Genomic DNA, 144,179 nt, shown 5'->3' with positions numbered 1-144,179 from the left:
GCCATATGGAAAGAACGCGGTCTGCTTAACACCAAGGGTAACACAATCACCAACTCAGCTTTAATCTCCACATTAATTGAGGCATCCCATTTACCTTGTGAATTAGGAGTCATTCATTGCAGAGCCCACCAGAGGGACGATTCCCCAATCACTCGCAGGAATTGTAAGGCTGACCTCGCCGCACGCACTGCGGCAATGCACCCACAGACACAAAACTAACTTCCCATTCTTCCATACGGCTCCCAAGGTTCACAGACACCCTCTCAGCCTCAACCGCCTAATGATGATAAGTCCTCTCTCTTTTGCTTGCTCCATGACCTGTTTCACTCTAGCCCCCAAGCTTTATCCCAGTTTTTACAAGCCTTCTTCTCAATCACCCCATCTGACAAAGCCCTCTTGCAAAAAATTTCCTCCTCATGCACAATCTGCCAGCGTACCAATCCTAACACCCCTCTCAAACCTGGGCCATACCCCTCCCACCAGGCCAGAGGTCTCACACCCGCAGCCGACTGGCAAGTCGATTTTACGCACATGCCTTCTGTCTGGCGCCTCAAATACCTCTTGGTGTTTGTTGATACCTTTTCAGGATGGGTAGAGGCATTCCCAACATCCAATAAAAAGGCCTCCACCGTAGCCCAGACTCTCCTTTCCCAAATCATCCCACGATTTGGGATGCCCACTTCCATTCAATCTGACAATGGACCTGAATTTACCACCCAGATAATACAAAAACTCTCCCAGTCACTCTCTCTCCCCTGGCACCTACATTGCCCTTACCGACCTCAGGCATCTGGAAAGGTAGAGAGAACCAACAGAACCTTAAAGGACATACTAACCAAATTGTCTCTGGAATTACATCTTGATTGGGTCTGTCTTCTACCTCTCGCTCTACTCAAGACCAGAGCTCTCCCAAAAAGGCCCTCCAATCTTTCCCCTTTTGAAGTCATGTATGGTAGGCCCCTCCTACCCCCGGGGATCACAGCAACTGAAGGGCCCATACCACCCACCATGGCCTTACCCTTGCTCTCCCACCTTCGCACCGAATTATGGAAGTACCAGGACTGGCTACTTCCAGATCCGTCACTTTCCAAAAATAACCTTTCACTCAGCCCAGGCCAATTAGTATTCTACACTTCCCCGGAACCCAAAACCCCCCTAACCCCTAAGTGGGAAGGCCCATGTCCTGTCATCCTTTGCACTCCAACTGCTGCTAAACTTGCCCTGCCAGGTAACCATGTTACTCCATGGATTCATATTTCCAGGCTGAAGCCTTACACTCAGGATCTGCCCTCGGCCACCGAGAACTCCAATAACAAGCTGCAAAAGAACTTAACACACCATTCTTTTAAGTGTATCCCTCATCCTACCAACCCTTTCAAACTCCGCCTATCCCGGACCTCAGCCTTACCCCCAATTCCGGAGACATGAACCTTCTCCTTGGCCTTCTCCTGTTCTTTTCATTTCACCCAGGGAGCTTTCAGGCCCCTCTGCTAGCTCCCCAGGGTCACCCATTTACACCTGGCAACAGATCATTTCTGAAACACTCATCTTTCTCTCTCTCTCCTGGAAATTGTTTTCTCTCATGCGACTGCTCCTGGCGGCCATCCCCTTAAACGCTTCCCTTCCTCAACCATTTATAACCACACCTTCTCCCCAACAGGCTCTTTCTTCTGGTGCAATGGAACCCTCTCTACCTCCATCCAGTCTAATCTTACTGCCCCATGCCTTCCTGTCACCACCATCCCTCAACTCACTCTGTACACCAGTTCAGAACTGTTCAATCTTCTTCATCCACCCTCAAAACAAAAAGGGGCCGCCTTCCTCCCAATCATGGTTGGTATTTCCCTAACAACATCAGCTGTCAGAGCCGGCCTGTCGGGAGGAGCCTTAGGACACAGTTTATGGGCGGTCAAAGACATCAATACTAAACTTGAAGGGGCTCTAACTTCCACTGCCGAAACTCTTTCCTCTCTACAGAGACAAATCACCTCTTTAGCTCAGGTCACCCTCCAAAACCGTAGAGCACTAGACCTCCTCACCGCAGAAAAAGGAGGTACTTGCATCTTCCTTAGGGAAGAATGCTGTTATTATATCAATGAATCCGGTCTAGTAGAAACAAACATCATCAAACTCACCGACTTAGCTTCCAGCTACGAACCACATCCAGTTCTGACCCCTTTTCTTCTTTTATCTTAAACCCTATCCTAACTTGGATTTGGCCCATTTTGGGACCTCTAATCATTATCCTCATAACCTGCCTTTTCTTGCCCTGCATCATTAGGTTTCTTCAAACCCAAGTGGGAAAAATTTCTTTTTTTTTTTTTTTTTTTTAAAAAGATGACCGGTAAGGGGATCTTAACCCTTGACTTGGTGTTGTCAGCACCACGCTCAGCCAGTGAGCGAGCCGGCCATCCATATATGAGATCCGAACCCGGGGCCTTGGTGTTATCAGCACCGCACTCTCCCGAGTGAGCCACGGGCCGGCCCCGGGAAAAATTTCTAATCAGGCCTTTAACCAGCTTTTACTTAGAAACTACCCGCTCCTAGATACTGATGAACCCCTCGCCTCATCTCGTGAGCACCTCAGCCGATGCTGAAGAGGTCCCACCTTACAGAGGAAATGCATTCCTACACGCCCTCGCCACCGACGCCTGGTTGCCCCCTCCAGTCTCCGACTACAAACAATGGAACCAGTGCATGTGCGACTTGTGGCTTCAAGGAACGTTTATGGACTTCTCCCCTTTTTCTCCACCCTCCTTTGGGGTTTCATAATGGGTTTTTTTTTTTTTTTTGTCGTTTTTTCGTGACCAGCACTCAGCCAGTGAGTGCACCGGTCAGTCCTATATAGGATCCGAACCCGCGGCGGGAGCGTCGCCGCGCTGCCAGCGCAGCACTCTACCAAGTGCGCCACGGGCTCGGCCCCATAATGGGTATTTATGTACCTTCCTGCCTTTGCCCCCCACCACAATGCCCCAGTTCAGCAGGAAGTAGCTCGATGACTTCAACGTCCCCTTTCCTAAAACAAGAAAAAGGGAGGAATGTAAGAACTCAAATGCCCCAAGCGATCACACCCTGATCACATAAGCCCTTCTCGGCCGCACCCCATCATGGCACTGGTTGCCCTTCTCTTCTGCATTCTCCTTCCCGCAGGTGTGAATCGCACGCCAATCAGCTCCCCCCCAAGCCCCATGCGGTATGCTAAATAGGGACTGTATTTTAAACCAATCAGCTTTCCCTTAAAGCCCTATATATATGTGTGTGTGCTGCCTAATAAACGAGCTCTCTCCGGTGGATCGTCAACTGGTGTCGACTCGTCCTTTCAGTACTATAATTATGTGAAATATAATCATTGGGGGAAACTGGGTGAAGGGCAACTTCCTGTGAATCTATAATTATTTCAAATTAAGAAGTTTGAAAAAAAACCTCAAGCACAAACCTGCATCTATTTTAAGTGCCCTACAAAATCCTTCATCTATCCAATGTTTCTTTTGAGAGAAGCCCACCCCACCCCACCCCATACACTGTAACTCCTTGACTCTTGAGAACTAGAACTACAGACTTAGGATCAAACTTTTTCTTCTCCTTCTTAATTTCTCCATGGGGAGGTTGCGGGGGGTATGTCAGAGAATTCATGTACTCTTCTTTTATTTTAATCTATGGATCTGATGTTTCAGATGGAACAATTCCATTGGTAAAGGCTTGAGCAGACTGGGAAACTTCTATATGTGACTAAGGCAGCTCTTCTCCCTGCCATGAAAAAAAGCATAAGCATGTTAAATTCCTTTCACCTGTTTGATGTGACTAGAAGCAGAAGGGTAGGAAGGAGGGAGAGGGCAGGCCAGGAGAGTGTGGGAATCTTGTGGTTCTGAAATGAGAGGCACCAGCCACCACACAAAGCACAGAGGCTCCTCTCAGTTCAGAGCGAGTTGTGCTTTTGGGGTTGAGACGCACAGAGAAACTGCCCCAAGAGGCCAGGCACTTGGCTGAATAACAGTTCAGCTAGCCTCTGAGAGGGAGCAGATTGAGTTCCATGTAGAAATCTGAACCAGCTTCCCTGCCCCACCTCCCGAAGTACACCTGAAGAGGAGATGGACAACGCCTGAGCTCTTCTATGGGAATAGGTGGTTGTAATGGGCAGGTTATAAAGGGATTTGGAACTGGAGCACCTGCTGCAGGCTGTCTGATTCCTGACACAATCTGTCTCTCATAGTCCCCATCTTGGCCTTCATGCTTGCCATGCATTTCTCGGAAACTTCTTCAGTACATCTCATCTGACCCACGCAGACTAGCACCTGACTATAAATTGTCTCATAGTATTCTCTTACTTTGAGTCAGAGGGGCCTGCGTTCAAATCCTAGTTCTGCCACTTACTAGCAACATGATCTTGGGCAAGTTGTCTAAATCTCTCTGCCCCTTAGTTTGCTGGTTTGTTAAATGGGGGCAATACCTGCTTTACAGCATTTGTAAAGTACCTGGCACCTAACAAATGCTCAGCAAATGTTAGCCTTCTCCTTGCTCTACTCATTATTTCCCACGTGGATGCCACATTGCTCACTAGACTGGAAGCTCCTTGAGAGAGCTTCCTTCTCTTCTTTCTCCCCCAGTACCTGGCCTAGTTGGGCACACAGTAGCTTGTTAATTAGTCCTTGTTGGGTGGGCCAAATGGATCTTTCCCGGCTGCCTCAGTGATACTGATGGAGACCCGAAATGGGCATAAGGGAACATCAATACTCCATTTCAAAGATATGAAGGTAACATGCTGAATTCTTTACTTCCTTGATACATTGTTATAACAAAACTCTTCATGTGATAAGGCCTTCCTTCAGTGCAAACATAATTTTAGACAAATGTTATGCACTTCAAGTAAAATTAGAAGCTAATGGCTTAAATATCTTGATAACATGGCTTCTTGATCAGTTTATCAGGTGTGGAGCAGGAATAAGAATCAATTACAGATTGACATGCTTATTGCCACAGAATTTAGAAGGTTATCAAATATAGCAAGAGAATCTGAAATTGACCCAGTTACATCTATATCCCAATCACTGTCTTGGGACCACACCTCAGTCTGCAGTTATTCATGAGGTACAATGGAAAGAGTAATAGATCAGGAAATGAAGATCAGAGCTGTGGTCCCAGATTTTGTCATTCATTCCCTCATTCAGCCAACAAATATTTACTGCGTGCCTACCATAGGGCTAGGCTATATGCATCACAGACATGATCCTGCCTTGCATGGAATTTTTAAGTCAGTAGCTGCGTGACCTGTGGGAAGCCACTTTGCCTCTCTGGGACTCATGCTCCCCATCTATCAAATGGTGACAAATATATTTATATCATAAAGTGATTATTAGAATTGTATGAGGGAATGAAAAGGCGAGAGCTCTGCAGACGGTGATTGTTCTCTATTATTGTTCTCTATGTAATGGTTACGTGAATAGCTTTGTGATCATTTGAAAATTATGGCCTAAGTCTATTTGAAGGGGGCTGAGTATGTTCTGCCTGTCTCATTTTTCTTCCTTACATGTTGGCAAGCCAACTAAAACCAGAGTGAGCAGGAGAGACAGAGAATTCTGCTCATTGGGCTAAGCATTACAGAGAACAGCACTCCACTGTCTGTTCTCAAAATGGTTGGATTTCAGGTAAGGTTCCTATTATGGATTGAATCATGTCCCTCCAAAAGATATGTTGAGGTCCTAACCCTCAGTACCTGTGAATGTGACCTTATATAGAAATAAAATTTTTTCACATGTATTCAAGTTAAGATGAGGTAATTAGGGTGGGCCCTAACCTAATATGACTGGTATCCATATAAGAAGAAGTAAATTTGGACACGGACACACACAGAGAGAAGAGAACACCATGTGAATACACAGACAGGCACAGAGGTAAGGCAGCTATATGAAGAGGGAAGTAGAGATTGGAGTCGTTGTAGTCACAAGTCAAGGACTGCCTAGGGCTAATAGAGCTGGAAGAGGTGAGGAAGGGTCCTCTCCTACAAGCTTCTGAGGGAGTACAGCCCTGCCAACACCTTGATTTCAAACTCCTAGCTTCTGGAACTGTGAGAGAATACATTTCTGTTGTTTTAAGCCACGCAGTTTGTGGTCCTGTATCTCGGTGGCCCCAGGAAACTAACAGTTCCCAAACAGAAATAGCTTTGCCACACACTTCCCTCTGCACTCAGTGTAGACACGGTGCCCCTTCCTTTTCTGTACATGTATCCAAATGAAAATGACGCCTTAATCCAAGCACCTCAAAACGTGGGTCTCTGGAATGGCAGGAGAGCTTGTGTGGAATACAGAATTCCATTCCATATTTTTCAAATAAGTCCAAATGGAAAGTACAAGTGCCCCCCTTTGCCCTGTCTGCTTTCAAGTTTGATGGAAAATAGCAAGAGCAGGCAGGCATGGGGCCTACTGAGCAAACAGCTGCTGCTAGCCCTCAGCATGGAGACTATCTTGGGAAAGCCATGGAGTCCATTTTGGGCCCTGATAAAGGCCAGAGGGCTTGCAGGAGAACCAACTCATCTAAGGTTTCCAAGTGCTATAAAAGATCATATGCTTTAGAGCCAGGCTCTAAACTCCTCCACTTCCAGCCAGCCAGAGGCTGCTGGCCTACCACAGGAGGCATCTCTTCTGTAGGACAAATATGTGGTCCCTTTAACCAGTGCATATGTATTATTTTGAAAATTATAATTTGGCAGCCACCTAAGTAATAACTGATTCAGGCAAGAGTCATCAATGGATCCTAAAACTAGTGACTGAAATGTTTATGAAAAACATGATATTTACATAGTCCTGAAGTATCTCCCCCGCATGTTAGTTACTAAGTAAAAAAAAAAATAGTGTCTTTATAGTGGAAAAACCTGGCAGACATCATCTTGAGCAAGGAATCAAAGTGAACATCAGCAACAATTATCACGTGCCTTTTTATATTTCACACCTGCCCAAAATGCATAACCTGAACTCTCATCATGAGGTCCCATGAGGCAAACCCAAATAGAGGGACATTCTACAAAATAATTGATTGGCTTATACTCTTCTAAAATGTCAATGTCATGAAAGACAACAAAAGGTTGAGGACTGTTCCAGATTTAAGGATAATTAAGAGACATCATAACCAAATACAACATGTGATCCTAGACTGGATCATAGATGATAAAGAAAAAAATAGCTATGTAGGACATTATCGGGACAATTACAATTTAAATATGAACTGTAGACTATATAATAGTATACTGTATCAATGTTATATTTCCTGAATTTGATAACTCCACTATGATTATATAACAAAATGTACTTGTTCTTGGGAAACACACATTAAAGTATTAAGGAGCAAAGGGACATGATGTCTGCAACTTACTCTCAAGTGCTGCAGAAAAAAGTGTGTGTTGTGGGGAAGAAAGAGAGGGAGAGAGAATGATAAAGCAAATGTAATGAGAAGTTTACAACCGATGAATCTTGATAAAGGTATGTGAAAGTTTTTTAGTTCTTTTTACTATTTTTGCATACTATTTTCTGTAAGTTGAAAGTATTTCAAATCAAGATTTTAAGAATATATTATTTTGTACATTTGACCATGTGCCCAATGCAGCGATAGTTGTGAGATATTCAAGGGAGAACAGGATGTGGTCTCTTTCCTTAGCTGACAGTCTGAGGCTGGAGGGGCCCAATAAAGAGGCAAGCCAACTCTGTGTGACAAAGGATGCTGTCAGCGTACAGAGGTGTTTCTGAGCCCAGACTTCCTGGGGAAGGGGGACCAAGGAGCTCATTACAGAGGAGGCAGAGGGGAGGCTTAAAGTTGGGCAAGATTAAGTTTGGAGTGCCAGTGAGACATGCAAGTAGAGGAGACTGACAGACTGGGATATAGGAAAGTTGCCTGGGCTTGTAAGCAGCAAGAGAAAGCCACCTGCCTACTGAGGACAGACAACAAGGCACAGATTAGCAGGTGTCGAGGCCAGGCTGAGGTCGCCATAGCCTCTGAGGTAACATAAGAAGCACAGACATAAGCAAAACAACTTGAGGCTGAAGAGTTGAGCACAAGTGTGCTTACCGATGCCCTTTGCGGTGATGTATACTGAATGTGTGAGAGATATCAGCCCCCAGATTGATAAACATAAGTAACCTGGGTAAGGGCATTGTCCCAAACTAGTTAGGGTTGCTAATAATAGATTGTGAGGCAGGAAGAGAATGTCAAGTGATCATAAGAAACTAAAGGAGTAATTTTCGAGAACAGGATGAGCCTTACCAGCAATAAGCATAAGGTAATAGTCAATTAACACACAACAGGATGGGGGAAGACATTGTTGTTAATAGGAAAAATCCTGAGAACAGTACCGGGTCCCATAATAAAGGGAAATCAGCAAGGCAGTATTGCTGTTGCAGAAGTCGATGGGGGAATGGGAATTTCCACTCAATTATGAGATGCAAGAGCCAGGATGAGAATGTACACCAGTGTTCTTATCAAGGGCCTTGTGGGAGTTCTTTTTTTTTTTTTTATTATATAAACTTTTGTATTATGAAAAATTTACAAAAATAGTGAGAATAGTGTTAGCTTAAACCACACGAAATTGCTGATCTTCGACCATTTCTGATCTACAAAAATGGCAATTTCATGTTTCAAATGAAAACAAACCCGAATATACCCATCACCCAGCGTCAGCAATAATCAACATATAGTCAGTTTCGTTTCATCTAAATTCCCACCTATTACCCCAGCAAACTGACTGGTCTGAAGCAAATCTCTGGTGGAAGTTTTTGTTGTGCTTTTGTTTTAATGATTTAATATCTATAAAAGAGATTCAAATTATATATATACATAATATTCAAATTAAAAGATTCGAATTATGTATGCATATATTGTTTTTAGTTACTTTATTTTCACGGTAATATATTCACATAGCTCAAGATTCAAAAGGTACAAAAGAAATAGGCAAGTGAAAAGTCCCCCTTCCAGTCCCTGTCCCTTAGCCAATAGCTTCCAACTCCCATCCACTTGCCAACAGCTCTCCCTCCTCAGAGGCAACCAAAATTAACGGTTTTTTTATGTATCCTTCCAGAGATGTTTTATGCATATTTTAGTAAATAGATTGCAAACTACTCACACTCTTCTACACCTTGCTTCTGCCACTTAATATATTCTGGAGATCATTCCATATCAGCAATAAAGAGCTTCCTCCTTTTTCTTTTTCTTTTTTTTTTTTTACAGCTATCTAGCATTCCATTTTATAAACCATAATTTATTTAACTAATCAAATCACTACTGATGGACTTTTAGGCTGTTTCCGATCTATTGCCGTTACAGACAATGCTTCAATTGCTCACCTTACACATTCAACGTGCACAAAAGCAAGTATGTATATCTATTGCCAAATTGCCCTCCATCAGGTAAGAGTGGTTTGAATGCTGCCTGCGCCCTTTCATCGTGCACGGTTTCCCTGTTGCTCCTTCCTGCTTATTCTCAGGGTCCCTTAGAGGACCACTTCAACATCACAAACTCAGAAACACTCCTCTCTGACCTCAGCATCTCATTGGTCTCCCTCTACCACTCTTTGGCTTCCACAGCCACCAGCCTGTACTTCCTCTCCTCTCCTTTCCCAGAGGCCATCAGTAACCTCCTGGCTTCCTTTCCTCCTTCCAAGTTGTCCCCACGAACAGCCATTTTAGCTCTGCTAGTGTTGATCCCCTGGACTCCCTGTCCCTCTGACCTTCGGCAGCACCTGCTCTGCCAATCCCCAGCCCTGTGAAAACCCCTCCATGCATTCTCTCCCTTGCCCACTCCAGGCTGCTAGCTATTGCTGGAGAAGGTCATGATGTTGGCTCCGCGACAACGCCAGGCCAGCCAACCTCAGCTGGGCCCCAAGGGCTGCAAGGCAGTCCTTTTATACATCTGTATCAAATTTCCCTCAGCCATTGTTCCAAAGCCTCTCTCTCACCTCACAGCCCCGACCCCACCCTCACCCCAGACCCCTCAGTTGAGGGCCTAGCTTTAGATTTTAAGGACAGGGCATAGGTCACCAAATGCAAACTCCCTCAATTTCCCCCTCCTCACTTCGCCTTCCCCATTTCGCTGTATATTCGCCCAAGCCTGTTCACCGCAACCCGCGTGTCCCCCAGCCTCATGGGAAAGATGTACCTCCTCCTCAAGGTTACCCCTTCTACTTGTGCCCTTGGCACTAGTTCTCTTTCCTGCTCCTGCATTTGGCCCCAAAAGTCATCCCCTTTCCCTTTGGGCAAGCTCTCCCTCCCCACTATTTCCCTCTCAGCCTAAAAACACTTCCCTCATATTTGTGTCATTGTCCCACAATACCACCCGCCTTTTTAAATTTAGTAATCTTAAAAATTATACAAGTAATTTATGTGCCCCCTGGATTCACTTCCTCCTTCCATGTTGACCTCAAAATTTAATAGAAAAATCAGAAAATACTCAAGTAAAAAGGAGAAAATAAAAATCACCCACAATGCCACTAGCCAACTGTTAACATTTTGGTGTATTTCTTTCCCATCTTTTAATATGCACATATACATTGTGGTTCTTTTAATGAAATTGGATGACAGTAAACATACTGTTTTGTCATGATATAGTTCGGACATCTCAGCTTTGCTACTTATTAGTTGTCTGACCCTGGTTAAGTAAATTAACTTCTCTGAGTGAGTCCATTTCCTCCTGTGTAAAATGAGGACTATTATAGTAACTACCTCATGGCGTTGTTATGAGGATTAAATGAGATAAAAATATATAAAAACACTTAGCACAGTGCCTGACACATAGCAAGTTGAATTAATGTTAGCTATTATGATCCTCCCATGCCAACAAATATAGCTCTACATAATAATTTAATGAGTTCTGTCACTCCCGTGTCTAATGGGAGTGACTAAAGCAGTGCAGTGACTCACCAACACATACTCATTTGTCACACGAGCAAGTATATCTGTGGGATAAACTCCTAAAAGCAGAATTTCTGGGTAAAAGGCTATGTGCATTTGTAATTTTGATAGATATTGCCAAATTGCCCTCCACGAAATGCAAGGTACCATGATTTCTTTAACTTATAAATTATTGATGGATATTGAAGCTGTTTCAGTTTTCACTAATACAAACCCAAACCATGAAGAACATTCTTATAACTAAATCTTTGCCTAGATCCATGATTGTTTATCCAGAGTAGAGGAAAAATTGTGAATAAATGCACAGAGATGTGCGCTCAAATGATGTGCAGGGGAAACTGCTGGTATCGGTAGCACATGGCAGGGGGGAATGGCAAGAGATGAGGCTGAAAAACAGAGTGGGACCAGATTATAAAGTACTGTGAATGCCACGGTCATTCATTCAGTCAGTCACCAGATATTTACTGACCATCTAATACTCATCAGACACTGTTATAGGGACTTTGTTCACTTACTGAACAAAAACAGAAAAAGAGTCCTGCCCTGGGGAGCTTACATTATAGCAAAGAGAGGCAAACGATAAAAAAATAAGGAAATTATATAGCATGTTAGAAGGTGATGAGTCCTACTGAAAAAAGAAAACGTAGAGCAGGCCAAAGGGGATCAGGAGTGCTGGGAGTGGGCAGGCAGGGTGCAACATTAAATAGTGTGGCCACCCCATTTTGGACTTTGAACTTATTCTGTCATGAGGAATCACCGAAGTAGGTGTTCACTTGCATATCACCGTCTTTGCCATATCCATGTACCACCTAATACTTGACACCTAATGATTTTTTTAAATCAACTTATCTTCCCTACTTAAATTTATTTTAAAGGACATTTCATAACACTAGCATAAACGGAAGCCCAGTATCACATGCCATAAATGTCTAAAAAGGAAGACTGGATACCCTAGCACTGGCTTCTTCCCTTCCTTTCAGAGACCAGTTTGTAAATAAGAACAACAAGCTCTTTCTAAATTGTGTACCTATTATTTTCCAGGCAGTTTAGTGGTTTATGTGCAGCAGATAATTTCATCTTCTCAGTAACCCCATGAGGTAGGTACCACTATTGCTGCATTTGTTAAAGAGGAAACTTAGGTAAAGTGATTAACCTTCCCAAGCCTCAGTTTCCTCCTAAATAAATGGGGACAATAATGGGAATATAGGAGAGACGGACCCATTCACTTCTGCTTACTCCATGTCATGCTTGGGGGAAACCTAGGGAGGGGGCAGAAAGAGGACAGAGGCTCCCAGCTACATCATTACCTGATCCTTCCTCAAACACCAACAATTGAAATTAGAACTAAATTACTGCTTTCAAATATAAACACCCTCCCCCCAGAGTTAGATTTATTGCTCACTTTAATTTTCCTATGAAGAACCTTAATCAGAATGTCCCAATTTATTTCGGATTTGCTAGGATGGGGATTTTGATTATAAGAGATGTTCCTCAGGAGCACCAGCCCCTTTTGGAAGAGGGCAGACCAGGGTAGATACCAGTTGGGTGGGTGTGGGGGTAAGGCTGGAGAGAAAGCTGCAGCAGAAAGCAAGGTGGGAAGAAACTAAAGACAAACTCTATCAACTTCGGTTGTCCCTAATTCAAGTCCTTTAGGGAAAGAAGCAGAATTTAACTAATAATAAAGAATACTTCAGTAAAGAGACAGTGCCTAGGTCCTGTTAACCTGCTTAGTCTCTCCAGGCATACTACTGCTATTCAACTTCCTCAAGAAGTAGGCTTTATATCTTTAAAAAAAGCCATTTTCATTCATAGGAAATAATATTGGACTTTGACATACTCAAAGAATTTGAAGCAAAGATAAGCCTTTTCCTGGTTTCAATTATCATTGAATAATGAGAATTCCACAAGTCACACAGATGAACCCAGGTTCCCTGAAAGGCTTATAGCAAGAAAAGTTCAATATAATCTAGTAACCCTGGAATGTGAGCATCGGTGCAGTCCTTCAATATTCAGTTTATAAAGAAATGAATGCTTGTATAGAGTAAATATTTTTAAATGGCTTAGAGGAAATTGGAGACTAAAAACAAGCTTTTGATGGAAACAAAAATGCAAAGAGCAGAAGGGATTAGGACTCTGGTGCAAAGTAGATACTGCCTTGTGACCCCAAATAGCCCACAGATATGATGTGTTATGTGGGTCCTATGTTACTGAGGAAAGCAATGTTGGATCTGTTTGGTGTGGACCATCCTAATGGGATAGAAATCCCCAAAGGCAAGCATACTATCCCTGATTTCACAATGTAGGAAAGGAGACATTAAATTCCTTTAGTTGATAGCCTAGCAAACGTGGGACTACATTATCTAGTACACAAATGGCTTCCTTCTCCTGCCCAACATTTGGAGAGTCTCAGACAACCCTGGCACATATGCTGGAGTTCCTATTTGGTAAAGTGGGATTAGCAAAAAGCTTGTAACCTGTGCTCCTATAAACCATTAGAACTTTGGTATAGTGAAACAGACCAAGTACATGTACTGTTTTATTTTGCTTTTTTAAATTCCTTTCTTGTCACCAAGATCCAAAGGATGATACCATGCTTTGTAGCTTTCCAGATACCCACAGCCCCTAACCAACAGGACACTGGCAAGTATCTATGAAGTCAGATTATTTTCCTGCCAGTAAGTGAGGGAATTCAGGAGGACACATACACATCTGGTATGTCACTGGGACTTTAGGAAGTCATAGCCTCTCTTTAACTGAACATGACTTATCTGAATTTCTTTTTTTTTTTTTTTAATTTTATTTTGTCGATATACATTGTGGCTGATTATTGCTCCCCATCACCAAAACCTCCCTCCCTTCTCCCTCCCCCCCTCCCCCCCAACAATGTCCTTTCTGTTTGCTTGTCGTATCAACTTCAAATAATTGTGGTTGTTATATCTTCTTCCCCCGCCCCCCGGTTTTTGTGTGTGTGTGTGTGTGAATTTATCTATTAATTTTTAGCTCCCACCAATAAGTGAGAACATGTGGTATTTCTCTTTCTGTGCCTGACTTGTTTCACTTAATATAATTCTTTCAAGGTCCATCCATGTTGTTGCAAATGGCAGTAATTCGTTCGTTTTTATAGCTGAGTAGTATTCCATTGTGTAGATGTACCACATTTTACGTATCCACTCATCTGATGATGGACATTTGGGCTGGTTCCAACTCTTGGCTATTGTAAAGAGTGCTGCGATAAACATTGGGGAACAGGTATACCTTCGACTTGATGATTTCCATTCCTCTGGGTATATTCCCAACAGTGGGATAGCTGGGTCGTATGGTAGATCTATCTGCAATTGTTTGAGGAACCTCCATACCATTTTCCATAGAGGCTGCAGCATTTTGCAGTCCCACCAACAATGTATGAGAGTTCCTTTTTCTCCGCAGCCTCGCCAGCATTTATCGTTCAGAGTCTTTTGGATTTTAGCCATCCTAACTGGGGTTAGATGGTATCTCAATGTGGTTTTGATTTGCATTTCCCGGATGCTGAGTGATGTTGAGCATTTTTTCATATGTCTGTTGGCCATTTGTATATCTTCCTTAGAGAAATGCCTACTTAGCTCTTTTGCCCATTTTTTAATTGGGTTGCTTGTTTTCTTCTTGTAAAGTTGTTTGAGTTCCTTATATATTCTGGATATTAATCCTTTGTCAGATGTATATTTTGCAAATATTTTCTCCCACTCTGTTGGTTGTCTTTTAACTCTTTTAATTGTTTCTTTTGCTGTGCAGAAGCTTTTTAGTTTGATATAATCCCATTTGTTTATTTTTCCTTTGGTTGCCCGTGCTTTTGGGGTCGTATTCATGAAGTCTGTGCCCAGTCCTATTTCCTGAAGTGTTTCTCCTATGTTTTCTTTAAGAAGTTTTATTGTTTCAGGGTGTATATTTAAATCCTTAATCCATTTTGAGTTGATTTTAGTATACGGCGAGAGGTATGGATCTAGTTTCATTCTCCTGCATATGGATATCCAGTTATCCCAGCACCATTTGCTGAAGAGGCAGTCCCTTCGCCAGTGAATAGGCTTGGTGCCTTTGTCAAAGATCAGCTGGCAGTAAGTGTGTGGGTTGATTTCTGGATTCTCTATTCTATTCCATTGGTCAGTGTGTCTGTTTTTATGCCAGTACCATACTGTTTTGGTTATTATAGCTTTGTAGTATAGTTTAAAGTCAGGTAGTGTTATGCCTCCAGCTTTATTTTTTTTGCTCAGCATTGCTTTGGCTATGCGTGGTCTTTTATTGTTCCATATAAATGTCTGGATAGTTTTTTCCATTTCTGAGAAAAATGTCTTTGGAATTTTGATGGGGATTGCATTGAATTTGTATATCACTTTGGGTAGTATGGACATTTTCACTATGTTGATTCTTCCAATCCAAGAGCATGGGATATCTTTCCATCTTCTTGTATCCTCTCTAATTTCTCTCAGCAGTGGTTTGTAGTTCTCATTATAGAGATTTTTCACCTCCTTGGTTAACTCAATTCCTAAGTATTTTATTTTTTTGGTGGCTATTGTAAATGGGCAGGCTTTCTTGATTTCTCGTTCTGCATGTTCACTATTGGAGAAAAGAAATGCTACTGATTTTTGTGTGTTGATTTTGTATCCTGCTACTGTGCTGAAATCATTTATCAATTCCAACGGTTTTTTTGTAGAGGTTTTAGGCTGTTCGATATATAGGATCATGTCATCTGCAAACAGGGACAGTTTGACTTCATCTTTTCCAATCTGGATGCCCTTTATTTCCTTCTCTTCTCTGATTGCTCTGGCTAGTACTTCCAACACTATGTTGAATAGGAGTGGTGAGAGTGGGCATCCTTGTCTAGTTCCTGTTCTTAAAGGAAAAGCTTTCAGCTTTTCCCCAGACTTATCTGAATTTCTAAGTTAACTAAAGAAGTGCAAAGTCATGTGAAGCTACTCCTAAGAATTTTAGGAGTTTCTAGAGAAAATTAGGTCAGTTTATTTTCTAAATCAAATTGGATCTTCTGTTGAAGGAAGCATACCCTTTAGCTGATCATTTTAAACAGTGATGAATAATTGCTTTTGGCCAAATACCAAAACCCAAGATATACAAGTTAAATTCTTTGAAAACATACATAATCTGACCAACATTTTTGATAAAATAAACATATTTAAACATATTCCTCACCCTCCTTGATGGCTTTCTTATCTCAAGCAACGAATAACACAACAAATGCTTTTGAAAAGTAAGATCTCAAAATCATTGTTTAAATGAGATGCATACATGAACTACATAAATGAACTGTTGGTGGGAACATAAAATGGTAAAATCACTTTGGAAAACAGACTGCCAATTTCTTATAAAGTTAAGACTTAAAAATAAAAATTCTTAGCAACTTTATTAGTAATAGCTCTCAATTGGAAACAACCCAAATGTCCATCAACAGATGAATGGATAAACAAATTGTACTATATACATACAATGAAATATGATTCCGCAAAACAAAGTAATGAACTACTGATACAGGAAGCAATACAGCTGGATCTTAAAGACATTATTCCAAGCAGAAATAACCAGATCCAAGAGTACATGTTGTATGATCACAGACATATGAAATTCTATAAAAGAGAAATTTAATGTATAGTGATGGAAAGGACATAAGTGGTAGCCTGGAGCCAGCAAGGGGATTAAAGGGGGATTAACTGCAAAGGGGCAGTGGACATTTTCTGAGGCAATGGAAATGGTCTATATTTTGATTGTAAGCTTAAAAGGTCTGGAAACCATGTCAAAGAAAAAAAGACTGAAATGGAAACCGAGAGGAGAAAAGATTTGTAAAGACATGGCAGTCACTGCCATATATCTGAAAGTCTAATTCTGTGAGAGGAGATGGGTTTTGCTCATTTGGTTGCATTACCTAGGACAAATTAGGACCAAAGGATGGAAAGTAGATTTTAGTTTAATATCAGGAAGAATTTTTGAGTGAATAGAACTTTCCAACAGTTTAAAGGCTTTTTGACTCTTCTTCAATGAAAGTTCAAATAGAGGTAAGGGAGCCCTGATCCTCTCACACCCTCCCTCACATAATTAATAACTGCATATGAGCGTCTAAACTATATTTATTTTACCTTTTATTGTTTCTTAATTACACAAGTAATAGATAATCCACGTGGAAAAGTCTGAAAATACAGACAGGCAAAGAGAAAAAGCAAATAAAAACAAAAATCATCCATCTTCCCACTTTCCAGAAACATAGACATTTTGGCTTATAACCTTATAGACATCTTTCTATTATATATCCCCATAAAATATATACATATACTTTTTACAAACAATAATGAGATCCCATTAATCATAGTGCTTTATAACTTTATAATATAGTGTAAACATCTTTCTTCATCAAGTGATATATTACCATGTCATCATTCTTAACGGGTGCAGAGATTTCCATGGAATGAATGTACGTACTGTAATTTGTTTAACCCAATGTTTCCTAAAGGGTATTCTACATAACATCAATCCCACAAGATGTCTCTCAAAAAGAGAATGTAGGTTAAAAAGTTTTAAAATGTTTCATATCATAGCCCTTTTCTTGGGCTTTCACAATGTTAAAGAAACAAGTTTAACTGAGTTTCCCAAACTTACTTGACCACAGACTCCCCCTGGACTCCCTCTTCTTTAATTCTTCAGGATGCTTATTCACATTTTATAAAACACCCTGAGAAATGCTTGCTTAACTGATCCTAATGTTACTAGACATTAGTTTTTGTTGCTGCTGTTGTTTGCATAAACTTACTATTTTAACCATTTTTAAGTATACAATCCAGTGGCATTAATTACATTCACAATATTACGCAACCATCACTACTGTCTATTTTCAAAACTTTTTTTTATCACCACAAACAGAAACTCTGTACCCATTAAGAATAACTCTTCATTCCTTCCTCCCTTCAGTCATTGTTAACCTCTAATCCGCTTTCTGTCTTTGTAAATTTGTCTATTCTAAATGTTTCATGTAAGTAAAATCACACAATATTTGTCTTTTTTGTGTCTGGCTCATTTCATTTAGCGTAACATTTCAAGATTCATCCATGTTGTAGCATGGGTCAACATTCCTTTTTATGGCTCAACTTCATTATTTTTCATGTGGATATTCAGTTGCCCCAGCACCATTTGTTAAAGACAGTAGGTTTTTCACAATAAAGTTTTTCACATTTGCAAGTCATAGTATAGTACGATATGTTTATAATATTACAAGGCTGTTTATCCTTTTCAATCCATCCTGTACCCTAAGAAAAATTTCTAAAAGAATTGCTGTATCAAAAGATGTGTACCTTTTGAAGGCTTTTGATACAAACTACCAAACTTCCTCCAGAAAGAACATTAGGAATCCACCATAGTGAATTCAAATACCACTTTCCCTATACTCTCAACAACCTTGCATATTATTAAAATTTTAAAAATCTCTGCTAATCAGTGTGGCATGGGAATGTATTCCAAATCAAGTTGAAGGAAGTTTTAGCTGAACTTCTCTTGACAGCCCTAACACGCTGGCCTTAGTACCTTCCTTTCCAGAGAAACTACTCTGAAGAAAAGATCATCCATGAACAGGATTTGATGTAAACCCCTGTAGAGTTTAATATAAGTCTAGTTAAGGAAGCAAACTAAACCCTTCTTCTCAGAAGAACAAGGCTAGAAATGGAAAGTATAATTAGGTTCCTCTGCTGGATAATGGAGTTTTAAAGTATTTCCTTTCTCAGCACAAAGTCACAAGCCAGCTGTTTGCAACTTTCAAGTGTGTCTTTTTTCGTTTGTGTTCTATGGAGAGTTACCAAGCACAAGAGCCATGCCAAGAAATAAACTAAATTGACGTTAGAGGGCTTTTTCTTATAGCCACATGGTAATTATTGAGGAAAACGAAAAAGCTCTTTTGCTGGTAGTCTGCTTTTTAGTACTAGTCAAGCACTTTTGAACACATATTGGGGCAGTGTTTTTACAGATGATGTAGCTTTTGGCCATATCTCCTTGGCTTCTCTGAAACAAACATACCAAGTATATCTTTATTTTGTTCTGTCTTAAGCTGTAGTTACAGTACAAAGAAAATTTTATAGTTAGTGCTTTGTCAGTGGGAACTTGTTATTAATATGGAAACCCTGAGAGGATCATTTATTCACACAAAAGAAGAAACCAGGGGGAAATTAGCTTTCCACATTTCATCATAAATCGTGCATAGTTTAGAGAAGGGAGGAAACTATTGATGAGGCTGAACAAAATGAGTTTCTTGTTGCCAGAAAGAATAAAAATATTGGGTATAAAGCTCTCTTGTTTCCTAAATATTTTCCTAAAGCATTCTGAAGTTTAATGACACCATGACTTTTACTGTTATGCTAGCAAAGATGAAGGCAGATGTTTTCACAGAATCAATAAAATTTTAAGAGGTAGAAGAGACCTTGTAAATATCTAATCCAGGGCCGGCCCGTGGCTCACTCGGGAGAGTGCGGCACTGGTAGCGCTGAGGCCGAGGGTTTGGATCCTATATAGGGATGGCCGGTGCGCAGACCACACTGTGCTGAAGGTTGCAATCCCCTTACCAGTCAAAAAAAAAAAAAAGTCTAATCCAATTCTATTTTACAGATTGGGTACCTGAAGCCCAGAGAGGTAAAGTGAACTGCTCAACGTCACACAGAGCTGATGGCAGAGCTGGTGCTACAAATCTAATCTCCTGACTCCTATACTCACTAAGAATATAGTCTGGTCACTTCCCCAAAAGAGTGACATGAGCAATTATGTTACCAATTTACTCTGCTGTCAGTAAAGCCACAGAGATCTCCAATTGCATACATGTAGCTACTGGTCAATTTACAGGATTCAGTTAGTAACTACATTCACTTAATGCATTTCTTCTGACAGACCATAGTCACCAAGTCTCCCACTTTTAAGAGGATTGAGCAAGTTTCCAAGATTCCTATATGATGTATGACTCTCTCTACTTATACATTATAGACACTTGTGAAAATCAATCTTGTTTACTCTTGGATTAAGAACCACATGGTAAGAAATCTGTGAGACATCATGGAATTTCAGGGAAACAAAGCTACCTTTTTGCCGGAGTACTTATGGTTCCCTGGCCTTTTCTAAATGCACAATTTCAACTAAATGACAGTGAAGTCTACCTATATGATAGATTTTTCAAGTTCAACTTTTAAGATGTAAAATATTTAAAAACACTTCAGGCAAATTGTAGTTTTCCCCACAGGTATCCAAAGTACCATACATATATTTTCATCATGGATATTTATATATAGTTGCTTCTAGATAAATTTTAAAAATTCATTTAGGAGATGAGATAAAATATATCCTGTAGTGAGAGTACTAATAATTCAAAGAGGAGGAACAAAGATTAATGCAGAATTAGAATCTTAACTCATGTGCCTTTAAAGCTCATTTGATTTGCCTCAATTCTAAAGAGCCAGTGAAACAGGCCACATAAATACAAACTCTAAACTCATCCCCCATTTTTAATGTAAGAGATTTCTAATCATGAAGTTATCCAGCAATAGAATGAACTCCCTTGTTCATTCCTTGAAAGAGCTGATTCATTGCTACAAGATTTCAAACTAAGACTAAAAGATAATGTCTGGAATTCTAAAAAGAATTCCTGTAGATCAAAAGACTTCTAAAATCCTTCAATTCTAAGATTCTATGATTCCAATATTATCTTTCCATGCTAGTTTTACAGTATAAGGGTCCTTTCAAATGTATATCTATAGTCATGCCATCATAGACTGTCTTGTATTACTATCACTTTTGTACTTGTGTTATCCTGCTTGAAGGTAGAGATGGCATCTCATTCATCCTCATTTATCCTACATTTAGTTTCCTGTACACAGAAAGTATTCTTTAGGTATTTATTGAACATACTTGAAATTACACGTTTGGTTGATTTAGTCATTACAAATTTTAAGAACCATATTTTTTTTCCTGATCTGAGAATCCAACTCATTAACACAGTGAGTTTTCATGTTGAATCTCAGCAAATCATTAGAGTGAATTTGGAGCACTGCTGTTTTTTAAGTTTATATATAAAATAGGAATGCTTGATTGAACACTTTTTTATTGAAACATAATTGATTATACATATCTGTGGGATACAGAGCTGAATATCAATACCTGTGTGCAATATGCGATGCTCAAATCAGAATAACTAGTATATTCAACATTAAACAATGTAATCATTTTTTGTGGCTCTCTACCGATTTCTCGCTAACCCCCTCCCCCTTTTCCACGCTTAGTAACCATAGATCTGTTCTTTCCTTAATTGAACATATATTTAAGGCTTAAAAAATGGTGCCTTAAAAAATTTGAAAAACATATTTCCTCTATTTTTTATCCTTTTATTGACAATATGAAAACTAGCATGCATATGTATTTATATATTTATATATATATATATGAGGGTACTTTTAAAAGTTCATGAAAAGATTCACATTATCTTTAAATTCTGTTTTTCCACTAACTTCCTGAAGTACCCTCGTATATAGAGAGTCATGTGTTGCTTAACGACAGGGATACATTGTGAGAAATGTGTCATTAGGTGATTTCATCGTTGTGCAAACACAATAGAATGTACTTACACAAACCTCGATGGTACAGCCTACTATACACCTAGGCTATATGGTATAGCCATTATAATCTTATGGAACTACTGTCGTATATGTGGTCCGTCAATGACTGAAACATTGTTACGGTGCATGACTGTATATATGAGGGTACTTCAGAAAATTCATGGAAAAACAGAATTAAAAGATAATACAAATCTTTCCACAAACTTGTTGTATATAGACGTGTTGTATATAACAGAAGCAGACATACCAATACCTATACACAGTGTAGTAACCTCTTGTTCTCACGTTTTAAGATGTTATAGGATAGACAATTTTAAAAATTAATTTAATAAAAATGAAACAAACAAAATCAAAATTCCAAAATTATACTGTTGTGGGTTGAATTGTGTCCCCAAAAAGACATTGAAGTCCTAACCCCTAGTACATGAGAATTTGACCTTATCTGGAAATAGGGTCTTTGCAGATGTAATTAAGGTGAAGTCATACTGGATTAGAGTGGGCCCTACATCCAATGACTGGTATCTTTATAAGAAGGCCATGACAAGACACAGGTTCACAGAGATAACCCCATGTGATGACAAGGCAGAAATTGGAGTGATGTATCTGCAAGCCAAGGATTGCCAGCAACCACAGAAGCTAGGAGAGAGGCATGGAACAGATTCTCCCTCAGAGCCTCCAGAAGGAACCAAACCTGCCAATACCTTGATTTTGGATTTCTAGCCTCCAGTGTGGAATATACTAAAAAGCATATGTACTTCACAGGGCCTGGTTTTCCAAAGCCTTGCAGTTTCAAATATTGATCTTGCAGAGGACTGGAAATTTCCCTCAGGCTATAAGTCTCTGTTGCAAGATAAGGATTGTGGCACAGCAGGTTGCTGGCTCAAAGACAGACTAGTTACTGATTGTTATGTAAAGATACTGAGAAATTGCTGTTAAGAAGGAATGTTTGCTAAGATCAAACTGTTGTTGATAGGACCACTTAATTGTCTACTGGAATGTCATCTGACTTGTTTCACTGAAAGTTACCAGCCTATATTGTTAAACTATAACCCCACCTTTGTTCTCTTCCTGTAACTTCCTGGTCTGGAAAATAAATGCAAGAAGAGAACCCCAATTCTGCGTTAATTTCTCAAGGAAGGGCTTCCTCTCACTGGAGGGTGCCTGGGAAGTTAACCTCTTCGGGGCCTCTCACTGCTCAGCAGAGATGGGCTTTGAGTAATCCTTTGCATCTCCATCACCCTGGGAAAGAGGAGTGACAAATCCATGGGGGGCGAAGCAACACAAAGCAACAAAACCGTAAGAGAATAAATTTCCACTGTTTTAAGCCACCCAGTTTGTGGTACTTTGTTATGGCAGCCCTAGGAAAACCAATACATGTCCTTCACTATGGAAAACAGATACAATTCCTTGGCATGCTTAGGATGACAAAATACAGCCTTACCATAATTTTTAAAAATCAACCACAAAACATCATGTAAAAGTCACAATCGGGTCCTCTTAACACACAAGCTTGAAAGGCAACAGAATGGAGAACAAACTACGGCATCTTTGATTCTGAGGATAGTACAGTGAGTTGTGGCATCCTAGTGCATAAGTAAAACAATAAAAACTAACTGAATAGAGCGAAAGAAATTGTCTGAGTTGAGAAAAGTGTATCGAGTTAGTCAAGATTACCAAGATTTACTGATAAAAGTTCCTTATACAACTGAGTCTTTGTACTTGAATATTCTGCAAAACTCTCTCTGGCTAAAGTGTCAATAGTGCACGTGGACCTTTTTGTCTGTCAATGTTCTACAGTTTCAGAAAAAAACACCATTGCAACCACACCATATTCCATGAAGGCCCCCTCATATGTGCACAATTAGTCCTCTAATGGTCTGGCAAGTAAAGAAGCTGAGTAACAAAGGCAATATTTATAGTTCACTTGTCCTTAGCCAATTTATAGAATCCCGTCCCAGTTTCAGGAGACTATCGTGATCCCAGTCATCTTATAAATATTCATTTTCACCTATTCAAAGATGAATAGAATCTCCCCCCACTTATATATCCGTTCTGATCAATTCCATCAGAACCACTGTCAAAAAATTCTTAGCGACACAGTCTTTTTCCATGTGGGGGCACACCAACATCAGATTTCCATCCTTTTGATTATTTTCAGTGACAAAGAAAAGCCTTTTGTAAATATTTTAGATAATTGTTTCTGTTTCATTAGTGAAGCAATTTAAACCAATTTTCAGCTTCATTTCATAAGGATACATTTCTATTTTTCAAAATGTGAATACTATCCCCAAGCACTTAAAGCACTTACTTTATATTTGTTTTTAACACATAATTTTTCCTATTAAAAAAAAAACCCTCCAGGTTTTTGAATAGAAAATTGGGGTTTAAACAAACATTTATGGCTCTTAGGGAACAAGTGGAAGCACATGATTCTTGCAGAAAAGCCCTAGCTTATTAAGCCTGTATTTAATCAAATCAGTATCATGATGATGAATAAAAGGTAATTCATAAAAATGTAAAAGACCACAATTTATTGACATTGTCTTTTTTCCACACTTAATTAGGATACAGAATTGATCAGAGCTAATCAGATTGAGTACAAATTGAGTGAAGTCCCAATTACATACTATTTTCTTTCTATTCAATTAGCTTTTATTTATCTTGCTCTTCCCCTACCTACTCCTTCCCAACAAATTAAACATCCAAAGATTCATGTGCAAAATACGCCATCCTTGGGTCAGTATTGTATAACTAGCTTAATTTTAAAAATTGCTTTTGATAGGTGACTTTTCCTTACCAGTGGAAATTAGCAATTACTGAAAATATCATTAAGGACTGGCTTGGACATTAAGTAGATAATTTTCTAAAATCATTTTATCTCGTTGGTTAATTGAACAATTACATTTCATCAGAACTTATAGTTTTATTTATTAATTTTATTTATTTATTCATATAAATAAATAGAGCTCTCAATTATTTTTTAAAAAGTTAAGGTACAGCATTTTCTAGACATTAGCAGCTTAAAGATGTATTACTGTACTGCCAACATAGTTCTCATTTGAAAAACATCTTTGAAAATATTATTACATTGAATTTAAGGGCCTCCACAAGAATTAGAGATGTAATTTCCGTAAATACATAAAATTTTAGAAAATTAAGAAAAAAATAAACAGGAGATAGTCTAAGTTATACCATACAATTCTGTTACTGGTCTAACTTCATTTGCTCTGTGTGTGTCTGTGTGCTTCTCCATTGGTGAGAAAGTCTTGGGATGGGTGAATCACTTAGTTGAAAGTTCATCTACTAGAATAAATGAAGAACCAGTAATCAGAGGCGTACAGGAGTGTTTGTGACAGTGCTGATTTTAGCTGGTGAATTACAAGAAGAACCAGCATTGCCACTGTTTCCATCTGAGATAGACTAAGAGAAGAAAATGCCACTCACTGATAACAGAATTCAAGAGATCTCTCTGTGCACTATGCTTTGTCTACACAAGAATGCAAAATACATGATGCAAACAACTGGCACTAGTCACAAAAGCAGTTTCAAAAGATCAGTACAACAAAACCAACAGTAACAATAAATAAAAATCCATTCCTGTATTTCCCACTTTTATGATTAAAACATGCTTTTTTAGACATACTTTCCAATAATATACTAAACCCAATGAAGCAGACAAAACCCAAGGTAGGAAAAATGGGAAGACGACTTTTTTCAAAGTGTGCATTTTTGTGTATTTTTCTAATACTTCTTAATCTAATGCTGAAACCTCACTCCCCAAAATGTGTCCATCATATATTAAGTCTCACACACATGATAGAGGAAAGAACTAAAGTTGATAGTAACCATTTGGGATATTAGTTTTATAACTTCTAAAAATATTTAATAGTGTACCATACTTCTGAATACATACAATAGCCAAAGTAGACTTAAAAACCAAGTGAAAAATGGCCAAAACCTCATGTTAATACTCACTGTACATCCTTTTCTAACTGTTGGGAAGTATCAGAAAGCATGTTGGTCATGCTTTGGAAAAACCGTCTTGGCTGATCTTCAAGTGCCATTTCCCCTATGACAAAATAGCACATCAAGGTATAAATGTTTTATTTAACATGTTTGTTATACAAAAGTAATACTTGTTCATTGCAATTAATTTATAAAATACAGAAAAACACAACGAAAAAAATTTAATTCACCATTACCAGAGATAATCATTCTTCAGTAATTTTTGAATATATGAGCATACATGACTGTTTTTTAAAATAAAATCAGGTTTGTATTGTACATACCAATTATATTTAACCTACTTTTTGTTTTATGCAGTTCTTCCATGCAGAATTCTGAGAACATACTTTTTGTTTTTAATGATTATCGTTTTCTTATGTTACTAACTAAATTCTACAACATGATTTTATATAGCTATGTAGTAAGACTGATTAATGAGTTTAATCACATTCCTTATTTTAAACCTTTAGGTTGTTGCTATCTTTATTTTGCTAAACATACATAATAAACTAAATAGATAAATTATTTTGTAGCATACAATGAACAAAACAAATCTACTTTTAAGATTAAAGAGAAACTGCCTTTTGCTCAACACTACAGTGGAGGTCAAGATGGCGGAAGAGGAGAGCTGCCTGCCGCTTTTCCGCCATGAGTAGAAGCAACCTGAGGCCCGCGCCAGACGCAGCTGTAGCAGAATCGACGCAAAGGAACGGCTTGGAAAGGGTGTCTTTACCCTGCCAAGAACCAGGAATCTTCCCCCAACCCGCGCGCGCGACCCGCCGGTGGCCGCAGCCGCGTCGCAGCTGCAGACGTGGAAACATGGAGGCCTGAGCCAGCATGTGTCACCCCGGGCTGCAGCGGTGCCTGGCTTCTGACCCCCCTGCCCCCACCCGCCCGTCCCTGGAGCTGGAAGTGAATCAACCCGCAGCCGAGACAGGAAGACGTCCAGCAGGAGAGGCAGAAGCTCCGCGGAGACCACACGCCCTGCGGGCCACCACTGCGCGATCCAACAGGTAGGCTTCACCGCTGCCACCCGGCTTCATTCCCAGCCCGGCCCAGTGCACACAGAGCGGGGAGACTTCCGGCAGGGGAGGTGGGAGCTCCACAGGGTCCATGGTGCTGCCACGCAATCCAGCAGCCCGGCCCAATGTGTACAGAGCACAGAGTCATCCACCAAGGGAGAGAGAAGCTCTGTAGAGTCCACACACCCTGTGGGGGGGCCACCGCCACGCAATCCAGCAGCAGGTAGGCTTCACTGCTGCCACCCGGCTCCATCCCAAGCCTGGCCTAACACGCACAGAGCAGGGAGACATCCTGCAGGGGAAGGGGAAGCTCTGCAGAGACCACACGCTCTGCAGTGCCTCCGCGCATCCCAGCAGCCCAGGCCAGAGTGCACGGAACAGGGAATCACTGAGGTAGCCATACCAAATTGGCAACCACAGCAACATCTTAGTCAGCCAATAGTGTCAAACCTGTGGACTGTGAAACCTCCTGCCACAATGAATAAACATCAAAGAAAAGATACCAGAAATATGAAAAATCAAGAAAGTACACCACTAAAGGATAATAAATCTCAAGCTCTAGATCCTATAGAACAAGAAGCCCTTGAAATGTCTGACAAGGAATTTCGAGTGATAATTCTAAGGAAACTGAATGAGATACAAGAAAACTCAGCTAGACATAATGATGAAGCCAGGAAAAGTATACAGGACCTGAAAGAGGAAATGTACAAGGAAATCAATGTCCTGAAAAAAAATGTAGCAGAACTTGTTGAACTGAAGAAGTTATTCAGCGAAATAAACACAACGGAGAGTTTAACCAACAGGCTTGTGGAAGTTGAAGACAGAACCTCTGAACTTGAAGATAGACTGTTTGAAATAACACAAGCAGACAAAAAAAAAAAAAAAAGAAAAAAGAATCAAAGGCATTGAAGAAAATCTGAGAGAGATATCAGACAACCTTAAACACTCAAATATCCGAGTCATGGGTATTCCAGAAGGGGAGGAAAAAGGAGATTGCATTGAAAACATATTCAACAAAACAGTGGCAGAAAACTTCCCAGGTATAGGAAAAATCACAGATCTTCAGATCCAGGAAGCTCAACGATCTCCAAATGTATTCAACCCAAAAAGGTCTTCTCCAAGACATGTTATAGTCAAATTGGCAAAACTCAGAGACAAAGAGAGAATCTTAAAAGCTGCAAGAGAGAAGCGTCTAATCACCTATAAGGGAGCCCCAATCAGGCTAACATCAGACTTTTCATCACAAACCCTAAAAGCCAGAAAGGAATGGGATGATATATTCAAAATACTCAAAGACAGAGATTTTCAGCCAAGAATACTCTACCCTGCAAGGCTATCCTTCTGAAATGAAGGGCAAATAGTATATTTCTCAGACAAACAAAAACTGCGGGAGCTCACTACCACACGACCACCCTTACAAGAAATTCTCAAGGGAGTACTGGGTTTGGTTCCTGAAAAATAACTACCACTGCCATAAAAACCCAAGAAAAATCTAAACCCACTAGTATAATAAAAATGGCATTCATGAAGAGAAAATGAACAAACAAAAAGGCTATCTACAACCTAAGGAACCAACAAACACAGAAAACAAACAGTAAATCAGAAAGCAAGGAACAAAAGACACCTAAGACAACCAAACAACAATCAATAAAATGCTAGGAATAAATCAACACCTTTCAATGACAACTCTTAATGTTAAAGGCTTAAATTCCCCAATTAAAAGACACAGACTGGCTGACTGGATCAAAAAGCAGGACCCAACTATATGCTGCCTTCAAGAGACCCACCTCACCCATAAAGACTCACATAGACTAAGAGTGAAAGGATGGAAAAAGATTTACCATGCAAACAGAAAAGAAAAACGAGCTGGAGTAGCTATTCTTATATCTGACAAAGCAGACTTTAAACTAAAAACCATAAAAAGAGACAATGAGGGACACTACATAATGATAAAAGGACTGATCCATCAAGAAGACGTAACAATCATAAATATGTACGTACCAAATGTTGGAGCAGCCAGATTTATAAAACAAACTCTATTAGACCTAAAGAAGGAAATAGACACTAATACCATAATAGCAGGGGACTTGAACACCCCACTGTCAATATTGGACAGATCATCTAGGCAAAGAATCAGCAGAGAAACACAAGATCTAAACAATATTCTAGACCAATTGGACTTGGCAGATATCTACAGAACATTCCATCCAACAACCTCAGAATATTCATTCTTCTCATCAGCACATGGATCATTCTCCAGGGTAGATCACATATTAGGTCACAAATGAAGTCTCAAGAAATTGAACAAAATTGGAATTATCCCATGTATTTTCTCAGACCATAATGGATTAAAACTAGAAATCAATAACAAACGAAATTCTGGAAACTATACAAACACATGGAAATTAAACAGCATTCTACTTAATGACATATGGGTCCAAGAAGAAATCAAGCAGGAAATCAAAAAATTTATTGAAACTAATGAAAATAATGATACATCATACCAAAACCTGTGGGATACTGCAAAAGCAGTATTAAGGGGGAAATTTATTGCATTAAATGCTCACCTCAGAAGAATGGAAAGATGGCACGTGAACAACCTAACACTTCACCTTAAAGATCTAGAAAAACAAGAACAATACAAACCTAAAGTTAGCAGACGGAAAGAAATCATTAAAATCCGAGTAGAACTTAATGAAATTGAAACCCAAAAAACAATACAAAAGATCAATGAATCAAAAAGTTGGTTTTTTGAAAAGATAAATAAAATTGACAAACCATTAGCATGGCTAACAAAAAAAAGAAGAGAGAAGATTCAAATAACAAAAATTAGAAATGAAAAAGGTGATATTACAACTGATTCATCTGAAATACAAGGAATCATTCGAGACTACTATAAACAACTATACGCCAACAAGTTTGAAAATCTGGAGGAAATGGATAAATTTCTGGATACACACAAGCTCCCAAAACTGAGCCATGAAGATGTAGAAAATCTGAACAGATCAATAACAATAAAGGAGATTGAAGCTGTTATCAGAAAGCTCCCAACAAAGAAAAGCCCAGGACCAGATGGATTCACAGCAGAATTTTACCAAACATTCAAAGAGGAAGTGACACCGATTCTTTACAAACTATTCCAAAAGACTGAAACAGATGCAAATCTCCCGAACTCTTTCTATGAAGCAAACATCATCCTGATACCAAAACCAGGTAAAGATATAACCAAAAAAGAAAACTACAGGCCATTATCCTTGATGAATATAGATGCAAAAATCCTCACTAAAATACTAGCAAACAGAATACAGCAACACATACGTAAAATTATTCACCACAATCAAGTGGGATTCATCCCAGGGATGCAAGGTTGGTTCAACATACGCAAATCAATAAATGTGATACACAATATTAGTAAAATCAAACACAAGGACCATATGATCATCTCTATAGATGCTGAAAAAGCATTTGATAAAATTCAGCACTCATTCATGACAAAGACCCTCTATAAGTTACGTATAGAGGGAAAGTATCTCAACATAATTAAAGCCATATATGACAAACCCACTGCCAATATCATCCTGAATGGGGAAAAGCTGAAAGCTTTTCCTTTAAGAACAGGCACTAGACAAGGATGCCCACTCTCACCACTCCTATTCAACATAGTGTTGGAAGTACTAGCCAGAGCAATCAGAGAAGAGAAGGAAATAAAGGGCATCCAGATTGGAAAAGATGAAGTCAAATTGTCCCTGTTTGCAGATGACATGATCCTATATATCGAACAGCCTAAAGCCTCTACAAAAAAACTCTTGGAGTTGATAAATGATTTCAGCACAGTAGCAGGATACAAAATCAACACACAAAAATCAGTAGCATTTCTATTCTCCAATAGTGAACATGCATAAAGAGAAATCAAGAAAGCCTGCCCATTTACAATAGCCACCAAAAAAATAAAATACTTAGGAATTGAGTTAACCAAGGAGGTGAAAAATCTCTATAATGAGAACTACAAACCACTGCTGAGAGAAATTAGAGAGGATACAAGAAGATGGAAAGATATCCCATGCTCTTGGATTGGAAGAATCAACATAGTGAAAATGTCCATACTACCCAAAGTGATATACAAATTCAATGCAATCCCCATCAAAATTCCAATGACATTTTTCTCAGAAATGGAAAGAACTATTCAGACATTTATATGGAATAACAAAAGACCACGCATAGCCAAAGCAACGCTAAGCAAAAAAAATAAAGCTGGAGGCATAACACTACCTGACTTTAAACTATACTACAAAGCTATAATAACCAAAACAGTATGGTTCTGGCATAAAAACAGACACACTGATCAATGGAATAGAATAGGGAATCCAACCCACACACCTACAGCCATCTGATCTTTGACAAAGGCACCAAGCCTATACACTGGGGAAGAGACTGCCTCTTTAGCAAATGGTGCTGGGAGAACTGGATATCCATATGCAGGAGAATGAAACTAGACCCACACCTTTCACCATACACTAAAGTCAACTCAAAATGGATTAAAGAATTAAATATACACCCTGAAACAATAAAACTTCTTAAAGAAAACATAGGAGAGACACTTCAGGAAATATGACTGGCACAGACTTCATGAATACGACCCCAAAAGCACGGGCAACCAAAGGAAAAATTAACAAATGGGATTATATCAAACTAAAGAGCTTCTGCACAGCAAAAGAAACAATTAAAAGAGTTAAAAGACAACCAACAGAATGGGAGAAAATATTTGCAAAATATACATCTGACAAAGGATCAATATCCAGAATATACAAGGAACTCAAACAACTTTACAAGAAGAAAACAAGCAACCCAATTAAAAAATGGGCAAAAGAGCTAAGTAGGCATTTCTCTAAGGAAGATATACAAATGGCCAACAGACATGTAAAAAAATGCTCAACATCACTCAGCATCCGGGAAATGCAAATCAAAACTACACTGAGATACCACCTCACCCCAGTTAGGATGGCTAAAATCCAAAAGACTCTGAACGATAAATGCTGGCGAGGTTGCGGAGAAAAAGGAACTCTCATACATTGTTGGTGGGACTGCAAAATGCTGCAGCCTCTATGGAAAATGGTATGGAGGTTCCTCAAACAATTGCAGGTAGATCTACCATATGACCCAGATATCCCACTGCTGGGAATATACCCAGAGGAATGGAAATCATCAAGTCGAAGGTATACCTGTTCCCCAATGTTCACTGCAGCACTCTTTACAATAGCCAAGAGTTGGAACCAGCCCAAATGTCCATCACTGGATGAGTGGATATGGAAAATGTGGTATATCTACACAATGGAATACTACTCAGCTATAAAAACGAATGAAATACTGCCATTTGCGACAACATGGATGGACCTTGAGAGAATTATATTAAGTGAAACAAGTCAGGCACAGAAAGAGAAATACCATATGTTCTCACTTATTGGTGGGAGCTAAAAGTAAATAAATAAATTCACACACACACACACACACACACACAAACCGGGGAGTGGGGGAAGAAGACATAACAACTACAATTCCTTGAAATTGATACGACAAGCAAACAGAAAGGACATTGTTGGGTGGGAGGGGGGAGAGGGAGGAGGGAGGGAGGTTTCGGTAATGGGCCACAATAATCAACCACATTGTATATCGACAAAATAAAATTAAGGGGAAAAAAAATGGGGGAAAAGTAATACCTTAGAGGGCTGCTGTGAAAAAAAAATTTAAAAAAGTTCTAGTCTCTAGTGATTTCTCTTTGGGATAATTATGGGAATCTGAAATGGTAGAAGACAATGTGGAATCAATCTAGAGGCATTTTACAGATGACTATATATATTATTTTAAATCTAAGCAATGCTTTGTTTTTCATAAATGTGGTAAACATTTTTATGCCTGTTTTCCATTGGAATAAAACAGATTAAAATAAAAAAAAAAAGATTAAAGAGAAATATCTAATCTCAAAAAACTGCATTGCTATAATCTTTGCCTTGAACTAAATTTTAAAATCTGTACAATGTTTCACAGTCATACAATAACTATGTATGGACAAGAAAAACTGATGTTCAAGCCCATAACTTCTAGAGTCGAATATATTTGAATGATAAAACACTAAGGTCATCATAACAAATATCCCTAAAGATAGAGAATCCACAGACTTCCTTAGGAGTATAATTATGGTTCGTTAAGTTCAAAAGAAGTTTGGTATCCTGTCCCTTGCCAGATTACACTTACATCAGTATGGAAAACCTACTCATCTCTCCTTTTTCATTTAAGTTAAAAACACAACATATTAATACAAATTCCCCACAAAAGAAAATTTAATTTTTCTTTGCTAAAATCAGCACTACTTGTAAAATGATATTTACAGCTGCCCAATTTCTGCAGATTTCTTAGAATCCCCACTTGCAGCCTTATTTGCTCTTGCTTATTCCTAATAAATGCTAGTAATTGCTAGTAACTGCTAGTGACTCCTAGTAACGGCTGCCTATCACCATTGAGATATGCCTTCATACACTTGGAAACTTTTCTCTATTTCACACTCTCCTCCACTTTACAGAGTCCTCATTCTTTTTATCCTCCCCCCCAGGACCTCTTTTTTATTTCAATACCGTCTTTCCCCACATTTCATTTGTATTAATGGTCTTCAAATTAGACACAGTTTGTTGTTTATGAAATGAATATTCATATTCCAAAGTATATAAATAAACTTAGATTTCTGTTTATCTGTTATTGCATTTGGCCAAAGATGACCAGATGAACTTTTACCAAATTTGTATAGGGTATGCTTGTATAGGGTCTGATGTAAAATATAGTCTATGTGGTGTACACAGAATTTACTTTGGAGTTCTGTTAGGGATACCTCAAAAAAATAAGGTAGTCATCCTCTAGAGCAGCTGAAAACCAGGTGCAGGCTTGTGTGAGACATGTCACATCTACTAAGATACTGGCTAGAACCCAAGTCTAAAATGCCACAATTGAACTATAAAAACAAATTTTTAGATAATAAAGTCTAACAAAATTCCAGGCACTTTCAATGTAATTAAATAATTTATGTATAAATGTCTGCAAAGGAGAACTATTTTAATTTAGTAAAACACTATCTTCAATTTAAGCATACTTTATTTTAAATACTCAGATGACCCCAACTTCCTAACAGCTCTTAAACTACTGATAAACTTGAATATTTTTTCAACACTAGCCCAAACTTCACAGCATAGGCAAAAGAACACCTAAGCTAAGTCACTGATGCATCTTCATAAAACAACGTGCTTAGTTTGGAAAAGAGTGTTTTCCAGAATTTATTTAGTCTTAGTTTTAGAATATAAAAAGTGCTTGCTGAGTTACATAAGTTGTTAGGAAGATTCCATTAATTAATCCAAAATACATGGAACATTGAAGTATATTTTAATTTCTTTCCTTTATAGTTTTGTTCTTCTTCTTTCTCTTTTCTATCTTAATGGATTTTTCACAAATACACATTTTAAGTTTAATCTCCTTTTCTATTTACTTATTTCCCCTCCCCATTGTAGTTAAACTTTGGACTAAATATAGAATTCAATAGCAGTATTTAAAAAGGAAAAAAAGCATAGCTTAGTGAGGTAGAATGGAAAAGTGGGATCCAGGATCGTGGGAGTTTTAAAAAAAAAAAACTTCCGTTCTTTCCACTACCCTTTTAATATTGAGTAGGTGGGTCACTTTCCATATATTTAACCAAAAATAACCCCCATAAAGAGCTAAACATCAAAGAACACACAACTACATGTATATTTTTAGTGTTGTAAGTAGATCTAATTTGTTCCCACTTATTCATATGATATCAATGTGTGTGTGTGGTGGTGAGACAGGGGTTGAGATTCAGCAAAAAATACTTGATGATTGACTCACTTTATTTATTTGTTCATTCATTAATTCATTCCCTACCTTGTTTCTGAAAGTATCTAAGGCAGCTAGTTTGGTGAATTACATGTATATAATGAAAATCATAATAGCAGACTGAACTAGAATTAAATTACTCAATTCACATTTATATAGCATTTATTTATAGTTTTCAAAGTGTCTTTCTACATATTTCCATTTGGGTAAAATAAAAGGCCTCTAGTAACTTATCAAACATATTTTAAATAAAATCCTTTTAAAATGAATTTTTTATAACACTTGATTTTAAATATTTTATAAAAATAATTTAAAATTATATTTTTTTCTGCTGGTAGATAAAAGTACCTTTTCTTTTTAATTCTCCAAGGATACTTGGTCTAACAATGTTGCTACGGTTTTGGCTTCTTCTAAAATAAAATCATCATGATCATTACAATAAAATTTTTGAACTAAATTAGCAATGACTATTTCATTATAACAGATCTAAGGATGTACACTAAAAGAGGACTCTGTATGTACACTATATGACATCACATCGTTTTATTGCTTTTCTCTAAATGAGGGTAAAACAGGAATGTCTCAAGAGCAAACCGTCTTCTAATTGACAAGGGTTCAGGATTTTGAGTCTTACAGTCTAAAAGGACCTGCAGTCCTGGCTAGGACTTACCTTGAATCAAGGTGAGAATCATGAATGGAGTTGTTTAAAGTTTTAGAGATAGCTCTGATCCTTATCAACAAGCTTGGTCAGAGGAAGATTATGTTCAAGCAGGGTTAATGAATTACTTAATTCTTCACATGATCTCATATGTTCTTAGTTACTTGATTTTTTTCAGTATACAAAAGGATAAACTCAAACAATGACATTTTAATTTCACTGAAAAGAAATCACTTCTTTGTCACAAAACCTGGAGTTATAACTTCTTTCATGTGTCTAAAATTCTTATTTTATAAGCAATTTGGTATTTTCATGTAACATGAACTTACATCGAAAATTGTAGCAAAGGACTGGGAATAGTACTTCGAGGCAAACTGGTGCAATTCACACAAGTTTGTAATGATGGAGAAAAACATTGCTAGAACCAAATTGGAATAGAGGATTTAAAACTGCCATTTTTCTCAGAAAGCAGGTCAGTGGTTTCTCAGGGTGGGCAGGGGTGAGGCAGGAGAGTGTGGGAACTCTTCTATATCCTGATTATGGTTGTGGTTACAGGATTATAACAAAATTACTAAAATTAATCTAACCATACACTTAAAAGTGGGTGGATTTTATTATATGTAAATAATACTTTAAGAAATGAAAAAGACAGGAAAACTGTTACTTAGAATCAGATATACTATGGTAAAATATATCCCCCAAAAGATTTAAGTGGGTAACCACAAATGTTTCATAAATACTTCAAGGTACATAGGCTTATAGGCACTCCTTTCTTACCTTCCCAATCCCCCTGCCAGAAGAAGCCACTGAGGATACTGGAGTTAAATCAATGCACCTTAGAGAGGATGGTTTCTCTACATCGTTGTCATTCTGTGCAAGCAGAAAGTAGTGTACAATTGTAGCCCTGACCACTTACTAATCAAATACTTAGGGAATAACTGTTGCATGGGGAACTCTCACCATCCTAAAGTAAGCGGGGAACCCAAGACTCACTTCAAGAAGCAAAGGCACCCTTTGCCTTTTGGAGAAAAGAGCTATATGGTGTTTGAGGGGCTTCCTAGCACCCCAGAAAGACTTAGATTGTGAGTACTCAATATCTGTACAGAGCAATACGTACTATATACACAAACCCTAAATTTAAACTTTTCTCTTTGAGTTTGACCTGTGCTTTGTTATTAAATCTACAATATTATGTCTATGAAAGAACCAAAAAGAATTTGGCTAGAACTAAGATACAAATGGGACGGCAGGAATAACTACATCTATGAAAAATGTTTATACATTTTATGTGGGCAAAATCTGCTCTTTTCTTTTCCAAAACACAAGCCAAGTTAAACTTGTATGTTACATGTTGCCTTCCTCCTAACATAATCACAGATTCTCTTACTCGCTCACTCATGCCAACACCTAAAGTAATTAGAATTGGGCCAGTGAAGGAACTCCAGTGGCATCTATAAATTGTATTTGCACCAAAGCATGAAAAGTGACAGTCTCCAGAGGTTATCTACTCATTCCTCAGGGATAGACACCCATTTAAGGCACTCAGGGCTGAAAGGAAAATAAGATGTCATTGCTTCTGCTGATGATCCATTTCCTTATCTAATAACTCCCAAATCTGGAAAGTGACATTAACCAGAATATCTCCTACTCAAATTTCAGCTGAATTCTTATTTTGTCGTTATCTGAGATGTCCATGGAAAAGAACAGCAAACATCATTCAATTACCACAACTAAATAACCATAATGTGTACAGAGACATTAAACAAATGTTAATGAGGGATGTAACTAAATCTAAATATGCTTAAATTAAAGGTTGTATGTTAAAATGTTAGTGGGAGTATGTGTGTTACAGGCATAAAGAAGCAATATTTTTCATCTGTGCTTTGAAACTCTCATATATAGTTAATAAATTATGTAGAAGGGAGTGAAATCACTTATTGTTCTGTAATCTAAGCATTTTAACCAGCACAACTGAGCTTTTTTTAGGCCTACTAGGACAGAAAGGAAGCTAATCCAAAACAGCCATGGTTTTGTATCACACAACTATTTACATTGAACCCCACTTTCAAACAATGATAATTATTTTTATGGGTAAATCATAAACTTTCTTAGGAGCAATCAAAAATTACTTATGCAGCAGATACAATTTTAGTTTCAAATGAGAGCTTAAGTTTCTAGAAATTACAGCAAAACTAGGTAATGCCAACACTGCAAAAATATAAAAATTTGAAATTTTCTACAAAATTGAAGTGTTAATACCATACCAGGTTCAAACTTTCTTCCCAAGATTGACTTATGTGTATTGCAGTTTGTACTACCCTATGAAAGAAAAGAAATCAGTACTGCAGTTACCCTATCTGAAAGAAAAGATACGATTGAATATACAAATTATCAGAATAGTAATTCAAAGTGCAGTACTCACCATTCATGTGTTGCTTCTTTATTAAATCCACGCTTTCTTCCTGAAAGGTGGGAAAATGAGAATAAATTGAATACCCAGTTCCTATGGTTTTACAAAGTTTGATTTCATTTGGATGTTCCTGTGTTATTATTAACTAAGCTATAAAGGAGCTAGAATAGAAATGAATTTCTAAATAAATATATGGTTCTCTACGCTTCATTGCTGCACAAAAATATTTCAGCAAAGATCTAATACACATGCATTACAGTACATCAGATACAAAGGAAGTGATTAGATGAAAAACTTGGTACCTTTCTGTATTCAAGAGAAAACATCAAACACTCAAAATTGTATAATTTCCTCTACTATTAATACTATGATATTGAAAAAATACTCACAGTTCAAAACAAACTAAATGTCTACTAAAGGCATTTTTGAAAGGCTCATGGAAAGGCTCGTGGAAAATGCATATTATGAAAAAAGATTTGCATGGATTTCAAAAATTTTTGCACCAAAATAAACTCATACTAACTTGTTATAACGTTTCTGAACAGGATCTAGTTTGAGGCACTAAGATGGATAACACATCAGCGTGAAAAGAGATCCTATCAGAGGAATATGAGTTCCGCTAAAATTGAAGTAAGAACAAATATCAAATTTATGGGGAAGCTTGGGTGGAAGAATGATGAAATCACTGATGGATACAGAATTTGTTTTAAGGAGAGACAAGACAATTTTGAAGAGGAAGCCCACAGCAGCAGACCATCCTCACCAATTTGTAAGGAAAAAATTAATCTTGCTCATGCCGTAATTGAAAAGTACAGGTGATTAAAAGCAGAAACAGTAGCCAACATCATAGACATCTTAATTGGTTCAGCTTACACTATTCTGACCAAAAAATTGAAGTTGAGCAAGCTTTCCGCTCAATGGGGGCCGATTGCTGTGCCCAGATCAGCTGCAGACAAGAGCAGAGCTTTCAATGGAAATGTCAAACAAGTGGGATCAAGACTCTGAAGCATTTCTTTGAAGAATGATAACAGGAGATAAAACATGGCTTTACCAGCATAATCCTGAAGACAAAGCACAATCGAAGCCATGGCTACCAAGAGGTGGAAGTGGTCCAGTCAAAGCAAAAGGGGATGATCAAGAGCAAAGGTCATGGCCGCCGTTTTTTGGAACACTCAAGGCATTTTGCTTGTTGACTTTCTGGAGGGCCAAAGAATGCTAATATCCACTTATTACGAGAGTATTTTCAGAAAATTAGCCAAAGCTTTAGCAAAAAAATGCCTGGGAAAGCTTCACCAGAGAGTCCTTCTTAACTACAATAATGCTCCTGCATCAAACAAGGACAATTTTGTGAGAGTTTCAATAGAAAATCACTTGGCATCCACCTTACAGTCCTGATTTGGCTCCTTCTGACTTCTTTTTGTTTCCTACTCTTAAAAAATCTTTAAATGGCACCCATTTTTCCTCAGTTAATAATGTAAAAAAGACTGCATTGACATGGTTAAATTCCCATGACCCTCAGTTCTTTAGCGATGGACTAAATGGTTGTTCTCATCACTTACAAAAGTGTCTTGAACATGATGAGGCTTATTTTGAGAAAGTTTATACACGTATTTTTTTTTATCTTTTAAATCCATTTTTTCATAAACTTTTTGAAGTCTTATATCAGTATGAGTTTGCTTAAGTAAATGATGGTAAAAACATGATTTAAATCTAGCTATTGTCATAAAAAAATAGGTATGACATATTAAGTGGGAAAAAATGGATTTGACAAATATTTATGAAAAAATTGTAAGAGGTGTTCAGAAGGACGTTCCCCCAAAAATTAACAGTGGTTATCAATGAGTAGTGAAATTTGAAGTATACTGCTCTTTCTTTCATTGTACTTTAGTATATTTTGACTTTTCTATTATATGCAAGTATCCCTTTCACATAAATAGTTACTTTTAAGAATGAACCATACATGGAAAGATATCCATGTTCATGGATTGGAACACTTAATTATTATTAAGATGACAATTCTACCTAAGGTGATCTACAAATGCAATGCAACCCCTGCCAAAATCCTAATGGCATTTTTTGCAGAAATAGAAAACCCATCCTAAAATTCATGTAAAATATCAAAGGGCCCCAAGTATCCAAAACAATCTTAAAAGAAGGACAAAGTTGGAGGACTCACACTTCCTGATTTTGAAACTTCCTACAAAGCTATAGTAATCAAAACAGTATGGTATTGGCATAAGAACAGACATATAGAGCAATGGAATAGAATAGAGAGCCCAGAAATAAACCCTCACATATATGGTCAAATGATTTTTGAAAAGGATGCCAAGACCATTCAATGGGGAGAGGACAGTCTTTTCAACAAGTAATGTTGGTACAACTGGATTTCCACATGTAAAAGAATAAAGTTGAACCCTTTCCTTATACCATATGTAAAGATTAACTAAAAATGAATCAAAGACCTAACCTTAAGAGCTAAAACTATAAAACTCTTAGAAGAAAACATAGGTTAAGTCTTCATGATGTTGGATTTGGCAATGATTTCTTGGACATGATACCAAAAGCACAGGCAGCAAGAGAAAAAATAGATAAATTGGTCTTCATCAAAATTTTTAAAAATGTTTGTACATCAAAAGACACTATCAAGAAAGTGAAAAGACAACCAGAGAATTGGAGAAGATATTTTTCAAATCATGTATCTGATAAGGGGTTAATATCCAGAATATATAAAGAACTCCTACAACTCAATGACAACAACAACAATGACAACAAAACCCAATTAAAGTATGGGCAAAGGACTTGAATAAATGTTTCTCCAAAGAAGGTACATAAATGGCCAAAAAGCACATGAAAAGATTATTAACATCATTAGTCATTAAGGAAATGCAAACCAAAACCACAATGAGACACCCCTTCACACCCATCAAGATAGCTATTATTTTTAAATAATGGAAAACAACAAGTGTTGGCAAGAATATGGAGAAACTGGAACCCCTGGATATTGTTGGAGGGAACAAAAAATGGTGCAGACTCTGGGGAAAACTATTTGGTAGTTCCTCAAAAATTTTAACATAGAATTACCAAATAGTCCATCAATTTCACTTCCAGGTATACACCCAAAAGAACTGAAAGCAGGTATTCAAATGGATACTTGTACACCAATGTTCATAGCAGCATTATTCACAATAGCTAAAAGGTGGAAACAACGCAAGTGTTCATCAACAGATGGATAAAAAATGTGGTATAGCCATACAATGGAATATTATTCAGCCATAAAAAGAAATGAAGTTCTGACACATAACACAACATGGATGAATCTTGAAAACATTATGCTAAGTGCAATAAGCCAGATACGAAAGGTCAAATATTTTATGATTCCATATATATGATGTACCTAGAATAGTCAAATTCATAAGGACAGAAAGTAGGATACAGGTAGTGAGAATGGGGAGTTATAGTTTAATGGGTACAGTTTCTGTTTGGAATGATGAAAAAGTTCTGGAAATGGAGAGTGGTGATGGCTGCCCGATATTGTGAATGTACTTAATGCCACTAATTGTACTCTTCAAAATAGGTAAAATAATTAAAAAAACAAAACAAAACAAAAAACCACAGTCGAAACATATCCTGGTATTCTTAAAAACATATTCCATACATAATAAAGTATCTAGTATAGTGTGGGGCAAATATGGTATTAAATATTGTTGGGAACATGAAATAAGCAGATGAGCCTTCCCTAAAGAAGCTTCAAGTAGTACTTGAGAGCCAACATTTATATACGTGAAGTTGGTGCTCTCCAAAGTGAGAATGAACATAGCCTAGGGGGTGCACGAGGTGATCCACTGAGAAACAGAAAGAAAAAATAGAAATTATATATAGATATATAGATATAGATATAGATATAAAAAATACACACACATACACATGCAAGGGGTCTCCAAAAAATTCATAGAAAGATTCGTACTATTTTTGAATTTCATTTTTCCACAAACTTTTTGAAGTGTGTGTGTGTGTGTGTGGGGGGGGTGTGTATACTAAGACAGTAATAAATGAAGGCTTACTGATATTACATGTACAGATTGACACAGGTGCCCTCACTCAGCCCATAGGTTCCAGAGATCTTATGAGAGAAAAGCATTTTGGGCATTTACCTGATTACAAGTAATTGCAGTTTATCTGTGTGAAGTTAGGTAGATACATGAATATATTATCTAGTTTTAACTAAACCAATCTCCTCAGAATGTATAAGTGTCTTAGTAAGATTCCTACAAAGAAACCTTAGACAGAAGATACTACTAGTAGTGCAAATTGAAGCAAATATTAGGAAAATGGCAAAGGTGAAACTTGTGCCATTCCTAGCACAGCTTATCATCTGCCACATTACTGCGAAAATACAATGCTGAGCTACTCTGAGCTATCAAGGAGCTGGATAAAATAATAGACTAGCACAGTGGCACACGTCCAAAGTATAAAAGTAAATACTGTATACATATACTGAAGGCATATGCTCAAACCTTTTTTACTGATGCAGTGTGATCAAAAGACTTTAAAGGTTGTCGTCTATAGTATAAACAATAAATGTTTTGGGTAGTCCATAATAGAATAGAGTTGTGTGAAAGAATTAAAATTTGACCTAGGGCTTCAAAGATCTGGATGAGATTATTTAAGACAAATTATTTAAGATAGGGTCTTAAATGGTTGAAGAGTTTGAACTTAACAGTTTGGGCAGAGTAGCATAGTTGTTAGGACTACAGGCTTTGGAGCCAAATAGAACTGAGTCGAATCCCAGCTCTGTAACTTACTACCTGTGCAACCTTAGGCAAGTGAGGAATCATGAGCTTCAGTTTCTTCATCCATATGAAGATGATGATAATAATGAGGATAATGGAGTGGTTATACAGTTCTCATCATAGTGGCTAGCATATAGTAAATGCTCAATACATATTAGCTATTCTTATGATTATTCAGTAGGTAATGGGAAACGATTATAACTTTTTGTGTAGGAGAGAAAAGGTGAAAATAACATTTTAGAAAAGTTGTCTCGGTGTTGATTGCGGAAGTCAGATTAAACTGGGAGAGATAGGAAATCTATTAGAATATTATTTCAGTAATCTAGACCCAAGGGACAGAAGAAGGAAGTAGAAGTGAGGACAGAGAGGATGTTGTCAAGGAAAAATTAACAGGATTAGAGGCCTAATTGGATAAAGTAGAAAAATAAGGAAGAACTGAAGATGAAGCTAGAGCTTTGAGTCTTAAAACTGTGTGACTGTCACTATTTTGATACCATTATGGAAAATGAGGGAAACTGGGAAAGGTAGTTTGTAAAGATAATCAGTCTTTTAAAATAATGGAATAATGGTAAATATCTTTTCAGCAAAATGTAATTGTTAGTATAGTTCTTCCATTTAATATTTATGAAGATGTTTTCCTCTAATGAGAAGTTCAAAGTATTTTGTAATTCATTCAGTCAACAAGTAAGGAGCAAGTTTTCCTGGAACTGGGACAGAATTTTGCTTAATATTCCTCCCATTGAAAGTCAGAGCATTGGCCAACATCAGCTATTAAGGGTTGCTAGTAAAAGGGGGTTGACTTTTTTCATTTATGTCTTGCCTATTTCCAAAGTAGATTTGAGATGGCTTCTGATAAAACAAGATTGTTAAAATGAGGATAAAAGCTCAAGAGCCATGTTAACTGTCAGGGGCCAAGTGTACTGTATACTAGAAATCTAGGTTAAGGAGAGTTGCTGCACTTGAGCATTCAAAGTTAGCTTTCAATATTTTGGTATGCAAGGTAAAAATGGGAATAGTATGTTACCAACCTTTGCTCTCTGAAGGGGACTATGTCTGAAATATTTTAGCTGTTGAGTGCCTGCACAGTGCTCAATAAATGCTTGTTGAAAGAATGAAACAACTTGTAAACTAAGACCCGATTAAATTTCTTTTAAAATAAGCTAGGCTGTTCCCTTCAAGAACTTCTCTTCATGAAAAAGACTGGACACTTATTAGATTACAAGGAAAACTCAAAAACATATCACAAACATCTAATTTCAATGCTTTACTAGACTAGAAAATGGTAACACATTCCAGAGTACACTAACTGTAAAACCTGGCCAGAAGTTCACAGACACAGATGATATCTAAATTGTGCCTATCATAATGACAACCTGTACTCCAGCTGGTATATAATCTGTTTTAAATGGCTTTATCTCATAAAGTTCCCTTATATTTGTGTCTAACACTGATTTGATTTATACAGTACAGGTAAGATAGAAAGAAAATTGTAATATGTGTTACTAAAGTTTACGTTAGTGAAGCTATGAATACAAAGGATGCTAGAAATGCAGAGGTAGTGTGTAAGAAGATAATTTTTTAACTGATTTTACTTAAGACAATGTAGAGAAAGTCAAGCTCTTACTGGGTGCTAATGATCTTATGTCCTATTAAGAAGTCAGAAAATAAAGTTTTATAAAAAAATACTGTAAGCAAATTGTTATGGGTTCAACAGTGTCTCCCCAAATTCATATGCTGAAGTCCTAACCCCCAGTGCTTCAGAGTGTAACCTTATCTGAAGATAGGGTCTTTGCAGAAGTTAGGATGAGGTCATTAGGGTAGGCCCTGATCCAATATGACTGATGTCCTTATAGAAAGTGGAGATTGACACGTATGCAGAGAGAACTCCATGTGAACATGAAGGTGGCCATCTACAAGCCAAAGAGAGAGGCCTAGAACAGCTCTTTCCCTAACTGCCCTCAGAAGGAACCAACACTGTCCACACTTTCCTTTCAGACTTCTAACCCCCAGAACTGTGAGACAATACATTTTTGTTGTTTAAGCCATCCAGTGTGTGGCACTTTGTTACAGCAGCCTGAGCAAACTAATACACAAATTATTTCTGCAAGGCACTTATTTATGTTTAGGGCTTTGGGAGATAGGGAACTACAGACTGAATGCTTTCAAATCTCTTGAAATACAAGCTCAGCTATTATTAGAAAAGGAAAATTACACAAAAAGAATACTTCCTGAATATTTAAGAATAATTATTATGTATTTAGAAAATTCACTTCCAGCTTGATGTTTTCAAGCTCTCTAATACTTAGAAAACAGCCAACAGCCACAGCCAAGAAGAAATTGTCCATTGACTGCCTAATAGGAAAGGTACAACTTAAACCATACACTTACTTAAATGTTGACCCAGAACCTAACACTTACTTGGGGCTGTGTGATTATTTAAAAATAAAAGCAAACATCATCAAATCAGTTTACAAGAAGTACAGGAAATGAAAGAACATATTAACACAATATCGAAGCAAACTCAGAATGTGGGACATTCTACAGGACAAATGGCCTGGTTTCTTCAGTAAATAAGTGGCATGGAACAAAAACAGGAGGAGAAGACTGTTTAAATAAAAGAGATTTAAGAAATATATCGATCAAATGTCAAGTTTGGATCGTGTTTGAATTAGTAAAAAAGGCATTTTTGAGAATCAAAAAAACTTAACATGGACTTAGATGAGATTAAGAAATAATTTGTTACAGGTTATTTGCTACAGGTTAATGATATCTTTGTGATTATGTATATATATTTTTAAAAAGCCCTTCTAATACCCATAAACTTGGATAAAAAGATATGTCAGGGATTTACTTTAAAGCACCCTCTCCCTCCCCCGCAAAATAGAAGGGGATACATGAAAAATGATGTACAAAATGTGAGCAATTGTTAAAGCTGGGTGTTGAGTACATGTAGGTTCTATTTTATACATGTTTTAAATTTTTCATTTAAAAAGTTTTTAACACAATGTGCCAGGCACTATGCATATATTAATTCCTTTTCTCCTCACAACAATCCTATGAGATAGCTACTACTACTTCCTCCATTTTACTGGAAAATAAAATAAAATGAAATAAATTCCCTTATTAATGTTGTTGAAGTGAAAGTTCAGAATGTAATAGGGAGACAACCAGACATTTCTGTTTTGTACTTAAAAGGTATGCTTAAAGACTACACATAAAGAAATATGCAACTTAAGATACCTATCAGACCGTTAAACTGCTGAAAATAAGTCTTAATTTTCTATTCAACCAGTACTCCAATTGAAAGTTAATGTTATTTATATTTTCCCATCTCACTCATTTTCTGCTTGTTTCATTTTAAATACTTATAATATATATTCTGTCATTATGGAAATAAGCTGCTTCACAACTTATATTACTAACCAGTTAAATTAGCCTTTTTTTCAAGTTTCATGATAAAATAACAACATGTAACCAACTTTCAAATATTTGATTTAATTTAGGGGAAGCAAAGAGAGAAATTGCACAGATAAACCAGAGGTCACTGTAACTACAAGTTTGAAGTTCTTTCATTCTTTAAGAATTTCTAAAATAGCTACATACAAAGACAAATAGTAAAATAAAGCTTTATCTACTAAAAAGTAAAATAATGTTTACTTTCTTGCTAGGGGATGATAAGCTGACCTTAGAGAAGCCATGGTGTGGGGGTGAGAGGGAAAAAGAGAAAGGCCCCAAGACTTGGAGGACTAACAACCAAGGTTACAAGATAACTACTGTGGGTTTTGCGCCAGTGAGGCAGGAACCGGGAGCTGGAAAAGAATCCAGTAATTTGGGGCTAAATCTTGGCTCTGACATTCACCACCTCTGGACACTGGGTAAATGACTAAATTTCTCCTCTTTAGTTTCTGACCTTATATGGTTGTTGTGAGATAAAATGAGAACACAGGTGTAAAATAACTATTATAGGGCAAGTGAATAAGTACTTCATAACTGTTAAGCCCCCTTGCAGCTGGGTCAAAAACTTCCTACCACCTGTGGTGAACTGGTGATTTGATCTTTTGAGTTCTGTAGCTAATCCTTGGATAATTAAAATGTTTGATCCTGTATAAGGCTTGTGCTACCGAGTACATGTATGTACACACATACACACATATATATACACAAAAAAAACATAAACCAGTGAGGTACATACAGTGTGTCCCTGAACTCAGGTCTCTAAGAAGTAAACACAAAATGATAGCATAAGGGCCATTTTATCTGTCAAAATAACAATTTTTCATCTAAGCATTTAAAAAAAAACATGAAAACTTGGTTATTGTGAATTTGAAAATTAATTTTTATACACAGCATTCTTCTTTGAGATCCCTGGAAGAAGCTAAATTCAAGGTGTAGGGAAAGTGAAGGTAAATGGTCAGGGTCCCTCAGATGTTCAGAATCTTGCCAAGCATTTGATGTAAATGATAACTGTGCACGTGCACCTAGGTTTCCCTGGGTTGTCTGACTCACACCCAGTGTCCTGGGTTATTGGACTTAAGTATAAAGGACCAATGGCTCTGATCCACAGTCTCCCCCACCCCCACCCCCGGCCCCAGGATGCTGCAGGGGGGCTACAGGGAAGCCACTACTGCTGCTGGAGGCTGTTGCTGCAAGCTGTTGCTGCCAGGGCCCCTGAGATGCTCCAGGAGGCCACCACCGCTGCTGCTGGAGGCTGCTGCTGCTGAGAAAGCTGAGGACTGAGCTCACGTTGCAATGAACATGTCAACTCTGTAAACGGTTCCTGGGATCCTTCCCAATTACCTAGCTCACAACCTGTATGTGAGGGATCTATGACCCAGCCTGGCATGTGAGGAGTCTGGTGACCCAGCCAGCACGTGAGGGGTCTTGGTGACCCAGCCTGCCATTTGAGGGGTCTGTGACCCAATCTGTACAATAGGTTTGAAGGGTCTGAGCTATAGCCTGAAAATTGGCATAGCCTTCAGGATTCTGAGCAGGTAAAAGAGCCCAACACAAGGTATAAGAGTATGCCATATTTCTGGAAACTATCAATTTATTAAAATAGTTAATAAGCCAAATAAATTGAGGGCTCCTGAGTTTTGTTTTGTTTAAAGAAACATTCCTGAAATTAAAAACTTAGTTACACATGACCTCACTTAGAATTATTGAAACATAGGTATTTTTTTAAAGAAAAATAAAATTTACATTTTGTAATGAACAGTTGTCAGTTTTGAAAGTCTTACCTGTTTGATTTGATGAAGGCTGCTGATGGAAGTACGAATGGGAGGTGGCAGCAACTGAAATTTAAAATATTGAAGTCAGGTTTGTTTTCATGTTTCTGATAATTATTTCTAAACACTAAGTCAATGTTGAATTACCTAAGATACTTATTTATAAATGTTTGAGATGTGGATATGCTAATTACCTTGATTTGATCATCACACATTGTATACATGTATCGAAACATCACTCTGCACCCCATAAATATGTACAGTTATTATGTGTTCATAAAAAATATTTTTTGAGTGCCTAATGCATGCCAGCAACAGGATCAGTTAAGTTCAAAGTTAAAAAAAAATCCAATTAGGTCTTGACTGAAAATTATACTAATTAAAAATCCATACATTTCAAAATAAGATAACTGCTAACATATGAAATATGGGGCAGAACATCAACAGAAGATTTTATCTAAAAAAAAAAAAAAAAAAAAAAAAAAAGATTTTATCTCTACCTTACTTTCCTAAGGCTCTAGATCTTAAAATCACCTCATTTTTCTTACCAGTTTTAGCTTAGCGAGAGGCATTACCCAGAAAAAAAGCTGAAACAGTCATTAAATCAGTAGCTAATTTGCAAAGCACACAAAAGAAACCTAAACAGAATAACTCCATCAAATATCTTGGAACCTGGCTGAGGAAACCAAACTTTCATGATATGGAATGACTTAAGGCAATCACTTTCAAGTAGTTTAATTAGTACATTTTATTCTTTGTTGCTAAGATACTTGTCCGTCCTTTCTCTTTTATGGAGCTACTTTCTCTTTTTCAGTCTTTTCTCAAAGTTTATGGGGACCCACACAAGAGAAGGAATGAAAGAATGGTGGGATTTAAAGTTAAGTGTGAAAATGAAGCTTAAAAACTATCTTCAGAATTCAGTTATCATTCTATTGTACCCTGGTTATTTTTTGAAATGCCAGATAATAAATTTACCATATCTTCCCTTCACATTATATCTTAAGAGCACTTGAGTTGCATGTTCAAAAATATTTAATGAGCACCTACTATGTGCTAAAGCACTGTGCTAGGCCCTGAGGATCCAAAGATAAGACATTTTCCTGTCCTTGAGCAAGTCAAAGTCTAGTTAGGGAAAACTAGGCCACAGGCAAGTGCCAGAACAGAGTTACGATTTATAGGAGTTCAAAGGACAAAGAACTCTGCCTGGGGTCTTGGAGAAGGCTTCACAGAAGAGGTAGGAATTCATTAGATAAAGAAGAGGAGGAAGGGCATTTCAAGGAGTGAGAAGAGATACACAGGCAGAGGCATGTTTGGCGAACAGAGAAATTCAGTGTGGCTGGAACTTGGTACTTAAGAAGGAAGGGCAGGAAACAAATCTGAGGAAATTTGGCTGAAACCAGATTGTGGGTTTTGGACTTTAGCCTTTGGGCCCAATGGGAAACCCTGAAGCATAGGTTCCTCTGAGTTCATAAACCTCACAGGTTTGTTTTTGTTTTGTGGCTGGCCAGTACAGGGATTGAACCCTGGACCTTGGTGTTATCAGCACCATGCTCTAACCAACTGAGCTAACTGGCCAGCCTCAAAGGTCTTTTAAACAAGAAGGTCATATCTGCTTTAGAAAGGTAACCCTAGCAGCATTATGCAGGACATATTAACGGTGGAGGAAAGAGGGACTAGAAGAGGGTCACAGGCCAGGTCAAAGATGAGTGTCTGAATGAAAAAGGCAAGGATGAAGAGAAGGAGGCAGATTGGAGAAAGGATCAGAAAGAGGGAAGAGTTAGATCTGCCTGAGATTCCTGGTTGAAACCAATAGGTGGATGGTGGCCCAGAGAGGCAGTAAGAGGAGTGTATTAGTCCATTTCTGTTGCTATAACATAATACCCGAAACTGGGTAATTTACAATGAAATAAAATTTATTCCTTACAGTTTCAGAGGCTGAGAAGTCCAATAAGTCCAAGGGCCTTATTGGGGGTGACTCCACACAAGGTGTCACATGACAAGAATGGCAGAAGAAAGAGAAAGCTAAGTTTCTCAGTTGCTCTCCTTTTAAAGCCATAAGAACCATGCCCATGACCACCATTAAACCATCAATGGATTAATCCATTTCCTAGGGCATTGTCCTCACAATCTAATCACCTCTTAAAGGCCCCACATTTCAATTACCATAATGGGATTTCCCACCCTCTTAACACTGTCACAGTGGGGATATTAAGTTTTTAATACATGAATGTATTAATTAATTAATTAATGGGGGACACAATTCAATCCATAGCAAGGAGTGAGTTGGTGAGTGGGGAGATGAGTGCTCAAAAAGTGTGTGTTGGATAAATAAATGTTTTTATGAAGCAGATAATCTGAATTTTTATTGGGTTTTCAAATATATCATATGACTTTTTAAGGAGCATATTACCTTACTAATTATATTTTGCTTAAAGTTTAAATCAGTTTGTTTTTCCCAATAATTTGCTAGAAGGTAGATGAAACAGCCAAGGTTGCAAAAATAACAACAGAAAATTCATATATAAGTAATTGAAAATTCACTACATATATATTATAGTTGACACTTAGCCACAACTACTTCACCATAATAATTCACTATCATAAAGATATGGCTAACTTTTAAGTATTTCAATATTTTTTGAGTCATTATTATGTTTAAGGAGCTGTTTTTCTGCTCAGAGGGGAAGGAGAGAGCTTAAAACAAAACAAAACTAAGAAGCCATAGTTATTACCCTCAGAGACCTTACAATCCACTGAGGAAACCAGTCATGGAAACAGATATTATATAAGAGACATGGTAATGAGTGTTAAATGGAGACAAAGTGGGGTGGGAATAAAAAACAAAGATTAAGTAGATGTGTGGTAGGGGGTGGGTGGTAGAAGACACAGAAGAAAGCATAAGAGGCATAAGGCATTTGAGTTGGGCCTTGTAGGACGAGGAGTTTGACAGCATAAGCAACAGAAAAGTGAAAGTGTTTGTCGAGTTTTAGGAAAGGTGATTAGTCCTGTGTGAGAGGAACACCAGGAGTCCTTGGAGGGAGAGAAGCCTCTGAGGCTGAAAGGGTGAAGATGATAGAAAGCTTTAAATGCCATGCTCAAAAAGTTTAAACTGGGGAGAACCGATCTACTCTGGCACATATAGGAGATAAGCAGGTTACACCTAACGGCACCATCTATTTAACTTTGGAATAGACATACTCAGATATTCATCAGCCCTGAGCCTGGTTCAGTTCCCATCCAGAGGACGGGTATAAAGAAGGAAGTGTCTGACAGTTGTGGACTATCGATTGGCCAGTAACTCAGACTGGCCTGTACTAATCATGTTCTAGGGTTACTATTTCAAGAAAATTTCTCATTCAAATCAATAATGCTATAGCCTACCCTTTTCACAAAAGTCAAGAAACTTTTCTGGGTAAAACTTACATAAAAGGGATACACTGAGTATATGATTTGTTGCTATAGGGAATAGTGTTATTAACAATGTACCAGAGCTTCTCTTTCAAGCATCTATTTATATTCAATGTGATAATGGTGATAATGCATGTAATATGCTTAGCACAGTGCCTGGCACATAGTTGGTGCTCAATAAATGGTAACTGACTATTATTACTACTACCATTATCACCACCATCATCAAACATTTCTAGAATTCAATGTTTAATTACCTATAAATAACTTGGATTATATGTGGTAGATTTATAAAACTAGGCTGTTTCCTACTACCAGTATTCTTCAGTCTTCTTCTTATTTGATCTTTAATTTTATCTATTTAATTTATTTTTTAATAGACTAATTTTTACAGCAGTTATAGATTTATAGGAAAACTGTGGAAGGCACAGAGATTTCCCATACACACCTTGCCCCCACGTATGCAAAGCCTGACCCACTATCAACATCCCCACCAGAGTGGTACATTTTTTAGAATGGATGAACCTACATTGACACATCATTATCACTCAAAGTCCACAGTTTACATTAAGGTTCACTCTTGGTGCTGTACATTCTGTGGGTTTGAACAAATATAAAAATGACATGTATCCATCATTACAGTATTGTACAGAATAGTTTCACTGCCTTAAAATCCCTCTGCGCTCTGCCTATTCTCCCAATTTTTTTAAAAAAATAGAAATTGTTTTTTTTTTTTTTTTTAATTTTATTTTGTCGATATACATTGTAGCTGATTAATGCTCCCCATCACCAAAACCTCCCTCCCTTCTCCCTCCCCCCCTCCCCCCCAACAATGTCCTTTCTGTTTGTTTGTTGTATCAACTTCAAATAATTGTGGTTGTTATATCTTCTTCCCCCCCCGTTTGTGTGTGTGTGTGTGTGTGTGTGTGTGTGTGTGTGTATGTGTGTGTGTGAATTTATATATTAATTTTTAGCTCCCACCAATAAGTGAGAACATGTGGTATTTCTCTTTCTGTGCCTGACTTGTTTCACTTAATATAATTCTCTCAAGGTCCATCCATGTTGTTGCAAATGGCAGTATTTCATTCGTTTTTATAGCTGAGTAGTATTCCATTGTGTAGATGTACCACATTTTCCGTATCCACTCATCTGATGATGGGCATTTGGGCTGGTTCCAACTCTTGGCTATTGTAAAGAGTGCTGCGATGAACACTGGGGAACAGGTATACCTTCGACTTGATGATTTCCATTCCTCTGGGTATATTCCCAACAGTGGGATGGCTGGGTCGTATGGTAGATCTATTTGCAATTGTTTAAGGAACCTCCATACCATTTTCCATAGAGGCTGCACCATTTTGCAGTCCCACCAACAATGTATGAGAGTTCCTTTTTCTCCGCAGCCTCGCCAGCATTTATCGTTCATAGTCTTTTGGATTTTAGCCATCCTAACTGGGGTTAGATGGTATCTCAATGTGGACTCACTTTTTTCTCATTATAAAGCAATACATGTTCAGTATAAAACATAATTAATGAGAAAAAACAGCATCACCCACCATCCAGAGATGACTGTAGCAAATATTTCAGTGTTTGTTTTTCCAGACCTAGATCCTACTGTACATACTATGTTAAAGTTTGGGGGGGTTATGTACATATATTATACATTCTGAGCATCTTTCCATGTTAACATTCATCTGCAACACCATTTTTAAAGGCTGAATATTACACTGTATGGATATACCACAATAATAAGCAACACTTATTATGTGCCAGACATGTTTTATCCTGCTCAATTCCCACAGCCCCATGATGTAGGCACTATTATTGTCCCCACTTTAAAGATTAGAAAACTGAGGGCTAGGGAGAATAAGCAACTTGCTCAAGGTCATACAGTCATTGCTAGAACTAGAATTCAAACACAGGTAATGAAGTCTCTTTCATTTAACCTATTCCCTATTGTTAGACATTCCAACTGTTGCCACATTTTTTGCCAGCTCTTATAATTAATGCTGTGATAACATCCTTTGAGCTAATTCTTGCACACATCCTTAATTAATTCTTTAGGATAAATTCATAGAGTTGGAATTTCTGGGTAGCAAGGCTGTTGATACATACACATTGCTGAACTGCCCCCCAGAAAGCTTATACAAATTTACTTCCAGTAGGGTATGAGAATATCAATTTCCTTGCACATTTCCAACACTAGATATTGCTAATTTAAAAACATATTTGTATATCCATTCTTAAGGCATCCTATAAAAATAATCGACCTTCTAAAGCAAGTAGACAATATTGTTATTTATACACAATTTTGGATATTCTTCCCCAGTGCTCCCCTTTAGTAGCCTGATCATTGAGAAGTTGTTGCGCATTGGCATAAACCAAGTCTGAAAAATTTAAATTTTTCCTAAAAAGACCCTCAAAAAAATGTATACATATATATATATGTGCACATCTTTGAACAAGAGAATTTTAATAAGTTTAATTCATACTGATATTCATATTTTGATCATTTAAATGTGCAGAAAGTTCACAGTATATAACGTAAAACACTAAGGTTTATACGACTTATAACCTAATTAAAAAGACATGCTAACCTAAACTTAAATATATACATACATGAGGACACTTCAAAAAGTTCACGGAAAAACAGAATTAAAAGATAATACAAATCTTTCCAGGAACTGTTTGAAGTACCCTTGTACTCTCTACATAGAAATTATGGTACTTTAGCTGTATGATAATGACATGTTTTTTAAGAAAAAGAGAACTGCATGGTGTGGCAAACTGTTATAAACTAAATATAAAAGATTTTCTGAAAGTGATTATTGTTAATTGATACCTAAGGGATGGGAAGAAACCAGTTTAGTTTCAGAGAAAGGCTTAGAAACCAGTTTAGTTTCAGGCAAAGGCTTAGAATTCCCTATTGGAAAACTTTATCCAGGAAATTATGAGAAGATTGCTTAACTGAAATTGAATCACATTGGTGGGGATACAGTATGAAATGCTTGGGGTGGGAAAGATTTGAACTTGAGCTACACAATCATAAGCCACCAGGAGATGTTTAAATTGGGCAAAATGTGGACCAAATATTGGATTGGTTGACGCTTTTAGTCATAATGTGGGAAATTAATTGGAGAAAAGCCTTTTGGAAGAGAATTCTCCCCAAAGTTAAGTACTACGGGTGGTGTTTGCAAGGGAATGACCTTAGATAATTTTTCTACATGAAACAAAGTATTAAAATAGAAATAAAGAATTTCCTGAGATGCCAGTAAACCTCACTAGTACCTTTTGTGTAAATTTCCCACTGTGTCTTTCACTCAAATTCTAGGGGAGGGGAAAGTCCTTGGAAGGAAGCAAGAGGAATGATGTCATGGTGAGTGGGGGGGGTACGGGCAGGGGTGTAAGTGGGGGGCGGGGGCGGGCGCTGGATGAAGCTGATTCTCAAGAATTATCTCCAATGAAGGAATTAAGAGAGGAGGAAAGACCAAGCTTAATTCCATTTAAAAGAGAGACCACAGAAAACTAATACTGTACAGATATTAAATTTAAAAAAATAGTTTCCTAAGTTTGCTATTTTTAACTCATTTCCTACTGTAGCTACTAGAGATAAAACGATAAGAAAATTTTGAACAAAGGGTTGTATGTTATGTGTATAAATGTCTCTGCCTAGCTCCAGAAATGATTTGAGGTGGCTTATAACTCTATGTAACTTCAATTGAATGTACGTGGGACAGACAGGGCATAAAGCAGGGACAAGAACTTACTGCACACTTGCTACTGGGTGGGCCATGCACTGGGTTTAGGGTTTCTAGCTGCCAATATGAAAAGCAAAACCTAATCAGATAAATATCAGTAGGTATAAATTTTAAATGGATGAATTGTCCAAGAAAAGCATACTTTTCTGCTAGGAATATGAGACATTTCTTCTGCTTCCTTCGGAATACGAGAGGGCAGGGATATGGAAATCACACAGCTGCACCCAGATTCAGCAAAGGTGCCAGGAGGAGAATTCCTGGTGGAAGAGTGGGGAACAGGCATGCCAACCTCAGAGTTCTTAGGAGATAAAGCAAAGGGGTGATTTGGGGGAAAGGCATGCATAGTCCCAAAGTCGGGACAGGTCTTCAGGTTTCTGCTCATCAGATGTGGGGTGGAATGATTTCCTGAGAAAATATTTGTGCTTAACTAAACAAAATAATTGTTAGGCAACAGGTTTTTACAATAGTTGGAAAATATACACTAAATTAAATGTATTAAATGAAACCTATGGTTCTTTAATGCTCTCTGTCACAATGATTTTTTTCCTATGACATTATTTTACCTATGTCAAAATACATGAAAAACAGCACCAATTTTTTAAATTTTTAATTGTGGTAAAATATACATAACATGAAATTTACCATCTTAGCCATTTTTAAGTGTACGGCTCGGTAGTGTTAAGTACATTCACATTGTTGTGCAACCAATCTCCAGAGCTCTTTTTGTCTTGCAAAACTGAAACTCTATACCCATTTAATAACACTTTCCTATTCCTCCCTCCTTCCAGCCCCTGGCAACCACCATTCTACTTTCTGTCTCTTTGAGTTTGACTATTCTGGGTACCTGCAGCACCAACTTTAAAGACAGTCCAGTATTGGATAGCATCCTTAAACTTATATTTTATGATATCACTCTACAATACTTATATTTTTCCAAGAATGATGTTTCTATTTTGTAATGTGATATTTCAGCTAGAAATGAAAACACCTGTGTTGTGCATGGTTTGTGAAAAACATTCAAACAGTATGTAAATGCACAAAATAGACAAAAAGTTCTTCCTATAATTCCATGCTCCAGAGGTAACTACTAATAATAGATTGATGCATATCCTTCACAACATCTGTAGATATATATAAGCTTGTGCTATACATAGATTCAGAACCCTGGGTCTAATTACTAGGTACATAGGTTAATGAGGCTGCTGAGGATGGTTGAGAAGGAGATATGGAAGGAACTTGGGTCTTGATGACATCACTGAGCCGCTGAATTAACTAACCCTGGAACCTCCTTTCTTCAGGACTTATTATGAGATAATAAATGTTCCTTTTGTTTAAATCTCTTCTAATCAGAATTTGTTGCTTATGTCAAAAAGTATTCTAAATCATCAAGTCATTCTCCTAGATGATTCAGAATTTCTATACTAAAGGCAAGTATATACTTATATATGTCTTATGAAAATGAAATAATACACAATAAAGCATATACATAGTGCTATTATAGCAAGCTAAGCCAGTAAGCCTTGAAATTCCTATTATCAAATAATTTAAAATGACTTCAGTTCTGCCAAACACTGTTATATAAAACAGTTTATTTCAAATATGCATTATATTAAACTGAACCTTAAGCAAATTAAGAGCCTAGAATTCCTAAGGAATACTACATATTTTTAAAAAATGCCAGGTACATGGTTGCTACCCATATGTACTATTACTAATAAAAACATGTCACTTTTATTGAGCATTTAGTATGTGGCAGTGCTGTGTTGAATGCTTTACACTGATTAATGTAATCACCACAACAAACCTATAAGGCAGATACTGTTATATCCTCATTTTATAGATGAGGAAATTAAGGTATAGAAAGGGTAATTTTCCCCCAAATAAATGAGCTTGTATGTACAGTGCTGTTTGTAGATCCTCAGCTCTCAGCCATTCTTCAACCCAATCCAATCTGGCTTCATCTCACTCCATTCCTCTCTCCACTGAAATTGCTTTCAAATATAAGAAATTCATGAATAACGTCTGTTTTGGTAACTCAAAAGAACACTTTTCAGTCTATCTGACCAATTGACAGCATAGGGTTTCTTCTTAGTTTTTCATGGTACTATTCTCTTCCAATTCTCCTCCCACTTCTCTGACCATTCCATCTTAGTCTTTGGACTCTTCTTCTGACTGATATTTAAGTGTTGGTGATCTTTAAAGTTTTGTCCTGCAACCTCTTCTTTTCTTCTCCACTCTCTCCACAGTTCATATCATTCATTTCCATAGCTTTAAATAATGATCTACTGATGATCCTAAATGTGTATCTCTAGCCCAGATCTCTATCCTGAGCTTCAAACTAGTACTAGAGTACTTCAAAAAGTTCATGGAAAGATTCATATTATCTTTCAATTCCATTTTTCCACAAACTTTTTGAAGTACCTTCACATATCCAACTTCTCCACTAAGAGGTCTCAGAGAATTTCAAATGTAACATGTCCAAAGCTAACCTCATCTTCCTTTCTAAATCTACTCTTCTTCCAGTATTCCCTTCTTATTCAGCATTATCCCATCAACTGCCCAAGCCAGAGACCTAGGAGTCTTTGCCTCCACTGTTTCCCACCCACCATCAAATCTATCACAATTGATTCTACCTTTCAAATATCTCATGAATCCGCCATTTTTCTCCATTTCCACAACCATCACAGTAGTCCAAATTACCATCAACTCTTTGCCAGGGTTATTGCAGTAGCTTTCTATCTGATTTTGCATCTATTTTTGTCTTCTTCCAATACACTTTCCACTCTGCAACCAGGGTAGTCTTTTAAAAATGCAAATTTGATCATGTCATTCATTGACTTAGAACTCTTCAGTGGCTTACCATTGACCTTAGGATAAAGTGCAAAATCTTCAGCATGACTTAGAAGGCCCTACATGATCTTGTTCTAGTCTACTTCTCCAACCACATCTCTCATTTCATCTTTACCTCCACTCTAGCAATATGCACTTCTTTCAGATTCTGTACAAACTCTGTTCTCTACACACCACACTCCCTTTCACTTCCAGGCCTTCAAACATGCTATATTCTATTAGGAATGATGTCTTCCCCTGACACCAATATCCCAAAGTAGCTAACGCCTACACATCAGTAAGATCTCAACTAAGGTGTCATTTCTTCCCTAAACTCCCCAAACCAGGTTAGATCTCCCTGGCAACTAGATCAGGGCCTAATACATAGTAAGTCCTAAAAATATTTGTTGACTTGGCCAAGTGAAAAAGAAGACTAGATAGGAATGAAGGGCTCTGATAGATAGGAAGGTGCTCAACAAATACTGTTGAGTTAATGAGTAAATAAGTGAGTGGAAAGAAGAAGGAAGATTTGTTTAATGAACAATTCTAATGTTTTCCCACTGTAACATTAACACATTTGTGGGAATAATATGAGTGTACTTCAAAAAATTCATGGATAAATTCATATTATCCTTCAAATCTATTTTTCCATGAACTTTTTGAAGTACCTAGTATTGGATATCTCTCTATGAAGAGGAAAATGTCCAGTTTTAAGATTAGGAGGCAGTAGTTTTAAATTGGTTCCAACCTACAATGTTTCACTAAAATGTGTTCTCTATATAGATTCTATCATATTAAAAATTAATATTATAAAAATAAATACTCATAAATCTGTGAACAATTGTGTGCCAATTAGTCTAGCTGAAATGGGCAAATTCCTAGAAACACACAAATTATCAAATTGATTCAAGAAGAAACAGAAAATTTCAGCAGACCTATAACAAGAGATAGAATCTGTAATCAAAAACTTCCCAACAAAGAGATGTCCAGGATTAGACAGCTTCATTGGTGAACTCTGCCAAACATTTAAAGAAGAATCAACACCAATCCTACTCAAACTCTTCCAAAAATAGAAGAGGAGAGAGCATTTCCTAATACATTCTATGAGGCCCACATTACCCTGATACCAAAGCCAGCAAAGATACCACAAGAAAAGATAACTACAAACCAACATCCCTTATGAATGTAGATGCAAAAAGATTTATCCCAGGAATGCAAGGGTGGTTCAACAAAAGAAAATCAATGTAATACGTCATATTAATAGAACAAAGAGAAAAAAAGCTACATAATAATCTCAAGAGAAAAAAACACTTGAAACAATTCAATGCCCTTTCTTGATAAAAACACTCAGCAAAATATTGAACACGATAAAGCGCATTTACAAAAAACCCACAGCTAACATCATACTCAATGGTGAAAGACTAAAAGCACTAAAAACAGAGGGTTCCCATGTACCCTTTACCCCTAAGATCAGAAACAAGACAAGGATGTGCACTTTTTGAAACTAGAGAGAGGTGATGTTTGAACAACATTATGAATGCACTAAATGCCGCTGAATTGTATACTTTAAAATAGTTAATTGAATGTTACATGAACTTCACCTCAATAATAAACAATATAATGTATCGTTTATTCACTTTGGCTATGTTAACAGGACAATTAGCAGAAAAGAGATTGTATTATAACACCATAAAAAGCAAATTTTATTTACAATTTAATATAAGTGTAAGATAAAAGTCAAATGAAAAGCCTGAAAACTACTTTAGAAGAGCCTGTAAATTTTCCTCTCAGAGTTAGAATGTTCTTTAAAAAAATTGGAAACCAGATGGGATTTAAAAATCAATTCTGCTGCAGCAAAGCAAAGCAATCATAACTGTAGTCAATGTGTTTATATTTCCTTCAGTAATGTTTAGAGCAGGGTTTCTCAAAGTGGGAACTTGTTAGAATGTGAATTCTCAGGCTCCACCCCAAATCTACTGAATCAGAATCTCTGAGGGTGAGGCCTGGCTGTTTGTGTTTTGATAAACCCTCCATCTGCATCCTCAAGTTTGAGAGCCACTAGTTAGGAGCAATAAGCACAACTCTTGGATAAGGAGGCTGCTACAAGCATTTTCTTACCAGAGAGTTTCGACGTATAAGTGTTGTACTGTTTCTTCTAATTCTTAATGTGTCACCTTGGAACACCTGTGCATTATCACTAAGAAGAAAAAGAAAACACTTGTCACATAAAATCTGTTACACAATTTTTTAAAGAAATAATATTTCAAACACTTAAAAAGCAATGCCATTAATGTAAATGGCTTCTTGGTGGAGACAGCTGTGCATATGTAGGAATTAGGACACACACACACACACACACACACACACACACACACACACACACACACACACACAGCCTTAGCTGGCTGAGCCTAAACAAGTTTCCATGTAAGGTAAGGAATTCTCAAGCATGCCATTTTACCTTTAATCATGCTACCAAGGATAAATATAATTTATCATGACCTTGGAAATACATCATTTTCAGTGTAAACCTGTAACTGACTTAAATCTGTGATCAGAGTTACAATGTGCAAGCTCTAGTTCTCTCTCAACTAAACTTGCTCATGAACAAGAGTGATAACCAATAGCAGGGGTCGATAGAACTGAGATTTTTCACAGATACGTTTTGTTTGGCCTACATGGAGTTAAAAATGTTTTTCAGGTGGACTAATGGGTACAAAACTATGCTACCTACCCTAAGTGAATCATTGTGTGGTACATGCATATATTGAAATGACATATTGTACCCCAAAAATATGTACAAGTGCTAAAATAAAATATAAAAAATGTTTTCGAATTTGTCACGCATACTGAGAGATTTCATGTAACAATCTAGATTCCAGAATTCTGGCCTCTGTTAAAAATTTGCAAGATTTTGCAACACTGGGCCACATTCCCACACAGCAACAATGGACTGAAGCCGAGCAACCACTGCCCACTGAAGATGGCATCTAGGTCCTCAGCTTTGATGGTTGCCCACACTGGTGGCCTCTGTCCTATCTGAGCTTATAACCCTGTAGAAGTAATCTTTTCAAGTTTTCTTTTTATTATAACTTTTTATTCTGAAACAGTTTGACACATGGAAGTTGCAAAGAGAACAGAGGGTTCCCATGAACCCTTTATCCAGGTTTCTTCAATGACAATAAGGAATCAGCTTTAAGACTTTATTTTTTGCTGCCTATATCCAATCGGGTGCCAGCCAGTCTTTTAGTTTTTACCTCTATACTCTCTCTTACATCCATCTTATTCTTTTCAGGCTGCTTGCCAAAGACCAATCCAAAGCTTTCTTTACTTTTTCATAGATTCTGCAGTAGTCTGATTGGTCTCCTCATCTCTGTTCTTTCCCTTCTTCAAGCTATCTAACAGACTACCAGAATCACCTCCCTAAAGAACAGCCTGCTCTCCTGCTCACAGCTTTCAGTGACTCCGCATTGCCTGCCAAATTCAGTTATGTTCTTTACTATGACATTCAAAGCCCTCCACAATTTGGCTCCAGACTTTTGGATTTCATGGACTAGTAAAATTTCAAAACAAAATCTAGGCACAAACATGCACTTACTACCTTTTTCTTTATAAAAGTAGGGGACTAACAATCTCAGAGTACAGTATAGTCCTGCTCAGGAAAGGACAATTAGCAAATATATATCAATATATTTAAGTATGCTGTACTTAACTCGTTTGAAAGCAAGGGTTGGTGAAAACCTCACCTGGGATTAGCACTGGTCAGCAGATGAACATTTGGAAGCCAGTGGTCCAGGCAAAGTTGACCATTCAGCTTTCTGGAAGACACCTGTGCTTTTCTGCCTCCAAGCCTGTTCTGTATACTTGAAATGCTATCCCAGTCCCATCTGCCAATGTGCATCCTATTAATCCGTTAAGGCCCATCTCAAGTGCCACTTTCTCCATGAACCTTTTCCTATCCTTCACCAATCCCACTGTAATTTCTCACTCCTTTCTTTGAATTCCTCTAGCACTTTCTTTACTTTCCTAAACACTTATCTTACTCTACCACACACTTAAGTCCTTTTGAGTATTTATCTTCCCTATTAAATTAAAACCTTATTGAGCCTTGAGATACATCTTTGCAGCATGGTAATTTGCATATAACAGACAGTAATTCAATATTTTATGAATGAGAGGACATATGGCTGGATCTAATTTTTACTTCCTTTCCCAGTCATTTTCCCTATGAGAACAGAAATATGTTCTGGCAGTCCCTTATAAGGAAATTGGAAGGAAACTAATGGGTTACATATTTCCACTATCTCTTGTGTATCTGTGTAGGGGGCCTATTCTTAGGGCTGGCAATTATATTCTTCCCTAAATTTTTGCATGCCAATTTTATTTAATAAGACTACAACTGAAAGAAATAATTGAGGCAGCATATACTTCAATTTATATGAGTCATCTAACATAAATTTGTGAAACCCTACGTGATATCTAGAACTGAGTTGTTAAGTACTACTTTTAACTTGGAAAAAGTGAAGGTAATATAACGAGATGGAAATTCAATGCTCCACATCAAATGATCAGTAAGCAGCTCTGTCTAAACTACAATATATTTATGTCCATCATATTCCCAAAACAATCATTTTTCATGGCCACTATTACACTTATACTTTTGTAAGAATTCAATAAACCAGATGGTAGGCAAATTTTTCTGCAAAGGGCCAGATGGTAAATATTTTTGGCTTTTTGGCCCATACAATTTCCGTTGCAACTACTCAACTGCCATTGTAGTAGAAAGTAGCCATGGGCAATAAGTAAACAAATGGGCACAGTTACATTCCAATAAAACTTAATTCACAAAACCAAGCAGCAGGCTGGATTTGGCCCTTGGGCAGTAGTTTGCTTTTCAAATGGAATTGAGATGGTAACAGTTTACATGCAGGGTCAGCTAGAGGTTTTTATTTATTTATTTTTTATTTGGCCACTGGCTGGTATCAGGACCTTTAGAGGTTTTTGAAAGTGGGGAGGCACTGGCAGGAATCCAAAAACCTAATCTCTAATTCTTTTAATAAAGGTCAGAGAAAGAGAACAAAACTACCACCTTTAAATATAGTTACTGACACAAGTAATAAAGTCAGCCAACTATAGGGATAAAGAGTATAAAGAACCGAGGTTCAAAACTTTTGACATTGGTATTTTTATTAATACAAGATGTATACGAAACAGTGCAGGAACTTCTCAAAAACAGTAATACTATATAAAAGAGGTGACATTTAAGGAACAAGTTTAAGGGATTTAATACTGCAAATGCTGGTGCAAGAGAGGGTCTTTATATACAGGAAACATCAAGAAAAATTTAAAAATCACTCGAAAGAGGTGCAACAATATTCAGCAAGCTGTGAACAGAATGCTTTACTACCAGGTGTAGTTTAGAAAGAAGCAGAACAAGTATTAGAGGTCCAAGTAAGGAAAAGTAAGAAAAGTGAGTAGCATACACATGCAACTGAAAAGAACTGAGATGAAAATGAATTCAACTAAGGCTCAGTGTCATCCTACTCTAAATTTTTCTTGCTTCAGAAGAACTTCTCTGACCACACCTTAAGCTTGCTACAACAGCACAAAATATACCCTCGGATCACTTGGGCAAGTTCCCTGACCTCAGGGATGTCATACGTCATTCCTATGTTACTCCTTTCTGAAGGATGAGAGTCCCTGGAATGGGTCCACTTCATGGTTCCCATATTTTTAACTCCTATTAGATAAATATGCTATTAACCTTCACCTTTCTGTACAAATTCTACTTCATGCATCAGGATCTTAAGCTACGGAATTCAACACTGTAACTATGCTCTAACATGATACAAAATAAAAACAAAACTTCAAATCCTTTGCAGAACAAAGCAAAGTATGGAGGGATAACTGAGACGTCTCTCTTCCAGGACTTTGGGAATTAGGGAAGGGGGTCTGGTCTGCTCCATCCCTGGAATGTTGAATACACTACACGGGATGCATGTATTCCTTCAAGTACATACCCTCTATGGTCTATTTGTAATCTGTTTCTTCTTTTCAGTCTTCCAATAAAACCAATATACTCCACACTAATTTCTTCTACTAGCAGAGTGGGTCCCGTAACAATTCCTTTATTCCCACAAGGATTAGAGCAAAATCCTGATTTTATAAAATGTTCTTATTCTCAGCACAACATGCAGAGCCTCCCACCTTTATTTTTCTACCTGTTTGTTTTAAAAAGTTTGTGTATTATTTTTTAGTCAATCTTAGTTTGCTTTTTATTTTGTGACACCATATTCTCCCCTACGTCAAATGACCAGAAAGCTGCATTTGTTTAGACTTAATCAGCTTAGATGTTGATCAGTAGTGGACAGAATACTAGTTTAGGAGTCAGTACACACAGGTTTCTAGTACTGGCTCTGTCACTAACTATATCATTTTGGAGATTTGTGGGCCTCAGTTTCCTCATATGTTAAATAACAAGGGTAGATCTGATCTTTCTAAGAGTCTATGATGTTGTGAACTACAACTATCAATTAGTATGATGCCACAAAATGTGAGGAGCAAAGTTAATGACATATGTAGAGAATGCATTTTTCACACGTTTACAATATTTAGAAAACCTTATGATACTGGGATGTGAGATTCAAGATATCATTTTAAAATTATATTTTAATAAATAATGTTTAGTAATGCCAGAAATGTGCAGGAAATATAGTTAGCTATCATTTAGAGCTGTGTTTCTATCTTTTTTTTGATACTGGCCCTCTAAGGAGTCTTCCTAAACTTTTTGCTCCCCAATCGCCCCCCCTCCACGAAATTTTAATAACACACATATACTGTTGTCTGTTTACGTACCGTATGTGTGTCTGTGCTTTATACATAAAAAGAGTAAAACTTTTTTTCACACTCCCGCTAAGAACCAATTTTCTCCCCATTTTGGGGGGAATATCACCCACCGAGAATGTGTAACTTAGGAGATCACGCTTCTGTGGTACCTAAACTTTTTGTTCAGGTAAAAACTAGGTGTAAAAAAGGCCCAAGCTTATTTGCTTGGCAACCATTTCCATCTGGAGTATGTTGGAAGTGAAGGTCAGAGGTGACAAAGCAGCTAAGAGTATGACAAAAATTACAATCATGGTAAAAGATCTGGAGGTGAGAGGGGCAGGATGCTCAGTTTCTTCAAAGGAGTGCGTAAGAGACGGGGTGAAGTTAGAAAAAAGTCGTGCTCCACACCAATTGGTTGCTGCTTTTGGGTCCAGGTGGACTGTCAGGAGAGAACATTCAGGTTCAGATGTGTGTCAACCTCAGGGTGGGTGTGCGATCTCCCTCAGGTCAACACATCCCGCTTCCCCGGAGGCTGAGGGTGGGTTCTCCAGACACCAGGAACAAGAGAGATACCTGCAGAACCTCGATAAATAAAAAGATGGGAATGCTACCGGAAGTCACTTTCTCCAACACCCCCCCCCCCAACACACACACACACGCTTGCCTCCTCCAGTATCTCAACACTGCTCACCCAAGTCCATTGATCAACGGGGAGCTGGTGGACCTTCTCAGGATGTTGCCGTCTGTGGTGGTGAAAGTTGGCAGGAGCTCCAAGTCTACTTGCATTTTCTCCAGTGCCATGTCCGTGCCGAGGAAGAAGCCACTGCTTGGTTCGAAGTTTTCGAGGCTTTCTGGCTCCCGTTCACATGAGGACAAGTCGACATGGTCGGCGGATGATGTACGGAGAGAGGCAAAGAGGAAAAAGAGAAGAGAGGAGAAAGCTCTTAGACGAGTGGGGGTACTCACTTCTGCAGCCCTAATGTCTCTAACACCAGTGGGCATAAAGTTGGGCAGAACCGAACCTACTACCTCCCATGTGTGTGGCCCCTAATGCTGAAAAGATCCCCATCTCCAAGCCTCTGATGAAAAAGAGGATTTATCTGTCCCCAACGCGAATCCTCCTTTCTCTCTCTCACCCATAGAAACCACAGGTAAGTATTTCGAGCCAAAACAAAAACTACAACTTGCGGCCTCAAAGATCCGTTGGAGCCCCTCCTCCCTCTGCGCACGCGCCCCGCGTCCAGCCCGACAAGGCGTAATTGCGCAACAAAGCGTCATTTCAGGCGTCTTTGTCAGCCTTGCTGGAGGCGCTTGCGCAGTCAAGGAGCCGCCTCTCCCCCGCGAATCCCGCGCTCCCTTCTCTTTTCCCAGAGCGGACTCACAGTGGTTGTTCTTCTGATTCTGTGCTAACCCTGGCATGGTTTCCTTAACCATTATTTAGGAAAGAAAGGGTTGGGAGGAGTGAGGTGTATGGGAGTGCCATCCCTTCTGCCCTATGTCTAATACTCAGATTTCTCACTTTGAGCTAACCCATCATCTCTTTACGAATGAGGCCAACAAATTTGTTACTTCCTGACGAATTTTTTCATCCTGTAACATCAGACACACTACACCTTCGTAATTTAAAAAAGCTAACGTCTAAAAAGGAAGAAAAACCAAAACAAAACACTCCTAAGTGCTTAGAGGCCACTTGCCCCTGAAGGGTGATAACCTAATTGAACCAAGTGCATAGATGAATCATTGTAATGTGGGTTCGTTTTTTTACCAAACTCATACAGTGTGCGTTTTTACATTGTATCAAATCTGTATAAAATATAGTGTGTAATTTTACATTGTATAAAATCTGGCTCTTCACAGCTATTCATCGAAGAAAAAGTTCTCCTGCTAATTTACAAAGATTTGAGTTAAATCGGTGAGGCTTGTTTTCTTAAATATCTCAGAACTTAGTATCCATCCAAATCAGTGTTTTTGCTCCAGGTAGCACTGGAGACTGTATACATTCTAACAGTGCTGCCAAGGCTCATAACATTTTAAGAACTGCTGTTTCAGAATTTTTCACCACCAGTTAATGAGCCATATTGAGTACTGAAATCCTAACTCCAAACCAATAGTTTTGTAAAACCAAACATTTTATGAACCATATAGAGAACTGGCAGAGAAGGCAAATGAACCTAGTAAAATGGGAGTTATTAATTAAAATAGCCATAACTATATAGCACTGTACAGTTTACAAAATATTTTCACATACTTATCTCAAATGGTTCAATCATCAACCCTGCTCAGCTAATCAGTGGTGAACTTAAAATAATGGTGTTAGGCCTCGTGGCTAGTTTAACATCAGCACAGCCAGGTTAAGCAACTTTCCCCCTTCTGTCCCTCTCCTTTCCTTTTTCTGTTCCAGGAACTGAGATCCTCTCCTGGGAAGGAGTAAACGTTACTGTTATCATCAAGGGAATGTCTTGTGGGCTGCGTCCAGCAGGCTTCGGGCTGGAATGCTTTGTACTGAGATAGAGGCTAATCAAGAGCCTATGACTTAACCTACCACATGTCATCGGACCACAAGGGCTGTGTCACCTTGCATACCAGATTTCAAAATTGCCTATTACTCTGTCTGAACCCTTCTTAAAAGTCTTATAAACCCTGTGCTTTCATTAGTTCACGGGAACTGATCTGGTTCAGTCTCCCCTCCACATTAGCGGAATAAACCTTTTGGCTGAAATGGATCCTGACTCGGGTCTCTCTCTCTTTTCTCCGTCTCACCAAACCTAACAAATGGGATTGTCTTGAGAGAGTTTGTGACAAGTTATGACATGCAAGATCACAATCATTTATTTTTCATTCATTCTGGGAATAGAATAAGAAAAACTTTGTTATATTAACCAGAATTAGATTACCTAAATCCCAGACACGAGGATGATTTGAAGTATCTATTCCTGATGTAAGACAGATTAATAATAGCTACCATTTACTGGGCACTTATTATGTGCCTGGTACTGTCCTAATCACTTTAAATATTTGATCACATTTAACGCTTACAATAGTTCTGTGAGGTAGGCACCATCACAATGCCCATTTTTCAAAAGAGGAAACCAAAGCCCACAGGGGTTACTCAAATAACTACTAAGTGGCAAAGCCAAGATTCCTCTGCCCTTCTGTTTAAAAGACAGAGGAGATGCCTCTGAATATTTCCCTGGACACTATTTCTGTACTCATAACACTCGATAAGTCCTTACTAAATTATTTTATGAATAAATGCAGGTTTAAATAACCTTTTCTTCATAGCTATCTTGTAAAATAGGTAAATTATTTCTATTTTACAGTTAATAAAATTCCAAAGAGATTAATGGCACATAATTAGGTAGCAGCAAAATCCACGCTAGTACCAAGATCTCCTGAAAGCCACTGATAAAATTCCCAGGGTACCTAGAAAGTTTACAAAACATGGTGGTTAAAGCTAAGTAAAGTCAGGGTGAATGCAAAAGGCAATGGTTAGAGATAGAACAGAGGGTCAAAACCAAACTGTCTGAAAAGTGAAAAATATGGAGTATGCCAGTGAATAAGTGGATTTTACCACTATTCTACTGTTCATTTTACTATTCAAAGAGTTTATTAATGTTCTTAGCTGGTAATAAGGTTTAATGAATATATTTTGAATGAATAGACAAAATCTCATTATGCCTAAGCATTACAGATATTTAATTTCTAGAAATATAAGTACAATAACTCTAAGGAAATAGGTATAATAAAACAAGAGCAACTAAAGGACTATGCTTCTAGAAAACGGGTAGTAATATGAAATGACTAAATATATGAGATGGCAGTAAGTTTCTATTACCAGAGAGGAGAGACTCTCTTTAACTAGAGAACAGCTACATGTCAAGAACCCAAAACCTGTAAAGATATAGACAGGACTCATACTACATACTCAGGTTAGAATATCAAAAGGAACAAGTACTACAAAACAGTAAGAATTCTGTATGCTACAATGGGAAACACAGCATTTAAAGAAATTATTTTGACTTCTCCCCATTTCTAACTACATGTTATTATATCAACCCAGCTGTGTTTCATGATCAGCTCTTCCTGTTTCATAGTAATATGCCATGATCTTGGACCACTGGTTTGTTTATAGCTATACCTTGACACTTAAGCTGTTCCTCTCTCTGTATGTCCCAGTCTGCTGCCTTCTGTCCCAGGCCTCTTGCCTATAAAAGGTGTCCCACAAACATGTCACAATCAGCTCTTTATTTTGCCAGCTGTCATGACAACTTTAAAGATATATTTTAACCTGTAGTTACCACAAGGGCAAGTCAAATACAGGTTGAATCTAAGCCTGCAAACCACAAACACCCCAAACGTTCCAAAAGATTTACTTGAAAGGTAAAAGAAACTAGATAGGCAAGAATGATGTGAATAAAACCTGGAAATTATGTCCAAGGTAGCACCCTTATTCTTACATATCCTCGAACTTCTCCTACATTATTAAACTACTGCAAGTTAGGGCTTTTGACTCCTCAGAGTTAGGTCCTGAGTTAGGGATTTTGACTCCTCAGAGTTAGGGAGTGTTCGTGTGGTCAACAAACGATTGTTTTAGTAGCTAGTGTGAACAAAAGAATGTATTATAATTTTTTGAGAGCGGGGGTTTGCTAAGAACGTGAGATAAAAACAGATACATAAATTGCTCAAAGACAAATCTTACTGTTTCTAATATAGCTGGTGGAAAAATACAGGCAATTTAAAGGAAACTATCCAAAAGTGCTTTAAGAACTCTCATATGACAAGCAGAGAGCATAAATATCAAGGAATAAAATGACGATTGTGATTGGCAAGTTTAATATGAGACAAGTGAATCGAAGAGGCAGGCAAAATTATTTTTGCTAAATTCTGAAGCCAATTTCATAGCTATTACATTTTTTATACTTCCTAGGTATGTATGAATAACCAAATGCAATGGCCTTCACTCCCCCAGGGTCATTCAAGTGGTGAGGATTAAATGAGTTAATATTTCTAAAGCTCTGAGAATAGTGCCTAGCACACAGTAAGTGCTATGTAGGCGTTTGTTAAATAAATAAATAATCCCAGGTGTCACACACGCCAAGTCATGATTGTTAAGGTCTCCGTAAATTCTAGGGAAAAAAAAATCTCGTTCTGCTAACTGTTCTTCAGGACTTTGCCTAATATCATTGAAGCTCATGGTGCTTACAAAATGAAAATGAGTGCTTCTCACTAACTATATGAAATTCGCTTTATTTTTACTGCATTGGTTTTTTTTTACTTCTCTTTTGTCTACTGCATCCAAATGGCTGATCTGAGAAAGAAATCAGCCCCTCCAAGACAAAGATCAACAAAATTGAGGGATTTAAGAAATGAGCAGGGATCTCAGAGGATTGAAATAACGTGGAAACCGCATATTTCTCTCTATTTCCCTTGAATATTGGCTCAAACTTCTCCTGAAACTGATGCTCCGGAGTCTAGAAACTATTGGTTCTTTTCGAAATTGGGCGCCAGGGTCCCCGGGCCAATGCCATCGAGGTAGGCGCCGGGGGCCCCCTGGAAACGCTCCTCCCCTTTGAAAGAAGGTTGCGGGGCGGGGCTCCCACGCATGCTCCGTGCCCGCGGGCCCATTGGCGCGGCCGCCGGGCGCGTGCGCAGGACCCGATGGGTGCCCGGACGCGGAAGAAGTGGCCCCGTGGAGGCTCCCGCTTCTGAAGCGTGGGAAGCGGAAGAAGCGGCAGGCTGTCGGTTTTGGTCTTGGCCCCAACGGGTTCCCCCGGGCCATTAGAACCCTAGAGAGGAAGAGGAGGCACCGCGGCTGCGGCTGAGGGACCGAACCCCCCACCTGTCCTCGAGGCGGGAGGGGGGTAGGGAGGGGAGAAGCACCGATCCCAGGGTTGAGGAACCTCCGGGACCGGGTCCCGGAGCATGGGTAGCTGGAGCTGCCGAGGCCGCCCGGGCGGGCCCTGCCCGACTGTTAGGTCTTCGTTGCTAAAGCTGCCCGGGCAGCCGCGGCGTCTGTAGCCGGGCCCCGCTTGTGGTCCTCGGCCGAAAAGATAGCAGCATGAGTTCCGCCCCTGCCTAGTTTCCTCCCCCTCCTTCTGTTCTCCCTCTGTCCTTCTCCTTCTCTCCTTCCCCACACCTCATCCCTCTTTCTCGCCCTTGTGCTGCTCTTTCCCCTGCCTCCAGTCTTCTTCCTCTTCCCTTTTCTTCCTTTCTCCCTCCCGCCCTCCTCCGTTATCCTCTCTGTCCTCCTGCTTTTCTATTTATTCGTTTTCCCTCCCTCTTTCACTTTTTCCTTCTCCCTCCATCCTTCTTTCCTCCATTCGCTTCCTTTATTTTGCCACCCTCCACCACAACCTCTCCATCCTCCTCTCCTCCCTCACTACTATCCTCCCTTCCTCATCAGCATCCTCCTTCCCTCCTCCTCTCCTACGTTTCTCCGCCCCCAGCCCCCGCCCCCAAGCCTCCGCCCCTTAGCTCCCGCCCCCAGCTGCCAGTCCCCAGCAGCTCAGTCCTGCAGTGAGAGTCTTGGGAGTCCAAAGCTAAGCACCAGGAGCTGAGCACTGCCTGCTGTGCCTGCCTGCTAGTCTCCGACATGGCTCAAGAGAAAATGGAGCTGGACTTTGAGCCTGACACATCTGATGGGGGCACCCTGAGGAGATCCAGCAGCGCTCCCCTGATCCATGGGCTCAGGTGAGCAGGATTGGAGAGGATGGAATACGGGGTTCAGGGGCTCCCTGACCCCGTGCAAGCAGTCTTCCTTCCCTAAAGTGCGAGTTCGATCTCATTTGGGCTCTCCAAACTGAGGAGGTGGAGACTGTTTGACAGTGAGTTGGGTCCCAAAGTGGAGTGAAAGTTTGACCCCAAACTCTGGACAGTGTGGGGGAAACAGGGCCCCCTCTACCTGGGGCCGTGTTGTCTCATTCTAAAAAGAACTGCAGAAAGCTTCTGACTCTTCTGACAGGTTGCTGGCCCTGCCTAATTTACTCATGGAATGTCAGACTGAAGCCCCTGGAACTAGACTTGCAACTTGACACCTGTCTCTAAGAGCTGCTATTTCTAAGCTTAGTTTAGGAACCCTGGCATTAACAAAGGTCTACTTTAATAAATCACAGTTTATCTAGTAACTTGTCATTAAATGGTGTGTTCAAGTCATATTAAGTGATTTGGATTTGTCAAAATGTTTTCAGCTTCTAAAACTGCCTGAAATGCATTTCAGTGAATAAAAAAAGAAGGGTGGCCTGGAGCTTAGGCCAGTGAAAACACAGGTTTTAGAAAACAATGGAAAGAATCAACCCTTCAGTTTTAGTGGCAGGGTCTTGTGTTTTCATGTGAATAAGTCACCAGAGATTTTTACCTTAATTAAGGCAGAACCTTGTGATACTGGAGGTTAGGTTGGCTCACCTCCTGAACCTATTGCATTTCACTTTTGTAAGTACACAACTCAGGTAGAGAGCCAATTTGTGAGACCCTGTAGAAATGGCATTACTCCAGAAAGGGGGATGGTAGGTAGTAGAATTAGCCAAAAACATATTAATTAAGCACAGTGAAGGCACAGAAAGGGATAATCATTGTCTGTTGAACTAATTATAACATCCGTATTTGGGGAAAAAAAGAGGTTTCCTTTTTTTTTATTAAATATAATTTTGAGACTGAGGGAATAATGGAATGACTTTTTGCTTTCCTGTTGCTGTCATTGGCCCTACATTTATTTTTGATACTATAAGAATAAACTGTTCTCTTTTTTTTTTTTTTTGGTTGTCTTTTTTAATCTGGTAAGCGAACAATTGCTAGAGATTTGGGTGACCCTATTGACCTGCATTTAGACTATTGTAGGAAAAAACTTATTGTTTTTTGAATCATGATTTAAGTAATTACCTGAAGGATAGCATGATGTGACCGAAGAAGGGGTGAGGAAACCAAGCCTGGTCCCAATTTTCACTAATTAGCTATGGTCATGGGTGAGTCATTTAACCTTTTTGAGCCTTTGTTTTCTCATTTAAAAATTAAGGGAGCTAAATTAGGTGATCTCAGTGATCCCTTGAAACTTAGTCCAGTTCAGTTCTGAAAATCCTTCTTGAACTCTTATTGTGGGCATAGCACTGTGCTAGGCACTGCAGAGATATTATACAAAGATGAATAAGGTTCCTGTGTACTAAGGGGTGTAAGACACCCACACACTTTTCTTTTTTTTTTTTTTGTCGTTTTCGTGACCGGCACTCAGCCAGTGAGTGCACCGGCCATTCCTATATAGGATCCGAACCCGCGGCGGGAGCGTCGCTGCGCTCCCAGCGCCGCACCCTCCCGAGTGCGCCACGGGCTCGGCCCCACACACTTTTCTTTAATAAAAGGTAAAGTAGGTGTCTCGAGAAGCCTTTCATCTCCCAGTGTGCTCTTTGGGTTCAAAGGAGAGAATGATTGCATTAGGTTTGTGGAATGAAGAGAGGTTTGTGCCATGCCTAGAAGGCATGGCATATGAGATGGGTATGGAGAGAAGAAGGATTTTGATAGATGGTAGTAGGAGGGAGGGAATTTCAGGTAGAAGGGGCAACATGAGCAAAACTTCAGTTATGTTTATTCAGTTGAACAGCGAGGCTCAAAGGTAGCACATGTGTTTAGAATGATAGTAGATGTGCTGATAGGGCTTATATTTGTAGAGCAGGGTTCCCCAGGCCTTTTCAGGTCATGGCACACACAGAAACCAGTGATATTTGTAGGTCCCCTGGGGTAAACAGATGAGGCTGCTCATGTCTGGTGGTAACCGGTTTGGGGGCGTAGCTCTGACCAGAAGCAGCTGGAGGCAACCAGTCTGGAGCTCCACCCCACATCTCTCTGAGCTGCCCCCCAACCACTGAGGAGATCAGTATCTTGGCAAACCTGTAACCGAAGCACACCAGGTGGGCAGCTCTGCAAAAAGGACGGTGAGGGGTTTATTCTCTGCTTGAAATGAGGAGCCATTGGAGATTTTGTGTTGACTGGAGAATTGATGCTGATATACTTGAAAGACATCTTCAGTTGGAAGACATTCATAATTTTATTTTTATTTTTCAGTGACCTTTCACAGGTTTTTCAACCTTACACATTTAGAACTCGAAGGAATAGTACAACGATTATGAGCCGTCACAGTTCGGTAAGTATAGAAGTAAGTATCTAAAGTGATTCGGATTGGGAAAAATACTTTCAAGTGTAGTTCTTTTTCAAAATTATGTGCTTTGCACAATTATTTAAAAAAGAAAAGATTTATTTTACCTGTCTTGTTTACTGCTTATGCTGTGGCCATTAAGCTTTTGGTACAAAAAGGAGACCTAGTTAAAAATTTTTCTTTGCCATGGGACTTTGTATTTTAAAAAATAGTTCATTGTCATTTGTCACTGCTTGCATCATGGTTGTGAGGTAAGTCAGGATTAACTTCTAATTATAGCTGAGAACAGTGGTCTTTATTTGTCCTAGGATGTGAAAATTACTGAAATGGTAGCAGAGTATTTGTTTCTGACAATTATCTGTTGGACGAAGCTGGTTTTCCACAGTAAAGACTCTTTTAAAGTGCTTGTATTTACATTCTCGTAAGTGTTGTTGATTGTGACTGTTCTCTGTAGCCAGAGCTGTCAGGGATCACTTTATTAGTTGGTTGCATTGAGAGAAATTATGATGAGTTTTTTATATAATAGTTCACATATAGAGCTCATTATCCATCAGCTTCAATTCTCTGGGAGACATCAGAGATGTAAGCAAACAGACCTCTAAATGGCTGAACTAGATTTCCATAGTCTATGCACAAAGGTCCACCAGCTTATTTATAGGAGAGCCTCTCTGACCTCTGAATCATCTGAAATTGATGCACAAATATAATAAGCTTCCAACCCAATAGTGTGTGAGCAGCAAATCAGAAGGGGGGTACATTTGTATAAAAGGCATACTAATAGCTGCTAGCAAGAGAGGAGAGGGAAAAACTGAAAAGCAGACAGAGGTTTTTAAACAATTAGTTTGTGGCTTAGTAAAGGCTGAGATGCTGTTAATAGACCCTAAGGGTGTCACGGGTATAGAACTGTATAATGTTCTTAGTGATACCTAGGTCGTTAGCCTTTTCTTAAATTCTAGTAATACCTACACTTGTATGGTATTTTACTTGTTATGCAGAGTACTTTCACACATTTACTTCTCATAACAACCCCTATGAAGTAGGCAGGGCAAAAGCTATTTTTCCCAAATACAAGAAGCAGCAGCTACGACTCAGACGATATAAGTGACTTGCTCAGAATCACACAGTGAGTAAGTGGAAGAGCTGGGGTTAGAACAGAGCTCTTCCAGTGCCATTCTGTTTGGTATAATCTCTTTAAGCAAGGGAAAAGTATAACACATTTCAGACAGATTTCCAGCTGAAGTGGCTAAAAATACTTCAAGGGGGAAATGTTAGCTATCTGGAGGTTCGATTCACTTCACCTCCCTCCCTGAGGATACTGGAAAATATAACTACTTATTTTTGCTGGACATATGAAAAACATTCATATGTGTTGTACAGCTGTGCTTCTGATAACAGTAGCATAGCAAAGAAGGGAAGAATGCATTTACCTCTCTATACTCACCACTTTTGTAAGACGTGAAGATTCTTATCAGTTCTGGTCTAGGTGCATCTCTCACTTCCTCCTGACATATACCCCATGCTCTGCTGCATCAAAATACCTTGTTTTCTGAAGGGGCCATGGTGATTCACTGTTCTTTGTTGATCCCTATACTGTCCTTCACCCCATCCCACTTCTCCTTTCTAGCTTTCTGGTCTTTTGAAACTCAGTTTAATCCCTACGTCTCCTTTCTACAGCTATCATAATATTAATTACACTGTGTACATTGTATCACAGTGTTAATACACTTATCTGTGTCCCATAGTAACCTGCAAAGAGTAAGGTGCTGGCAAATGAAATGGATAAGAGAGGACTATGAAAGAGACATGCAGAAGTAGGAACTTCATGATTTGCCAACTGATTAGATAGAAGGACAGGAAAAGGAGGCCTCCAAGTGACTGAAATTTTGTTTCTTGATGACCAGGGCAATGATGTTGCCTTTATTAGGAGTACTGTAGAGAAATCAAGAACATGTTGGGTTCAAGGTGCCCCTGGCCCCGTGGTGTTCTCCAAAGCAATATTCTAAGTCTTTTTTTTTTTTTTAGACTATGCCAGCTTCCTGTCTCACCACTTTTCACTTTCAGCAGATGACCATTCTCACTTCACAGAGAAGACAGACAACCAATCTTGTTTAAATGTCAGTTTTCTGCTCCTTAAAATGTCTTTACCTTCGCATATGGTGTTTCTCCCTAATGGTTCATACATTTTCTGACTCTCCTGTCACTTTGCTCAGTCTATTATCTTGTCTCTGTCTTGTGTCTTCAGTCTCTTTCTCACTGGCTCTTTTCCTCCCACCTTCTCCTGACTCACACATCTAATGGTGGCGGGGGGGGGGGGGGAAACTGTTTTCTTTTTCACAGGTCTCTCCTTCCCTTTCCCTTCCCCTCTCCAAGTTTTTCAAAGCATAGTCTACATTTAACTGCCTCTAATTCCTTGTTTTCTAATTTCTTGCCAGTTTGTAGTCTCGCTACTTCTACCAGAACTCCATTAAAAAGCTGTTCTTGCAAAAGTCACCAGTTCCTACTTAATTGCCAGGGTCAGGGGCCTCACTTCGTATCCCATTGGAGCTCTTCGCTCTGCTTAGCACAAGCACCTCCTTGAAGTTCTTGGCTTTTTTTTTCTCCAACCGATATATTGCTGTCTTGTTTCTGTCACTAGACACAGCTTTGCTGCTTCCTTTCCCTCTTTCTGGTCTACTTTCCAGTTTTATCTAAAATTGACAAGTTGTATGTTATGTAAAGATAACATCTACTTTTATAACTTTCTCCCTGGTCAGTTTTTGGCCATCCTCACTTTAGTTTTCCTGATGATTTCATTACCTTTTGAGCTTCTTTGGTTCTCTGGCTGACACATCCATGCTGTTCTCATTAAGAGTTCACCAGTAAATGTGTATTATTTTCACAATGGAAAAAAATATTTTTGAAAGGGATTTTACTAGTAAAGTGTTTCTTTTTTCAAAGCCTAGGAGGGGAAAAAGTAAAAGAAAGGGAGGTACTGAAGGGAAATCCTTTTAGGTAAAATCATATTTCAATGAATAACTTTTTAAAATTTTACCTGAATTAGCTTTTGCCTAAAAAAATTTAGAGCGGTTTATCACCATTTTATATTGCTCACTGCATTAGTATTCAAAAAAGTTTTAATAGCACAGGGCCTCTTAAACATGATAATTGTCTTATTTGATAGTACTACACATTCATTTGTATTTCATTAGGGAATAAAACAGCAATTGTTTAAATGATGGCTATTAGAACCCTGTAAGATCTGTTAATATGAATTGTACTTTACATTTTGTGACCAGATTGTGATTATTTTGAAAGAACATAATTTGGCACCCCAAATAATTTCAGCTTTGTATTATTGAAAAAGGGATGAGCTATTAGAGGGGGAAGGAGAAGGGGGGAAAGAGAGGGATTGGGTAAGAGGCATAAAAAAAGAAAAAAAGGATGATCTAAGGGAAAGTAGCAGTTATTTTAGAGATACACCTTGCCTTTCCACATTGATTTATCTTTAGTAGGTTTGTGGTGATAGCATTAGTGATCAAATTTTAGAATTGATTTAAATCATATAAACAAAATCTCCTTATTGCAGTTTTAAAGTGTATTTGGTAAACATTAATCATAGAAAAAATGTTATACTGGGGTTATTAGCCCGTCCTCCTCCGTTGGTGCACTGATTATAAAAATTAATAATATTGGTGTTTCTTCTTTCCCTTCTCATACAATTCTTTATTTTAGATAAGTGGGGTAATGGATAGTTCCAAGACTCAGAGTCTTTTTTCCCTAAATTTACACAGCTCCGCATTCATTTGGGAAAAGTGCTAAAGTCAATGCCTGCCTAGTGACAGATGGTGCTTTGAGGTTGGACACCTGGTGTACTTTGTAAAGACTGCATGTACTGCATCTAGTGCATTAATGTTCAGTGATTTAAAAAGCTAAATTTCTAAGAAGAATATGAAAAATTATCAAGAAAGAGGTTGTATACCAGCACTGACAGCAGGTGCTGCTTTGTGATTCAGAAAATAGTAAATGTTTACTTTCTCTTTCCAGTTGCTGTCATCCTCACCTAATCGTATTCCTAGCAGCAGACTGCATCAGATTAAAAGGGTAAATTTTACTTACTAGCTCAGATCTGAAATGCTTTTGGATTTTACGTTTTCATTTTTATTTTTATTTTGAAGACTTAGATGTTAATAATGAGTCAAGATGCAACTGGTTAGTTGGAGACAAATTATTAAAATTCTTCTGAGTGTGCAGATAAAATGTAGACGTGGCATGGGTGACAACTGTAGAATGTTAGTTCTGTTCTACTGTGAGGAAGTCAAATGAGGTGGAAAAGTCCTTATTTGAAATAGAGAAGTGTGTGGATAAAAATTATGTTTCTGGTGTGTATGTTTGTCTTTGCAGGAAGAAGGCCTGGATATGATGAACAGAGAAACTGCCCATGAAAGGTTAGTGCATCGCAAGAACAGGGCCTAGCCTGATACATGTCTTGTTTGTGAACTCTGATGGCCTTTCATTTTATTTGGTTCAGGGAAGTGCAAACGGCAATGCAGATAAGCCAATCATGGGATGAAAGCTTGAGCCTGGTAAAGTTTCCCCACGTCTGCTTGGTTTTTATTTTGTAGAAACCTTCATGTTGTTCACTGGCCTCATTAATTTTTTCATCCACATCTGTCCCTTCTGCTTCCAAATTGATACTCATTTTTTGATCTCTGCTTTCCCAGCAGAATATTAGAATCTATACATCTCTAATTTTAAAATGTAGGTGTGTTATAGTGGTAGATACGAGCTGTGATGTGCTGAATTATTGTGAGGAGATCACACTTTATGTTTACAGAGTGATAGTGATTTTGACAAGCCTGAGAAATTATATTCTCCTAAGAGAATTGACTTCACTCCAGTTTCTCCAGCACCTTCACCCACCAGGGGATTTGGAAAGGTAGGATCATTGACAAAACATTCACTCTCTTTCACACACCAAGCCATTTACTCTCTAAAACACATACGCACAAATCACCTCACTTTTGAAGTATCCAGTGACTTAAAGGAAAATCAATGAAAACCTATGATAGTAGTTTGAAAAAAATGTATATATATGACACATAGCTAAGCAATTCAAAGGGGGTTGTTTCTGTCATTTTGAAAAGAACCTTTGAAAGTGGAACACTAGAAGTATTTTAACATGAAATATGTTTTTTCTAGCAATGCTTTTCACCATCCTTACAAATGTTTGTGAGTAGCAGTGGGTTGCCGCCGAGTCCCGTTCCTAGTCCAAGACGATTTTCAAGGTGAGTGAACTTGAATTTTACATGTGGTTGAAGTGTCACTCATCACTACACTTGTCTCTCAGATTAACTTTTTTCCCCAATATTTTATAATGGAAATTTTCAAACATACAGCAGATTTGAAAGGATTTCACTCATATACCCACTGCCTATATTCTACCATTAACTTTTTACCAGATTCATTTTGGGGGGATTTAGTGCTGATTTATATTCAGGAAGGCCAACACACACGTACACACATATGCACACATGGTAATATATCCTTTTTAAGGATAAGGAAAAAAAATTTTTAAGAAGGTTGACCAATCAAAATCCAGATAACTTTTTAGTAAGGTATCTGCTTCTTTAAACTATTGTGGGTATTTTGTTTTATATAATGATTTTTTTTTTAATGGCTTAAAATACCATGCTATTCCAGATTGCCACTAGCCGGGTCAAATCATTTATTGGCATTGCAGTTACTTGGTTACACAAGCATTTTTCATTTCTCCCTCTGACTCAATTTGATTTATTTATTTGGTGGGCTGTAATGCTGTTTATCTTGCATCTCGGAACTACTTCATGTCGTCCTGTTTGTTTACTCATCAAAGCAGGAGGAGTCAGAGTCCAGTCAAGTGCATTAGACCCAGTGCTCTTGGTCCTCTTAAAAGAAAAGGTATGTAGCAACATGGTGACTATAGTTAATGATACTATTGAATACTTGCAATTTGCTAAGACAGTAGATCTTAAATGTTCTCACCATACACACAAAAGGTAGCTGGATGAGGTGGTAGATGTGTTAACTAAGTTGATTGTGGTCATCATTTCACAATACGTATATATGTATATATAATATATATGTACATATATATCAAATCATCACATTATAGACCTTAAATGTATAATTTTTTTTTTTTTTTTGGCCAATTATACCTCAGTAAAGCTGGGGGATAAAAGGAAAGATGTGTGTCATGCTTCTGGTATTAAACCTAGCTGAGCTTGAATTAAAAATTAGAATTCCTGTTGGAAATTAGCTCACGGCATTGCTGTCCTTTTTTCTAAAGAAATATGAAGTATTCTTCCCAGTGTATGCTCTACTGATTTTCAGTTTTGTGAATTAGTTATTTGATACATCTTTACTTTCTAACAGTTCATAACTGAACCTTATTCATGTATTCATATTATCAACATATATTTCAAAAATATTGCCTTAGAGATGTGAATGTGAAAGAGATGCATGGTTGATATGTTGCAGAAATACAAGTATATGCTAATGTCATAGCAAATGTATTGCCCTATATTCAAGTCTATGGAGTTTTTATATAATGGATTTCTTTCTTAATTCCCTTATTTTGAGCCACAAAGCACTAAGCTGAAATGGCCTCCATCAGTGCTAGTTTTACATGCTTGTAGAGGGAACCTGATGGCATCTGTTGTGAGAAAAATAAAGGTGAAGAAATTTAACACAGGTTTAGTCATTATTGCTGAGGATATGACAACATGATTGCAAGTGTCAGATGTCATTTTAAACAAGAGTTTTAACAATAACTTTTAAAAAGCAGTTCAGTAAGTGGTTTCTTTGTACAGATCACCTTCAGGACCAATAAACAAATCAACTCTCCTAATGTTAGGGGAACAGGTTCTTGTGGTTTGGTGAAAACTTTCCAGTCATAGGATCGTAATCAGATTCAGAAAGTGCTATATTTCAGACAACTTAAAATTAAAGACGGTATGCTCTGGAAAATAGGTCCTGATATAGTGACAATATTTGTATTTTGCGAATGTTTTATTTTATAAATGGTCTTTTTCCTTAATCTTGCAAGAAGACATATACAGTCCTAGGAACATTCTCAGAAGTATTCAGTGAAAATAACACTTGGAAATAAAGCCATTATTATTCTTATTGTTATTAACTTAAAATTTATTGCAGGAAGTTGATGGAATTAGTATGGTTGTTGAGTTTCATAGCTGTTCCAAAATATACCAGCAGATGGAGGGATTCTTTGCTAAAAAGGGCTAAACTCTTTTGCTGGTGAGGTGGAGTCAAAAGCCCGGGAGCAGCTTTTAAATAAATAAATAAATAAATAAAGCTGCAAATAAAAGCATGGAAAAAGCAAATAAAAATATAACTTTTCCTAAATTTCAGTAATTTTCACAATAGCTCCAGAGGAAAGATAATATGAATTAATTGATAACTTGGAAAAAATGAATGTTGGATTTGTTCTTGCTTGATTGTTTTCCATCTTAAGAATCAGTTTTTAGTTCAAAGTTACTAATTTCCTACTGGAATATAGATAGGCCCATTAATGAAATTGTCTTTAACATTCCATTTTCAAGCTCAGATAAGGAGCTTCAAAACCAAGGAATGTGCATGTTTTAAATAAAAACATGGCTTATTTTGAAAGGGGCTTTTTCTAACTTAGAGTTGTTACTCTTGTACTCCTGGTGGCAAAATGTTAAGCATTATTCCTATTGGTGCAAAGTTCTTCTATTACTAGTTTTGAGAAAATCTATGGGATTGAGGTAGCCAGTACAATACCAATTTTGTGAATTGAATAATAATCACTTTCAGTTACAAATATGGTTTCAAACTTTTTAATCTTCATTTTCACTAAATAGTCTAATGCAACCTTTTCCTTATACACTGTTTATCAGACTATACCTTTTCTTAACCCATTCGATGTCATCTCAGCAAATGTACAGATATTAAAATATTTAAAATCACTATTCTTTGCTAACCATCTAGCATAAAATATATACTGTGAGTTTTAGCTATTTGGGAATACTTTATTTCTAATTGGTTAACCTTGATTCATTTTGTCTGATGCAATCAGTGTTCTACTTTTCTATTAAAGAGCATGAATATATCTACAGCATGCTACACATAATGAGAAGTTTTTTAGGGCTGCTGACTTTTTGGTTGAGGTTATGTGGAAGCATATTTCTTCTGTGTTAAAGCACATGGGAAAATAGTTTTTAAGTAATGGCTTGAAGAAGTATTCTGAGCTTTGGTTAAACAAAGATCACCCCATTTTAACACCAAGTCTGTATTTGTAAAATTGTTTTCCAGTAGCATCATGTCTTTCTGTTTTAGGTGAAATGGAGACTGAAAGCCAGCCCAAGAGGCTCTTCCAAGGCACTACCAATATGCTATCTCCAGATGCTGCGCAATTGTCTGATCTCAGTTCATGGTAAAAAATGAAATAAAATCAAAAGGATATTAGGGTATGATCCACTTAAAAAGAGCCACATCAAAAGTATATTGGGATAATTTAAAATATATTCAACTTTTTATCCATGCTCCGGTAGAGGTGAAATCTCCAGGGAGGTATAGGTAATGTGTAAAAATAGGTCATTTGAAAGTCACGTGTACGTCCTTTGGAAGTGTATGTCTTTGGCACCTTCACTTTCATTCCTAGCTCCTGTTAGGTCAGCCTGTCTCTCTAGGTGTAATGGTGTGCTAGAGTGGTAGCAGTTGGATGTTGTGAGAAAGGTTTTCTGTGTTGCTGTGGGTAATGTGCATTGATTGTTGCTGCTCTGGCTGCATTTTGTATTATATCCTTTTGACTTAGCACAGAATTGCCGCACTCTGTAAAGCATGGTGTTCTCTAAATAGCACGATCTGTTGTTATAAAATCTTTTTGGAAATTTTGGAATATTCCATCATATTGCTAACTAAGGTTTTGTTTTTGTAGTAACACTTCCTGATTGTTATGATCTACTCACGCAAACTTTTTTTTTTTTTTTAGTCTTACTCATCCTAGTATAGGTCTCTCTCTAACTTTAAGACTTTCAGCATTTTTGTGTGAGAAAGTTTACTTTTTTTTTCTATACCTGAAGTTGAGCACTTGGATGCTGACATACATATTGGAAGGAAGGAGAAGGGACAGTAGCAGTGACCAGGTAATATTTTAGAATTTTGGGGGACTTTCTAATCAACTCGCTGAGCACCTGTGTTCTAGACACAGTTGTGAAGTGCCTTTCAGAACTTTTTTTTTTCCTGAGTTTTACGGCTAAGGTTCTTTTTTAAGAGTCCACAAGAGCACACACTTTAAAAATAGAAGGATAGAATGCTGTAAATGGAGAAAGTGTATAAGCCACTTACAAGGTATAAGGATTGATGATTCCTTTTTTCCAAATCACTTATTCGTTGTTTGTTTTCTGTAAGGTAAACTGTACTTCTAGTTGACAAACTCTCAGATTATTCTAGTTTATTAGACTCGTTGATTGGTACTGTTCAAACCTTGGGACAGATGCCTTTTAGATTGTTCTAGTTATTTTCAGCCCCACAGTCTCTTTTCCCTCACATCTCTGTCTGTCCTTGGTAGCTCAGTGTACTTGGTAGCTTTCCAGGTATGTAGATGATTGCGAAGAGGAAACTTCTGAAGCCCGTCAAGAGGACTAGTGGATGAAACTCTATACTTAGTGGAAACTGCATATCGCTTTTATGGTAAAGTGTGTTTTAATATAGGCACATGACTATAAATAGGTTTGCTTACCCAGTAACTAACCAAGTGACTGAGTTAAAAGATATGACAGAATTTTGCCCAACTGAAAACGTACAGGGTGAGGTGATTTATTTTTATATTGTCTTAGCTGACTGCAGGATGCCATAAAACAGGTTCATGCAAAATAAGAAAGGAAAGAGAAGGTACGCTATTTACCAAGGGTCCCCTCTCCTTGTCCTCCTCTGAGCAGCACAACCTAAGCCTTCTATGGCGGTGGCCATTGTGAGATTTCTATTTCTATTGTCACTACTCCCATACTCTGTAGACCTGTGACTGATTATGAGAACCCTGGGAACATCGACATTGGTGATGAAGGAAACTTTTGATCTTTAAACACAAAAAGCCGTTGCCTCACATAGGAGGGATTTGCTTTATTCACAGCCACTCGTAGAGTGCTAACAAGCCAAGGTATGGCTCAAGTAATCTGTGAAAAAGAAATTTATTACTCAAAATTCACAAAACTGTTAAAGATAGTTAAGTAATTAATTAAGCTTTCAAATAATGTTTTTAGTCAGTAGCATCTGTACTTCTGAGGTTATTAAAGCTACAAACTATAGTAAGACTTTTGGGACACCTTATATACAAATGAGGCTGATATTTGTGTCTGCAGTTAATAGATTTTAAGTACAAGTTATTCATTTTATGTAAAAAAAAAAAAAAAAGGAACCTGCTTTTGCAGAAACTTTTTTCTATCTCTTTAATGCAGCTTCATTGATCAGAATCAGACATTTATATTGTTAGAAATGGGGACAGAGATGGGAACCAGCTGTGTTCTGGTTTCTGTTGCCAAGGATGGCAACCTTGATAATGAAACTAAGGAAACAATTTTTCTACTACCTTTTAGAGAGCAGAAAAATGATCAGATCATTAGTAGATGTTATCTCATCATTAAAAACTTTATAGTTTATTCCCTGCCCCCACCACACACAAAAAAGGAAAAGATGGGTTTTACAACCTTTAACTTGAAGTTTATATACTAGATACTAATCTTTAAAATCTGACGTCTTTGAAGTATAAATTAATTTTGAAGTTTCAATATGGATGCATTTGGAGTTTGTGTCCAGTTAGATATACTTTTTATTTCATATTTTTTTACTAAACAAAAATTCTGAAATCTCTGCCAACCAATTCTGGGGAACATTGTCAACCACAAGGCAAGAATTGTATCATTCTGCATTTAGTACTTATGAATGTCAAAAGTTTAAGCATAACTCAGAAGTACACCTTTGCATGGTGCTTTGATTCTTTTTGCATGTTGAGAACTCTTACTCTGCTCCTTGTTCTGTTGGGAGTAAGACTGAGGTATCTGCAGCATGCTGTATAAAATAAGGGAATTTTTAAGGCTGCTGGGCATGCAGTGAAGATTAAGTAGTAGTCTATTTCTCCTACGTAAAAGGAAAAATTCTCCCATGAATTTTCTTGCCCACTGCATCAGTGTTAATGTGATGGTTTTATCTTAATATTTTTCATTAGATTTATCTTACTGGTTCTAACATTATTTTTAATGTTATATGTATCACGGCAAAAAAAAATCCATCATGAATATGTGACAGACCAAAAAAATAAGTTTTAGTCATGTTTTATTTAATAAATTAATAGGAATGTGTACATATACTTTAGAGATTTTTATGTTAGCAATTTAGGCACCGGTGCTGATACATTTAAACTCCTATCCCCAACATGACTGAAAATAATGGTATTTAAATATATGATCTTAAAAATATAGAGGTTATTGAGAAAGATAATGCTGCTCTCTCCTAAGGCAAGATAGTAAAGACCAGAGAACGTACCATATGTATCAGTTTAATGCACAACAGGGAGTGGGGCGATGCCCTGTAGTCTTACCTTATACCAAAATCTGCACTGGGTTTAATGGGGTTGTGGCTAATTTCTAGTGCATTTACCTGCCTGCCATTAATCAGATAGAACCCAGCTTATTGACTGGACAAGATACAAAGTGGCTCAGCCAGGTGAGGTGATAGCATGAGTCACACTGGACATCCTATTTTTGTTGTTACATATCATTAGAATGTTTTAATGATTCACTTATGCTTTCACCCTTAGTTTTTTCTAGACAGAGGGCAATAATTTAAATCATAAGTACTTTCAGTTGTGTGATTCAAATATTGCCTCAATATGTGTATTCAGTGGCTGGAATGAATTAGTTCACTTTTGATTCAGGTACTCTTATGCCTAATTTGAATTGTCTAGGTCCTTTGATTTTCTACTATTGTCTGGCTTTCTGCCATTAGTCTAAGTAAGGCTCATAAGCACTTCCATCAGAGTTTAAGCTAGGAGAGGAAGAAGAGAGAATCTCAAATTGGACCAGACTTTGTTGCTTTTAGAACCTCTGGTAGAAGATTTAATAGTGAACACTGTGAAAATTACTTTTATACAGTGATCTCTTTGTGGATTGGAAAGTCATGTAAGTCTTGCTTTACATGGATATAACATTGGGTGACTTGTGACTCGTAGTCGCTGCTTCCATGACCATGTGTACTCATACCAGATTAAATTATAACAGAAACTAGATTTTAGTTTAGTGAAAATGTCTGGTTAAAGGTTTAACAAGTTCTGAGTTTAGATTGCAGTGGAGACTAAGTCTGCTATTTTACTGTTAATGAAAAAAATTATATGCATTTATATTTAATAATAGAGAAGGAATTCTGAAATGAAATGTTCAGGCTTTTTTTTTTTCTAATTTTCATGGTAACTTCTCCATTAGCTTATTTCTCTTAAGGTAATAAACAGTGTTAGAAGACAAATTTCACTGCACGAGTTATGTTTTGTGTTTTTGAATGATTACAGGGTTCACCCAAGCAAATGGGTCTTTTTACAGATGGAATCTTTTAACCCAGAGCTCACCATAAGTCTGGTGGTTGGAATAAGGAATTCTTTATTTGTGCTCAGATTATCTACTTGGTGGCCAAATTTTAATCTAAGTCTGTTGCTTCCTGCCAAGTAGCACAGAGCATGTTCTTCAGCTGCCTAGCCAATATGTGCTTTAGGAAAGTAAATTCATTTTAATATTAGTCTAGGCAAAAAGCTGCAGGAGGAAAAATCACATATGTTCCAAAGGCAAATAGAAAGGTCTTTTGATTTTCCAGTGTCTTGGATTATCTGTGCAACTTTCTTTCAGTAGCTTGAATAATTCATATTTTAGATCCATTTTGCCATTTGGTTGAAAAAATATTACAGCCAGCTAAATTTTCCAAAGTTCATACTTAAAAGTGGTATTATTAATGATGCATTTGACAGCAGTGAGCATAAAGTAGGAGTAGTGTGGAATCATTGCTTCCATTTTTATTTTTACTTTTTTGAAGCCTATTTGTAGTCTCTTCCCACCTAAAAACAATCCACAGGCAATAGAAAGAAATGAAAAGAAAAGTAGAAGAGTAGAGAAGCGGGGTGGGGAATGGGGGGGGAATTGTATTTCATTGAGAGTGGTATAGGGCCCAGAAACTTCTAAATGTACCATAGGTTACTTAACACTAGAATACATTAACTTGGAAATTCATAAAAATGATAATATTAAAGACTCATAACATTTACACTCAGAACATATTAGGCCACAATGGGCTTTTGCAAAGGAGCTAGTGACTGAACAAACTAGAACTCATATTTCCCAATTCGTAATTCCTTCTCCAGTTCTATACTTTTTTCCTTTTCGGAAATAAAGAGTATGTGTAGATTCTAAAACTGCCTGACTATCTCTCCAGCTTCATCTCTCGCTGTGTTCTCTTTACTCTCTGTTGTACAGCCTCATGAGACTGCTTTTGTTCCTAGAACTACCATTGCTTCCTCCCAAACCTTATCTAGTTAATGCCTACTTACCTTTCAGATAACAGGCACAAATATCACTTCTGGGGAGGCTTTCCTTGTTCCTTCAAGTTAGAGCAGGTTACTCATGTTATATACTCTCATAGCCCCTTTTATCTTTCCTTTATTACTAATATCACAAATTTTAATTATTTATTAGCATGATTATTTAAATGCCTATCTCCTCCATTCAACTGTAAATTTGATGAGGACAGAGACCATTACTGTCTTATACACTGTTGTATTTCTAGCATCTAGTGTATTTCCTACACTTGGCAGGCATTCAGTAAATATTAGAATAAGTGAATGAGGGAATTCAGGGCAAATATAGAGCATAGAGCTTATATATTGGATTGATGGGAATCAAAGCCAGAGAGACAGCTTGATGCCAAAATGCGAAACCTCAATTCCTTGCTGAAGCGTGAAGCTAGACTGATGAGGCAGACCACATTGATTGTGAGGAGCAGTGAGCACATGGGCTATGTGGGGAAGGTAGCCCTGGCTTGGGTTCTAGAGGCTCTTGATACCCAGATCAGGAGTTTTAGTGGAAGGATAGGAGCAGAAGCCAGTTGTCAGGATTAAAGAGGCAGTGGACTGTGAGGGTATTAGAAGCTCAACTGGAGAGTAACTAAAGGGATCAAAGAAAAGGAGTCTCTTAGAGATAGTAAGGATACCTTTGGGTTTTGAAAACAAGAGGAAAGGAAACAATGTAAGGAATTCATAAAATGAGAAGAATATAAAAGGCATATAATTGGACAGGAAAATCAGAAAAAAATGTGTTTGAATTGAAGGCCTCTTGGGAATGGGGAAGTGGTCAACTCTAGGGCAGTTGAAAGACTTTGTTTTAGAGTAAATTGGACACTTCAAACAGTCCAAGAATGGTCACCTCAATAAGTAACCATTCCTCTTACTCCAAGCCTGATGGGAAGGTATGAAGAGAAATATATGGATAGAAATCTCTTGAGCTGAGGGTAAGGGAGCACCCTCACGGAAACCATGGCATGTCAAGAGGGACGCTTATTGTATGTTGGACAGTCTGGTGCCTCCAGGGGGTGCTCAAATGAAACAGGACCTTGAAAGTATTACTTTGGGTTTCTTATGTAGTTCATTGCTGTTGCTTTTATGCTTTTTATTATTTACAAATGCTCTACTGATTCATGAGTTCTTGAAACTATGGTGTTGCATGTTATGTTTACCTTGATGGATGCATTTGCTTATAATTCTTTTTGCTTTGTCCTCAGTTCAGATATTTTGGATGGCAGTAGTAGCAGCAGTGGCTTATCCTCAGACTCACTGGCTAAAGGCAGCGCTACCGCAGACTCTCCAGTAGCATGCTCCAATTCATGTTCTCCGTTCATCTTGATGGATGATCTCTCACCCAAGTGACTTAACCATTTCTGATTCAGTGTTTTAACTGCTGTTTCTTACATAAAACATTTAGTGAGGAATGAAGAGAACTTCTATCCATAATGAGGATTGAAGTTTTACAGATTTCAACCATTCTGATGCTGTTATTTTTTGGCATCTCTCTTCTCTGAAGTTCAGTTTTGTAAGTGTAGTGACGTTACTAATGTCTGTTTTTGCTGATCTCATTTTGGATTTAGTGACTAAATTGCAAATACTCATTTTTGATTGCTTAGAGGATATTTTTTTTCTTAGTGCCTCAAAGAACACCTATTTTCAAGTCTATATGTTTAAGGAAGGCACTGATGTGTATTTTCTATAATGGTTCTTTGCCCAGCAGTGGTATGACAGAGTTGATCAGAAATTCTCTTGCTTGAGAGATTTTTTTGTTCTCTGTTGACTACATAGTTTCAAATCTCTTTATTTCACAATAAGATACAAATGGCTTTTGATGTATTAAATTTTTATTTTTCTGCATCAGCTTAAAGTACATTATTTTGTTTTTCTTTCCTGTTTGAGCTGCTTATTTGCCATTTATCACAGAGTGGAAGAAACATGTAGTTGCTTTCATTACTACTTTTACTGCTTCTTTGCTGCTGGAGTGTATGAAGTGAGGATTGATTTTAGTGTTGAGAATGCAAATGGACTTACAGGATGCCTGCATTAGTCACCACAGGTTCTTATGACTTTGCTACCACAGTTGATATTTCTCTCCCCAAATCTGTTGCCATAAGGAATATATAAAATATTGTTGATATTTCTAGGTGGTGTTATCAAGGAGAAGAAATTCCTGCCTTGACCAGATGTGTGGAGCATCTACAAATGAATGAATAATGTTATTTACACACAGACCACTGTGTACTAAAGCATCCATGGAGCTGTCAGTGTCTCGGGTGGTATTATGAGGCCTTAGGTGCCTTGGGGTACACTGTCGTGCTGTAAAGGATGTGTATCGTAAGGTCGGGTGGAAAAGGGGGCTTTATATGTGTGATTGCCACATACCGTTTTGGTTGTTGCTTTTTTCTGATTCCTTTTTGTCATTGGATTTGTTTGTTTTGTCGTGTGGTGATTGGTGTTTTGGTTATTGTGTTACCACCACAATTGGAATCCAGTTTTTGTTCATGCTTCCTTATAGCAAGGGCAGTTTAATATCTACGAGAAAGCTTTTAGGAGCTGAAAAAGTCAATGTTATTGTGCATTCTGCTCTTAAGAAGCTGTTTTAGCTATGAACAGTATACATGCTAGTAAGTGTGAGGTGACATAAGTTATTTAATTTTTAAAAGAGGGAACTCCTGACTGAGCTATTTAAGAAATCTGAGTGTAATCTATTGTTATGTTATTTATTATTTATAACTGTAAAATGTCGTGATAGTTTTCTTTTAATGTTCAGACATCATGGTTGGATTGTATTTAATATGCAGATTTTCCTACTAGGATCATGATATTCCATTTTTAAACGAATGTAAGGAATGAAAACTACTGCAGCATTTGTGTCTTTTGAAGGCAAAAGTCCATGGATTTTAAAGGAAGATGATGTGCTTTTGGAGGCACTCACAGACTAGTGATAATGTGTGGCTTGAAGGGAAACCTATTCTCTTTCAGTTACAAGGGAGCATCACTTAGCTTGCAGTAGTTCTCTTACAGCATCACAGCTATTCTTTATTTTTAATTACAATCACCACAACAGCCATTAATGGCTTTATTTCTCATATTGTGTTCACCTGTGCAAAGCTCATAGTCCTTCAAACCTAACATAAATGTATTTATTATGAAGATTGTCCCCTAGTATGCTGTTTTAAAGAAAAATTTCTTCAGTAGTATTCAGTGTATCTATTCTGTTTATAGAAGAACCAGGTTATGATGTTTCTGCCTCTGTGATGATAATAGATGATTTTGTCTTATAGGAGATTTATCCACCTTCACTCTACTGTCTTCTTTGCCTTAAAGGGACAATTTTGGCCATCATTTTTGGGCTCTAACTTAGGACTGTTAGGAAATAACCTTTGAAATGTGATGATATTTAAATTTATTTTTGAAATTCAGTGGTGGGGTAGAACTAGGATCAGAAATTGAAATTGTTACAGTGGCATGAGAACTAGGAGGCAAGGTGATTCACTTTACTGTTTAAACCAAGATGTGTTTTTAGTTTTTATTGTTTAAATGGACTAGAAAGTTAAGTTTGTGCAGGGATTATTTTGAAATAAATAAAAGATAGAGATGCTAACCCGCAGAGGAGCTTTGTTGACAATACCCTTTTATTTTTATATAAAGTCTAATATTTAAAAAGTGATCATTGTTATAAAGTAAAATTCTCTCTTCCTATACTAATATTATATCATATATTTCAGGCTTCTATTTAAAAACAGGTACAAGAGATGATACCAGAAAATCCTATAGATACAGTTTTTGCTTGACTGACATATAATCACTGTGTTTCATGATAACTGCTTTTGGAATAATAGGATGTTTTGTGAAACGCTGGCCTTGTATATATCTTAGAATGCAAATTTAATAAAGTGTGTATACCTGCATAAAATTTAGTAATGTTTAAAAGTCTGTCTTATTTTTATTAATAATTATTTTCTTCTTGCCAGGGTCATGCATATTTCTTATGTTCAATCTATTTTATCTTGTTATGTTTTTTACATATTTATAAGCCTCTATAAATTGTTTTTAGAGCAAGGTGGGGGGTGAGTGAACAGGCAGCACCAAAGCCTTTTATTCATGACTCCGGTTATAAACACTCAATTTTATTTTCAGTTTTTAAAAAATATATGAACTACTTTATTTTGAAATAATTTCAAACTTACAAAAAGGTTGCAAGGATAGCCCGAAGAACTCCCATATGTCCTTCACCCAGCTTCCCCAGTTGTTAACATCTAACCACATTTGCTTTATCATTCTGTGTGTGTGTATACGTACGTTTTTTCTGAACCATTTGAGAATAAGTTGCAGACATGATACCTCAATTACCCTTAAATTCTTCAGTGTAAATTTCCTAAAGACAAGGACATTGTACATAACCACATCACAACTATCAAAGTCAGGTTATTAACTTTGATACAAAACTGCCATCTAATCTACAGACCCATTCAAGTTTCACCTGTGGTCCTGATAATCCTCTTTCTAGCAAAAGGAGAAAAAACAACTTTTTTTCTGGTCCAGGATTCAATCCAGTCTTACGTGTTATAGGTGTTATGTGTCTAGAAGTCCCTCAGTCTTCCCTTGTCTTTTGTGATCTTCATATATTTGAAAAGTACAGGCCAGTTATTTTGAAAAATGTCTCTCTGTTTGGGTTTGACTGTTTCCCTGTGATTAAATTCAGGTTATGCATTTTGGGCAGAAATACCACAGATGTGATGCTGTGTTCTCAGTGTATCATTTCAAGAGGCACATGGTGTCACTTTGTCCTGTTACTAGTGATGGTAACTTTGATCCCTTGGTTAAGGTGGTATCTACCATGTTTCCTCACTGTACAATTGGTCTTTTTTTTTTTTTTTTTTTTTGTCTTTTTCGTGACCGGTACTTAGCCAGTGAGTGCACCGGCCAGTCCTATATAGGATCCGAACCCGCGGCGGGAGCCTCGCCGCGCTCCCAGCGCAGCACTCTCCCGAGTGCGCCACGGGCTCGGCCCTACAGTTGCTCTTTTTAAAGTTCCTTGCATATATATCCTGCTTCTTCATCAAAGTTTCACCCACTAGTTTTTGGTATCCATTGATCCTTCTTGCCTGATGGTGTTATGATGGCTACTGAATGGCAACTCTCTAATCCCATAATCTTTCTACATTTCTTAGTTGATATTCTACTGTAAAGAAGAACTTTCCCTTCTTCATTTATTTGTATCAGTGTGGACTCATGGACTCCTGTTTTAGTCAGTGGATTTTAATCCATTACCATGACCATTTTCATATTCAAGTTGTCTCAAATTTGGACAGTGTCCTTTTGACAAATCCCTAACATTTTTTGAGCAGTTTTTTACTTTCTGGCACAAGATTTCCCAGATTTATACTTTCCTTGCCCCAACCCCTGGGGTCAGCCATTTCTCTAAGGAGTCCTGATTCCTTTTAATGGAGAATGATATTTAGAAACCAAGGTACATACACCAGGTATGATCATTGTTACTGGGGCATCATTGTTTAAAGGCCTCAGCACAGAAAACGTGCGCAGTAGTCCCCCCTTATGCACGGTTTTGCTTTCTGAGGTTTGTTACCTGTAGTCAACCATGGTCCAAAGATATCAAATGGAAAATTCCACAAATAATTCCTAAGTTTTAAATTGTGCACCTTTTTGAGTAGCATGATGAAATCTCATTCCATCCAGCACAGGATATGAATCATTCCTTTGTTCAGCATCTCCATGCTGTCTACGCTACCCACCCATTAGTCGCTTAGTAGCCATCTTGGTGATCAGATCTACTGTCCTGGTGTTGCAGTGCTTGTGTTCAGGTGACCCTTATTTTACTTAATAATGGCCCCAAAGCACAAGAGTAGTGATGCTGGCTTATGGTTATAATTGTTCTAGTAAGAGTTATTGTAATATCTTACTGTGCCTAATTTATAAATTAAACTTAATCATAGGTATGTATGTATAGGAAAAAACAGTATATAGAGAGTTCCATATTGTCCATGGTTTCAGGCATCCACTGCGGGTCTTGGAACATATTCCCTGTGGATAAGGGGCGACTACTATATGTGTATACATACACCATGTAAATGTATATGTGTATACACACAAATCTATATCTGTTTATCTGTTAAAAATTGTGGGTTCAAACTAGTACATCTGATGCCAATGCAACACCACAGGGTTTATTCCATGTCCACCCTATCCATATTTATAACTGCATTTTCCAATAATGAGAAACCTGGTTCCCTTTATCTTCAATATAATGGCTCTTCCTGTATGTAACCTATTTCCTACCCTGCCAGCCACCACCCCGGCGGCCTCCTCAGCCCCAACCATCTCCTTGGCTCAGACCCTGGTGCTCCACCAGCCTTGGCTGCCTCTACAGAAGGAAGGGAAAGGGAAGAGAATTAAATACTCAAGTTTTAAGTACCCTGGTTCATATCCACCCCAAGCACCACCTCCAAGCTCCTTTTCCTCTGTGCTCAACTGCCCACAGCTCAGGAATTGCTTATATTCATCAATTTAACAAATACTTCTTGAGCCCTGTGCTGGGGACTGTAAATGCATATTAAGTTCATGCTTTCTGGGAGACCAGCAGAGTGGAGTAAACAGCAGTACGCTGACCATTAGAAACACTGGTTAGAATGTGTTGGGGAGCACAAAGGGAGAGTACCCAACATAGCCTGGGCTGTGGTTCTGGAATGCTCTCCAGAAGAGGTAACACTGAAGCTGAATCTTGAAAAACAAACTTGGGGTGGAGGTAGGAATCAGGTACAGGGAAATAGGATGCAGGCTGCAAGAGACCAAGACACTATTACAGAAATACAAGTGATTTGCTAATATGGTAAATGAGGCTGGAGAGGGAAACAGGCCTCATCTGATCTTTTAGGATTTGGGAGTCTTTAGCTTATAGGTGGAAGCCATGGGTGTAGATGTAAGCAGGGAGATCATCTGGAGAAGTTTAGAGACAAAATCCTGGAAAGTATCAACATTTCAGAGGCAGGTTGAAAAAGATGGGGAGGCCTAGAGAAAGCAGCTAATGAAATCAATGAAGCTGAGGAGGGAGCAGCCTGCAGGGTCAGTTAAGATGAGGACTGAAATTTTCCCATTGGATCTGATCACTAGGAGGTCCCCTAGAGACTTTTGTTAATGTACTTTTAGTGAGGTAGAAGGGGAGAAAGTTGAATTGCAGCATAGGGGTTTAGGAAATGGAGATAGTATATAAAGTCTGTGTCCAACATCTTTTAACTTTCTCTTTCCCTGTCTTGTCCAACCCTTGCTCAATTATGGTACAAATGCTTTCCCATTTTCTCCTATATCCTTAGCCGCTAGCACTGTATCTGAACTAGAATAGCCGTCACTCAAAATTTTGTTTAATAATAACCCTATAGAGGGAGCTGCAAAGAAATCACTCTAACCTATAGAGGAAGCTGAAAGAAAATCACAGGGGTGTGTTAACCTATAGGAGGAGCTGAAAGAAAATCTTCGGGAAAGTGTTAACAACACACTCTCACCTCTAGGAGGAGCAACAAGCTTCTTAACTTCCAGACATTCCTGAGGAAAACTTGCATGAAGAGTCTTGGTCAAGGAGTACCACTTCTAGGTAATGTTTATTAATATATCCCTAATACGTACCTTCTGTTTGTGACATGTGTTACTGATTTTCCGTTTATGATAGTGACATGAGGTTTTCTGATAAGATAAATTTAGCAAATAATATATTTAAATAGATATATTTTAAAAATAAATATAGCAAAGAAAAAGTGAGTTCATTTAAAGAAGCATCTTAAGTAAACAATAGTATGAGTGATAGATATCTAGATATGGCCAAAATCTTGAAAGTAAAATATATGTAAGAATTTCAACCCGGGAAATTATTGGGTCCCAGTGTTGTGTGTCATTGTGAAGTTAAAAGCTGTTGGATATGTGTGGAGCACTTTTTTGGGTTTCCTCTTTGGATTCTCTCATTTGGGGATTCTGCTCTTTTTTTTTTTTTGTCCTGTGAAGTGTGGTATGAGAGGTCCAGTACCTCTCCTTCAGCTTCTGAGAAGACAGCACCTCTCGTCTGGAAGGTCAAGGGGGAACTTGGGTGGGGTTCAGGGAAAAGGGGCCTGAAGAGCACTTCAGGCCTGGTTTGCTTGCCTATCTCTTCTCACTAAAGGAATGGTAAGAACTCCAGAGCTAAAGTCAGAATGTAACCCTCAGAGAAAGGAGCTTCTAGTCTGGGCCACTGAGACCTGCGTACTTTGGGCAAAAGGGATTTGTAGTCTAACTCCTCTGGTGACTTCACTGAAGTTTGAGGAGAAAGCCCGAGCTAGTGAAGTGTTTATTTGTCTGAATCTGTCCTCTAAGCATTCAAGCATTCATTTCCCTCAAGGACCTATGGGGTGGGGGGAGACAGAGGGCTGTGGCTGTTGTTTGTGGTGCGTCGAGAATTCTAGGATTTGTAATCCTGACCATGAATATTTCCACCTCAGAGATTAACATCCCGTAGCAGTGTTTAAAATTTTTTTTTATTAAGTGTTTTTCTTCTTTATTCATTTTTTATTCATTTTTAAATTATAAAGGAAAAAAGCTGAATATAAGAAGTTCAAACCCTATAGAAATATGCAAAGTTAAAAAAACTCCTCCCCCCAGAGCCTTCTCATCCAGAATGTAATAGTTTGATACCTAATTACCTTTTCATATACATATGCAAACATGTTTGTAATAGATGCATATGCATATTTTAAAGCTTTTTACTAAAGTGTAAGATACATACAAAAAAGATACATATGTATAACTTGATGAATTATCCCAAACGGCATGTTCTATGGAATGTTCCATGTGACCTGGGTGATGGTTACATTGGTTTATTCAGTTTGTGATAATTCCTAGAGAGTAAATGGCTGAAAGTGCCCATTACGGGGTGCTTCAAGAGTTCTGGAATGTTCCATGTGGACCTGGATGATTACATAGGTTTATTCAGTTTGTGATCATTCGTAAAGAGTGAATGACTGGAAGTGGACATTAGGGGGGTGCTTTAAGAGTTCTGGAATATTTTCACTGGATGTATTGGCATATAATCATCTAAAATCATTTTTGAGTGCTCAGGAAAAAGGTCTATAATTTTCTAGGTTGAGCTAACTGATGGTTTATGAGTTCATTTTAGCAGCTGTATGGTATTGCCTTGTATTAACATTTCATAATTTAACTAATCCACTGGGCACAGTGACATAGGCCTGTAGTCCCAGCTACTCGGGTAGCTGAGGCTGGAGGATTACTTGAGCCCAGGAGTTCTGGGCTGTACTGTGCTAGGCCAATTGGGTGTCCTCACTAAGTTTGGCGTCAGTATGGTAACCTCCAGGGAGCAGGGTATCAACTGGTTTCCTAAGGAGGGGTGAACTGGTTCAGGTCAGAAACAGAGCAGGTCATAATTTAACTAATTCTCAATTGATGGTCATTTACGTTATTTATAATTTGTTAGTATACTCGTATATTTACCTTTGTCTGCTCCCATAAGTATTTCTGCAGGAGAGACTCTTAAAAGCGATAAATTGCTGGGTCAAAGGGAATATGCATTTTAATCATTATTTTTCTTTTGGAGAGGTTAAGACAAGTTTAGTGTAAAAAAATTCAAACAGTAAAAAGGGTGTATAGGGAAGTCAGTCCTCCTCCTATTTCTGACCCCCATTCCCATTAGATTCTTCCTCAGAAGCAACCAGTGTTATCAGCTTCTGGCGAGTTCTTACAGAGATAGCCTGTGCATTGCATATTCATTTACACATTTTGTAGGCACTGCTTAAAGCCATGCCTCCACCCCACAAAGATTGTACCAATTTATATTGTACCAATTCCCATCCCCCTCAGAGATGATTCAAGGGTTCTGGAAAAATTTGAGTAAAAAGAAACAGACTTTATTCATTCATTCATTCATTGGAAATACATTCATGTGTTTCAAAATTAAGAAGGTATGAAAGGTCTTCTTCCCACCTTCATCTCTCAGCTATCATAGCTCCTCTTCCCAAAAGCAACTGTGTTTTCAGTTTCTTGTGGCTCCATACAGAGAAAGTTGGCATATGCAAACCAATACATCTATATATTCTTTTTTCCAAAATTTTGCACAAGTGGTAGTGTATTTTCATGAGCTATTACTGCATAACTCCCCCTCCTTTTCCCCTCAAAAAACTGAGGGACTTAAAGCAGCTATCATTCGTTTTTTCTCATGAGTCTGTGGGTAAGCTGAACAGTCCTGCCGTCAGGACTTGGCTAATCAGTCGATGAGTCATTTGAGGATTGGTTGGTCTAGAATGTCTTCAGCTGGGACTATTTGGCTCTACTCCACAGAGTTTCTCACCCTCTAGCTGTCTAGTCTGGGCTTGTTCTCACTGTGGTGTCAGGGTTCCACAAGAACAGAAGCACAGAAGGCCCCTGGAGTCCTAGGCTCAGCCCTGGCACAACATAACTTCTGTCCTATTCTATTGACCAAAGCAAGTCACAAGGATAGCCCAGATTCAAGGAATGTGAGGAGCTGCAAGGTCACATTTGCAAGGGTGTGAGTATAGGGAGGGGAAGAACTGGGGCTATTTATTCATCAAACACAATACTGTAGGCACCGTTCTATATACCTTACCTTTTTTATCTAACACTATTATCTTGGAAATGATTTCTTATTAGTCCACAAAGAGCTTCTTCATTTTTTTTTTCCATTTTATTTTGCTAGTCCCTTATTAAAGGAAATTTATATTTCTCCCAATCTTTTGCTGTTATGTAACAATGTTGCAATGAATAACATTAGACATAGATAAATTCCTAAAAGTGGACTTACTAGGTCAAGGAGTGTGTATTTATAATTTTGATAGATGTTTCCAAATTTAATCTTTAAAATGTTTAGGTTTTTATTTAGAAAAATGTCAAACCTACAGAAAAGTTGAAAGAATAGTACAATGAAGACCCATATACCCTTCACCAAGATTAAATGCTTGTTAACATTTTACCACATTTGTTCTCTATCTCTGTATTTATATATATCACAATATACAAGTGTGTATATATTACATACATATATGTGTGTGTGTATATACATATTTTATGAGCCATTTGAAATTAAGTTGAAGACATCAAGATCCTTTTCCAGGCTGTATTTCCTAAAAACAAGGACCTTTGGCTACAAAATTGCAATTGTGTTATCACACTCAAGAAATTTAAGATTGACAAAACAATATTATTTAATTCACAGTCCATATTCAAATTTCCCAAGTCGCTTCAATAATTTCCTTTAGAGCTTCTTTATTCAATTGAGGATCCAAAATTCAGGATCAAAGGTCATGCAAATTCATTTACTTGTCATGTCTCTAGTTTTCTTTCATATAGAACACTCTCCCACTTTTTTTCATCTTTCACGAAATATTCATTTTGAGGAGCCCAGGCCAGTGGTCTTGTACAATGTGCTGTAATTTGGATTTGTCAGATTGTTTCCTCATGATTAGATTCAGGTTAAACATTTTTGGCAAGAATACATGCAAGTGATTACCACTGCATCACATCAGGAGGTACACGATGTCAGTTTGTCCCATTGGTGATGCCAGGTTTTGATCACTTGGTCAAGTTAGTGTTCTCCAGATTTCTCCATTGTAAAGATACCTTTCCCCCTTTGTAATGAATATTAAATTAATATTTAAAAATTGTGAGATGTAAATGTCCTGTTCCTTAACAACTTTCACCTAATAGTTTTAGCATTCATTATAATTCCTATCTAAAGCAATTTTTAAGATGGTGGCTGCAAAGTTATGTTTTCCAAATTCTGTTGTTCCTTCCACATTTATTAGCTAGCATTCTTCTGTAAAGAAAGATGACCCCTTTATTTTTGCCTATCACTCTAAATTCTTTTTTAAAATTATTCAATGTATTATAACCTCTTAACATTATTGTACTGGTATATGAATAGATAGATCAATAGAACAAAGAAGAAAGCCCAGAAATAGACCCAAATATATAAGAAAATATAATGTATAATAAACGTTGTATACCCAAGTCACTGGGGAAAAGATGGACTTTTTAATAAATGCTGTTGGGATAACTGGATATTTGTTAGGATAAAAAGATAATTTGGTCTCATACTTCACATTGTACCCTTGAATAAACTCCAAAAGAATCCAAAAGTAAAAAATAAAATCATACAAGTACTAGAAGAAAATGCAGATTAATTCCTTTATAATCTGGGTGACTCCAAATCCAAATGCAATAAAAAAAAAAAAATGGATAACTTCAGCTACATAAAAATTAAAGTAAAAAGCTTTTGCATGACAAAAAACACATAAGCAAAGTCAAAAGAAAAATAACAAAACTGTGAGAAAATACTTATAATATATATCCCAAATAAAGGGCTAATGTCCCAGATATATAAAGAACTCTTAAAAATATAGAGGTAGAAAAAAGGCTAAAACTTTCAAGAGGAAAATGGTCAAAAACAGGAATACACACTTTATAATGGAAAATATACAAATGACCCTTAATGTATGAAAAGATACTCAACTTTACATGTAGTAAGAGAGATGCAAATATGTTTAAAATACACAGTCAACTTGACCATCTGGATCATTGGGAGGAGCGGGCAATGCCAGATTAGGTTAGCTTCTCCTGTTAGACACTCCTGGATCTCCATCCCCTTTTATGGCACTTATCTTACTTGTAACTATAGCATTTGTTGAATGCCTGTCTTCCATCCCAGATTATGTGAGGATCGCGACCAAGACTATCTTGTTTACACTGGTATCCCCAGCTCCAGGGACAAAGTATTTTCCATGGCAAAATCTCTCTTCTATTTTTTTCTCCCTAATTTCCATCTCATTTCCATGTGTTAGCTAAAGTAAAACCTTCAGCATGGCCCAAACCTACAAACTTCATGCCTAGATCAAAAGTAAGAAAAGTTATAAATTTTCAATAGAAATTAGATGTTAACATCTAAAGTGTTTGAAAATGTCCTGCTTTCTTATCTTTCTATAATTATTTTCTCGTGCACCAAAACAAAAAAACAGAAATAATTTATCCTTAAAATCATTCCAACATTTGTTTTCTCGTTGCTAAAACTGCTTTCCACAATTCTGTTGCAAATTTACAGTATTTTAGCATTACTTTTGTGAATTAACTTGGAACTCTAACCACCATAACTTATTTCTTCAAGAAAATGCATTCTAGGCACCAAATAATAAATATATCAATAAATATTTGAAATGTAACATACTTGTAAATTTGCAGACTGCATGTTTATGAGTGCCTGTTGATTTAATTTGTTGATGAGCTCTTAAGCAATTGTTGTTTTTCCCTGCCACTAGAAATCCTTGATGTATTTTTCTATTACATCTAATTTTCAGCATGTAGAATAAGGCCTTCCTTATATGTTGATTTTTACCTCAGAAGTTAAATGACTCATTTGATTTTATGAGCTCAGAAAAACAGGATTTCCTCTAGTCACTGTAAAAGGAGACTCTTGGTAGTAGATCCTATTTTCTCTAATACTGTAATTATAGATTGATCCAATAAATGTTACTTTGAAATTTTGCTCAATTGAAAGACATTGTAGAAAAGCACATGTATTAGATTAGAGCAGCTTGAATCTGCTACAAATCTGTTTTATCCTTACCTTTGTACATATTTAGGAGTTTTGATAGCCTATATAAATAAACATGTATTTTAGCAGCGGCTTATTACAGTAAGACAACATTTTGCAGGGTTTTCTTTAAGGCTTTAATGAATGCGAATACAAATTGAATTGGGACAACTAAAGGTTTGGGGTTAAAATTCAGGTATCAACCTTTCAATAGCTTATTGTAAAAGTAGTATAGTATATGCTTATTGGAGAATATATGCTCATTGGAGAATATATGAAAAATAATGGAAAAAAAGAGTTTAAAGTGAAAATTAAAAATTATCCTAATTACACCAGGCAGAAATAGCTATGCGTTTGTGAAGTTTTCTGCTTAACTGAGCTCATACTCTACATGCTATATTTTAGTCTAAGAAAACATTTAAATATTGAGAGTATTTTTTTTGAAAGAAATAAATCGTCATCCAGAGTCTTTAAGTTTTATAGGTTAGCACACTACTGTAGTGAATGGTTTGAGAATCCTGAGTCTAGGAATCGATTCATAGAAGTCCTTTTTCAATTACCTGCAGATGTCAGTGTGGATCTGAGTGTGATTCACAGTTTGTTCCAGGGTGTGGTGGGACAGTTGAAGTCCAGTTGTGAACCAGTTGCTTATTAAATAAACATCGGTTTGGTTTGGATGAGAAATATGAGCTGCAAGGGCTTTAAGTCTCTAAAATTGCTTTTTACAAAATTTAAAAAAGCACGGGTATATTTTCTAGTTACATAGTTCACAGAAGATCATTCCCTCTTATTCCCACCCCTGGTTGTTTGACCAGCCTTTCTTAGTTAGTTATAGTGCTAGAGAAGTGGAATTGATGTAGTTGGGCTTATTAAATTCGACTTCAACCCAGATGGCAAGTCTAAGGGAAACATTACAAGCTGTGTTGGTTTACTTTCTGCCGTTTTTGCATATTTAAACACGAAGTTTGAAACTGATAATTCCAACTCTAAAAGAGCATCATCTTTGCCATTGCTTCCAATTCTTCCTTTCTTTTCTACATGATTCCTGCTTTTATCCAACTTCACTACATGAAAAGTTAGAATGTTTATTAGGCTAGGAAACTGTCAGAGAGACTTGCAATGGCTCATTATGTCAAAACACCGTTCTTTCTTGGGCCACAACACAAATCTACCATCTGTTTCATAAGCTTGCAGGCTTCCTCTCAACTATAATTTGCTATATATATTGGTACATAAATTGTTGGTAGCTTATGTTTACCTAGCAACAGAATCTGTTTGGCAGAAGGCTGTGGGAAAGGAAGCTTTGTGGAGAAGGATTTTCTTTTTCTTTCTTTCTTTTTTAAAGCAGTGTCTTTATCTACAAATTTTCTTCAAGTGCGAGAAAGGCGGATGTGCTGGCCCAAACAATCTGCCTCTTATATCATGTTAACCCAAACTGCCTAGTAAATGCTCACTTGGAGGTTATTTTTGCTACTTTGGTTATCTTGTATATAACTGAATGCCCTCTTTTAAATTTGTTTTTCTTTTGTAAGCCAACTTTGTACAAATCACTGTGCAAAACTGCCTTGACCTTGTAGCTGTAAAAGATCACCGAGTTTTGTGACTGCCCACATCTGTCCAGTGTAAATTTCTCCTGTTTTTCCAGTGCCCTTGGTGTCATTTGTGGGTTTTGAATGTTGAATTTACATTTCAAGGACACTGATCAAGGCCTGGTGGTCTTAGTTAAGTGTAACAAAATCAAGCATCCTGCACTGCGTTGTCTGCATTATTTTAATTTTCATTTAGTTGAATGAGCTGTATGTTTCTACCTACCTACCCACTTTCTCAGCTTTCTAATCAGCAAAGCAATGTGACTGCTGAAAGGAGAGGGAAAAAAAGCCAAAGGGAGAAAAAAAGTTTTGGCTTCCCTTCACATTGCTTATAGATATTATATGCTGTTAAAGGTTAGAGTGCACTTTATGCATTCATTTTGAGAAGGGAAGGAGAGTGTTGTCCTGTCAACTTCCTTCACGTAACACCAAGGTGTAATTTGCTGTGGGCTTATTGCATGATATTGCCCTTATGAAAGTGACTGGTTTTCCATTTTGATCTGCAGCTATTGTGTAAGTTCACTGTGAAGAGGCAATGTGGAGGTTACTAACCCCCCCACCCCCGGCAACAAAAAAGAAGAAAAATGAAAAGGAAAAGACCTTCTATATCATCCTGAGACTTCGAAATGAATCATAAGAAAACACTATGGCAGAATTATTATATAGACAAAGTTCCCTTGATCAGAGTCGCCCCATGTCTTTCATTCTGAAGTCTTTGTTTCTGCCTCCTTGTGTCCCCAACTCTTCACATGCCCAGAGCTCTCCTCACAGTGCAGCCTCTGAGGAAGGAATGATTACTTCTTCCAGAGTTACATGGCCCCAACTGTGTTTTGAGGGACATAGTAATTAACTGGGATGGGGAGAGAGTTCTCTGCATCACTGGGGGAATTCATTGATAATACAAATATTTACTCTTGGTGCTCATGCAGTAATGCTAGTCATGTCAGTGAGACACTAGCAGCCTGAGCTGTGAGATTGAGACCCATTTTCTAAGAGCAGATAGTTAAAGGCAAACGAGAGAAGGTGAGCTCATCAGAGAAGGGTTGGCAGAAGAAGAGCAGAGGATTGGGCTTTTGGGATGGGAGGGAGATGTAGGATGAAGGATCCTGAGGAGTGAATGATCAAGGAGGGAAGCTTATTGTCTTATTTAACCAAAACTTCTTCAGCAGTAGTGATGTGCCCGGAAGAAGAAGTGGGAGGAACAGGTTAGAGAGGAGAAATTTTAGGAGGGTGATGACTGAAAAAAAATGGTGGAGGATGCCCCAAAAGTCTTCGGTGGCTTTGTTTCTGTAAAGAAGGTACAGAAGTCAGACTGTAGAGGACAAAGAAAGGAATGCAGCATTCATTCTAGAAGTTTGTCAGCATTCTAGAGACTGGTAGCTAGAAGGGTAAGAAGAATCACTTGTACAGTAGTTGTTGATGTTGCTGGTGTTGCTGAAGATGATGCAGTTGTCTGCCTGACATTGAAGAGACCATGGAATAGGAAATAAATCAAAAGAACCTATTGAGCAGTGCTGTTCAGTAGAACTTCCTGCAGTGATGAATGAACTTCCTGCAGTGATGAATGAACTTCCTACATTTGTGCTGATCCATACAGTAGCCACTAGCCACATGTGGCTGTTGAGCACTTCAAATATAGCAAATGCAATCCAGAAACTGGATTTTTAGTTTTATTTATTTTTAATTCATTTATATTTAAATAGCCACACATGGCTAATAGCACAGGTCTAGAGGGAGAGGATAAAAGTGGGAGGAAGAAAGTGGGAAGGGATGAATTCTAGAGCAGAGCAGGAGATAATAACTTAGAGAGTATTCAGAACAAATCTTCTGATGAGAAATGTTCTCACATCTCCAATAGCTAAAGGAGTTTAGACCGGTAGCTTCAGTTTTTTCAGCAACCTAATTGTCAAGCTCGTCTACTAAGAATGGAAGAATTGGGAGGACAAAGATTTGGGGGCCTGAGGAGAAAAACTGGAATATTCACAGTATGAGGTATATAAGGGACAACTGGGCTGTGACGGAAGCCAAGCTGCAGTTGACAGCATGAGTTTGTGGTGAGCCAAGTCTAAGGGGCTCAACATGGGCCAAATTTGTACTGGGTCAAATGTGTACAATTCCATATAAGGTTCTTTCTGGATTAAGAAACAAACTAAAAGGATCTGGAAAAGGTTATTATGCAGTTTAAGCATAGAAAGTTATATTTAAGTGTATTCCAGCAGCTCTGTTACTCTATCTTAAAAATTTCCTGGTAAATTCATTTTTTTTTTCTGGTAAATTTAAGCCTTCATAGTATAAAATGTATTTGAAGGAATCTTACCAGACAGGTTGGGCCTCTTCTGCCTGGGTGGTGTTTGGTTAGGGTGATCTGCCAGATTCCATTGCTTGGCCTCCTCTTGTTCTCAAAGTGAAGAAAGAGTTTTGGGGCAGCTCACCCACTCATCTTTGCTTCTGTGGGTGGGGGTGGGGTGGGCTTTCTTAAAAGCTCTAAGAATCATAGCACTGTATAAACCCATTGCTATCTAACACCCTTCCTTGCCAGATGTTCTCAAGGTGGGGGTTGGGGGTGGGAGATGCTTATTGCAACATAGGTCTTACTTATGGGAAAGGAGAAAAATTAAAGGAATGAGCAGATAGGAATGGAAACTGATCAGCTAGGATTTTTGTCTGTTAACAACGTCAAAAGAATTATGAACTAAAGAGAGTTTTTGAAAGTCCAGGTATTCGACAGCAGTTTCAAAATCTTGATTTCTTTTATAGAAATATCTCATGAAGCTCAGAATTTTAACTTCAAAAAAAGCACACACCTTGGCTAACTAGTCGATCCTGTAGATATTTCCATGTAAGTCTTTGAGTCTTGTTTTCATTGCAGCCTAACACTCTTAGAAGAGGCTGATTTATGTCAAAAGCCCGTGACAAGTAACCCTGATTAGAACTCTCCCTCTAACATTAGGATTAAAACTGAGAACAACGTGTCTCATTTAATATGTTCCAGTGGTCAGAAAGGGGCAACACGAATTCTCCATTCTCTGTAGTTCCAGCTAGGGCTTTAAAGAGAAATAAAACAGATGTTGTATCTTCAACTTGCCAATATCAGGCCTAGATAATTGCCTTACCAGTCATTTCATCCATCAAGAAAGGCAATCTGCTATAAGATATCAAGACATCCCTACCCCACCATTTAAGCCCTGATACCAAAGTCATTCGACATATCCTATTAACACCAATAGTCACAACCAAATTAAATTTCCAAAGATGAGGATAAAACTGCTGAAAGTAGAACCTGAAATGTCTCTAAGGTAAGGAGTAACTCAGAAATTTTAGAATTTCAATCTGTTCATGCAGACATTTGTTAAATATCTTCCAAGAACACCTAACCTTGGTGGTAAGGTGGAGAGAGAATAGGAGATTCAAAAGCAGTATGAGATATGAATCTGTCCCTCAAATGATCTTGTATTCTAGTTGGGGCAACAGATCTGAAGCTTCTAAAGCAATTTGAGAACAATTCAATGCTAAATTACATGGGAAGGACCAGAAGGGTGACTAGAAACCTATCCCATTAAAGATAAAAGAGATGTGATAGCATGGAAAGAACCTGGAACTAGCATATTTAGGCCAGTGTTGTCACCAATTGACTGGATCATCTTGGCCTTAAACTCTTCTAACTTTGTTTTTCTATAAAATAGAGATGGTGCTACCTGCTTCTTGCCTGGGACGGGAGGCCATACTCGATAATTTCAAAGTTCTTTCCCATTCTTAAGATTCTATGATTTTATGGCAATAAATATGAAAGTGCTCTGATAGCTGTTAAGTGGTATAAAATGTAACATTTGTGTTGTTATCATCATTATAAATGCTTCTTTTGGGTTCCCAGATGCTGATATTATCTCTACATCTGCTAATAGGCCCACTACACAGCAAATTTCCTGACTTCCGGGCCCAGATTCTCCTCCTGACCCCAAAATGTGTCTTTTAAAAATTAGTATGCTGGGGCTGGCCCTTGGCTCACTTGGGAGAGTGCGGTGCTGATAACACCAAGGCCACGGGTTCGGATCCTATATAGGAATAGCCGATTCGCTCACTGGCTGAGCATAGTGCTGACAACACCAAGCCAAGGGTTAAGATCCCCTTACCGGTCATCTTTAAAAAAAAAAAAAAAAAATTAATATGCTGAGTGATCAGCAGAGAAGTTCCCAAGGAGGTCCCTCTTATGTCCCCACTCCCACTGACATTTATTTTCTCTTCCTTGGCAGAGTGCAAACTTTACTACAGGCCACTGAACAAAACTGTCTTCTTTTAAAATCATTAAGCTGAGTGGCCAGGCAACTTGAAATGTAGCAAGGTGTTTCCCAGGGAGGTCTGGTCACCCCTATCCCCACCCCCCTCTACATTTATCTTCCCTTCCCCATCAGAATGTGAGCTGCCATATAAACCACTGGCATACACTCTTTTGGCCTTCTGGCTAGGCCAACTTTAGCCACAGGAAGCAAGCAACTAACCAGGACACTCTTGGTATAGACTGGCTATGGGTTAATGAGAGGTTTCATTTAACTCAAGGTAGTGAGTGGTGTTCCACCCCACCTCTCCAGGAGTATGCCATTGCCTTGAATGTAAAGGCCCAAGGGCAATGCTTAGAAATGAGTTTAAGCTGTTATACATCAACTAAGGATGAAGTCTTCTGTGTTTCTGTAGCACTTATAGCCTACCCATACCATTCCTTTTGACTTAGCATACACTGCCTTGGGTTGTTTATACTTTTCCAACATATATGGCATGTATCCCTTACTAAAACCCTTGTAACTTCCTTGAGCATTGAGCACAATGTTCTGTATACAATATTCACATAATTTGAAAAACAAACTCCAAGTATTGCAGAAAATACAATCTTTTGAAGCATTTACAGTCTGAAGGAAATTATTCTAATCCAAGAAACTTGGAAGTCTATTTGCTTCCACCCTTTCACCTCAAATGATGAAGATTGGTTTAACAGCCCAGCATGTCTCACTATTGTTAACGTATGGTTACCTCTGGCAGTCTTGATGCCAGGATCTAGGAGTGGAGTTTGGGCATTAGCTTTGCCAATGACTGTGATATATTATCTATAATATATGATACGTGATATAGCCAGTGGAGCCAAGCAAGTCACTTGGAGAGTGAGTTATTGGCTTTCTGGACAGAAAAGGTGTTGGGTCCAGTCCAAAAACAGCACTGAATTTTCCTACTCTGTAAAGCAGCAAGAAAAAGGAGGGCCAAGGTGACCACAATCCTATCTAGCCTCTACATCTGCATTTACCAAGATGTTTTTAAAGTCCTTGATTTTAACTACAGAAAGGCAATAAAAGTGGACCAAAACCAGAGAGATGTAAAGGGTGCCTTTTTGTCTCTTGGGACAATTAGGCAGCCAGACAGCCTGGCAAGCTGAGGGAGAACAAGGCAACCTGCCCAGGGAGACAAAGCAGAGGTCAGGCAAGGAACTGAAACTGTTCTACAAAAGGGGTGGGAGTCTTGAAAAATTAAAAACAGGTCAAGGAGGAAGCCAATGATGGGAACTGAATCCTAAGCCACAGGCCTTTGGTTGCACACCCTCCAGAGCAGGGTGTCACACTGAGATCTGCAAGGAGTCTGGCTTTGCCTGTGTCCACGTATGTTGTCCTTAACCTTGGCTTGGATGAATCTCTGATTCTCAGGCTGATTCATTTTAAATTCAACAAAAACAGTAGAGGGGTGGGGAGGGAAACAGATTTTAGGGCCTCCTTACCTCCCTTCAAAACTAAAGCTAGTGTTTTTTAACCCAGCACCTTCAAACAAAGGGAGAGCATGTTAGCTTCCTTCTGGGAAAGGAAGGAACCAGGCTTACTGTGGTTTGGGTCGTGCTTGCTACCGAGGCATTAATCAGGGTCCTGACATAGCTGGAAAGGGCTGGTTTCCTCTTCATGTATAGAATCATAAAGGGGGCACAACATTCAAACAAAAGGCCAAGGAAACCTCTCCCAAAGATCCTATCAACCGCAGTTATGGACCAAGGAGTCTAGCCAGAAGGGAAAGCCCATTTTAGAAAAGTACCCTGTTTTTCCAGGCAGTGACATTCCTGTTACTCCGGATATGACTATAGTTCCAAAGAGGTCACTAGGGTAGACTTTAACTTCAACTGGCTTTCAGGGAGCGGCCAATTATTCACGGTAGGGTTATTTTTCATTATCTCTCGCATTAAAGGAGCACGGATATCCTATACTTAAGATGGTGGCCATTGCGGTTTGATATCCCACCATCCATTGTAACTCTCTCACATTGTTTAGCAAAAGTATTGTTTTGGGGATTGCTTCCAGTTCCAGTGGGTGGAGCTTAATTAGTCTGAGCTGATCTTGATAATGCCATGCCCCTGGATGTTTCAAATATACCTGGCTACAAGGATTAGTTTGGGAATGAGCATATGACCCAGTTCGTATCAATGAGTGATGAAGGCAAGTTTCCTCATTTTTAAGAATAAGGTCTCTCTCCCTCCATATGTTGTCATACATGGATGTGAGGTCTGAGACTGCTGCAGACATCTCACTCAAGCCTGAGGATGAAGTCAACTCAGGGAGAAGGTCACGGCGAAGAGAAGAGCAGGGAAAAGAAGCTGGGGCTACAGTATTGTCAGCCCTGAAGCCACCTGCCTCTGGACTTCCAGTTTTGTGAGCCAAAAGCTTTCCTATTTTTTTCAGGGGTGGGTAGATGGTGACAAGAGAGGCTGGCTGGTCACTGGGACAGGAACTCTCAGATCATCCATCAGGGGCTATGGGGGACTGAGACACACCAACTAGACTCAGAAGAGAGTACAACCCAGAACACCAATTTATTCATTGACAAGGAGAGAATGCCTTTCCAGGGCCTGAAATGCTTGTGTCCTCTAACTTCCATTCCCAGAATCAAGACACCTGGGAAACAAAATTGGTAATACTAATAGCAGTGACAGCAAAAAACGATAATAACAAGCAGCCTGATTTGTCAAAAGTCGCACAACTAGTAAATAGCAGAGCACAGAGAGTACAGATAGACTCTGGTCTGAGCCCAAAGCCCAAACTCTTAACTACTAATTTATCTAGCCTTTAGTGGCAATCAGGAGGTTATTAAGATTAACAAAAACAATGGCTAACTTTTACTTAGCCCTGTGCTAAGGATTCCATATTACTTAATTGAATCCTCAGCACAATCCAGTGGGGGCAGGTATTATTATAATTCCCATTTTATAGCAGTGGCAACTGAGACTTGGGGAAATGAAGTGAGACTCTAAGGCCACATGGGTAATAAAGTGACTATATGATTCCAGGGTAACTGCTATTCTTTAGGGAATCATAACCAAGGGAGAGGGAGATGGGTAGCACCTGGGTTGTTTCCTCTGTTCCTATCCAAAATATGCCTTTCTGATGGCCCAAATAACTTATGTTTGTTTCTTTAAACAATGCTGCACACTTACTCACAGCTTCTTACAATGCAGATCCCTTATTCAGTATTTATGCTTGGTTACCAAAAACTTTTGTCATACCACATCAAGGTAACTGATTTTGTATAGGTCAGCTTTTTAAATTGATCCCTTACAGTTGAGATTTTAGAAATCATTCTCAGTCTCTTGCTGATTTTGAGATAGTATCCTTGTCTTGATAGCACCTACAGTTAGAGTTTTTCTTGTTGACACCAGTTTTAGAGAGTGACATTGGCTGGCCTTGTCCCTACATCCCAAGAGTCTACTTAATTTGTATCCCATAGACCTCTCCTTACTGTTTGCAGAATTTTTGTGGTGCTGGATTGCCTGTTCTTGCCTGAACCATACATCTTTGCAGTAAATTATATATTTTTTGGTTCTTTACTATGTCTTTCTTTTCAAATTAAATTATTTTACTTGTTTTATGTTTGGAAGACTTGTCTCCCCCAACAAAATGGCAAGCTTCTTTCAGGCTTTGACTGTTTTCTGCTCCCTACACATTCCCCACAGCACCAAACAGAATGTTGAGCACATAGTAAGCATCCAGTGAATGCTGATGGAATTGAATTATGAACTATTGTCTCATGTTCAGTTTTTCCTCAAGGGCTTTCAGTTAGAACATTTGGCTGAAATGCCATACAGACAAAACTGAATTAGGAAAAAAACATGCAATATATGTTGGAGTCAAGGTCTCAGGCTCAGAATTTTGCATTACCTAATGTTCTGACATCTTTTCAAGTCGCTTAGTTATTATCTGGTCTCCCAAACACTGCCTTTCTTTTCATATCTTTTAGGTGGGAATCTTCTTCTCTTTGCCCCCTAATTTTGCATTTTTCCCTTTCAAACAAATCCTTCAGTGTGGTTTTTCTTCTTGCTGAAGAAGTCACTTTTGTGGCCATCCCAGAGTGGCCTAATTTGGAACATGTGTCATTTCCCTTCTGTCTTCACTTTTCTTTTCCTTTCCTATCCTTTCTTTTTTACATTAACAGCTGCATGTAGGTGACAACAGCTAGAAGGTGACAACAGAAATAGGAGACCCACAAATACAGAAAGACAGAAAGTAGGTAAGTGATACCTGGAGCCGGGTAGTGCTGGGGAGAGGATAGGTTGGGAGGTAAGGGGGCGGGTAGGAATGTAGAATAGGGAATGATTATTAATGGTTATGTAGTTTCTTTTTTGGGTGATGAAAATGTTCTAAATTTGATTGTGGTGATGGTTGCACAACTCTGTGAAAATATTAAAAACCATTGGATTGCACACTTTAAGAGGTGAATTTTATATGTGAATTATATCTTGATAAAGCTGTTCTAAAAAGAGAAAAGAAATAGGAGGCCTAGCCCTTACTGTCTTTGTAGCTTACACTCTAAAAGGGGAAAGACAGGACATCCATACAAAACAAAACACACATTTGGGTATTCCAGTGCAGGAGGGACTTGGAGGAGTCATCAATTTTACCCAAATTTAGCCCCTTAAGGAATTAGCACCTAAACCATTGCCAAAACTTTGCTTATTCCTACTCTGAACTTCAAAACCCCTCTCAGTTGAAAGAAGACGATTGTTGTCTTCTTTACCTCGTACTTCATGCCCCAGATAGTGTGGCCACAGTCCCATGTTCCCAGTGTAGCAGCAGGGCTAATGGGAATGGTGGACTCCGTCAGGGAGGAAACAGTGGGCTAGTCTGCCCACCTTCAGTGATGAGGTCTTCTTGCACTTACAAGTTCAATAACTGGACTTAGGCAGCAACTGCCCTCCTTTAAACAGATATGCACGAGAACTGACTGCTTGAGGGTGGGAAAAAGGCCCTTCCCCACCACGCCATCTCCCACCCCGAGCCTCTGCACCTGTGACTGTTTGAAATCCCCACCCTGCCAGCTTTGTTTCTCAGTAATCCCTGCTGAGGGAATTTGGGCCTGCTCTCCACAGCCACTTCCATCTGCACTTGGCTTTCGTCTTGAGTCCACAGTTCTGGCAGGTGCTGACTTCTTCGAGGCCAGTGAGAGGAGAGTGCACGTTCAAATTCATCTGCCTGAGGTTGGAGGGAGTGGAAAATGGAAAACATGCTGTTTGGAGGCATCTCATCCTTTTGGAAAAATATGAAACCTCCACTGGTTTATTGTTTGTAGGCTGCCAAGTGTGTTCTTTTTTCCTAAGATAGAGGAAACCATCTTCGAATCTAATTCTTAATAACACACAAGCAACACGCAGTGCTTCTCCGACCCACTGCAAAATTGCAAGATAAGGCGGAGTTAGGGGATGGTTTATTATTGTTGTTGTTTATAACAAAGGGGTTCAACTGATCCACTCTGAGTGAAAATGGGGTGTTGGTCACCTATCAGTCATTCAATCAGTAATTGAGTATGTCTATTCATTACCCAAAGCTTCCAGACAGTTCCTGCCCTTGAGATTTGTTACCCCTTAACTACCCTGCTACCTACTTCAATAAAAAGGAATATATGAAAATTGGGTGTTTGCTTGTTGCTTCTGACATTTTGTCTTCCAAAGTTCCCCTCACCATACTACAGTGGAGGGAAAGACTACGAGTATTCATTTGTTAGGGGTATACTTTTTTTGATTTGGTTCTGACTTCCTTTCAAGTCAGTCAGTTATTATCTGGTCTCCCAAACACTGCCTTTCTTTTCATATCTTTTAGGTGGCAATCTTCTCTTTGCCCCCTAATTTCACATTTTTCCTTTCAAATAAATCCTTGAGTGTGGTTTTTCTTCTTGCTGAAGATGTCACTTTTGTGGCCATCCCAGAGTGGCCTAATTTGGAACATGTGCCATTTCCCTTTTCTCTTCACTTTTCTTTTCTTTTCCTTTCCTTTCCTATCTTTTCTTTTCTTTTTTACATTAGCAGCTACATGTAGATGACAACATGCACGCCTTCCTGTTGTGAAGCGCAGCTTAAACATAAACAATAAAACCTCATAAAGTCAACCTCTGTTTACTCAAAATTGTCGGTTGTTGGAAACTAGTTTATATAATCACAGATTATTTAAATACAATTTTTATTGAAGTATAATATACAAGGGTACCTCAAAAAGTTCATGGAAAAATAGAATTAGGAGATAATACACATCTTTCCACGAGCTTTTTGAAGCACCCTTGTACATGTGAAAAAGTACACAAATCATTCATTAGTGTACAACTTCATGAATTTTTACAAAATGAACAGACCCACGTGGTTACATACCAGTACTCAGATCAAGAAACAGAACACCTTCCCTGTACTAGTTTTCTGTGGCTGCTGTAACAAATCACCACAAATTTAGTGGCTTAAAACAACAGAAATTCATTCCTTCACAGTTCTGGAGGACAGAGTCCAAAATCAAGGTGACAGCAGTGCTGTGCTTCCTCCAGGGGCTCTAGGGGACAATGCTTCCTTGCCTCTTCCAGCTCTGGTGGCTGCAGGCATTCCTTGGCTTGTGGCTGCATCACTCTGTTAATCTCTGCCTCTATCTTCACATGGCCTCCTCTTTTCTTCTCCCTCTTCTGTGCCTTCTCCTCTTCCATGTCTTATAAGTACACTTGTCATTGGATTTAGGGCCCACCCAGATAACCCAGAATGACCTTATCTTCACATCCTTAACTTAATTACATCTGCAAAGACTCTTTTTCCAAATAAGGCCACATTTGCAGCTTCCAGGACATGGAAATATCTTTTCTGGGGCCACTATTCAACCTTCTACACCCCTCATCTCCCCTCCCAGCTACTTCCCTGTTAAAAATAACCACTGTCCTGACCTCTAACTGCACAGGTTAGCTTTGCCTGCCATTTGAACTTTATATAAGTTGTGCTCTTTCATGTCTGGCTTTTCTTTGCTCAACATCATGCTTGTGAGATTTGTCTATATGGTTGCTGACAGCTGTCGACCATTCACTCTCATTGCTGTATAGTATCCCATTGAATGACTTTATCACAGTTACCTCGCTCTACTCTTGATGGACCTTTGGATTATTTTTAATGTTGGCTATTATGAATGATGCTGTTATGAAGATTTCTGTATTTGTGTATTGGAGCACATGTGCATGTGTCTCTGTTTGGTATACCTAGGCATAGAATTGTTGGGTTCCACAATGTGTATGTATTCAGCTTTGGTAGATAATGTCCAAGAATTGTAGATTTTTAAAGTTACAATGAACCTTTGAGATTAAGACCAGATGCCTCACTTAAATAAAATTCAAATAATCCCAAATCCACTAATTCAAAGACCACCGTTTCCCCTGGTCCCAGGCCTTCTGAATTGGGCAGATTTTATTGCATATGGTCGTTCTGGCTTGAGTACCCCATCAAGGTGCTGGGCCCAGATCATGCTGCATTGCCTTTGTCAAATCACACAAGTGAAAAGAATGCTTGGTGGCACTGGCCGTGGGGAGAGGCAAGAAGCAAACCGTGTGACCAAGAGTGTTAGCTGGAGTTGATCAGCTTCTTCTCTGCACTTGGACCTCCTGTTTGCTGCAGGAGTCAGCTAGATCAGGATTAAGTGTCTCAGGCAGGCTCTCTCTGTGTGCCTAAGAAAGAGCATTATGTATGAAGCTGGCATTTAAAGAAGTGTCTGTTTCAAAAATGAGTCTCAGTTTTTGGGCCCTGAGGTATGAAAAGCCAAAGGCAGCTCAAAGTTGAACAAAAAATTTAACCAGATAGCTCCCCTCCTCCCACCCTGCTTGTGTTATTTTTTAAAAAACCATTTAGTGTAATTAAGCCATTGCCTCATAAAGTTGTTTCACCAGGAACTTCAGTTTCCCCAGGAAGAGATGAAAATAAACTGAACATTTCATGTCACTGTTCCCACGATTCTTAAAAAATCATGTTTGTCTTTAACAGCACGACATGAAACATCTCTTGTCGATAAAGAATTGTTTTCCTTCAGGATAATGAGGCAACAGAATCTGTAATGACAAATTTAAACCTGAATTCTTCATATAGATTACCAGACCCGTTTGACTCCAACCATATTTTCCCACATAATTATTTCTTTTAAATCTCCTAATTATTCCATTCTGTTGAATCCCATCTGTACTGCTGAGGGACAATTGTGTCTAAACAAATCAACAGGTTTTGCGTCATTGTCTAAATATGAGGGAGAAACAGCCCCCAAACTAGACTCTGGCACTTTGGTAGAAATGAAGAGTTCTAAATCCCACTTTGGGAATGCCTCATCTCCAGCTCCCCTGGAAGCTACTAACTTTCATAACTTGTGGAGCCCAAAACAAAGCCAAATGAATTTTGGAAAGGCCAGTGGGAAAGGGATTGGGGTGGGACTTTCCCAGAGAGTGTTTGAGCCTTTGCTCCATGAGCTGTCTGGTCACCAGGACAGTTTGTACTTCCCAGGGAGGTTGGGGAAGACAGAGAGAAGCAATTCTTCTCTCTTAGTACCTGGGGCCAGGGGGGCTGGAAACCTGGGATTTGCATGGTTGGCTTGGGGGCAGCCATCTCACCCTGGGAACGAGTCTGTTGGAACCTACGGACAGTGTAGTTATGTCAGGAACCTCAGAGAACGAGCACAACATCTGTGGGAAGGAAAGAGCCGAGGGCTGTCTGCCTTGTGTCTTGGTTTCCAGAAAATTGCTGATGTGTTTCAAATAATTGAATACTGTGCGCCAGGAGGGCGCTTCTCCCTGAGGCCAGTTCCAGGCGCCATAGCACTTCTGCTAAGGGCCTGCGGACGTTGCTGTTAGCACGTCACCTTCCAACAATAAGTGACCTTTTTCCTTTTTTATTTTCTTTTTTCTCACCCTCTCTGTCTTGCTCTCCCCCCATCTTAGTTTTCTCTTTATATGTTTATTTCTTCCCTCAAAAATGTGGCCAAGAAGCCCCGATGGCTCTCAGGGTTACAAAAGAGATCAAGTCCACTAGTCTGAGGATAACCAACAGTTCTGAGAAATCAGTAAGTCCCTGGAGATTCCTTTCCTCCCTCTATGATTCTATCAACCTCACTCTCTCCTACTTGTCTGTGTTGTCACATTCTCTTTTTATGCATGCTCACTTCTAAATCAGTTTATTCAAAGACCACAAGCATCTGTTTTCAGCTAATTGACTGATTTGGTTCCAAGCCCAATCAAAAGGGACTAGAATGAAGGAATAGAGTAGACTCTCCTTTCAGCGCCCCTCCCCGCCTCACCTGATTTTCCCTAGACCCAACTGGCTTCTTCACAGGCCTTGGCAATGGTTGGAGATTCCACCTCTCCTTCCCCACAGCCCCACACAGTGTCAGGGGGACAGGGAAGGAGCACATCACTGTCGTGCTGGGAATCAGTGGTGCTCCCAATCAGGTGGCAGCATACTAGCGCATACACACTTCCTGGCCTCTCCCTTGGCCCCTGTCCAGAACCCCAGCAAGCTAATCACCAGGAAAATGTGTATACATGAATGTCAGGAGTGAATGGGCAGGTGACTTGCTTCAGAATTAGCCCACAGCATCTTTTACTAGCTGCCATCCAGTATTGGGCATGGTAACCACACCAGTTAACACCCCAGATGGGTTTGTGATTATGAATGGAGGGAAGGGAGATCCCCGTGCAAGCAAGCAGCTGTCCCTTTGGTTAATTATTGAGATCCACAAGCCCATCCCCATTGCCAGGGCTCCAGTGTCGAGATGATGAAATAGGTGATTAAGGGACTTGGAGACTAGTCCACACTGCAGCTTTGTCTACAGTGTTCCAACGACAAGTGTTATTAGTCCACTAATCATAACATTGCCTGCAGTGGAATTTCCTTGGGAAGGAATGGGGCAGCGCCTCCATGCCAGAGGGCTGCGCAGCATGAAAATACTAACACATCACAATTGGCTGTTCTGTGGGAAGGCAATTCCAACATCCAATTCAGGAAATAGGTCACCGGGCTGCTAGATGCACTGCTATTTTGATTTACTTCCTTAGACTCTTGCAGTTTTTATACACTTCTCTCTGGGTAGAATCAAACTCCTCCGAGTTAATGGCTTCTGGAATGCCACACAGGGACAAATGCAAGCAGGTTCTGAAAACAGAGGATGGATTTTTTTTGTGGTCAGTCTTGTGGAGTCCACTTGCTTCTAGGAATCAGACTTGCTGCCCTTCGAGATACTCCTCACCTTGACCACTTTCAGTGGGGTCTCTCAGAGGCCTGGGGCCATGGTTTTTAGGAGCCTGCAGCTGTGCTTGCCAGACAACAAATGTTTAGTGAGAGGATGAAGAGATACAAATGGGTTGGAGGGCGCCAGAGCCTTCTCAGTAATGAGCATAGCAAAGCTTCGATTTCCAAGGACCTTGGGAGGACAGGATGTACTCATTTGGAGTACTGCACTGCCAGGGCTGTTAGTACCAGCTGTCGGATTCAGAGACCACCCTGTTGGTGGGGTTAGAGGCCCAGCCAATCCTTTCTTTTATTCTATACCTCTGGTCACTTGGGCCTTAAGAAGCAAGAGTCAGGGGGGTTGGGAGGCTCTGGGGCTTTGTCACCAAGCAGCTGCCTCTTCTTTCCTGGATCAGTCTAGAGTTCCCCCTGATTTTTCCTAAACCCAAGCAGTTGTCTGTCTCCGCCTTGGAGAGTTAGCAAAGGGTATTTGTGGGTCCATTGGTATTTGCAGATTTCACATCAGGCAAAAGCTTATATTTCCTTTTCTTTTTTGTTTTTTGTTTTTGGTAGACAGATGATTTGACACTGAACTTACCCCCTTTTTGTTTTTAACCATTCAACTGCCTGATAATTCTGAATTCACAGTTTTCTTGTTTCCCAGAGATATATTTTATTGGGGCATCAATTCTGGGTTTCAGCTCACCTGCTCAGAGATGTCATCCCAACACAGTCTTTTAGGAGATGAAGAGTTGTGCCAGTGGTGCCATGGGCCATTGAGAGACCATGGGAGGGTTTGAGGAGATCTCTTGGTGAGTAAGACCAGAGGGCTTGCTCTGTCTCTCTCTGTCTGGGCCTCTCTCTCTTCCCCTATTAGTCATGACCTATATAGGCAAATAGGGAAGGGGAATCTTTGGGATAAACTCCCCTGGCAAATCTTCTATTTCTTTGGGCTCTGGACTTGAGAAGAGTTTCACTGTCTTTTAAAATTAAAATTCTAAGTAGTCTGTTAAACACTATTTCCACCCTTCAGTTTTTTTTGTTGTTGTTGTTGTTCTTTTTTGATTGTTTATTTTTTATTTTTTTTATAAAACTTCAGAGCAGAGGCTGTCACGCTTATGTAACTGGAGTCGAATTTACAGTCACTGCAGAACTACCACATGGTTATTGAGTATACTGTAGAGCAAGAGCCTCAAAGTCATCCAGCAGACAGTAGGGCATAATGGGTACAGAGGCTCCGATGTGAGCTGGGCCTGAATTTGATTCCCAGCTGTGCTGCTTCCTAGCTGTGGGGCTAAGGAAGTTTCTGAGCCCCTGTTTTCTACCTTCCAGATGAAAACAAGAGTCCTTAGTGCAGAAGGGTAGGGAAGGTTAAAAGAGAAAATGTAGGTGATGTGCTTTCTTAGCCCAGTCCTGGAAATTAACAAAGTGGTCACTAAATATTGACTTTTCTCATTATGAAAATCACCTCCTTGGCTTTGTAGTCCCATTTCCTGTTTAATAGCAACTGAAGGAACCACAGGACCCACCCTTCCCCCCACCCCCATCTGAGTCTGGCTATTTTCGAGGCTCCATTTGGGAATGGGATGGCCCCAGCAGTCCAGGGGGTGGGAGGTGGTGGGGAGGGAGGCATTATTCTCTGGGTTGCAGCTGCAGCAGCCAGTACAGTATCCCCCACATGCCAGATGAATCAAGCTGAGGGCCAGATCTGGGCTGTGGGCCAGAGGTTCCCCACCCTGATTTATAGTGTGGACAGAGATGTGGGTGTTTTGTGAATATATTTTGATGATGATAAAAGAGAGAGAGACAGAGACAGAGAGAGAAAACACCATTCCTTAAAAATGTGCTGAGGGAGGGAGGTTTAGGCCTCTGCGAGATTAGAGCAGCCTGCCTGTTAGCAGTAGCAACTCGTTAGAAAGAGGCCCCGTGGAAGAGGAGCCTGCGAGGCAGTGCCCCTTGGAATGCAGTGAATTGTGAATGAGGCCCCTGTATGCCAGCTATTTGGGGGCAGATTAGGCTTGCTGTCCCTTCTGCAGGTGTGGAGTAGGGGGACTAAGCCTGCATTTTAACGCCTGCAGGCCCCAAGAGCAGAGAATGGGAGCGCCAGGTTTGCTGGGCTCTGGGGAGACCCCAAGTCCCATGCTTTCCTGGTGCTAACAGTTCTCCAGAAACCAGCCAGGCATTGGGGTCAGGCCTAGGTCATTGCCAATGGGCTGAGGACAACAGGCTATGGATGGAAAGACCTCCTTGGATGGAGTTTGGAGAAAACCCACATTGAGGATATATTTGTAACCTTCAACCCAACACGTTTGAGAGGGTTCCCAACTCTGGGGCTGAGGGAGCCGAGTGGAAGCTGGGAGGCTGGACAGGCGCTGGGAGTGGGGGCTCACTCTGGAATGTTCCCCTCCCAGACAAGGCAGAGCCAGGCACAGCCCTCCTTGCTTTGCTCATGAAACGTCAGGCCCAGCTGTCCTGGCTTACTGAGTTTCATCCAGAAAAGAACCAAGATGAGAGATTTATTCCTCAAAGGTGAGGCCACTAGACAGACATCGTGCTGGATTGTGCAGCACGCAAAATCACATCAGTCTGCAAACATTTTTTCCCAAGGGAAGGGCAGTGAACACTCTGATGCCAATAACCTGTAATATCTGACAAGTACAATCTGTTTTTTTTCCCCTTCACCTCTCACTGTTCCCAGCCTCAGGCCTTCTGTCCAAACCAGGCTCCCGTCTTGTCGCCAGCACCCCTGCCACCCCACCATGCTCAGGTTTGCCTTTAAGCTTTTGCTCCATCTGGAATTCTCTTGCCCTTTGATGATCCAAAGCCTCTCTGTCCTTTCCCATGGCTAGTTCTCTGAATAAACAGCTCTAGGTATCCCTAGGCCCCCCATTATTGCCTGGCCCAGGGCTTTGGGGCACATAATTCCTGCATGTAGTGTACATCCACATGACCTTCAAATCTCCCTACTAGTCCAGAGAACAAAGAAAATGCGACGGACAAAGAAGTCTGAAGGAGAAAGGCAAATGTCTCTTTCTGTTTAGCTGCCTGTCCATACCCAGCATAAGTGGAGGTTTTTTGGAGCCTTTCCTGTGGCCTTTTTTTTTTTTTTTTTTTGCACATACTCACCTCTTTTATGTGTTCACTTCACCAAAACACACAAATCCACCACACCCACAAGGGCAGCCCTGGGTTACTTTTTGAGCCTCCAGCACTTTTTCCCAGCAGGCAAAGCTTCTCCCGCCTTGAGCCCTGGAAGTTCTCTGCTTTATATCTAGGATGAGAACTAAGACTCCATGAAAGGGCTCTGGTCTGTATCACTCAGGGCTGGCTCCTTCGAAGGAAGATGAGAAGCCCCCTGAAATGAAATAAAATGGCTTCTCAGGCTCTTCTTTTTGAATGTCCCATTTCCTGCCTTGGAGCTCAACAAAGGACTTGTGTATGGAGTATGTGTGTGTGTGTACCGTGGCAGGAAAATGCACACAGGATCCTTGTTCATTCACTTTTCTTAGGAGGAAACAGAAGTGGGTGTCTATTCCCAGCAGTATTAGGGAGCAGCAGTGGGGGCCCCCGCCGTCTCTCCTTTCAGCTTGCTTGGAATGTCTTCCTAACGGTTTGGTTTGAAGTAACCACAAGGTTGCATCTCTGGCTTCTGATTATATCTCATTTCCCACTTGATGCCCACAAAAATAGTGTGTTCAGTTGATGTTTGGGGACATTGTATATATTCTTAGCAGATAAGGAAGGTTGGGGCCATTCCTGAATCAGGGTGCTGGTATTTCATTCTGACAAAGGTCAGGGTTTCTCCTCCCCCACAGTCCTGCTTTTTGGTGATCTGACAACAGCCAAACCTTAGTCACTGCTTTGGATGGCCCTGACTCAGCATTCAAGAGCTTCTGCTAGGGGCTGGGCTTCACAAAGCTTGGTTTTCTTTGAGACCCTGTTAAAAATAGAGTAAGCATTGTGGGTACATGCTCGTCACAACCCTGGGAACAAACTGTTGGCTTGAAGTGTAGTGGAGCCCATTTACAGACCAAATACGCTAATTATGAATGGTTCTTATCTTGTCATTAAAGCAGCTCTGGCAGGCCTAGGACTTGGCAGTCCTTGGTTAACTATTAGTTCCATGCTACTGTACCGGCTGGGCAGTCATAAAACTGTATCTCCCTGAAAAATGGCACATTATGTAGACCAGCCTCCTCTGCACCCATTAGCCCAAATTGGTATGCTTTTTTTTTTTTGTCTATGCATATTTTATTTTATTTTTTATTCAGAATATTTTAACATTTACTTGTACATATGTGTGGGGTAGAATGTTGTTTCAATACATGCGTATACTGCACAATGATTCAGGGTAGATAGCATAGTTTTGTATCCGTTAGTCCACCAAATTGGTACGCCCTGATTGTCCAATCTTGGTCTGCTCAGACGCTGGATTTAATTTCTGCTTGGAGCTTTAGGCAGACTGGAAGGAGGAACAGACATAAGGGCTGCATACCGTGAGGTAGGGTCAGAGGATCTGCCACCCCAAGCCCCCATCTTCATTGGCACCACTACCCTTCCTGCTAGAAGTTAGCCTTTTAGTTCATGTCCCCATTCTGTGCCCCATTCTGTCAAGGCCTACTAAGGAATTAACTGCAAGTTGGGAGTTGGTTGGTGAGACCCTAGGGTATGACTTGCAGGAATACTTGCATATTAACAGGAGTCTCAAGGAGGCAAAAAGCCCCCAAGGATGGAGGCCACAGTGCTGAGATAAGAGCTCATAGGGTAAATATTTTTGGACTGAGTCTCCTCAGAAGACACTGTGGGAATTTCAGCCATCAGGAGGGAGTGAGTGGGAAAACAGGGGCAGGGCTTCCCAGTGCCCCAGAAATCCCACCAATTAGACTGGCTCCTGTCAGATGGTGCCAATCTCTCTGCTCCACCCTGGCAATGTGGTAGGCTTATGGTCTTGCTAGAAAGCATTTATGAAGTACCAGATGGCACATGTGCCTTTGCAAGTTTAGGGGCAGGCCCCTAGGGTAGCTTATAGTCTAGATGAGAAGGCTGAAGCCTTTACCCTGCATTTCTAAAACTTGAATTTGCTTTCATTTGATGTCTCAAAAATGGGCAAAGGACCCAATCTTCTATTGACACAAAAACGTAAATTTGGGAATCAAATCCAACCATCTTTCAGTTATTCATTTTTAAAAGCTGAGCATTAGATATGTGCCAGGCACAGTGCTAAGTACTTACATGACAGATAGGTACAATTATATCCCTATTTTATAGATAAGCAAGCTGAGGCTCAGGCACATTAATCTGAGTTGCACAGCTCTGAGGCAGTAGCACTGGAATTAAAACACAGTATAGCATAGAGCATAGTTTCTGAAGTCATGCTGTAGGAACATCCGTTGTTTTATAGACAGATGGGTAAAATTAAGGGGTGTTTCTTTTTGCAAGTGTTGTGGGACAGTGGGAGGGCCTCGACCCCATCTGAGATAACAGCTCTGTAGCTCAGAGGGGAGGTTTAAGAGAAGGATGTAGGCAAGGGAACCATCAGCATATAGACAGCAAGTGAAGCTGGAGGAAATGAGAGGAACAGCTGGAAAGACTTGCTGAAGGTCACGCAGCCATCAAGGGCATCCCCCACTGCTGCTTCCTTCAGCTCAGTGGCAAAGTGCAGCTCTCTACTGCAGCCTCCACACCAGAAGGCAATTTCTTTGCTCCTTTTCTCTCACTTTACAGCTGGACTGCAGTAGTTTCCCAGGTAGCAATAACAGTATTGACCATCAGAGGAATTCATGCTGAGTAATAGTTCATAGCTAACTGAATGAATTCTGGGATAAACAGATAATTCTGGGGGTTTCAGCACCCACTCTGCCTGGGAAACTTTGCTCCAAAGCCTCCCACATAAAAGACCCTTCTCAGAAACTCAATGCTGGCCGTGAGGATGAGTTTCCAGAGAAATATGACTGTCATTTGACAAAGGCAGGCCCTTTCCGAAATGGTAACATTTGTCTTTTGCAGCTCCCCAGCTTGCTCCTTTCTCTTTCATGGAGCCCTCAGGCCCTCATGCTCTCATGCTCCACCCCCCCCACCTCCCCCACCCCCCAACAGGATTGCATATTACATTGGTTGTCTACATGTGCACAATAAGACCATCTCTCTGGAAAGAATATCATAATGGTTTATCCGGCCAGTTGCCAAAAACAAACAAACAAACAAAAAAACATAATGGTTTATATGCTCTTTCCTAGGCCTTTGTTTCAAGTGACAGGAATGTTAAACCAAAGGAACAAATCTCTGACACTGGAATTTCAGGCATCAGCCAGCAGGGGGTGGGTTAATAAAGAGCTATGGAGAGAAGGCATCTTTCTGGCACTCCTGAAATCATACTACTGGCTCTGAGTGTCAATCCCCCATACAGAACTAGTATCTATAGCTGGAAAAGTCTCAGCCACCGCTGACCTGGTCAAGTGGAAAGGGAATGGGCTTTGGAGCCAGACTGTCTGGGGTCAAATTCCAGATCTGTCACTTACTAGCTGTGGGACCTTACATAAGTTACTAAATGCTTAGTGCCTTGGTTTCCTCATTCTATAGAACAGGATAAGTATAGTACCTAATTAACAGGGTTCTTATGTGAGTGGATTTAGATAACTTGAAAATATATAAACATTTAGCAGATTGCCTGGGCACCTGGCACAACGGGAAGCACTTAACAAATGGTATCTAGTCTTGCCAGTCCATCGCTAAAGCTGCCTTTTCCTTCAGGTCCCTGAACAATGTAGGTCATCTTTGGGAAAACTCAATTCAGTTGGAATTATTGAGTATCTGCTGTGTGCCTAGCCCTGTTCTGGGGACACCTTGAGGAATGCAACAGAAATCCACAAAGGAGGAGCTGTTCTCATGGAGCTTCTTTGGTGGGATGTTTTGAGCTTCCTCTCAAGAGCCTTATCTGGTAGCCATGTAGAGAGGCCCAGGGTTCTTAACACAGCATATCAAGGGGTTTAAACTCAAGGGCTCCGCGATCAAGCAGGCATGTGTTCAATCCTTGTCTCTGCCTCTTGACTGTGGTGTGACCTTGGTCAAAGCACACTACCTCCCCATGCCTCAGTTTCCTCATCTGTAGAATGCACATCATAATTATATCTTTATTCATTTGTGTGCCTATCAACATAGATTTATAATTATTGCTTTATGCAGTTGTCTTTTTGATTAGATAGGAAAAAAAGAAGTTACAAAAATACATTAAAATCTTTAACATTTACCATTAAATGTTACATTTATCACTGTTCTTTATTTCTTTATTTCTTCATGTGGATTCAGATTATGGTCTAGTGTCCTTTTATTTCAGCCTGAGGTACTCCCTTTACCATTTCTTGCAGTGCAGGTTTCCTAGCAACAAACTCTGTCACTTTTCGTTTACCTTGGAAGCAATGTCTTCATTTCTCTGTCATTTTAAAGGATAGTTTTGCTAGAGATAGAATTCTTATTTGACAGTTTTTGCCTTTTGGCACATCGAACATGTCATCATACTACCTTCTGTCCTCCATGGTTTCCAATGAGAAAATCAACTGTTAATCTTATTGAGGATCCCTTGTATGTGACGAGTTGCTTCTCTCTTGCTGCTTATTAGATTCTCTTTGCTTTTGGCTTTTGACAGTTTGATTATGATGTGTCTGGGTGTGGATCTTTTTGAGTTTATCCTGCTTGGAGTTACTTGAGCTTCTTGTATGTGTAGTTTAATGTTTTCCATCAAATTTGGGGAGTTTGGGGCTATTATTTATTCAAATATTCTCTCTGCTTCTTTCTCTCTTCTCTGAGACTCCCATTAAATGTATGTTGCAATGCTAGATGGTGTCCTACAGGTCTCTGAGGCTCTGGTCACTTTTCTTCATCCTTTTTTCTTTCTATTTCTCTGACTGGATAATAGTCAGTATCTTCAAGTTTGCTGATTCTTTCTTCTGCTTGTTCAAATCTATTATTGAACCTCTCCAGTAAAATTTTCATTTCAGTTATTGCATTTTCAACTCCAGAATTTCTGTTTGGATTTTTTTATATATATAATTTCTATCTATATATATTCTCTATTTATTGAGACATTGTTCTCATACTTTCCTTTAGTTCTTTTGATGTGTTTGCCTTTAGCTCTTTGAACGTATTTAAAATAGCTGATTTAAATCTTTGTCTAAAGAGTCCAATGCCTGGGCTCTCTCAAGGACAGTTTCTATTGATTTTTTTTTTCCTGTGTATAGGCTATTTCTTTGCAGATCTCATAATTTTTTTGTTGAAAACTGAACATTTTGATATGGAAATCCTGGAAATCAGATTCTGCCTCTTCCTCAGGGTTTGTGGTTGTTGCTGCCTGTTGTAGGAGTAGTTGTTTGTTTGTTAAGTGACTTATTCTATTCAAGCTTTTACCAGAGCTGGTCAGCCCTGTCTCATAGCTATAGTTTACAAAGTATAACTCCCCCTACTGTTTGCTTTGGCTACCCCATGACTTTTGATGAAACTTGAGGCCAGTCATTGAGAGAAGCAAGTTATAAATATCAAGCTTGTCTTGATGCTTCTTAGATCTTAGCTGAGCAACCTCTATTCAAATAACTCATAAGTCATAAGGCCAATCAGCACTCATTATGTGCCTTCATGTCAGAAACAGAAAAAAATAATAATAATAAGAGATTTATATGGCATGAGAAAAGATCCTATTCCACTCTTCTAAGAGGCCTGAAAAGGCTCCACTAGTGAGAATAGCTACAATCCAGAAGGAGAATTGAAGTCCATGTCACGCAAGAGAGATGCCCCTAGCCCTTTCCTTCCATCCAGAGTTTCCCTACTTTTGAGAGAAAGGGAGAACACCCCTGCAAGCTGGAGTTGTCTAGGTCCTGTGGTGTTACCAGTGACAGGAGTGCCTATGGGAGGCTTTCTCTCCACAGCAAAGGGGGCAGCCTTAATGGCAACCTGGAGGTAATCAGAGACTGAGGCAGAAACACTGGAAAGGTAGCTGGAGGAGCATAGGCAGAGTGTCTGTAGTACTGGACGGGGGTAGGGGAGAGAGAGAGAGAAAGGGGGAAAGGGAGACAGGCAATGGGACAAAGAATGGTCAATAAATTCTGTGCCACTGGGCAGGTTTAGAGCAAAAGGCAGTTTGCTTTTTCTGATTCTGTATTTTCACCAAGCAGCTTTAAATATTGTTATTTGTGTTTCTGAAATATTCCTCAACCATCAATCTTATACATTCATTCAACAAATATTTACCAGATGTCAGGCCCTGGGAATACTGAGATAGACTGAACAGATCCTTCATGGTTATAGGGGAAACTATTGTACAGAAAATTACAGTATAGATAGAGCAGGGCTGTGACTGAGGGAAAGCCAGGGAAATGGAACCCCAAGGAGGCCCCTCGGTCCAGCCTGAAGTGGATGAAGGAAGTAGAATTTTGTAAGGCCTCTGGCAGGAGGTAATGCTTGAGCTGAATCTCTGTTCTTAAAGCACAATACGTTTGTCAAGTGTTGTTGGCAGGAGGAGTGTGTGAGGGTGCATGCATTCTAGAGAGAAGGAACAGCAAATGCAGACTAAAGCCAGAGAGAGCTTCTGGTATATTCTGGTACATTCTGAAATGGAAGAATGGCTTTGGAGGATGGACATAGTGTATATGGAGGGTTCCAGAAGGAGATGAAATTGGAAAGCTAAGTAAGGCCAGATCATGAAATGCCTGTGTGTTTTAAGGAGGCATCTGTGCTTTATCTTGAAAATTATGGGGGAGTCAACAAAGGATTTCACAGGGGAATGACCTGGGTAGTGTAGTAAGGTGGTTAAGAGTGCGTAATCTATATGCTAGTGATATTCAAAGTGTGGTTTCTGTACCAACAGCATCAGTGTCACTGGGAACTTGTTAAAAATGCAAATTCTTGGGCACTATCCAAGACCTACTGAGTCAGAAACTAAAGATGGGACCCAGTCATCTGTGTTTTAATGAGCTCTCCAGGTAATTCCGATGTATGCTTTAGTTGGAGAACTGCTTCCCTAGACAGACTACCTAGGTTGGAATCCTAGCTCTCCCACTGTGTAAACTTGGGCAAGTTCTAAACTTTTGAGCCCTAGTTTCCTCAGCTGTAAAATGGGTATCATAAAGTTGTTGTGAGGATTAAGTACATTAGTGTATGTAAAGTGCTTAGACTAGTACCTGGTTCATAGTAAGCCCTCAATAAATGTGAGCTATTATCATGAATATTACTGTCACCCAAATTCCTTCTGGATGGCCGAACATTTTTATCTGGACTGTAGGCCTTAGTTTAGCATCAGAAACCTTCCCTCCCCTTCCCTTCTCTCCTCTCCCCTCCACTCCCTTCATTTGTAGAAAATAACTATTAAACATCCATCACAAGCTAGGAGGTTGCTTAAGGGGAATTCACCTGGCAATGGTAGCACACTGATGAGAATCCAGATCTGCTGGCTTTATAGAAAAGATGGAACTCAGGGTGTGGCCTTGGACAAGCCCCCTTCCCACATCTTGTCCTCAGTGTGCCTGTCTGTGGAGTAAGGGGGTTAGAGCAGATGATTTCTGAGGACTCTGTCATTCAATAATTCTGCTTACCTCTAAATACATCAGATTCAGGAAACATTTATTAAGTATTATTCTAGTAACTTTCATAGAATCTCATCACAAGCCTGTGAGATAGGTATTATTATTATGCTCCAATTGAAAACGAAAATGTGGAAGCTGAGAGAAGATAAGTTTGCTCCAAATGACACAGCACCCAAGTGGCAGGGCTGAGACTTAAGCCAGCTCTGGCTGATTCTGGAACATATGTCTCTTCTGCTGGTTTACACAACCTCCTGTGGCACACTGGATTCCATCAGAGAGACACATTGGCTTGCTCAAGTTCACACAGTTAATCAAGGGGAAGAGGAAGGACTAAAACTCAGGTTTTCTGACTCCATGACCAGTGTTTGGTCTACAAATCATAGTGACCTCTAACAATGAAGGCTAACAGCGTGCTAAGTGCTGGACAGATGAATGATCTGCCCCTTGCCTACAGCTTCCAACAATCTCAAGTCAATAGACAACACACAAGCCGTGTAATGAACAGCCACATGGCACAAAGGTCAGCAGCTCTCTACAGGAGTCCCTTTGAAATGGCTAAAGGGGTCCAAAAGGGTTTGGGATGAACTTTCTGCCTGAGGACTCAGTCAGGAGCTATTTGAAGACATTACGGGAAGTGACATGCTGGCCCTCTTTCCAAGTAAATAGAGGGGTCACATTGAAGATCTCCCCATTCTGTGATCTTCAAAGTGGGATGTACACATCCAGATGAAGAAAGAAAATATTAGAACTTTTATTTCTATTGCCTGTTTATTTTATCTCAAATTTCTATGTTCTGTATGTACTTTATAATGTAAAATATACATGCTAAGCAGACTCAGAAGTACTTGTTTATAATTAACACATCATAAAAGCACACATAATTTATAAATAATTTTCTGTTTTTGTATATGTTGTATATGTCCATAATTATTACATTAGTATGTAGTACGTTAATATAATTTTTGTAAACTAGAGTTATATATATAAATATAGATGCATAAATGAAATGTATAAATAAATAAATTATATATACAAATATTTGGGGATGTACTTGAAATATCTTTTCTAAATAGTGATGCAGGATAGAGACCACAGCCCTCCATCACCCACTAGGAATAGCAATATACTGAGGCCTGCTTATGTTTTGGTAGAGCAGAAATCTCATCTTCTTGGCATTTAATAGCCACAAATGTGTGTTGGTCCATCTGGCCTGGTTTAAGTGCTTACCCTGCTTGCAGAGGCTCAGGCAGGGACCTTGTAAGGTTGATAAGCTAGTGAAAAAAATCAAGCACATGGTCCAGTATTAGAGGTCAGTAACATCAATTTTGGTCCATCCACCAAAAGAATATTATCTCGTGATTTAAAATGATGTTGGAGAAAATATGGAATGATATGAAGAGATGGTCTTCTATTGTAATTGTAAAGAAAAAGAGTTTACAGTTAAACTGGATGATTAGTATTTCTATCGAAAGAAAAAAAACCCACAGATCATGTATATATGCACAGAAAAAGACTAGGAGGAAATAGCCCAGTGTACTCATCATGGCAGTGCAATTGCAGGCATTTTTATTTTTATTTTTATAGTTATCTTTGTTTTCTAACATTTATTTTTATTTTTATTTTATTTTGTCAATATACAATGTGGTTGATTATCGTGGCCCATTACCGAAACCTCCCTCCCTCCGCCCTGCCCCGCCTCCCTGTTTTCTAACATTTTTCTAAGAAGTTTGTATTGTTTTTGTTAATCAGAAAAAATACTCTTTTTAAAATGAGAATAAATTGTGCACATGTGCTGGAGAAAGATGTAAGCATCCTCTCAATGCACAATGCAGGTCCACAAAGAAAACTGCACCCTACCTGTGGCTGTTTCCTGCAAAAGGATGCTGAGGACCTTACCACATGGGCCTGTGGCGAGGGCCCAGTGGAGGAGTTTTCAGGTGGCAGAAATGGGGTGAATTGCACTTGGTTTGCTTTTTATATCACGGACACTGTGACTCATGTAACTCAATGATCTTCAAATGTTTTTTGCCTGAGAATCCCTTGACATTCTTTTTAACTTCTAATATTGAAGTAATTTGAGATTTACATGAAAGGTGGGGAAGGAAAGAAAACTGTGCAGAGTTCCTGAATACCCTTCATGCAGCTTTCCCTAATATTAACTGACTTAACCATAGCACAGTTTCCTGATCAAAACCAGGAAATTAACGTTGGTACAATAATATTAACTTAACCATAGAGTTTATTCAGACTTCCCCAGTCTTTCCACTGTTGTACTTTCCGTGTTCCAGGATCCAATCCAGGATCCCACATGGCATTGTGTTGTCATGTCTCCTTAGTGTCCTTCAATCTGCAACAGTTCTTCAGTCTTTCTTTGTCTTTTATGACTTTGACATTTTTTAAAACACTGGTCAGCTCATTAAGAATGCCCCTCAATTTAGGTTTTTCTGATGTTTTTTCATGATTAGAATGAGGTTATGCATTTTTTACAAGAATACCAAAGAAGCGATATTATGCCATTCTCAGTACTCCTTTTTCTCATACAATTTTAAAATCATAAAATGATTTTTAAAAGTGTAAATGGTTGCAGAGATGTTACTTACAACCTATTGTAAATACTAGCATTTAAAATAAAATTACTTCTCTCTTTTAAATGTATTCAATGGAATCTAAATACCAAAGTGATTTTTACCCACCATTACCTTATTTAAAAATATATAAATGAGATCTTTTTGAACATTTAACATTTTGCTTCCCGAATCTGTATTTCTAGTTCACTTCTCCCAGAGAATTTTATCTTAAGGTAATACATTTTTATACCTGAGAGGCTTATGATGCTCTCCCTATCAAACTTCTCTGTAACAAAATATGCTCATAAATTGAAATTAATTTTTACTTCCTGTGTCCATAAAACATGAAGTATTAAAAATTATTACAATTACTATACACAGTGATCAAAACAAAATAATATACTAAAAGGTTTTGAAAATAGTTATTACTTGTAAAAAGTAAATTTTTATTTAAATGCATCTCTTAATGAAATGGGTGGTTTATACTGTGGATAAATATTACTTATACTGGAAAGAGATAGTACTCAACATCAGTTCTATTTCTAATTTTTTATATACATAATGACCGAGAAAACTTATTTATGTAAATAAGAAGAGGAGAATTGAAAAGTTTTAGTATAGCACTGTCACATAATTCTATTAGCACCTTCTGGGTTACATACCAAAAATCAGAGTGATCTCCCAACAAAAATAACTGTTTTCCATTTTTTATTGAGCTATAATTCACATACCATAAAATGCATCCTTTTGTTAAAAATTTAATTTATCAATATACAATGTAGTTGATTTTCATGTCCGTTTACCAATTCCTCCTTTTCCTCCCTCCCTCTCCCCCCTCCCCCCCAAATGCATCCTTTTAAGCTATATAATTCAGTGGGTTTAGTATATTCAAAAAGTGTGCAACCATCACTACCACCCAATTCCATAATATTTTCATCACCCCCAAAAGAAACTTCTTACGCATTAGCAGTCACTCCCCATTTCTCCCTCGCCTCAGCCCTTGGCAACCACTAATCCTCTTTCCCTCTCTATGGATTTGCCTATTCTGATCATTTCATATAATGGAATAATATAATATGTGGCCTTGTGTGTCAGGTTTATTTCATTTTGCTGAATGTTTTCAAGGTTTATGCACATTGTAGCGTTTATTGGTACTTTATTCCTTTTTATAGCTGTATAATATTCCATTGTATGAATATACCAAATTTTCTTCATCCATTCATCAGTTGATAGACATTTGAGTTGTTTCTACCTTATGGCTATTGTGAATAGTACTGTTATGAACATTCATTTACAAGTTATTGGGAGGACTTAACGTTTTCATTTCTCTTGGAGTGGAATCATTGGGTCATATGGTAACTCTATGTTTAACCTTTTGAGTAAAAAAGCCAGACTGTTTCCCAAAGTGGCTGCACTATTTTCATTCCCATCAGCAGTGTATGAAGGTTCCAATTTCTCCACATTCTCACCAACACTTGCTATTATCTGTCTTTTACAGCCATCCTAGTGGATGTGAAGTGATATCTCTTTGTGGTTTTTAGCATTATCTCGATGGCTAATGATGCTGAGCATCTTTTCAAGTGCTTACTGGCCACGTGTATATCTTCTTTGGAGAAATGCCTATTCAGATCCTTCTCCCATTCTTAATTGGGTTATTTGTCTTTTTATCATTTAGTTGTAAGAGTTCTGTATATATTCTAAATATAAGTCCATTATCAGATATATGATTTGCAAATATTTTCTCCCATTCTACATGTTGTCTTTTCACTTTCTGGATGGTATAATTTGCAGTACAAAAGTCCTTAATTTTCATGTAGTCCAATTTATCTGTTTTTTTTTCTTTTGTCACCTGTGCTTTTTGTGTCCTATCTAAGAATCCATTACCTAATCCAAGGTTATGAAGATTTACACTTATGTTTTCTTCTGAGAGTTTTAGTTTTTATGGTTTTAGCTCTGGGTCTCTTGCATTCCTCTATGGATTTTAGGATCAACATGTCAATTTCTGCAAGAAATGCCAGCTGAGATTTGGTTAGGGAGTGGATTGAATCTGTAGATCAATTGGGGGAGTATTGTCATATTAGCAATCTTAAGTCTTCTAATCCACGAACAAGGAATGTCTTTCCATTTACTAAGGTCTTTTTTAATCTCTTTCTTTTTAAAAATTTTTAAAAATCTCTTTCAGTGATGTTTTGTAGTCCTGAGTGTACAAGCCTTGCTCTTTTAAAAAAAATTTTATTCCTAATTATTTTATTCTTTTCTTGTAAATGAAATTGTTTTAATTTGATTTTCAGGTTGTCCATTATTAGTGTATAGTAACACATTGATTGCTGTGTTTTCTTGTATTCTGCAACCTTGCTGAATTCAATTGTTAGCTCTGATAGTTTTTCTGTGGATTCTTTAGGATTTTCTCCATATAAGATCATGCCATCATTGCCATCTATGAATAGAGATATTTTTACTTCTTCCTTTTCAATCTAGATGCCTTTTATTTTTTTTCTCTTGCCTTACTTGCCTGGCTAGAACCTCCAGTACAGTATTGAATAGAAGTGATAAGAGTTGACATCCTTGTCTTGTTTCTGAGCTTAGTGGGGAAAATCTTTCAGTCTTCTACAATTAAATTTGATGGTAGTTGTGGGGTTTTCATAGATTTTTTTTTTTATCAGATTAAGAAGTTACTCTCTATTTCAGGTTCATTGAGTGTTTTTATCATGAAAGGATATGGGATTTGGTCAAATGCTTGTTCTGCATCTATTGAAAGGAACATGTGGTTTTTGTCCTTTGTTCTGTTAATGTGGTGTATTACATTGACTGATTTTCTTATGTTCAATAAACCTTGCATTCCTGGGGAAAATCCTACTTGGTCATTATGCATAAACCTTATTATATGTTGTTGGATTCGGTTTGCTAGTATTTTGTTGAGTTTTTTTATTACTGTGATAATACACACATAAAATTCACCATTTCAACTATTTCAAAGTGTGCAACTCAGTGACATTTAGTACATTCACAGTGTTGTGCAATAATCACACTATGTAGTTCCAGAACATTTTCATCATGACAAGAGGGAACTCCATACACATTAAGCAGTCACTCTTCATTCCTCCCTTCCCCTTCTCCTTCCCCCTGACAACCACTAATTTGCTTTCTGTCTCTGTGGATTTACCTATTCTGAATTTGTTGAGGGTTTTTACGTCCATATTCATAAGGGATATTTGTCTGTCGTTTTTACCTAGGAGTAAGGTGAAAAGGGCTTGGGTGGAATCCCCTCTATTTAGAAAATGACTATCATAAATTTTTTATCAATAAGCAGCCTGTAAAGAAGGGGCCTAGGCTTTCTCTCAAACAATTATTCACAGGCCCCTTTGTACCCCCTTCATATGGGAAGAGAGGGAGGTGAGCAGAGGAAAGCAAGAGGGTGACCCTTCAACTTTATCTGTCCTGTGTACGCTGGAGGTGGGCTGACCAGCACAGGGCTCCAGGCAAAATGTAAACATTTTTCTCTTTTGCCTTCTAATCTCCCCTTTCTGCTGCTGTGCCCATCCCCTGGTGGCCTTAAGTAACCAGGTCCTAAGATATCACTGAGGTCTCTGCCCTCCAGGTGGGGCCTCAGGCCCTGAAACTGCTCTCCAAATGAGTTCCCTGATGGGTGTCCCTTGCCTGCAAGCCTTACTAACTGGCCAGATGGCATTCATTTGCTTGAGCAATGTGTTCTTGTTTGCTAAGGCCTCCCTGAGTTACCCTGTCCAAATTCCCTGACCATGAGGAATGTCAAGCCCCAAAGCTGTAAAAAAGGTGACTCACTAGAGGCCAAGGAGGAGGTGTTTCTGGAGAGCAGGGTGCTCCTTATATACATTTCAAGTAATGCTTATGGGCAAGTTTGTTATTTGGTGAAGCAGGCTCAGGGAGTGGGGAGTGAAAAGTGACACCCCCACCTTTACAGTGCCCCTCACAGCCCAATCCACCCTACAGCTTTTTTGAGAGCCAAGTCTCTAGAGAGACTTTGCAAAGGGGAATTTTTTTTTCTCTAGCAAGGGTTCCTGGCTCACACTTCTCCAGACCCCAAGGATACTCCCAGACTCAAGGTGATGTCATTGGAGTATTTTCAGATAGAGAATTTGAGACTTGCTCTGACCTCATGTGCTTTGTGTTTCCAGCTGAACTCAAACTTTCCAAGACTTGAGTTCATTTACCTTTAATCAAAAATTCCCTTTCTTGCTTCTATTTCTAATTACACATGGGCCTCTAAGTCTTCTTGGCCATCAGGTACCAGTTGATCAAAACTGCCACACATTTAGGTGGGGCCAATGTGGCTGACATGTCCTTTGAAGTTCAAATAGGGTTGAAAATGAGTGCAATATTGCTCACAGGACATCAAATCTTACATGTTTGAAATATAGTAAGTGACATTTGACAAACTCAAACACATGGTGAGACAGCCATTCTTCTTACAGAGCCAAAGACTCCACTCAGGAACAGGGGAGTGATAGCACATTGGGATCTGCTTCTCTGTTTGTGGTGGTAGATTCGCACTGTGGAGCTCTTTGATGAAGAATCAGAATGCTGTGTCTATCCCTTAGGCAAGTAGCAGACTGTTTGAATGGTTCCTGAATTTTAGTAGGCAGGCTTACTCTCAACCCCTGCCCTCACTCTGGGGGCAGTTCCTATTGAAGGCAAAAGTTCTTCCTCCACACCTGTGTGGCTGATTAAAGCTACTTATCACATGTATGTAATGTACTTCTGCTCCTTGAAGACTACTCCAAATGTTTTGGGGTTGGTCATAAATAGAGGGCAACTCAAATACATTCTCATTTCTACCATCTTCACCTATAACAGGCTTGAGACCACTCTTTTCCACTGAGTCAGGATGAGACCAAAGAATCCTCAGTTCAGCACTCCTGGCAGCCTGGGCCAGTTGCCTGGAGTTCATATACAAGATAATAGTAATAGATAACATTTTACCAAGGACTTATAAGTCAGGCACTTGCTAAGTGCATTACATACATGATCTCTTTTAATTCACACAGTAATCTTGTTATGATGGTATTATTCTTATTTTACAGACAAGGAAACCAAGGCCAAGGAAAAGATAAGTAAACTTTCTCAAGGTCAAACTGGCAGAACTTGGGCTGGAATTTTGGTCTGTCTGACTCTAAGAGACTAACCTCTTAACCATTATGCTATGCCAGTTAATTCATTCACTCAACAAGCATTTAATCAGCACTAATTATGTGTTAGTATTATTCTAGGCCCTGGGGATACAGCAGTCAGAAGATCTTCACCCAGTGGAACAAGACACTGAGTGGGCCCCTGGAATGAAGCCCTCTGGGGATCAATGGCATAACAGTGGATGATACATCTATTTGCTAGCAGGATGAAAGACCTCAAAAATGTGAGAGCTCCACATATGAGCACACGGAGTGTATGAAAATCTCAAGCCGTGAAGCCAAGTGGCAATGGCAGAGTTTGAGTACAACCCTGACAGGGCTCTAGGTACTTAGTATAGGCTGAGGCCCACACTCCAAAGCTTGAGGCAGAGAACATGCCCTCCTAACCATAGGCCAACCTTAAGTTTTTCAAGCATCCCATGTCTGCCTGCCCTTTTCACTGTTAGCAGCTAGATGTGTGAAACTCATGGCTCCCTGCAAGGAATCCTAGGGGCAGGTCACAGGTGGGGCTGAGCTCACCCTTTCTATAGATACATTTCCCCCTTGTAAAGAGCAAGGGAGACAGATCAAAGGACACCTGGGCCCACTTGCTCACTAGGGAGACCCGGGGGAGCTGGATAGGAAGGAGGAGGAGGGGACTGGGGCAGGCTGGAGCTGTGCTGTGATTGATTGGTTTGTTTTGCTCCTGCACTTCTGTTTACCCAGCTGGGTCTGCTGCTGCCCAGGGCACCGGCATGTGCGTGGCCACTCTGGACAGTCTTTGGGGCAGTGTCAGAGAGAGCTGTGGACTCAGCCAGCTCCTGGCAAAACGGAGGCAGGGGAGTTTGTGTTTTATATCTGCAACTTTCCTGCAACACTGGGCCTTTTCCCACCCCAGTCTCAGCCACAAAGTCCCTCAGGCCTTCTTCCGTTTAGTGGAACCAAGTGTCACTCAGGGATCTAAGACACTAATAGGTAAACATCTGCCAACAGCCTCTAACCTAATTCTTCTAGCACTTGAAAATGCTGGTCATCTCTGTAATTAATTAATCCATTTAAGGTAGACAAGAGCAGAGTCTCGGGAGAGGAAATGAAACAAATAGCTTATGGAAGAGTTGCAGATCCCAGAACACGAATCAAGTCCCTGGTCTTCTAGGTCAGTCTTTCTGCTAATTGACAAACAAAGGTAAAACAAATCCTGGCATCTCAACAATGTTCTCTGCCTGGTTTGAACAGCAATAGGAGTCTTAGCAGCCCCCAAAGTAGAATGATTTCAGAACTCAGTGTATGTACATGTGTGTGTGAGAGAGGGGTGTGGGCAGGATTTGGGAATTTGAAGGGCCCTTCCAGGCACATGTGGCCAATCGTTTTTCAGTGCTTAGAGGCAACTTTACTTTTCTTAAAAACCAAACAGAAGCCAGTAGCAACTGGTGGCAAAGGGCCACTGGGCTTTTGGTAGGCATTAGAGTGCTGGTTTAGAGTGGGGGCTTTGGAGTCAAACAAACCTGAGTGGGGCTTTCAAATCCCAGCTCTGCTACTTACTGGCTGCTTGACCTCGGGCAAGTTGCTTAGCTTTTCTGAGTCTCACCATAACCCTCTGTAAAATGAAAATAACATCTACCTTACTGTGTTGTCGTGAAGATTGAATATGATAAAGTATGCCAAGTGCTTATAGCAAAGGATCTGTGTGATCAATATACATGGGGACTGTGGTGATCAAAGATGAGGACTGTGGAGAGTGGGGGCGACTGAGAGCTTCAGCACTTTGGGTGTTCATTCCTAACGCTTTCACAGTCCAAAAGAAAGTTCACATGGTGGAAACAATCCAGATGTCCATCGACAGATAACTGGATAAACAAAATGTGGTGTATATACACACAATGGAATATTATTCAGCCTTAAAAAGAAAGGAAATTCTGACCCATGTTACAACATGAATGAACCTTGAGGTCATTTTGCTAAGTGAAATAAGCCGGTCACAAAGAGACAAATACTGTATGGTTCCACTCATATGAAGTACCTAGTGTAGTCAAATTCATAGAGACAGAAAGTAGAATGGTCGTTGCCAGCAGCTAGGGGAAGAGAGAAATGGGGTTATTTTTTAATGTGTACAGAGTTTCAGTTTGGGAAGATGAAAAAGTTCTGGAGATGGATGTGGTGATGGGTGTACAACATTGTGAATGTAGTGAATGCCACTGAACTGTACACTGAAAAGTGGCTAAAATGGTAAATTTTATGTTATGTGTATTTACCACAATTTTTTCAAAAAAGAAAGTTTGGGAATTAATGGAATTAGGGGTATATGTGTGAGAAAAACCCTGGCAGACCAGTGCCCTAGTGAAAGCCTGGCTGGGATTCTATTTTCTACCCTACTATGAGAGGGCAGCCAATTTCCAAAAGGAGAGAGAGAGAGAATGCATAATGGATGAGAGAGAGAGAGAATGGAAGCAGGAGAGGAGGATGACCTAAAGCTGTCAATGTAAAATAAAATGTACAAACGAATGGAGGTTTCTGAGCTCTGAAAATGTAGCAAGCAAGGAAAGTAAGTTCCATCCCTAGGTGAGCCCGAAGCCCACTTGGGCCACAGCTGTGGCCAGGCTGGGAGACCACAGAAGGGAAAGAGGAGGTAATTTGGGCTGGCTTGAAGTCAAAATTGCAAAGATTTGCAAATGCAATCAGCTTTTCAACTCCCCTCCACTTCCAAGGCAGAGTGGGTGGGACCAGCCTCTCCTTCCAATCCCACTCCTTGCAGGCTCCACGGGGCCCCTCAAGGCTGCCTGCCCTTCTTCGGTTCCAGCTGCCTAATTTCCATGGAGAGGAGATTGCGGAGGCAGGGCTGCCAGTCCCCACATCCCTAGCAGACCAACCTTTTCACTGGACATCCCGGACCGTGCACACGTGGACCCTGTTTGCGTAGACACACCTGAGTCCAGGAACTACACAAGCCGCAGGGATCCCAGCCTGAGCACGGAGGTAATTAGGCACGTCTTCTCTCCTCCTGAAGTAATGTTTGTCTTTCAAATTCTGCCAACCAAAATGGCTTGGGCTGTGATTTACCATCACACCATTATGTCATACTTCCTTACTGCTTTTATGACCAAGAAAGACTCCAGGCACAGTAGCCATATTATGTCCCAGTGAACTTCTGCCCAAATTAAGTCACTGTTTCTGGTCCCTGTCGCTGGTCAAAAATGACATCCAAGTGTAATTGCTGGTTTAGACACATTTTAAAGCAAATGCAAAAAATAATGAATGTACCTATTTTCTGACTGAAATTTGCATTCTGTCTTCTTACCCTCTATTGGCAAACATGTTTTATGTCTATTTAAATATCCCTTAATAAAAATGCACAGCTGCAAAGCATCTTACTACTCAATGCTTTCTGGTTAAGAAAATTGTTCATAATCATAGTTGACTTTACTATTCATAACAGAATATTATTTTTCATCGGTGCATGGCTGCAGCCCAATGTACAAATGTTATGAATGCAATGTGAGGCTTATCTGAGTTCACAAGCACTTCATTCATTCATTTATTCAGTCAACCAACAAACTTTTTTTGTGGATTTACCATATGGGGTTTAGGGCCTTTTTGGCCCTAAGAGGGGAAAGCACGTGCAGAGGCATGAGAGAGCATAGCAGGTCACTGATATGACAAAGGTAGCCATTGTCAACCACAGGTAATGTGTTGTGATTGGCTGTAGAGTCTGACACAAGAACTTTGTTACTGATAATAGTTAATGTATCAATGTTGCTGAATGATTTACTTTAGTTATAAGTTGGAGTGGATTTGATGTGATCCTTATAGTAATGATGATACTCTCACAAGCATTTTGGTGTGTTTTAATGAGACAAAGAAAAAGGTCCAATTAATAGCTAGCATGCCAAGAATTGTGTTTTGCAAGTATATTCGTGGGAGCGAGTCATGGCATGTGAATATCATCTGTCAGTTGTGTCACAGTTTAGAACTGTTGGAGTGGTCCAGTAGGTATGTGTTATGTGAGAGAGTGGAGAGAGATGAACCTGGGGAGGTAGGATGGATAGATGCAGCTTTTCAGAGCTTGAGTAAACACATTTTCTGCTGAATTGACTTCTAACTTTTGCAGAAACAATTGTCACTGATATCATAAGAGCTACTGCTTGTTTATCAGGTTCCAGTATTTCCCCAAATACGGAGATGTGATCTTAGTTAAAGTAGCAACTAGTCAACCCATACTTGTGAATTTAGCCTGTCTTGGAGAACCCAAAATTATGCTTCTCAGGATCAACTACTTCTAGTGCTGGCTGGGTGATATGTTGAGCTCCTCAGAAATGAGAATGTGACCCAGTTTCAAGAGGCAGTTTCCAGGTTAGGTTTCACGGAGTGATTGTATTGTAGACCTCATATATCTGTCTTGGAAAACAGATGGAAATTCTCAGTCATGAGTCAAACCAGCAAAGGAACTTACTAATAATGAACTTGATATGCTATCTCTGCTGGGCAGCCAGATGGACTGTAGGGGGCTGTTTGTGTACAGAGAAGGGGTGCCTAGGCTGCCTAGCTTTTCCAGTATAGAATGGATTTCTGGAATTGACCGGAAGATATTAGGGGTCATACCTTACATGCAAATAGAATAAGTGATTAGCTTGCTGTTTTGATTTGAAGGGTACTAGAAATGTTTTCTTGCCCCTGAAAATACGCTCCCACTGCTGCTTGATTTTCTAATCAGAAATTGTGGTAGAATCACTTTTTGTATAAAAACTATAATTTGTTCCATTTAACTATTTTTCTTTTTCATATGTATGCTTTGGGAAAGGAGAATAGTTCTTTTAAAAATAGGAAGCACATTCAAGAATGAGCTGGAAGCCTGCTAGAATTGTTGTCAGGGAGAACAATTGTATGCAGATACAACCTCAGTAATTAATCAGTGATCATCTAGCAGCCAAATATCTGATGGGAGGGACGAGTTCCTCTCCTTTGAGAGAGGGAAAATGACTACTCCCTTCTGATTGAAAAAGCACTGTCCCAGACCTTCTTGCTGCTGACATGCAGATGTACATCTGGCTGTAATCTCTCACTCCCTGCTAGCCTTTGCCAAACTGTGTGGAACAGAAATCCAGTTTCTCCCCCATGTAAAGAGACAGAGAGAAATTGAATAGTTAGATAGTTAAAATTCTGAACACTGGCTAGGAGAAGGAACATGCCCAAAGCAATAAAAAGGCTCTCACTTAAAAACTGTGACTGAAGAATGATTTGAGCAGTTTAAACAACTGGTGGAGTTGATTGGGGTGAAGGGAGTAGGAGTCTCAAAGCCACGGACAGACCTTGATACTCTGCAGACAAGCTAAGAAATATTTAAATTGTGTTAAGTCTACTCAAGGCTGATAAACAAGATAGAATAAAAGCTTGATAACATTTGAAGGGATTTATTTGCACTTAGGTGTCTGTGTTTCTATAAATCTTGCTCTAAATTTTATTTTATGTAGTGTTGTTTTAAATACAGCTGTATTTAAAAAGAATGAAAGCATAATTGAGTGGGGAAATGTGCTCTGTTCCCCCTCTCTGAGCTGTCCAACCTGCGGGAAGGCTATCATTCTGTCAAAGTGGTGGCAACTTACCCGAACTGCAGAACTAGCACACAGGAGGAAAATAACACCCTTTGAGGTTTTGCCTTGGAAACCCACACTTCGTAAGTGGCAACAAACACTGCAGTGCCTCAACTTTTGGATTAAACATTTCAGCCTTCTTTAAAAATGAAAATGCCTCTGGGAAGGGTAACATAAATTTACTAGTACCTTAATACAGTGGTTTCCCAAACTGGGTATCTGACACACCTTTCATTTATATTGAGAACTTTTAAAATACGGGGAAGTACAGAGAAAAATATAGCAAACACTTGCATTCTCCCCATGCAGAGTGGAAATGTACTACTGTATTTATTTTCTCTTCCATTTTTTAAAAATAAAAATATACTACAAAAAAAGTTGAAACTCCCTTTTATCTCCCACTTCCAATCAACTCATTTGCATTAATTTGTTTTCTTCCAGGCCGTAAGTAATACAGGATACAGTTGTGTATGTACATTTTTTTACTAGCCATTATGTTCTTGAGATCAGTCCATGTAGGTGCATATGGATCTACTGCATTCTCGCTGCTGAACAGTAACCTCTAGTACAACCATGATACATTCAATTTTTTCATTTCCCAATTGATGGATATTTAGGTTGTTTCCAAACTTTTACTATTAGAAATGAACAACTTGCAATGGACACTGGCATACATGGGATTTTGTACGCTGGATGGGAATTTCTCTAGGTTATGTACCTTTTAGAAAGTAGGATTACTGGGTTAATGACTGTGCACACTTAGTTTTTCTGGGTACTGGCAGATAGCTTTCCAATGTGGCTCTACCAAATAACAGTCCCACCAGCGGTATATGAGTTCCCATGACACCATACTATTGACAACTTTTGAGTTTTAAGTTTTGCCAATCTAAGTAAAAATAGTATCTCATGGTTTTTTTTTTTGTTGTTGATATTTTTTATTTCCCTGAGTACTAGTGAGATTGAACATCTTTTCATATTTTTATAAACCATTCCAGTTTCTTTTGCCAGTTGTCTGTTGGTATGCTTTGCCCATTTTTTTTTCTGGGTTGGTTGCCTTTAAAAAATTTACTTGTCATATTTATTTAATGTCTTTTGGATGCTGTTTCTTTTTCAATGATATGTGTGGCAAATGTCTTCTCCCACTATATGATTTGTCTTTAACTTTATAGTGTCATTTTTTTCTTATAGACACTATAATGTTTAATGCTGTCACATTTATCAGTCTTTTCTATTAAAATTTTGTAGGGTTGTGTGTATCTGTGTGTGTGTGATTAATGAATTTTTATCTACTCTATGTAAGTTCGAAGAAGTTGTCTGAATGAATATTTTTACTCATGGATAATATTAATACCATTTATTGAATAATCTGTATCATATCCTCCATGATTTATAATTAATCCCTATCTTATACCTGGTTCTTATAGATTTATATAAGTTGTTTTTAGGTCCTTTATATATTTCACTGGTATAGTTGTTTATCCATCTGCCCAAATTACACTGTTTTAATTTCTGTAACATTGTAATAAGCCTGGACAATCTGTCCCTCATTAGTCTTCTTCAAAATTGTCTTGCCTATTCTTGGTGCCTTACTTTTCTGTCTAAATCTTACTCTCTGTAAATCAGCTTCTCAACATTCATTAAAAAATCATGTTATAGATATTTTGATATTCAACACTGTATCCCACAGATATGTACAATCAATTATGTTTCAATAAATTTTTAAAAATTAAAAATAAAAAAATAGTTCATGTTGTGACTTTGGTTGAACCGGAATAGAATTTATAGATCTATTTGAAGAGTATCATTATCTTTATGTTGTCTTCCCGTACATGAACATGGTATATCTCTCATTTTTGAGGTTACCTTTTTTCTAAACTTTTTATTTCAACATAATTATGGATTCAAGAAGTCCCCTGTACCGTTCACCTATTTTCTCCCAGTGGTTATATCTCACATAAGTAGAGTACAATATCAAAACCAGGACTTTGACATTGGTACAATGTGTGTATTTAGTTCTATGCCATTTTATCACAAGTGTACATTTGTGTAACCACCACTGCAATCCACATATAGAATTATTCCATCACCACAAAGATAACCCTCATGCTACCTTTACAGTCACACCCACTCCACCCTATATCTAATCCCTGGAAACCACTAATCTCTACAATTTTGTCATTTCAAGAATGTTATATAAGTGGAATCATACAGCATGTTACTTTTTGCGATTGTCTTTTTTCATTCAGCATAATTTCCTGGAGATTCATCCACGTTGTTGTGTGTATCAATAGTTTGCTCCTTTTCATCGCTGAGTAGTAGTCCATGGTATGGATTATACCACAATTTGTTGAACTATTTACTTGTTGAGGGATATTTTGGTTGTTTTCATCTTTCATGTTTACTGTTTGTTCTCTCTGTTTTTTGTTTCTCTGCTGTCATTTTCTTGCCTTCCTGTGGGTTACTTGAACATTTTTTAGAATTCCATTTTTATTTATCTGCAGGATTTTCAGTGCATCTGTTTGTATAGCTTTTTAGTGGGTGCTCTAGGTCTTATATTATGCATATGTTACTCATCACAGTCTCCTGGTGTCATCATTTTATCTGTTTGAGTGAAGTGTAAAAACTTTACCTCCTCCTTTTTATCTCTTTACCCTCCCAGTTTAAAATTACCTTAAATATTTCCTCTACATACATTGGAAAACATATCAGGTAATATTTTGCTTTTTGCTTTAACCATCAAATGTAATTTAGAAAACTCAAGAGAAGAGAAAAGGCTATTGTATTTACCCATATTTTTTGCTCTTTCTTTGTTCTTCCTTCCTTCATGATGTGCCATGATTTTTTCTTTTATTTGTCTTTGGAGAACTGTAGTCATTCTTCAAAGGTTGGTCTGCTAGTGACAAATTCTTTTAGTTTTCCTTCATCTGAGAATGTCTTAATTTCCCCTTTATTTCTAAAGGATATTTTTGCTGGATATAGAATTCCATGCTGGCAGTTCTTTTACTTCAGCACTAGAAAAATGTTATGCCACTCCTTATAATGTCCATGGGTTCTGATGAGACATTCATAGTCATTGGGATTATTCTTTCCTTATAGATACGGTAGTTTCTCTCTGGCTGCTTTCAAGATTTTTTTCTTTGTTTTAAGTTTTCAGAAATTTGACCAAGGTGTCCCTTGGCCTGGATTTCTTTAGGTTTATCCTATTTGGGGTTTACTCAGCTTCTTGAATTCTGTAGGTTTATGTCTTTTGCCAAATTTGAGAACATTTCAGCCACTATTTCTTTTTTTTATCATTAATGTTAAATTTTATTTTTTATTATTTTTATTTTTTTATTTTAACTTCTCAATATACATTGTAGTTGATTTTCGTGACCCTTTACCCATTCCTCTTCCCCCCCTCCTCCTTCACATCATATCTGTTCACTTGTCTTAAAAAGTTTAAGGAATTGTTGTGTCTTCTTCCCCCCGACCCTTTATTTGTTTGTGTTTATTTATTTATTTATTTTTAGCTCCGACAAATAAGTGAGAACATGTGGTATTTTTCTTTCTGGGCCTGACATGTTTCACTTAATATTAT

At 38.7% G+C, this 144,179-nt stretch overlaps 2 protein-coding genes, 2 non-coding genes and 1 pseudogene across 15 annotated transcripts; 3 read left to right on the top strand and 2 right to left on the bottom strand.

Moving 5' to 3' along the window:
• Window positions 1–24,826: 24,826 nt before the first annotated feature.
• Window positions 24,827–68,421, bottom strand: LOC134368444 (P2R1A-PPP2R2A-interacting phosphatase regulator 1-like). Its single transcript, XM_063084920.1, has 11 exons — window positions 68,376–68,421; window positions 65,008–65,197; window positions 59,610–59,688; window positions 47,512–47,565; window positions 37,493–37,536; window positions 37,339–37,393; window positions 35,852–35,944; window positions 35,404–35,492; window positions 34,765–34,826; window positions 25,480–25,568; window positions 24,827–24,919 (listed from the first exon to the last, which is right to left on the bottom strand). Exons 1-11 carry the CDS (start codon window positions 68,419–68,421, stop codon window positions 24,827–24,829), a joined length of 894 nt encoding a protein of 297 aa, XP_062940990.1.
• On the bottom strand, window positions 49,001–49,074 carry TRNAI-GAU (transfer RNA isoleucine (anticodon GAU)). The gene has a single exon. It is a non-coding gene; the product is annotated as a tRNA-Ile (tRNA).
• A 1,563-nt stretch (window positions 68,422–69,984) lies between the features above and the next one.
• Window positions 69,985–90,966, top strand: PABIR2 (PABIR family member 2). 12 transcript variants are annotated; one of them, XM_063083207.1, is made up of 10 exons: window positions 69,985–71,006; window positions 73,365–73,443; window positions 77,479–77,535; window positions 77,836–77,879; window positions 77,963–78,017; window positions 78,269–78,370; window positions 78,634–78,719; window positions 79,310–79,371; window positions 81,790–81,886; window positions 89,191–90,966. In XM_063083207.1, the coding sequence occupies exons 1-10, from the start codon at window positions 70,909–70,911 to the stop codon at window positions 89,258–89,260; spliced, it is 750 nt and encodes a 249-aa protein (XP_062939277.1). In that variant the 5' UTR covers window positions 69,985–70,908; the 3' UTR covers window positions 89,261–90,966. The 12 variants fall into 12 exon arrangements, with proteins under 12 accessions (XP_062939277.1, XP_062939276.1, XP_062939275.1 ...); XM_063083206.1 differs by having other exon boundaries at window positions 79,307–79,371; XM_063083205.1 differs by having other exon boundaries at window positions 73,365–73,455.
• Window positions 81,513–81,650, top strand: LOC134368847 (small nucleolar RNA U109). The gene has a single exon (XR_010022538.1). It is a non-coding gene; the product is annotated as a small nucleolar RNA U109 (small nucleolar RNA).
• LOC134368848 (small nucleolar RNA U109) lies at window positions 84,452–84,596 on the top strand (annotated as a pseudogene).
• Window positions 90,967–144,179: the final 53,213 nt, after the last annotated feature.

Source organism: Cynocephalus volans, chromosome X (genome assembly GCF_027409185.1).
Source record: "Cynocephalus volans isolate mCynVol1 chromosome X, mCynVol1.pri, whole genome shotgun sequence".
NCBI lineage: Eukaryota > Metazoa > Chordata > Mammalia > Dermoptera > Cynocephalidae > Cynocephalus > Cynocephalus volans.
This window is presented reverse-complemented; position numbering and strand designations above follow the sequence as displayed.

Coding starts and splice junctions, on each gene's coding strand:
- LOC134368444 (XM_063084920.1), bottom strand. CDS start 68,421: ATGGCATATTACTATGAAACAGGAAGAGCTGATCATGAAACACAGC. Junction 47,566..59,609: donor TTATACGTCGAAACTCTCTG/GTAAGAAAATGC, acceptor TTTAAATTTCAG/TTGCTGCCACCTCCCATTCG. Junction 34,827..35,403: donor CCTTTGCTACAATTTTCGAT/GTAAGTTCATGT, acceptor ATTTTATTTTAG/AAGAAGCCAAAACCGTAGCA.
- PABIR2 (XM_063083198.1), top strand. CDS start 70,909: ATGGCTCAAGAGAAAATGGAGCTGGACTTTGAGCCTGACACATCTGAT. Junction 71,007..73,364: donor CCCCTGATCCATGGGCTCAG/GTGAGCAGGATT, acceptor TTTATTTTTCAG/TGACCTTTCACAGGTTTTTC. Junction 78,018..78,268: donor GGGATGAAAGCTTGAGCCTG/GTAAAGTTTCCC, acceptor TTATGTTTACAG/AGTGATAGTGATTTTGACAA.